Source organism: Rousettus aegyptiacus, unplaced genomic scaffold (assembly GCF_014176215.1).
Source record: "Rousettus aegyptiacus isolate mRouAeg1 unplaced genomic scaffold, mRouAeg1.p scaffold_m13_p_5, whole genome shotgun sequence".
NCBI classification, from domain to species: domain Eukaryota; kingdom Metazoa; phylum Chordata; class Mammalia; order Chiroptera; family Pteropodidae; genus Rousettus; species Rousettus aegyptiacus.
The window spans coordinates 75,124,379-75,246,951 of NW_023416308.1; the positions used below are offsets into that span (position 1 = coordinate 75,124,379).

General features: G+C 41.7%; 3 protein-coding genes and 1 pseudogene across 10 annotated transcripts; 2 read left to right on the top strand and 2 right to left on the bottom strand.

Moving 5' to 3' along the window:
- The first annotated feature begins 9,254 nt into the window (after nucleotides 1-9,254).
- Nucleotides 9,255-10,218, top strand: LOC107519118 (annotated as a pseudogene).
- A 26,457-nt stretch (nucleotides 10,219-36,675) lies between these two features.
- On the bottom strand, nucleotides 36,676-54,672 carry NEU3 (neuraminidase 3). 5 transcript variants are annotated; one of them, XM_016161486.2, is made up of 3 exons: nucleotides 54,449-54,672; nucleotides 53,978-54,076; nucleotides 36,676-41,820 (listed from the first exon to the last, which is right to left on the bottom strand). In XM_016161486.2, exons 1-3 carry the CDS (start codon nucleotides 54,491-54,493, stop codon nucleotides 40,744-40,746), a joined length of 1,221 nt encoding a protein of 406 aa, XP_016016972.2. In that variant the 5' UTR covers nucleotides 54,494-54,672; the 3' UTR covers nucleotides 36,676-40,743. The 5 variants fall into 5 exon arrangements, with proteins under 5 accessions (XP_016016972.2, XP_016016974.2, XP_036077118.1 ...); XM_016161488.2 differs by lacking the exon at nucleotides 54,449-54,672 and adding an exon at nucleotides 49,792-50,003 and having other exon boundaries at nucleotides 53,978-54,303; XM_036221225.1 differs by lacking the exon at nucleotides 54,449-54,672 and adding an exon at nucleotides 48,024-48,098.
- Nucleotides 54,673-62,538: 7,866 nt separating this feature from the next.
- On the bottom strand, nucleotides 62,539-75,945 carry SPCS2 (signal peptidase complex subunit 2). Its single transcript, XM_016161493.2, has 5 exons — nucleotides 75,796-75,945; nucleotides 71,499-71,582; nucleotides 70,760-70,920; nucleotides 68,428-68,562; nucleotides 62,539-63,416 (listed from the first exon to the last, which is right to left on the bottom strand). Exons 1-5 carry the CDS (start codon nucleotides 75,904-75,906, stop codon nucleotides 63,230-63,232), a joined length of 678 nt encoding a protein of 225 aa, XP_016016979.1. The 5' UTR covers nucleotides 75,907-75,945; the 3' UTR covers nucleotides 62,539-63,229.
- XRRA1 (X-ray radiation resistance associated 1) lies at nucleotides 75,942-121,541 on the top strand. 4 transcript variants are annotated; one of them, XM_036221223.1, is made up of 19 exons: nucleotides 75,942-76,258; nucleotides 78,710-78,777; nucleotides 81,441-81,538; nucleotides 85,510-85,694; nucleotides 89,421-89,492; nucleotides 90,482-90,554; nucleotides 93,348-93,445; nucleotides 95,042-95,175; nucleotides 100,605-100,733; nucleotides 101,396-101,613; nucleotides 104,737-104,777; nucleotides 106,000-106,008; nucleotides 112,656-112,749; nucleotides 113,494-113,609; nucleotides 116,345-116,686; nucleotides 119,207-119,405; nucleotides 120,182-120,297; nucleotides 120,482-120,587; nucleotides 121,051-121,541. In XM_036221223.1, the coding sequence occupies exons 2-19, from the start codon at nucleotides 78,722-78,724 to the stop codon at nucleotides 121,305-121,307; spliced, it is 2,343 nt and encodes a 780-aa protein (XP_036077116.1). In that variant the 5' UTR covers nucleotides 75,942-76,258; nucleotides 78,710-78,721; the 3' UTR covers nucleotides 121,308-121,541. The 4 variants fall into 4 exon arrangements, with proteins under 4 accessions (XP_036077116.1, XP_036077115.1, XP_036077114.1 ...); XM_036221222.1 differs by having other exon boundaries at nucleotides 75,943-76,407; nucleotides 106,000-106,125; XM_036221221.1 differs by having other exon boundaries at nucleotides 75,943-76,258; nucleotides 106,000-106,125.
- Nucleotides 121,542-122,573: the final 1,032 nt, after the last annotated feature.

Consider the following 122,573-nt stretch of genomic DNA (forward strand, 5'->3'; position numbering starts at 1 on the left):
GAGCTGCAGCTCAGCCTCAGTTTTGCAACCATGGCTGATAAAAATCAGCTGTTATTTCTCTACTATCCCCCTTCTCTGCTGTTTCTGCTTCTCTGCTTTCTGTCCTGATGACTGGGCACTGCTGCTGACTGCGTGAAGAACACAGCTTTCTCAGGCAGGGCTGTTCAGGAAACTCACTGCCCCTTCTCCCAACCCTCTCCCCCTACAGGGAACTCCAGCTGAGAGTAACAGCTTCTTTGGTAGCTCTTATGCACAGATCCCATGTTCAGATGTGCTGGTGTGAAGTTTGGGCATTTTTTGTTGAGTTTTAGATGTTCAGCTTATCGTTGTTTCAAGGAGAGAGATCTGGGGACGTCTCTCACTCTGCCATGTTTCTAGGGATGGCTTTTTAAGAAATAGTCCTGAAACAACTGGATAGTCACTGTCATTTCCTTAATTGTCAATGTCTCGGACCTTGAGAAAAAATAAACTCTTGGAATGGGGCAACAAGCACCTTTTTTCCCCTGAAATTTCTTTGCATACTGTCACCCCCTCACCTTTTCATTACATGCATAGCACCTGAAATGGCCTCCTAGGGAGAAAAATTGCACATTTATCCAGTGAGTAAGTTGGGAAATCAGAGTAGGATATGTTTCAGACAGGCTGAAAGTGTCGAGTGTTCTCAACTCCTCTAACTCTTCTTGGATATTCACATTCCAATTGTCAAATTGCCAATAAGAAATTAACACAGACCATAAAACACACAGCATTTGTGGAATGAACTCAGGCTGCAATTTGACAATGCTTCTGATCTTGTTCTGAACTGGTTATCTGTTCTCTTGTTATAGCACTCCACAACAAGTCTATAGTTTTTTTTTTTTTATTTACTTCCAGATGGCCAATCTAGTATTGGAGCTTTTAAGTTTTGTTCTGTAAGAAACAGTCAACTCTCACCTCTGTGAACACATTCTTTATTCCCTTGAAATTTTCCTAGCTAGCAACTACCAGGTTCATCAAAGCTTTGCCTTTGCATGGTATGAATGTAATCCCAAAGACTATAGACAATAGCCAAATAGATTACCTCATTATCACACACTCTCAGCTTATTGGCATGCCACGCCTGGACTCTTATTAACTCTATTCATTGTCACTCAATAACCTAGACCAAAAACACACCTAACTTCTTTATTTTACCTTTAACTTTTTCTCCCCTCTACATGTAGATTTTTTAAAATCAGCTTTATTGAGGTAAAGTATTCAAATAATAGAATCTACTTATTGTAAGCATACAATTAGATATGTTCTAATATATATATATATATACCCATGGAACCAATACCACAGTCAAGGAATAGACTATCTTCATCAACCCAAAATTTTCACTTATACCATTTCAGTCAATCTTCCTTCACAACTCTGGCTCCAGAAAATTTCTCATATGATTTCTGTCACTATAGATTTGATTTATCTTTTCAAGAGTTTTGCATAAGTGGAATCACACAGTATGTATTTTGTGTGTGTGTCTGGATTCTGCTCAGTCTGTTTTTAAAGGTCATCCACATTGTTTCATGTATCAGTACTTCATGCTTTTTATTACTATAATTATTTTATTGTATCTTGTATGGATACACATATTCATTCACTGGTTGATGGGCATTTGGGTTGCTTCCAATTTGGGCCTATTATAAAGTTTTTAAGAACAATTTTATGCATATGTGTGGAGATATGCTTTTCATTCTTTTGGGAAATACACAGTAGAACTGTTGGGTCATATGACGTCTGCTTACTTTAAAAGTCACTCTGTAATTGTTTTCAATGCATTATATTTCCACAAGCAATATATTCCCATTCCAGTTGCTCCTCATCAAATGCTTACCATCATTTGGTATTATCAGTCTTTTTAATCTTAGCCATCCTAATGAGTGTGTCTTAGTAGTTCATTATGATTTTCTTTGTATTTTTTCATTGGCCATTCATATATCTTGCTTTCATAGCATCTGTTCAAATTTTTGCCCATTTTTAAAAAATAGGTTATTTTTTTATTAGTGAGTTATAGGAGCTCTTCCTTTAGTTTGAATACAAGTCTCATGTCATACATATACTATTTTCTCCCAGTTTTTGCCTTCCCTTTACATTTTCTTCAGGATGTCATTTGAAGAGCAGAAGTTTTTAATTTCAATAAAGCTTATTTTTTTTTCTTTTATATTTTGTGCTTTGGAGATCCTATTTAATAAATCTTTGCCTATATTAAGCCTTCAAAGATTCATTTTCCATGTTTTCTTCTGGATGTTTTATAGTTTTAGTTTTTAATATTTAGGTTTCTGATACATTTTGAATTAATTTTTGTATATGGTATGATCTAAGTAAGGATCAAGTTTCACTTTTTTGCATATGGATATCTTTAAAATCACATAGCATATGTCCTCCTAATTTTTCTTCTTTTTCAAAATTATTTTGGCTCTTCCAGGTTCTTTGCATTTCCACATAAATTTTGCATCAGCTTCTCAATTTCTACAAATATTCCCACTTCTATTAATGATGATTGCATTAATTCTATTGAACAGTTTGGGCATATTTGACCTCTAAACAATGTTGAATCTTTCAATCCATAATTACAGCTGTCTTCACCATTTATTTAGTTCTTTAATTTTTTTCAGCACTATTTTATAGTTTTGAGTACAGGTTTTACATATATTTTATTAAATTATTCATCAATTGTTCTGTTTCTTGGTGCCATTACAAATAATTTTTTTAAATTTTATTTCCAATTGTTTACTGTTTGTACACAGAAGATATTTTATATAGTGATTTTGTATACTGTTATCTTGCTAAACTCACTTACTAATTCTAGTAACTATTTTACATTCCTTAGGATTCTCAACATATATGATCATGTCATTTATAAGTAAAGAATTGTCTTTCTCCTTTCCAATATTTATACCTTTTATTTCTTTTCTTACCTTTTTGCACTGGCTAGGACTTCCAGCAGAATACTGAATAAAACTGGTGAGAGATGATAGGCTGTCTACTTCCTGATCTTAACATAAAAGGCATTCAGTCTCACACCATTAAATATGATGTTAGCTGTAGATTTTCATAGATGCTCTTTATTGGGCTGAGGATATTCTTTTCCATCCCACACTTTGCTGAGAGACTTTAATATGAATTCTGTTTTTATAGGATATTTTGGTGAGTATAAAATTCTAGGCTAGGAGATTTGTTCTTTTAGTACTGTTAAAATGTCATCCCATAGTCTGATGGTTTCCATAGTTTCTATTGAGAAGACAGTTCTCAGGCCTATTGATGCTACACTGAAAGAAAAGTATCTTACTTTCTCTGGCTACTTTTTAGTTTTTCCCTCTAATTTTGATTTTCAGCAGTATGATTCAGTGTGGTTCCTTTGTAGGCTTTTGTTTTTTGGCTTAGGTTTGCTGAGCCTTTTAAATCTGTGGGTTTATTTTTCACCAATTTTGGAAATTTCTCAGATGTTATCTCTGTGCAAATTGTTTCTGCATCATTCTTTTCCCCTTCTACTTTTGGGACTTGAATTGCATGCATTTTAGATATTTCGAACAGGTCCCACAATCTTTTGTGCTCTCTTTTATTTCTAATTATTTTTTTCCTCTGTGATTCACTTTGGTTTTCTATTAATCTGCCTTCCTTCCACTCATCCTTTCTTATTTATACTCATCCGAAAACTTCTTAAGGTCACATACTATATTTTTTTTTAGTTCTGAAATGTTAATTTATTATTTTTTTATACATAGATTCCAATTCTCTCTTAAAATTTTTCATTTCTTATATTTTGTCTATCTTTTTCTCTATTTGAGGAGATACATTTATCGTAATTAATTTAAGGTCCCTCTCTGATAATTATGATATCTGTGTCTCTGTTTCTACTCTTTTTTTTCCCTCCTCATTTGGTCTTATTTAATTTTTTAACCTTGTCTCATACATTCTGTTTGGGTATTGGGCATCGAAGATGAACAATTTTTAAAGCTGTGGATGATTTATCTTCCTTTAGGAAGAGTTGTACTCTTCTAGCAGAGTACCAATGGGTCATTCGTGTTGTAGTTTGGTTATAGGTTCTTATGCCTCATCTATTCCAATTTTGCTTTTACATTTAGGGTTTATTCATAACCCCTAGAGCTTGGCATTTCCAGGGTCTCAACTAAAGTTTTGGAGGACTTATCAATGCTCATTCACTTAGATAGGGCTTGAATGCCAACCTCTGACTCTCCAACATTATATGGCTGCTAAAACCTTTCTGCAGCTCTGTAGCATCTCATCCACTGTATTCTTCCAGGTTCTCCCATCTAAGTATTAACCAGGCCCAACCCTGCTTAGCTTTTGAGATCAGATGAGATCGGGCATATTCAGGGTGGTATGGCCGTAGACTCTTCTGGGTTCTCTAAGTCCTTCCCTACCCGTGCACAGCTTAGGAGTTGGTCAAGGACATGAAGGGAATTTATATGCAGATTTTGATGTTCTGTCTCTGCAGTACTGATTTTGCCCCTCAGGTTCCAGTTACTTTGCTTACCCAGATTCCAGCTGTGAATCTCCTCAGCCTAGTAAGACTTCTGTTTTCTAACTGAGTTTTATTCCCTAGTCCTGAAAATTGAGAAATGCCCTCAGGTAAAAAGCTGGGGTCCTGTGGAACTCACTTCATGAGCCTTCTTTCTTCTCTCGAGGGCTGAAGTTCTTCAAGATCTACTTTTGGTTGCTCTCTGAAGCCTTCAAACCATTGTATTACATATATTGCCCAGGTTTTACCATTGTTTTTGGAAGGATGTCTAGTTCCAAATGAGCCATTCTGTCATAGCTGAAACTTTAAAGTCCTGTTTGAATGTTTGAGGTAACATACACTATTAACAGCAGAATCACAGTGCAGGTCCTAGGATTTTAGAGTGGACCCATACTTTTTCCTATAGATAACTATCCTCCTTTTGAGAAATAGTTTCTGGTCCTATTGTAGACTTAATGACCAGGGAACACTTACTAACTATGTGTCCTAAGCTGTGTTTATGTATTGGGTATTAATTTGAATAAATAAAATATAAAATTGGATATGTACAGAAACAGTCTATCATCAATTGTAAGTAATAAAGTCATATTAGCTTAAGCAGCACATGAAGGCACAAGTAAATTGCATGAGCAGGTGGCTCAGACTCCCGCTACACAGAGTCTTGCTACATTGACACTTTCCCATCAACTCTAACATACAGCCTCATGGGAAATTTCCTATAACCAATTTTCTCAAGAAGAAAAAAATTCAGTTCTGATTTACAGATTTTCTTCAAAATATGCTGAGACCAGGCCAAAGTGGACTGCTGCTGCATTATAGCCCCATTCAGGAGGTCACAGAAGGATCAATAAGAAAGTAAATCCTGTCAGTGGGCAGAATCTTGGGCAGTGCCTCTGGCTTTATGCCTGGTAGCCTTGCCTCATTTAGAAGGTAAAATGGGAAGAGATATGGATCTATGCAGGTTTATGGGCAATGGTTAATGGTTTTGCTGGGATATGAAAGAACTTGGAAATAATAAGATAAGAAGGTTGATAAAGAGGAGGTCTAGAGAAGAGTTAAGGTATTAGATCTCTCAGAATGGGCACAAACTGTGAAGATATTTGGTAACTATTTACCAAAGGGTGCCATGGTAGAAAAAGCTCTCTAAAATCAGCAAGAGTGGAAAAAGTCAGGTAGACAAGATGATCCATTCCAGGGATATCAGTCAGACTCACAATGAGAATGAAGGATACGCCATTGGAGTAAAGCGCTGAACCTTTGAGGGCTATTAACAATGCTCTCCTCATTATCAGAAAAGTCTAGGGAGATCCTTCCACCCCCTAGGAGATGCCAGAGAGTTGATCCCTGAGGGACGGTGGATGTGGTGTGTAATGGAAGCACCATCTAGAGGGAAGCACCCCAGGGGTCCTCCCTACAGGAAGCACTAAGGATCTCACAGGCCATGACTCATCTTTCAACAAGGCTTTGCACAGAGACATCACAGGAAACACCATTGTGGGCCAGGGTTAACAGGCAAGAAGGGGTAGGGATGGAGTGCCCAGAGATAGAAAGAGAAAGCTGGAGTAGGGAGACAGGTGCAGGGAGGCCAGAGCCTATAAATCTGGGCCAGGGATCAGTAAGACTGGTTGGGTGTGCACAAAAGGCAGACAACCAAAATCCATGATGGCTGTGCATACATAGGCTGTAGGACCTTGGATCAAATATCCAGATAGGTCTGGGCAAGGGAGTACATTCACAGGTAAGATTCAAATAATCCCACTGAAAATACTAGCAAACTTTGCACTCTTACATGTCTCAGGCTCTCGTGTAAGCTTTGTCCAAGCATTCTCTCCATAAAGACTAAGAGTAACCCCAGGAGGTCACAATGAGGGAAAAGGGCTCAGAGAGGGGAAATGACTTGCCCAAAGTCACACAGTTGGAAGAAGGAGCTGGGATTGCAATCCAGTCCTTTCTGACACACAAGTTCACACACTTAATCTCTAAGGTCCATGTGACAGAGTGAAGGTAAAGAGCCTGACTGGCAGCAGGGACTCACCAGGTGGGTGAGCCAGTGCCCTCTCCCTTAGAGACATGGACCATGTGGCATTCACTCTGCTGAACACAGAGGGGACACTTCAAAAGGGGCTCATTGAATTGGAAATACCTCATAAATCTTTTTCTCTATGTGTCTCACTGCATAGATGAGAAAACCAAGGTTCAGGGGCCCAAAGTCACCGCAGCAAGTGGCAGAGCTGGTCCAAGAGGGGGTAAGTCCCTTATAGCAGTCTGGCTCTAGAACAACCTCTGCTCTCACTCTTTACCAGCTGTGGCCTTGGATAATAGCCTGTCATTCTCTAATCCCCAGTTTCTCATTTGTTGAAGGAACATAACCACTCTGTGGCAGGGCTAGATGAGAAGTGATGATAAACATAAAGTACACATGATGTCAGGTTGGACATTCAGGTGATTTTTTGTTGTTGTTGTTTTTTGTTTATTTGTTTGTTTGTTTTTCCTCTGTCCCCACCAGCGCTGTAACAGGCTCACAGACAATCCTGATGGGGAGAACTTACTGGGGCAGGTTCTGTGCCCTGAGAAAGAGCACCCCTTAGGCCCTAAGCACGGCTGCATCACTCAAACGTAGTATATAATTCAAAATAAAACAAGAATGGCGCTTTGAAACATCAAAGAAGAAATTGTTTCAGGAAGTAGTTTTGATGCCCCTGCCTTATAGTGACCCACCACGTGCCTGGTCTGCCTGTTGGATAGTTCAGCACCACCTGGCAATGAAAAGCATGTGCCTCCTCTCCACCCAGGTCCCAGCATCCCTACCTCTATCTGCAAAGCAGTGGGACAGAGGAGGCAGGAGAGGGGCAGCTGGACTCGATGGCCCCTTAGGACCCCTCTGGCTTCGACCCCCTGCATTTCTGCCCTTCAAATTCCCTACTCTGCCTCACCTGGGGCTGACAGCCATGACTGCCTGAACAGAGATGTCCAGGGCAGTGCAGTTCACATTCCTTTGGGTGTAAGAAAAAAACCTAGTGATTGAACTTGTTGGATAGGGTTCGGATAATGCCTTCAATTTGGCATAAAGTAGGTTTACTCTTTTACTAGGTCCTGAAGGCTGACGTCTGGAACATTATTTCAAACAAGGATTTGCACTGCCAGATACCAATTCTTAATTTAGTACTTACCCTATAGAGACTCAAATAAAAGTCTGAAATATAGATTCATCTGATGTTATAAATGAAGAACCAGAAAGAGGAATAAAAAACTTTGGTCTGAATATTTTCTCCCCTGTAAACTTAAACTTCTGGATTCTCCAGGAAATGTAGCATAGAAGAAAGAGTCTCCTCCAAGGAAACAAAACCTGCATTTGGGTGTTTACGACCACCCTTGTGGCACCTGCGAAAGTCTCTGCTCAGTCTCTGGCCTTTGGGGGTGGGGTGGGGGGAGCTGGTTGGACTTGAAAATAAAAAATACTTTTCTGGTTTTTACATTGTTGGTTTTATGCATAAGAGCTATTATGAGAAGAGAAAGTAGAAATGACTAGTAAAATAATGGGGACATTGCTCGTGGAATCATCTGGATTGATAAAGTAGTCATACCATTATCAATATGGATTTGCCTGGGGCAGTCGCTTAGTCAGAGGGACAATTCTAAAGTGCAGGCATAGGATAATGACAGTATTTCTGTTAGCTAAAACGTCCCAGGTCTGTGGATTAAAAACACTCCCATCTGATTCCTCTGGGAGGCATTCTTTGGCTTTTGAGCAGCTACTGCAAGCAGATCTCCAATTCCTCTCTATCAGCCATGCCTCTCAAACCTTCTCAGGTCACATAACAACTGCTGACCAGGAACTAAGGAAGCCTGCTGGGTGGTGGGCATGCAGTGATTAAACAGGAGCACTTGCTGAGCTGCAGCAGCCAGTAAAGAGGCAAGTTAGTTCAATGTAGTAACACAGATACTGTCTTGGATTCTCTGTTGCAACCCAGCAGTGGGAGACCATTATCAGCTCACAATCCAATCAGGAATAACTTCCCACCAGAAACATTTTCAGTGTCACTTCCTACACTTTAACATGACAAAGAGCCCCACACCCAGAGACAGTATGCAGAGTACTCAACTGAGATGGAGACAACAGAACCACTACACCAAGCAAACGAGAGAGAAAGGAGACATTCCCTGCTTAATATTTATGATGGAAAAACAGCATGTTACTGTAACCCTCAGAGAAATCAGCCCTCCTTAGCAATGTGGTGACAAAGATGTCACTTTAAAAAAAAAAACTTAAAGCGAATGCCTGAAGAGAAAGGAGTTTAGAGGCCTAGTTTAAGATATCCGATACCACCAAAAGGATCATATGGGACATGGAAAAGAGAACCAGCAGAAGTTCTTCCATAACACTTAACACAATTGCGATTAAATAATTATGTGATTCATTGCTTAATGTATTTCTCTACCACTAGAATTTCACGTACATGAGGTTAAAGACCTTCTCTGTCTTGCTCAGCTTATCTACTACATACCCAGTATATAACATGTGGTTTTATATTTCATAGGAACTTTTTCCATACTTGATTAAAAAAGGAAAGAGGGATAGGATGAAGACAGGGCCCGTCATCTGCCAGTTGTAACTAAATGTGGTTACACTAATTGTACAGTGGTCATTATGTAATTCTCATTCCAGAATCACTAATTGTTCTGTTTTCCAAATGTGAATGTCCCCAGATGTTTTCAATACCCACCTCCTGAGCATCCAGCTTAACCCACCATGCAGATTGCAGCCTGTAATGGGTCAGAGGACTCAATCATCTTCTACTTTATGGGCATCCCCTCTATGCCAAAATCCCTCTTCCTTCCTATCTTCTTTGTTTTCTCCTCCTCTATCTGCTCATTCTGGTGGGTAACACCCTGATCCTGGTGGCTGTGGTGGTAGAGCCCAGCTTCCACAAGCCCATGTACTTCTTCCTGATCAATCTCTCAACCCTGGACATCCTTTCCACTACAACCACCATCCCCAAGATGTTGTCCCTACTCTTACTTGGGGACCGCTTCCTCAGCTTCCCTGCCTGCTTCCTGCAGACGTACCTCTTCCACAGGCTTCAGCTAGTGCTGAAGCCTTCATCCTGGTGGTCATGGCCTATGACCGCTATGTGGCAATCTGCCGTCCACTGCACTACCCTGTCCACATGACCCCACAGAACGATGCTACACTGGCAGCCAGTGCCTGGCTCACCGCCCTCCTCCTGCCCATCCCAGCAGTGCTGCAGACATCCCAAATGGCTTTTGGTCCTGTGGCCCAGGTTTATCACTGCTTCTGTGACCACTTGGCTGTGGTCCAGGCCTCCTGCTCTGACACCACACGCCAGACCCTCATGGGCTTCTGCATCGCCATGGTGGTCTCCTTCCTGCCCCTTCTCCTGGTGCTTCTCTCCTACGCCCACATCCTGGCCTCAGTGCTTCGCATCAGATCCAGAGAAGGACGCTCAAAAGCCTTCTCCACCTGCAGCTCCCACCTCCTGGTGGTTGGTGGCTACTGATCATCCGTTGTGATTGTCTATGTGCCCTATAGGGCTGACTTGCCCCTGGACTTCCACATCATGGGCAATGTGGCATATTCTATTCTCACACCTATTCTCAATCCTCTCATTTACACACTGAGGAGCTAGGACGTCAAAGCAGCCATCACCAAAATGGCATGTCCTCAGGGCCCAGAGAATGAGGAGAAACCTTGATTCATATGTGTAACTTGATCTATTTACAAACACCAATAACAATAGAGGGAAAAGTGGACAATTCAGGCAAGCCAGGTAGTTAGAATAATAATTCTAAAAATATAATCTTAGGTATTCTTCCACTGTAATAAAATAATTACTTCCTTTTCTTAATTCACAGACAAATGGGTGGGATTTTTCTATTTAATTCTTAAGCTATGAATCCCAAATTTCACAAGACTATGAATATAATGTGGTCACATTTCCATTAATTCAAATGATTTTTATTCTTAGAGACACCAAGTATTTAACCAGCAAAAACTTCGGTCTTTTCCCTTGTATGTCTTCTTCCAATATTTCTAAATGTCCTCAGGCCTGCTGACACATAAATGTGAATCAGTCTTGCCCTTTTTGCTAGAACGGCTACTTAGAAACCCCCGATACTGATATCATTTCAATCCTTATTGCCTTAAAAGTCATGGCCACAACCAATATTTCTACACAGTCACACAAGAAATTTATCTCTGATATCTAGGCCTTCATGGTGTCATTAAAGAGCATGCCCTTCCTCTAGTTTATGCTTAGCCAAGTGGCTTCCCTTATGAAACCCAGGTGGGTACCAATGCATTACAGTTCTTTTAATTCTCAGCCACAACATAGTTGTCACATCGATGACAACGGGGAGCAAAGTGGAGAAATTTCCTCTTATCAAGAGGATACTGTGTCCAAAATCTCTACTCATTCTCAAAGTATGGCCCTAAGAATTCTTCTTTCTGGCCTTAGTGGCCAGCCCAGGCTCTTTATTCCCTTACCCTATGCTACTTTTTCTCTTGAAGACTTGTAAGGCTTTTCCACCCAGGGACATACAGAGCATATAGTGAAAAGTGTTTGCAAGTAACTCAGGTGACAGATATCCTCATCTCTGGCTTATTACAAATACTTCCATTTCAATTTCTAGGGTCCAAGTTTTTGTCAAAGTACTAACTTTAACCATATCCCCAATGTATAAATCCAATGTCGATGAAGATTCGAATGTTAATGTAGTTCAACAAAGGTTAGGGCTTATTCCTAGACTCAGGTATCAGTCGTCTTGGAGATCCTGCTATAGTCGGAAAGGGCTTCCTGAAGCAGAATGGTAGAAAAGCTCTAAGTTTCCTTGTGTACTGACCTTGAGCAACTGGAATTGGGACTCACATTATTCTCTCTAAACCTTATTCAGTCTGCAGTGCTTCTGTTCCTCAATCCTTGAAATTGATATCTAGACTACAGTAGGACCACAATCCTCAAGGTCTAAAGAAGACTTTAATAAGTCGCCTTGCCTCTGAGTTTCATGAACTATTAGAATTTAACTTAAAAACATGGAGAGAAATTTTTTTGCTCTCTATTCTATTACCACCCAATAAACAATTCTGAAAGTATCTCCGTGTTACCACCGAAGTTCTGTTTTGCGCAACTTCTCTTCCGGTACCAACTTCAGTATCAGTTCAGGGCTTTGGTTTCCTGTGTCCCTGGATGAGACTGATGACATCCTTTCATCTTCAGTTCTCCTTCCAGATGGAACAATGAATTAATCATGTGGAGAGCAGATCATAGCGATGTGGAATCCCAGGCTAGTTCCACCCCCACTTACTCTTTCCTTGTGGCTCTGTCTAAACACTTTTCATGAGTGGACATGAAAGAACATCACAAACAATAATAATATGTTCACCTGTGGCCTTATCTGCTAATTGGCACAGTCTCTCTGTATTTCCCCATTAAAAAAAAAAAGTTTCAACTTTTGTGTATCAAAGCACATGATCAAGAAAGTAAAAAGGCAACCTACAGAATGAAAGAAAATAATTGCAAATTATAAATCTGATAAGGGATTAATATCCAGAAGATATAAAGAAATCTTACCACTCAACAACAAAAAGAACAAAACAACCCAATTCAAAAAGTGGGTAAAAGACTTGAATAAGCCTTTCTCTGAAGAAGAGATACAAATGGCAAATAAGCACATGAAAAGATGCTCAACATCCCCGGCCACCAAGCAAATCAAAACCACAATGAGATACCACTTCACACCCATTAGGATGGGTATTATCAAAATATGGAAAATAACAAGCATTGGTGAGGATGTGGAAAAATTGTAACCCTTGGGAGAAAATAATTGTATAGGCACTATAGAAAACAATATGGTGGTTCTCCAAAATTAAATATAAATTTACCAAATGATCCATCAATTCACTTCTAGGGATATATTCGAAAGAATTGAAAGCAAGATCTCAAGAGACATTTGTACACCTGTTTATAGAGGTATTATTCACAAAAGCCAAAAAGTGGAACCAACCCAATGTCTGTCAACAGATAAACAAATAAACAAAATGTGGTATATACATACAATAGAATATAATTCAGCCTTACAAAGGAATAAAATTCTGATACATACTACAACATGGATAAACCTCAAAGACATTATGTTTAGTGAAATAAGCCTGTCACAAAAAGACAAATATTGTACAATTCCACTTATATTAGATACTTGGAATAGTCGAATTACAAAGACAGAAAGTAAAACAATGGTTACCAGGAGTTGGCGGGGGAATGGGGGAGAGTTGTTGCTTTATGTGTATAGAGTATCTATTTAGAATGATGAAAAAGTTCTGGAAATGGACAGTGGTGATAGTTGCACAAAATTGTGAATAAATGAATGTAATGCCATTGTTCAGTACATTTAAAAATGGTTAAAAAGGACCTAAATCATTATACAGATTTAATGCAATCCAAATCCTATCAGCATTTTTTTAAAGAAATAGAACAAATAATCATCAGATTTGTATGGAAGCACAAAAGACCCCGAATTGTCAAAGCCATCCTGAGAAAAAACTGCTACGAGGCTGGAGGCATCACTCTACCCGACTTCAAATTATCCTACAAAGCAACAGTAATCAAAATGGCATGGTATTGGCAGCAAAACAGACACATTGACCAGTGGAACATAATCGAGAGTCCAGAAGTAAACCCATATTTATATGGGCAAATAATTTTTGACAAAAAAGCCAAAAACATACGGTGGAGAAAGGAAAGTCTCTTCAATAAATGGTGCTGGGAAAACTGGAAAGCCACCTGCAAAAGAATGAAACTAGACTGTTGTCTATCACCACACACCAAAATTAACTCAAAATGGATTAAGGACCTGAATATAAGACCTGAAACAATAATATGCATAGAATAAAACATAGGAATGAAACTCAAGCACCTTGAACTAAAAGAGGATTTTATGAATTTGACCTCAAAAGCATGGGAAGTAAAAGCAAAAATAAATGAATGAGACTACATCAAACTAAAAAGCTTCAGCTCTGCAAAAGAAACTGTCAACAAGGTAAAGAGACAACCTTCTAAATGGGAAATATATCTGCAAACAACACCTCTGATAAGGGCCTAATATCCAAAATATACGAAGAACTCATATGACTCAATAACAACAACAAAAAAATGATCCAATCAAAATATGGGCAGAGAACCTGAACAGACACTTCTCCCTAGAGGATATACAAATGGCCAACAAACATATGAAAAGATGCTCAACATCACTAGCTATTAGAGAAATGCAAATCAAAACCACAATGAAATACCTTTGCACGCCTGTTAGAATGGCTATAATCAATAGGACAAGCAATAACAACTGTTGGAGAGGATGTGGAGAAAGTGGAACTCTCATATACTGCTGGTGGGACTGCAAATTGGTACAGCCACTATGAAAAACAGCATGGAGGTTCCTCAAAAAACTAAGAATTGATCTACCATATGATCCAGCAATCCCTCTACTGACTATTTACCCTAGAGAATTGAGAACTTATATCTATAAAGATATTTGCACACCAATGTTCATAGCAGCATTATTCACAGTGGCCAGGACATGGAAGCAACCAAAGTGGCCTATGATAGATGACTGGTTAAAGAAGCTGTGGAACATATATACAATGGAATATTACTCAGCCATAAGAAGAGATGAAATACTGCCATTTACAACAACATGGATGGAACTCAAGATAATCATGCTAAGCGAAATAAGTCAGATAGAAGAGGTTGAAAATCACATGAGATCACTTATATGTGAGATATAAACCTAAAAGCAACAAATGAACAGGACAAACAAACAGGGACTCATGGACATGGACTATAGACTAGTGGTTACCAGAGGACTATAGAGTAATGATTACTAGTGGGGTGGGGGAGGAAGGGGGAGGTAGATGGGGTAAAGGAAGTCAAACATAGGGGAGAAGAGGGAGGATGAAGTAGGTAAAGGGGATCAAATATATGGTAGCTGAAGGAAACTGGACTTTGGGTGGTGAATACACAATGCAATATACAGATGTCAAATGATAATGTACTCCTGAAAATTATATGATTATATTAACCAATGTTACCTCAATAAACTTAATTTAAAAAATTAAAAAATAAAAAAGTGGTTAAATAGGTAAATTTTGTGTTATGTATATTTTACCACAATAAAAAATTTTTTTAGGTTTTGAATGAAGCCAAAGAAGCTGGCTGCCCATTTGTTCGATACCCACCTCTGAACAATTAGCTGTGGCCAGAGGGAAATGCATAGAGTTTAATCATATGATTTAACATAACACAAGAATTGGTGGAGCGATTTGCCTTAAAAAGTGGGGTGAGAGGGCAGGCATTTGGAGCCTGGTACTCTTAGGGGAATCATTCCCCTGTCTGTATCAAGTGGTTGCTGTGAAGATTTGAGTGAGAACAGGTAATTTCATCTCTCAAATATCTCTAGACTGCATCTGCTGCTCTCCATCTCCACTTCACAGACCCTAGTGCAGATGTCACCACCTTCTCTGTCCTGAATGAGCACAGCAGTCTCTTGACTGGTCCCTCTGCCTGTGTGCCCACTCTCCATTCCGTAAGTGACTGGAATGAGATTTCTGTCATACAAATCTGGTCACTTTATCACCCTCAATGTAACTGAAAGGCTCTCTCTGATCTGGCCTTACATGACCTCTTTCACCTCAAATTTCACCACTGCCTCTCTCATGGCAATTCTGAACTTCTTTCAGTTTCACAAACACACCGAGTTCTCCTTTTCATCAATAACTCACTTTTCTCTCTTCCTTTTTGTCTATTTCAGCTGAAATCTTATTCAGGCTTCTCCTGAAACATAATCTCTTTGAGGGAGCTTGACCTGGCACTTCACCCTGACATGTGATGTAGATGTCATTCATATGTGCCCCTCAGCACTTTATAATTTCTTAGCAAGGCATCGTTTTATTTTTTTATTTTTGTACCTTAGGAGAAGAGAGCTCTGAGCATATTACACTCATTAGTCTGTGCAAGATCCTTATTTGTTTTATTCATCTCCCTCTTTACCTTTAACCCTACACCCCCAACAGTTCCCATCCCATTCCCCTTTCCCACTTAACCATCCATTCCGATGAGTTCAATGTATGTCCATAAATATAAGAATACCTTTGTAAAATATGTAGTGTTGTTTTATGTATTTATGTACACTTTAAATTTACATAAAAAGAATTATGTTACATGACTCAGTTTATTTCTTACATTTTTCCTCAATTCTATGTTTTAGATCTGTCTATGCTGCTATTTATATATCTAGTTCCATTGGTTCCAATTGATGTATAATATTATATAGAACAATTTCATCAAATCCTCCTTTTCTCCTAGTGGAGGACACCTACATTGCCTCCAATTCTTTGCTCTCACAATGACTTCATGAATGTCCTTTTTTATGTCATTTTATGGACCCATGAAGAATTTTCCCTAGACTATATATAATAAGGAGTCAGGTTAGTCATAGGGTATACATAAATTTAGCTAAATGTAGCCTTTCCTCATTATTTGCAGATTCTGTATTTGCAAATTTGCACACTCACTAACCCCAAACTAATACTTATAGCACTTTCAGGGTTATTCATCGACATATCCAGAGCAGAAAAATATCTGAAGCATCCATGCTCACTCTCCCAGCTGAGATCTAACGAGGCAACACTCTGCCTTCTTGCTTCAGCTCATACTGTAAACAAGTGTCCTTTCCATAGTCTATATAGTGCCATGTTTTTTGCATTTTTATGCTTTTTTTTTTTTTTTTGGTGATTTTATTGCTGAAAATGGTACCCAGGCATAATGTTGAAGAGCTGTCTAGGGCTCCTAAGTATGAAAAGTCTGTGATGGGCCTTGTGGAGAAAATATATGTGTTAGATAAGCTTCATTCAAGCATGAGTGCTGTTGGTCAAGTTCAATATTAATTTATCAATAGTATATATTAAATAAGGTGCTTTTAAACAGAAAAACCCACAAAGCAAGGTTATGTATGTGATTAGTTGATGAAAATGTTGTGACCAGAAGCGCATAAGAACCTAACCCTATATTTCCCCAGAAGAATGGCTCAGTATTCCCTAATTCAATGTTTGCAGCAACTTTATAGAATATTATTACATGAATAACCAGAAGTGACTATACTTTGATATTGTTTCCTAGAATGATTGTATCATTTACACTTCCAGCAGCAATGGACTATGTAGTTCCCATCTCCTCACATTCTTAATAACATTTGGTATTATCAAAGTTTCTAATTTTTTGCCATCCTTATCATGCTGAAATAGTACTTCATTCTGTTTAATTTACATATCTCTGATTATTAATGGATCATCTCTGTAAATATTTGCTAGCAGCCAGCATTTCCCCTTATGTGAATTACTTATTGAGAACATTTGCTCATTTTCTTTGGATTTCCTGTATTATTTTATTGCTTTCAGGACATCTCTATATTTGTTCTTTGGTAACTTTAATAAATATCACAAATATGTTTTCAAATTTGTGGTCTGTCCTTCACTGAGCAGAAATTCTTAACTCTGCTAAACTCAAATGCATCACATTTTTTACATTTTGGTACATGAGTTTTTAGCCTTTAGTTACTACTATCTCACCAAGGTATTCCTCCAACATTTACTTTCATTAGCTTGCTCGTTTTATCTTTCACATTTATATCCTGAATTCATGTAGAATTCCTCTCTGTTTAACATGTGAGGTAGGACTTCTGTTTTATTTTTCTTCATATTGGAAGCCATTTTTTCTCAAATCTATATAAAAAGTTATCTTTCCTCATTATTTTATAGTGCCGCATTTATCATTTTCAAATTTCTATCCATTTTGTCTACTTCTGTGCTATTTTGTTCTATTATATATTTGCCAGCACATATTATCTTATTACTAAAGCTTTGCAGTATGTCTTTTTACCTATCTGATTCAGAAAACCTCTCCTCACTTTTTATATATATTTTTTAATTCACTTATGTATTTGTTTGTTTTTATTCTTTCATTTAAATTTTGGAATTTGTAAGCTCCCTCAAAAATCTAGCAAAAAAAAATTTTTGAGAATACATTATGCTACCCTTCCCATTTCTTTGCTATAACTCCCTATTTGCTCCAATCTTCTTTTATTCAAATTTTTTATTTTTTCAACAAACATGATAGTCACTTTTGATAGTACAAACCTCATTTGTGTTACTACTGTAAAAGGCATTAAAAATTTTTTTTCTAGTTGTTAGGCTAAAAAAAAAAACAGTTTCTAGCTAGTTCTAGCTAGTATAAGAGGTTCCCAATCACAGCCTTTATCACAATGAATTACAACTACCTTGTTATTATTTATATGTATTCTTCATTAAACACTGAGCAACATGTGGTCTTTTTCATCTCTGTATGCCCAACATCTCTCACAGGGCCTGCCACACAGTAGTCGCTTAATAAGTAGTTCAACTCTTGGCATGTGGTGTCATTCCTCATTAATTCCCTCCCAATCTCTGAACAATCATCTCATCAGATGCCATGTCATAAAGATGGATCTCCTCATGCCCAAAGAGAGAGAGGATGTGCTTCCCAAGGACTGAAAGTAAATTAAAGAAAACTGGAGCCAGAGCCCAGGTCTCCTGGCTGAGATCCATTTCATTTCCATTAAGCTATCTCTGCTCATTAAGTGCCCCTCCTCTTAACTTCATGGGAAGAACAGATTCTTTGAGAGATGGAGCAAAGAGAGCAAAGTTATCATTTGAATCCCTGGATCAGCCATGTTTCAAGCCAAACTATCCCCTTGGAAATTCCAGGTAAGTGAACAAACAGATCCCGTGCCTTACGCAAGCTGTTGTGTTAGACATTTGTCATTATGTTGAGCAGCAAGAGACCAGCATTCAAATTAAGCCTTGCCATGTGTCCTTCTCCAAGTTTTTACCCGTCTCTTCTCTCTGTGTAAGATGAGGGACTTGGACCAGGATGTCCTTAAGGGCTCTTCTAAATTAGACCCTCTAGGATGCTAAAAAGTTGCTTATAGACCTAGAGGTCTCAATGTTCTTAAAAGGGCTGGCTTTAGTGGATATTTTGAATTAACTACTTTCTTCACAGCCTTTTCCTTTGAATCAAATTGGTAATATTTACTCATTCAACAAACATCTATAAAGAAAAAACTATAGCGAGGCATAGGAAATAGAGAAACAAGACAAAATTCTTGTCCCCATGGAGTCTATATTGAAGTGAGAGCTCAGCCAACAAATGCAGAAATAAACAAAGTAATTACGGTTTATGTAGTGCTATTAAAGAAATAAAGCATCAGATACATAAGTGGTCTAACTAGAGTTACTTCAAGAAGTCACTTTCCCATTATGGGCCCTATTTCTTTCTGTGGAAGGGGTGGGGGAGGGGATGAGCACAAGGCTACAAGGTGATTTTCCTGCTACAAGGCTATGATAGTGAGAAAACCAGAGTTGTTACAGGGAACACACTCATGCTCTGGTTGAGGAGAGCAGACTCACTCAGGACACAGAAGGAAGGGGGAATGGATGAGGAAGGGAGGAGAGAAGGAGTGAGAACCAATAACCAATATCACTGAGTACTAACTCCGGGCCATGCACTGTGTCCAGGGCCTTAGGTCATTGTTTCTAAGTTTCACAACAAACCAGTAATGTAAGCATTGCTGTCTCCATTTCACAGAGGGAGACACTGGGGTTCTGAGAGAGATGATGTGACTTTAAAAAGTGACAGAAAGAGGATTCGCAATCAGGTTACCATGACCACAAATCTGATGTTGGTTCAGCATCAGATTTAAATAATATACAAAGAAGTAAATAATATACTGAGCCTTTGCATTCTGTTGGAAGGAATGGGAATGGAAGAGATGGAGAGGGCCGAAAGTTCAGAAAAGTCTTCTTGGAGCAGGTGGTTTGTAAGCTGGGCCTTTGAGTGGATGAGGGTTTGAAACAAAGAAGAAGAGAGAAGCAGAGAGCGTGGGGCATGGACTGAGACCTGGCCACTGGATCAAGTGAGGAGCACATAAAGGTGGTTCAGGAAAGATAAGGCTGGAAATGTGGATTGGCCCAATCAAGAGCCTGGGGTGCCTTATTGAGGAGTATGGTCTTGGTTCCTGGACATTTGAGAGCTGTAAAAGGTGGGAAAACAGGAGACAGACATAACACCAGAGAGTAGATTTGGAATCAAAAGACAGAATGGAGTTGTGATTCTCTCACTTATCAGCTATGTGAGAGAGTCCTAATTAAACAGTTCACTTCATTTCTCTGAACCTCAAATACCTCATTTAAAACATGCCCGACTTAAAGAGTTGTGTCCATTACTGTATCCTCAAGCACCTGATTCGGGATCCATCATTTAGTAAATGTTCCATAGATGTTAATTAAATGAACCAAGATTAAAAACTGCCTGTCCCAAAGGTCTAAATATAAGAACTAAAAGTATAAAACTCTTAGAAGAAAATATAGAGGAAAAGTTTCATGATACTGGATTTGGCAATGATTTTTTGGATATGACAATGAAAGCATAGGCAACAAAAGAAAAAATAAATTGGGTTTTATTAAAATGAAAGTCTTTTCTCATCAAAGTATGCTTATCAAGGGAGTAAAAAGGCAACCCACAGAATGAAAGAAAATATTTGTAAAGCATATATCTTATAAGAGATTAACATCCAAATTAAATAAAGAACTCCTATAACTCAGCAACAACAATAAAAATACACCCCAATTAAAAATTGGCAAAAGACTTCAATAGACATTTCTCCAAAGAAGATATACAAATGGCCAGTAAGCACATGAAATGATGTTCAACATCATTAAGTATTATGGAAACGCAAACCAAAACCACAATGAAATGGCACATCACACTCATTAAGATGCTTATTATCAAAAAAGAAAAAACAGAAAACAAGAGTTGGTGAGGATGTGGAAAATTGCTGATGGATCATGAATGTAAAGGCCTAGCCTAGGGCTTAGCCTCTAGTGAATACCCAGTATAGGACAATACTGTGGGGGTGAGGGTGATTTCTGTGATGAGAAAAATGCACTTCACATAGTGTAACACTAAAGTTGTTTTTAGATGATGAAACAGTTCTGTGATTATCTTTGCACTTGTACTTTTCCTGTAAGGTTACTAGAGCACCAGAAGTGGGTACCCCCAGAGGGACTCAACCCAGTGGAGGATGGATGGGCCTGCCTCAAGCACATACATACATACATACTGCCCCTCTACCCACCGCCCAAGCTTCCAGATACCCTAATTGGCCTCCAGAGGGGAAACATCTCATTGAAGGGTCCTAATTAATCCCTGGAAATTTGGGTCCCCACAGTATCCTCTCACTCCACTCCAACTCCCCAGTTACCTGTTCTGAACATGAAAGGAACTTTGCAGACACACCCCAAGGAAAAAGAGGCCTTGGGAGGATTCCATGTGTGGTCTGCGCCGACTGTCGTAATGAGGCCCCGGGAGAACTTGTCTCGTCAAGGCAGACCCAGAACTTGGAAGCAAATGCTAAGTACTCTTCCCAGCACCTGTTCTGGCTGCACGCCCACACTCACCTTTGCCCCTTGTGATAGGCATGTGTGTTCTCGTCTGGCTTCCCCAGTGGCATCTAATTTGAGCATCTCTGTTCATTCAGCTCTTTCTATCTCATGGTTGTAGTGACATGGTCTGTGTCACTTCCCTGGCAGGGTGTCGCCACTGGAGGTCCTGCCCTCACAAAAGCTAATTCCATCACACACTTCTGCTTGTCCTTCATGTCCCAGAGAAAATACTCTTCTGTGAAGTTACAGCCAAGTGCAAGAGCTCTTGGAATAGCTCTTAGCACTATAGGCCCTGGTAATGTGCATATCACTCATCCCAGCCAGACCCCAGATCTACAAGTGAGTAGAAAATGAATCTGAGGCAGAGGAGGCCTCGTCTCAGTTCTACTCTTCTATCATCTTTACTCCAAAGTAGATATTCTGTATTGCATTCATAGCTGTTATTTTAAAACAGGTTCTGTAGTCAAATAAAAATAAGAAACAAGACATAAAAATTTTCTTACGGCAGGACTCCTCAGAGCCTTTACTATGTCCATGTCCATTGTGAACCTCTAAAAGGTTATGGGGATGCAATGGTTCCTAAATTTTTTGACTACAGATCTTTTTGACTCTTGAGTATCGTATGGGACCAATATCCGGTAGAATCACTTTGGAAAATCCTGACTGAGATTACAATGCCCACGTACCCGGTCCAACTGGGGGAAAATCATTTAAGAGCTTCACCTTATACCATATGCCCAAATAAATCCTAAGTGAGTTAAAAAATGAAATGTTAAAATGTAACAATAAAAACTAAAGAAAATGTAGTCATGGACTGTGGATTCCCCAAGCCTGGCACTGAGCCCACAGTGCTTTGTCATTATTTGCAGAATGAACACAGGGTTATGATGTCACTGACAGACATGCTATGTAAGTAACATTCGATTTTGCGTCTTGAACAGGCTGATTCAGTTGTTAGACTGATGAGGTTTTATGTTGGCCGTATTCCTTATATGAAATTATATCTAGGAAAAAAGTAACCTCATACTTGGAAAAGCTCCCTAATGGTGCCACTTAATATGACCATCACATTGGGGCTGCATAAAATAGCCTTTCATCCAAAGCAGTGACTTCGGCCCTGAAACAATGGTTCCATGGAAGGAGGACAGTGGCCTGGGGAGAATCTCCTGGCCCATCCCCTGTGAGGGGCCAGTCTTCCTCATTAGAACTCTTTCCCTTGAAGGGCCCCGTGAAACGACTCAAATCCCACCTCGCCACCCTCATCCCGGGGCACCCAAAACCCTGGGTACCACAAATCCTCTCACCAATTCTACCTCTCTGGCATCCTTTCCTTCCTTACCACTCACACACTGCATTGATTTAGCCTCATCTTCTCTCCCCAAAGGTCCCTGTCTCCCATGTCTAGGCTTGTAACCTGCGAGGATAGGGACCAAGTATCCTTGACACCCAGCAGAAGAACTCATGTTTCTGAATGGGTGGCTGCAACTGATAGGAATGAGTCCTAACCAGAGATGGAAATGAGGTTGGGACACCTAGAGAAGGAAGTTGAGTCCCAGGTCCAGGTGCCCAACAATATCATTAAGTTGTCGATGGCTAAGTCTTGTAACTTTAATACTGATCTCCAGAGAGAATGGAGACTATCTCTCCAGCCCCAAGTCTGTGTGACCAATAACTTTCTGAGAAGAAATGCTAGGCAGTCACATCTGTTAATTTCATTATAAGTGGAGACTAGCAACAAAGGGTGCTGTTAGGGTTGGGGAGTAAGGAAGAGCAGGTCTCTCTCTCTGGTTCCACAGGAGTGGGGATCACTCTGGTCATTTTCTGAGTCCCCAGTATTTGAAGGCTTGACAAAGAAGAAGGCCTCAGTGTGTGTCACATGGGTGGATGGATGGGTGGATGGATGGATGGATGGATGGATGGATGGATGGATGGATAAATGAGTGGGTGGAAGAATAAGTAAATAGATAAATAAGGCGGCTTCAAGGTTAGGCAGAGAATCCCCTATCAGGGAAGCCTGCTTCCTAGGACTTTCCTGCCACCATCTCGGTCCCCCAGGTCAAACCTAAGCTCTGCCCTTGACCCTTCATCTGCCAACCCAGCACCTGCTATGCACCTTGGGTCGGACACCACTGTCACATCTCTCGCATCACAGTCTTCTCTCCATCCGCATGACCTCCGCCCACCTTGAGCATCATTGTCCTTCTCTGGCATCATGACCCCAACCTCCTCCCTGACCTTCCTGTCTTCTGTGGCTCCCCCTGTCCAACTTTTTTTGGATTTTATAATTAACATGATATTTGCTTTCTCACATAACTATCCAACTGTTCCTGTTCACTTTTGTTGCTATGCATCAGTGATCATTCTAGAATACAAGTGTGATCCTGCTATTCTCTACTTGAAAGTCTTTATTCCATGCCTACCTCCTATGGGATAAAGTCTGAACTCTTTGGTCTGGCACTCAGGGCCTTGTCTAGCCTAGCTCCAAACTACTAATCTATGGTGTTCACTTAGCCCAGGCCCACCAGCCTATACCACAGCCTTTATGCAAATCCCCTCATGGCAGATGGATCATGAAGAAGCCTTCTTTCCTGGTGAATGAATTTGAAATGGTGTCATTGAGGGCAGATGTTGTCAGATCTAAGCATAGACACAGAGAGAGGCAGAAGCAGAAGGAAGACTTTAGTGGAATGAGGTCTAGATGGCGCCTTTGTGCAGTACACAACTTTTGCTGCAGCCCAGATATGATGTACTTTCTTGTATAGGTAGGAAGTAGGAATTGTCCTCTTGTCCATAGCCTTTCTCCTACAGGGCAGGCTGTGCCCAAACCTTTTTACTGAGCACAGTTGCTCCTCTCTTGCTCTGCAAAATCTCTGTCCAAGTCTTCTGCTTGAGGAGAAATGTAGTATACTGAGAGGGCTCCTGGCTGGGGACCTAGGGCTTTGGATTCTTATCTCAGGCCTAGCTATACATTCTGGAGCAACTGGGCAAATCCTACCCTATCTTTTGCCTCAGTCAGGTAATGAACAGAGACCTGCAGCCACTAATGGGGCAGAAACAACAAGTGGCCCTAATGAGAATGGGAACCCAATCAGCAGAACTTCTACCCCTCCCTGAGTCCTTCCTGTTGAGTTCTCTCACCCCAACCACTGATGGCAGAGGCTGGAGAGCTGGAATTTCTCTTCCTGCCCAAGCCCCTGGAGTTTCTGTCTCCTCTACAGCCCTATTTGAGCCCTGTGCCCCCATCCCAGAAAGCAAACACCAGAGGATCCCCAGCTCCGGCTCTATATTGACTCGCTGTGTGGCCACTGCCCCTCTCTAGTCCTCAGTTCCTCCATCTGTACAATGGGAGAATATAGGAGGTCACTTCTAGGCCCCCTATGGTTCATACATTCTCTTGTCATCAGCAGCAGGAGGCAGAACAGGCAGCATCATTTGTACTGAGGCCCCAGAGACTCCATGGAACAGACCCCCAGTAGGACTCAGAACTCCAGAAGCTCTGGAGGGGCCCAGGCACAGTGACTCCACCCAGTGCTATACTCAGGGCCCTAAGGCCTCCTAGTGGCCAATTTTGGGAAAGCCCAGGCTTGGTGTCAAAGCTGAAGAGAGGGCAGAAAGCAAAGACATGGAAGAGGGAAGTGAGGAGGCCAGCCTGAAAAGTACAGACAGTTGAGGGACAGAAGGGCAAGACAGGGCCAAGTCATGCAGGATCTTAAATATCAACCTAAGGAGCTCGACTGAGGACAGTGAGTCACTGAGGAAGGGTTTGGCACAGGGGAGAGGGTTGGCATGGTCAGATATATGCTTTAGAAGGATCACTTTGACTAGAGTATGGAGAGGGGTGGATAGAGGCTGGGAGACCAGCAAGGAGGCTACTGCACTGGTTCAGAAAAATAGAGAAGTACCAAAGTAAGGCATGTCCATAATTGGAAGGGGAGGTGTGGATTAGGGGGACACTTAGAGGAAGAGACGACAGAACTTAGTCACTAACTGGCTCTGGGCTTAGGGACCCTAATTGCTTTATAGATCCTGTGCAGAAATCTTACAGATGGGGAAACTGAGACCTGGAGATGGTCAATGCCCTGCCCAAAGTCACACGACGAGGTAGCAGTGAGACTGGTCTGACTCCCAGCCCCAGACACTTTCCCCATAATGGCACGAGTAGCAGTAATATTATGCAGGTTTCACTATGCAGGCCTCGAATGCCAAGCTTGGGAATTTGAACTGTTCCCATGAGACGTTGGGAGCCATGTCAGGTTCTTAATATTTGACAGTATTTCGCATTTCCTTGCATTCCCCTAAAGGGAACCTTCCACCATTGCTAAAATGCACAGCTTGGCTGCTTAGAGGCCAACCTAAAACCCTCAGTCTTTATATAGAAGAGTGAAGCATCCTCTTGTCTTTACAAGTAGAAAGTACAAAGCCCGGAGAGGTAAAGGGGTTCACTTAAAGCCACACAGCAAGTTAACAGCCCAGATTTTCCCAAATTCCAATACAACTCTCCCATACCTTGGTAATAAAACTCAGAAGCCTGAAATTAAGGCCTTGGAGAAGGAAGGGTCATCACAAGCAGGCGGCAGAAGCAAGACCTTGGGCCTGAGTTAGACCCCAAGGACCAGTGCAGCAACCAGCTAGCTGGTCTCCCCTCCACGGCTGCAGTCTTGTGAGGAATTCTGTGTCCTGACTCCCTCCCTCAGCAGTCACTGTGCCCCCATCAGTCTTGCCAGGGTCCAGTGCCAGGACATCTCCAGGCGGCTTTTAATTATGAGCCAATAAATATGAGATGTGCTGCGTGACAAGCAGTCCACCCCCACTGCACCCTTGGTGCCAGCCTCTGCACCAAGGAAGATTGGATTTTGTGTCATTCATTTTTTATCTCTAGTCCATGTCGGATAAGGAGATACAGGACGTAGGTAGAGGATAATTTTATCGTTCCCTCACTCATCAGGCGCAGCACTGAAATGAGGTATGTGTTGTCTTCAGGTTGTCTGCTGCCCTCACGTGGAGAGATCCCTCACTCCAAGCCACAATCCCTGGGCACTTGCTCTCTGCTGGGGCAAAACGTGTAGAGGAAAGGGTTCTAAGCAGCAGAAAAAATGAACTGGGTTCAAACTTTGGCCTTGCTGCTTACCCACTGTGTGACCATAGGCAGCTGTCTGGAGACATTCTGTGAGGCCTTGTCTGAGCCAAGCCTTGGGTAGAAGCCTACTTGCTCCCTGTCCTCAAGCAGCCGGCAGCCAATTCCAAGTAAACAGATGTCCCATGGAGGGCAGGGTGGTATATGTTGGCACTGGGTATGAAGGGTGAGGATTTGCCAGGTGGAAAGTGGGGGAAGGGAGGGAAAAGAGATGTCCAGGTGGAAGCAGAGGGAGCTGCTTGAATAAAACATGGAAGAAGGCAGAGAGTGACCATGTGCTTAGAGAACCGTGGGTATGCCTGGGGCATAAGGTAGATGGAATAGGAGGGAGAAAAGTTTTAGACAGTTAAGTATCATCATCAGATCTGCATTTTTGAAAAATCTCAACTACTACCTAAAAAGCAGATTTTGGGGTAGTGATAGAGAAAGAAAGGCAGGGAATTCAGTGAAAAGGCTGATGCAATGGTCCAGGAAAGGGAAGATAATCTCCTGGTTTAGAGCAATAACAGTTAATCCAGAAGTCGTCGTCGTCGTCATCATCATCATCATCATCATCATCATCATAATGAATGCTATCGTTAGGTGTTACTATGTGACAGGCATAGTGCTGGGTGTTTACATTATTACTTCTAATCTTCACAACAGCTCTTCAGAGTGGTTATTATTCCCATTTTGTAGATAAGGAAATTAAGCCCTGGGCGAATTAAGAGAATTGCCCGAAGTCATATAGCCAATCAGTGGCAAGGGCAGGGTTTCAACCCAAGGTCTGTCTAACCCTATAACCCATACTCTTTATACTGTGGTCTTCCTGGAATGGGAGGCAATCTCCAGAGAGTCTGAGGAAGCATGGAATTCATCTTATTTTTGCAACTGGTTGGATGTCAAAAGCAAAAGACAGAGGGGGTTCAAGGAAGTTGTTCGGGCTTCTGGTCAGGGAGACTGGGTAGAGAGGAGGACTATAGGAAGAGAAGCAGATTAGGGAGCAGTGCATAGGTTTGGTCTTGGACACTTGAATTAAAGGGCATTTTAATATTTGGGTGCAGAGCCAAGACGTAGCCTGAAGGCTGAGATTTGGAAATCATTGACAAACAGGTAGTCAGAGTTCTTTTGGTGGATTACATCATTAGAGGGAGTGTGTACACTGAACGGAAGATCAAGGTTGGAAATTTGAAGAATTTCATCCCTTGGAGGATGAGCAGTAGGAGGATAGATCAGAAATCAGAGTGGTGTAATGTGATCTTAGCCCAGGAGGAATGGAATTACTTCAGGAAGGTAAAGGAGTAAGTAGTCCCTGATGTTACCAAGTAGTCAGTAACATGAAAGCTGAAGACTGGATTTAGGAACCAGCAGGCAGCAATGCATTAGATACTCTATGCAGCAGTCACTAGGAATCTTGGCAAAGTAGTCTTCAAGGGCACAGTGTAACCAAATGGCTGGAGGGGCTTATACATACCTACCCATGGCCCCAAATTATCTCTCTGCACTAGGCTTTAGGTGGGGATGAGGTGTCTTTTGTTCCTGGCACACTAGTGACTCCTATCCAATTTCTCCCAGAAATCCTGAGCCAGGTGAGGAAAGTAGCAGTGTTAGAAAGAGAGACAGAGATGTGAAGGCAAGAAAAAAGAAAATCGTAGGAGGAAGAGAGAAAGAATGAGAAATGCATAAAGACTGTTAGGGGGACATGGTTACTGAGAAACCACCAAGAAGGAAAGACTTTATTTTGATGCTGTTTCTAATAATTGTAGTTACCAAGAAAGAGGCCACAACACCATGACCGAATAGTAAATGAATGAAGAAGAGTAAGAACTGTGCATACCTAGTGAAATAAAACGGTGCAAGTGTCAGCCTGTTGCCTTTAAAAACACTTGGGCTGTTGCCTTTACACTTGAATGGCACATTGGCTGGGTAAAATATTAGAATGCCTGTGAACAGAAAAGCAAAACTCGAGCTGGATGGAGGAGACTTGACTCCAGCATCATCAATTGGGTTATGCTAAAGTACTCGGTGTTTGTTTTTGCAACTTTTTAATCTTGATGAAAAATTTGTCACAGAACTACTAGAGCTGTAACATATTTTACAATTTACATAGCTAATTTCAGGTTTGATTGACAGATTTTTTTTTTTAGGATGTTGATGGGCATATTTTTTCCTCTGGAAAAGTGAGGAGACAGTCTCTATATGTTAAGAGCAGTTTAGCCAGAGTGGGAGGAGTGGAGGCCAGTGTGAAGGGCTGAGAAAGTGAGGACGGCAAGTGGAGAAACCCGGGAGGATGGGCTGTGCTGTGACAGTGAGGAAATAAAGAGGAGTAGCTAGAGTAATATGAGATGAAGGACATTTTTGAGATGGAAAAGTCATAAACATGTTGAATGTTAAGGAGCTAGTTGAGACAGAGAATTTAAAGATAGGAGGGAACGATTGATGGACCAATTCCAGGAGGAAGTGAGAAGAAAATGGACTCCAGGGCCCTAAAAGGGCGGGGGAACAGCTTCATGGCCACTGTACAATATGGCACTGTAAGGACTTGGGGTCCATAGTGAGATGGTCTGGCTTTGAAACCTGGCTTCATCAGGATGGCGTGACTTTGGTCAAGTTACTGAACCTAAGGCAGAGGTATCAATTCCTTATTTCTAAAATGGGGATATTGACAGTGTATGTCCCATCGATTTATTATGAAGATCAAATGAGTTGATAAATGTAAAGTACTTAAAACAGTGCCTGGCACATATTAAGTGCTCATTGTTAGTGGTCAATATAAATTAGCAGTTAGCTAACTCACCTTGTTAAGCTAGAGAGAAGTGGAGAAATGTTGGTGTGGCCAATGGAAACTCCACTCGGAAGGAATCATGATAGACCTTACACCAACAGCTTTATTCTTGTGCCAAGTTTTGGAGTTTGAGCTGGGTTGACCTCATTTTACCATGCCAAACCTCGGTTCTTTCACGTGGACAAGGCTCCGTCTCAAGGGGGACTGTGAAGGGCCAGGCACTTAGAGCTATTCAATGAATGGCAGCTGCTTATGATTATCACCTACTTCCTTCCAAGTGGCATAGACTTTAACAGGAGGTCTGCTGAGAGGCAGAGCAGAGCTGGGGTTTGGATATTTAAATGAAAGAAAGTTTTCTGGGGTTCAGAGTGGGGAGTGCTGGGTGCTACAGAGGGTCCGCATAGGCCAATCACCTCACCCCAAGTTCAGTCTAGCCAGGAGAGAAAGAGGCCAAGAAATTTGCAGGGGTGAGGGGGTCCAAGGCTAGGGGCCTTCACAAAGGTAGAGGCAAGAAGAAGCCAGAGAAAGGTCTATGGTATGAAAGCAAGATTGCTGAGTTTCCTTCAGTCAAACTTTTCTGAGTACTTACAGTATGCCAGGGGCCATGTGTGCCATTTATGTACATGAGCTCATCCAACGCTAATGGCCCTCATCCAGTACAAGACATGTCAGCCAGTTCAAGGGTCTGTTTCTCCCACAGATCTATGAAGGCTTTGTTACCCCCTGATCAGCTACAGACTGTAATTGGTTCTACAATCTCTGGCAAGGTTGGCAGGACAGATGAGCAGAGCCAATCAGACTCTCTCTGTCATACATATGAATTGGGAAGTTTAGAGCATCTGGTAGTAAGAGATAAGAACTACAAGGTGGCCTAGCAAGAGGAACCATGGAGTTGAGTTACAGCCAGAAGAGATCACGTGTAAATGAAAGTTGAGGGAGAGCAGAGCCTCTGAGGAAGGAGAAACTGTAAGGAAGAGAGGAGAGGGAAGGAATTAGCCTAAGTAGTGGGAGATGAGCAGATAGCAACAGAGGCCCACTGATGAAGGGGTGAGGAGAGGCACCGAAGTGGCCTGCATCCCTCCCAATGTCTCGGTCCAGTTCCAGGCCCCAGAGCTGGCTCTTTCCCTCTTTCCCCAATTCCCTTTTGTCTACATGGGCTCAAGTGATTTTCTGTTTTGTTTTTTTTTTTTTGCAATTAAAGTACACTCCATTTTGCAGATGAGAAAACTAAAGCTGAGATGGGAAATGAATGGTTGCACGCAGCTACACGCAGCTAGCTGGCTAAGTGGCAGAGCTAGACTTAGAATCCTTCTTTCTCCAAAGCCCACTCCTGCTCCTTCCTTAGCCCCAAGTGAACCAAGCTCCCATCTCTTTATCCCCAGCTTTTACCCTCAGACTTCATGGCCCCTGAAAGAGGAGGGATGGCAAACCCCTTAAAACCCAGTCAGAGTCCTGCCAAGTGGGGAGATGCCAGCAAGAGGCTCTCGTAGCTGGGAGGGGTGGCTGAACTCAGGACTGATTTGTTCTCGAAATCTGCCTTCCCCAAAGGGCCTCTTCTTGGAATCCCCCAAACCCTAGTCCCTTTCGGGTTTTCCCATCCCACTGGGGACCCTTGCTATTCATGTAGAAAGTGCTCACAGTGGCTGGGCATCAAGTTTTAGGGCTCTGAGGAGGGAGTGAAGGAACTTGCAGGATCCAGGCAGTGGGAACAAGGGCCAGAATATGTGTGAGAATAAGTTTCTCCAGAGTGGGTCCCAGGTCCATACAGGGTTCGATAATCTCCTTGGAGCCTCACCACTTCTTGGTAAAGTCAGCAGCATCACCTCCATTTTATACCTGGGGAAACTGAGGCTCAGAGATATTAAGTCACCTTCTCAAGGCTGCATAGCCAGCAAGAAACAAAGCTAGGATTTCCCCTCAGGCCTCATGACTCCACGTCCAGGCACCTCCTGCTGCTATAGCTACCTGTTTTTCCCTGGAACCAGCCAAGCTCAGAGAAGAGATCTCACCCTGCTCTGCTGTGGAACAGCTTGGCTCTGGGCCAGCTGCCTCCCTCTCTAGGTCTCAGTGGAGCAGGGAGGGGTCGCTGGATTTCTAAGGTCTGCCTGTCTGCTCCACCGGTAGGTTACAGTCTCCACTGAACAGCATCTCCAGGCCTCTCCCCTTCTTCCCTAATAATTAATCTCCGGCCAACAGCCCCAGCTGCAGTGCTTTCATCATCCAATTACCGGAGTTGCTGGCACAATAAATCTTGGTCATATAAATGCAGGCAAATCTGCAGCTATTTTCATGGCCATCACTGTGCGTAAGTCTTTGAGAGTCAGGTTATTTGCCTTTTTGATGTGGAGTCTTGCCCCCCACCCCCATCTTCCCTTCCTTGTTTCATTTCTCACTGTAGCTGTCCCAGCTCCCCACCCTCATCGCCCCCCTAAGCACACACTCCTCTCTTCCCCTCTCCTATCCGTAGGCAGTGAGGCCAAGATCAGAGGATTCTGTGTGACCTTGGCCAAGTCAATTCACCTCTCTGAGCTTCTATTTCTTCACCCGTAAAACGGAAATAACAGTACTGACTTCATAAGATTTTGCGAAAATTAAATAAACCAAGTGCAGTGTACACCTCACTGGTAGCACATAGAATGTTTGTTGATGGTCTCTGATATTTTTTTAAAGAGCTATGTATTTATTTTAATGTGTTTTAGGAAAAAAAACATAACTAAAATATCAAAGCTGTGATCTCATGAGAATTATTAGGAGAGAGTGAAATTAGGTATATACATAAAATATGCTAAAGAAAAATATGAAGACTAATACATGGATTTAGCAAAAGTTATGGAGGAGACCTGAGACTGAGAAAGGCTTGAAAGCCTTGAAATAATGGTTGTTCAATGCTTACAGTAATAAATATTTGTTCTGTTCACCATACCCCCTGCCTTTCTATGGCAGAGAATGTGAGGAGCTACAGAGGGAGGGGATCCCTTCCTGCTCTGAGAGACAACAGATCTAACCCAGGGTAGGGGAGGGGGGGGGTCACCTCAAGGCCTTTCATTCACATGAGAAAGCTTCCCCAGTGCCTGCTCCACGCAGGCCCTGTGGTGGGTGCTGGGAACACAGAGCTCATATGGCAGGTCCCTGCCCCATTGAGGGGGCCCCAGTCTCCCTCATTCTGAACGAAAACCTTTTAGGGTAAACCAAAATAGCTGACCTTTGATTGCCAGGATGTAGAGTAGGACTTTCTCTGAGGCCTCTGATTTGTGGAATTGTAGTGAAGGCCCCAAGCTGAGGACAAGAGGCTCTAAGACCACAGTCTGTAAAGAGAGATCCAAAGGATGACTCTCCCTCTCCTCTCCTCTCCTCTCCTCTCCTCTCCTCTCCTCTCCTCTCCTCTCCTCTCCTCTCCTCTCTTGCTCACACACACACACACACACACACACACACACACACACGGGACTTATGTGGGAAAAGGGGAGAAGCTGACTGTAACCTTGTGAGGATTGCTCTGTCCGTTTGTGCTGAGAAATTACTGCCATGATAGTGAAGAGTGTTCCAGAGCCCCTCGTAGACATTGGGCATGCCTGCCAGAAAAGATACCTTGCCTTCTCCTCCAAGCAGAAAGCTTGCTGGGCCAGGAGCCCACAGGCCTACTCTAGAGCTGCCACTGAGGGGACAGAGCCTGGGATGAAGTTTCTGGGAGAGCAAGCCTGTGGCAGGACTCCCAGTAAAGGGGTCCATTCCAGCCAGTAGCAATGTCTGGAGCATGGCAAGGTGTTCCAGGAAGGATTCAGAGGAACCCCCCCACCAAGTTCTTTCTAGGTGCGGGCAGGCATGAGAGAAGATCACAGCAGTTCCCATGCTCCACACAAAGAAAAACTCAGCTCCCATCCCTGAACAGGGCGTTAGCGACAGAGGGAGCAGAGGGGGAAGAACACTGTGCCAAAATATCATGTGCATGATCTCTCATCTAACCAGTGGCCAGCAGGTCCACAGGTCTAAAATGCAACTGGACTGAAGCAGATTGTGTTCTCATGCGCATACACAGAACCTTCTCCTCTGGAAAGCCATGGCCCCTGTCTGGCATCAGTCTTCCCTTGGGGACAACAGAATTAATAAATGGTGCCTCAGGGCAGTTTTGAAAAACTGGCAGAGATTGCTCTCTCGCCAACCACAGGCATTGACTTTTAAGCTTCCAGGTTATCTGTAGTCAGCAGGCAGTTAGGGAAGATTGCCACCTGGTGGTTAAAATTGGCAGTGCCACAGAGCTACAGGCGAAACTGGTCTGGGAGGCCCCCAGGCTCAGAGCCAGGACTGACTCTAACCAAATGAACTTGAGCAAGTCAGTGCCACTCTCCAAGCCCCACTTTTCTCATCTCAAATGTGGGACAATGATGCCAGCCTTGCAGGGCCATAGTGAGTATTAAACTAAACAATTGCACTGATGTGCCTGTCTTAGGCTGGCCCTCAGCAGGACTGCGAGCCAGGGTCAGGCCCAGGAGACGGAGGGGAGAGAAGGTGCTCAGAGATCCCAGCTCCTCAGTTTCCTCTCACTGGCCCCATCTAGGATTGTCGTTCTATGTGTGGGGAACTGTTCTTAACCCACCCACACTTGGACAGCTCCTGGGGTTACAGAAGTTCAGAAAAGTGAAATCCTGACCCCAGAGGGTCTCTGGATCACCTGGTTCCGGCTTCAGTTTCATCACTAAGCTGCTGTGTGACCTTTGACAAGGCACCTGGTCAATGTCTAAGCCTCTACTTCCTCTTTGCTCTTCTATACAAGACGGTAATCACCCTCCTTGAGGAGAAGTGAGGAGCGATTGGGCAGCCCTGACAACACATAGTGGGGCCCGTGGCCACTACCGGTGCCAGGCCCCTCCTCAGAAACGGAGAAGACAACTCCCCGTCTCTGTCCCATTGCATCACATGAACACACTCTGAATCCTTGTGTTACTGTGTCCATCTTACAGAGAACAAACGCAGGCTCAAAGAGTTTAATAAATCGCCCAAGGTCTCACTCAGCTGGTTTTGGAGTTTTGTTTTGTTTTGTTTTGGTTTGGTTTTTAAGGAAGAAAGGAAGGAAGGAGGGAGGTAAGGGAAGGAGAGCTAAGAAAGAAAAAGCTAGCATCTAATTAGGACTAAGACCCTTTACCTCTGCTCCAAGTTGCCTCTTGATTCCCAGTATTTGGCTCTATTCAAATTAATTACATTCTCCTAAATATCATTTAAATGTTACTCTCTCTACTTCCCAGTCATCACAGATAAAATATTTTATTAATCTCTACCTATAGGCCAGAGGTCCCATTGTCAAGTATAGGGGCCTCTTTTGAAAGTGGTCTGGAGCATCCTGTATTTAGATGTAGGGTATCCATATCCCAGATCCAGTCCAACCTCTCTCAGACATGGCAAGCAGGAGAGCCAGCACTTGACTACAGCATCCCCCAAAGAAGCCAGGCATGGGCTCCCCAGCCTGAGCTTAGCCCTATCTCAGACACTCAAACCCAAGCTTTCCCATGGTCTACCCAGGACTAATTAGAAGAAGGTACACCCTTTGGGTAGTAGCACCCTTTTTGAAATAGAAGGGGAAGATCTTTGGTTTGAGAGATCACACCCCAATGCAACTGTGAGACACATTACTACAGGGATCGTCACCACCAGCCTCTTACCAGCTGCTGAATGCCCACCATTTTCCAAGGTATCACCCCCAGTTTTGCCTCTTAGTTGCCATATGACAAAAATATATGTTTGGAATCAGATCTGACTTCATCACTTATAGGTGCGTGACACTGGGAACATATCATGTAACCTTGTTGAATCTCAACTTACTTATCTCTAAAATGGGTTGTTGAATTAAATGAATAATATGTAACTTAAAACACAACATGGATACTTTATGAACGTTATTCCCTTGTTTCTTTTTTTCCTATACTGTGCTATGCCTGGCTCTATCGTGGGCACATAGACCGGAGATGAATCAGACCATCTCCCTTTCAACTTGGGGCTGAGATTTCCCTCTTCTATACCCAGGTTGAGTCATTCCTCATAGTAAAGTTGCAAAAGGTCTGGGGCAAAGTCAAAGATCGGGCAAATAATAAGGCCAAATTGCTGAGGACATGGTGGAGGTGAGGCAAGGAGGCTGTCCAGCCTTGGAGTGCCCTCCTCAGTGGGCCCTGCCTTCCTCCCCTCCTCTCTATCCATCACTCACATTTGCAGCATTCAACTGTTAAATGTTGCCAGTGCTGACGGAGAATGGAGACCAATGGGTGAACGGTAATTTATCCACTATTTATATGACACGGCACTGTTTCCCAAACCCTTCCGAGGACTCAGTAGCTCGTCACATCCGCACCACTCCCTGCTGAGTGGCAGAGCAAGGATCACATGCCTGCTATAGCTGAATAAACGGGTCTCCGGAGAGGGCTAGTGACTGGCAAAAAGTCATCCATCACATCAGTGGCAAGATCTAGGACAAGGACCCTGGACTCTTGACTCCTCCTAGTCCAGTCCTTTCTTCATTCTATCCCAACGTCTCTCCTGGTAATGTACCCTTTAGATAATACTGTCAATCAAACTTTAGTAGACTGTATTAAAAGTTAATTTCTCATGGCTGTAGTGCGGCTCCAGGTAGTCACTAACAGATTGTAGCACCAATTAAATTTTCTGTGAAAAATGTATTTATACTCCTTTGGTTGCAAGATATATACATCCTACTCAAACTAGCTTAAGAAATATAGGTTCCCATAACAGGTATATAAGGATCAAAGTTAAATCCATGGCATCAACTATTTTGTGCTCCATTTTGGTATATGTTTTCTAATCATTGGATTTATTTTATCTATTATTTATGGTATTTAAAATGTTCAAAAGGATCAGCTATACTACATTTGTAAGTGGCATTTATGTTTAAGGCAGTTTAATAAAATCATTTAAATGTTCAAGAGGTTTTCCACATTTTATTGAAAATGAGTTTAATAAATTGAGCTCTAAAGTTTATGTAGTAGTGTGTATTCCTCTCAAACCTAGAGGTCTTTCAGACATTATGCAATTTAACAAAACAGAAAAATAAAATATATCACTATTTTTAAAAATTACACAATTGTAAAGCTATTTTGAGGTAAATTAGCAGTTCTCTAAACTTCGTCCTCTTTCATCATGACTCAGTGTTATGGCCAAAGATATGCCCATTTGAAACTTTTTCAATAATCGATGTGTTTTAGAAATCAGACTGAACTACTAACAACTGGAGGAGCCGTGTTGAAACAGCTGTGGAATCGGTAGTGCTTTAAGCATCCCAACAGAACAAAAGCTCAAGCAAAAATCTAAGTTAACGCTACCGCCCCACTTCATTGTAGTAAATGACTGTGGCCTCTCCAGCTACAATCTGAGAATCTCGAGGTGTTTTGAAAAAAGAAATGACTTGCAGTGACAAGCAAGGGGCTGGTGTCAGATGGGGGATTCTGTACAGCCTGGTGCCTCCACTTAATAGCTAAGTGTAAATATGCAACCAAACCAGTCATGGTCATCTCTGCCCTCCTTCCCACAATTGGTATAACTGTGTTCAAGTAATAATGTGTAAAAGTGCAAAAGATTATTATTAATAAAGTTTTCTGACAGTAAAAGTTCTTATGAAAAGCAAGGAAGCGCCTCAAATCCATTCTTTGAAAAGTTGGGTATAAACTATATATATAAGTATTAGGCTGATAATGATCTCACAGTTTCTTTAATAACAACAAAACCAGTAGTCACCAGAACTACACTCTTTATTCAACTTCCTTGTTTCAAAGAGTCATGGTGTTTTTTACAGTAGAGAGAGTGCTTCTGGCACATGCTATCAGAGCCAAGGCAAGCTGAGCCTCAGCATCTCCCTCTGAGTCCTGGAGGAGTGGCAGTTATAGAAAATCCAATCAGAAACAGAAGGGGAATACCAGTAAAATGAGAACCCCAAATCAAGGCTTGGCTTTGGGCTTGAGCTGTGATCCTTGAGACATCCAGGTGGGACCAAGTTTAAGCCAGAGAAAAAGCTCATTCCCAGGAAATACTGTGACTCATTCGCAAGCAAGCAAGCACAGAGCAGACTCATTTAGGGTGAATGTTCAGCAGGTTTACAGTACTATGAATCCACAGAGGGATGCAACATACTCCTCCTTCACGCTGGGGAACTCACTCTAGCCTTTCCAATTAACTCCAGAAGGCCAAGGCTCTTTAACTCTTTTATTAATTAATTCAGCATAATTTTACATCTGTCTATTCTGTGTCAGGCCTTGCACTGCGTGCAGAGGACAAAGAGAGGACTTAACAGTCCTTATCTTCGGGAAATTCAGAATATGACAGAAAAATCATATATTTATAGATAAGCCATTGTTATTCAATATAAAAAGCACACAGTGAGGAGTCAGGCAGACTTGGCCCTCAAGGTGTTCACAGCCTAGCAGAGGTCCTGAGGGCACAACACAGACGACGACACAAGACAGCCCGTGTAAGGCCCAAAGGGAGGCTCAGACTGCATTCTGGCAGCACAGGTAAGGATGACACATCTACTGAATAAGGCAGTGGGGAAAATTCACAACCTACTGGAGAAGACTTAGCAGCCTAAACTGGCTGAAGTGGAAGTACTGAACCCCACTGCTCTAGGGAGGAGGCTGTGCAGCCTCAGGCTGGCCTCTGCATGTCCCTTGGGCTATCCGAGAGGAAGGGTGCAAGGTCTCTTACCAATGGCTGCAGTTGCATATCCTGTGGATACCTGAGGGAGGCTGGTGACCAGGAAAAAAGGTCCAAATAACAAGGGCCAAATAACAAAGGCCTAAGGTAAATATATGGAGCCTAAGAGGAAAGAACCATGAGTTAGGGAGCATGAACAGGATCAGAAGGTTGACCAGGTGGGAGCTTGGGCTGGGTACATGCCAGCAGTAAGAGGCCCCTGTTGGTGCTTTCCTGCACTTCCAGTGGTGGGCCACCTGTGTTAGATCCATCCTAAGGGTCCAAGGACAGAGTGGGGGCATCTGAGAGCCAAGGACCACAGCCTTTGTAGTCCTTTCTTCGTGCTTCCATATTGTAGGCCTTCAGTCTGCTTTCCTCTTTTCTTCACAGCTGCCATCACCTGCCCTATCTTTTCCATTCTACCAACCTGAGAGTGACTGAAATGGGCTCAGTAAGGACACCAGTATCACAGTATAGGTCCTGGGGCCTTGAAGCTCTTGGGTAATTGGCACAAACAGATTTGGAGTGCCTACGGCTATTTTTGCTCACCTAGAGCATGAATAATTGAACCAGCTTTATTAAAGTTACAGGGCTGGCGAGGAACTTACCTGCAGCCTAACCTGCTTCCCTATGCAGGCCTCTTTCTGTTCTTTCAGGGCAACGGCTCCAGCCTATTGCCACTTCTTTTTCACAGCAACCACCATCTACACCATCTCTCTAGCCTAGGCCTCTTGCATGTGCTATTCTCTCTTCCTAAAGGTGCCAGGACTCCTATCTGCTGTTCTTTTTCTGCCCAGCTCTCATCACCTACTCTGTTCCTCTAATCCTCATTCTGGATTATGCTATTTCCAAATCCTCTTTCCCTGCTGTTCCTGAAATGTGCACATAGTCCCTTCACCTATTAAGAGTTAAATAGCTAGTCACTAAGGAGAAGCAAACATGAGGCAAAGGGGAAGGAGAAAATGAAGGGCAATTTAGAGATGGATGAGACATCATATGAGTACTGGTACCGGACATCTGTGGTCCACATTGGCATGTGAGGTCCTTTACTTGACTCCCTTCTTGGGTGGTCCCAAAAAAGTCTTGGTATTCTCATTCTCTCCATTCTTTAGCCCTGATTGTAAAATTTAGCCATCTTCCCTATTTCTACTTGGAGTATGGTGCTCAGGAAAGCTTTGCTGAACAGGAAGTTTTTACTACTCAGGAGGGGGCTACCTATTTAATCATCTCTCCTTCTCCAGTTCCTCCCTGCACCACTAAGTCTGTCCACCCCCAAACCCCACCTCCTTCTACTTGCCAACTTGAAAGAAGTCTTCTTTGACAGTGAGCTTCATACTAAGTAGTAGAAGTAAGTAATCATCATTTCACCTAACAACTGAAGGCCCTACATCAATGAAGAACCCCAAATGATTTTCAACCAGGGAATGGCAACAGAAGGCACCTTACATTATCCACAGGCACTCAAGAAATATTTAGATAAATGTATACATGAATGATTGAATGATCATAGCTGACTACTGGGAAGATAACTGGCAAATGTATGAGGGGCTAAGGGAATTTTTAAAAGTCTAAGACATGGGCTTAAGCCATATGCTGAAGTAGGTGAAGTCGATCTCTACTTTCCTCCTATAGGACTCTTCTCTCATCTGACTGGTGCAACTACCAGCCTTCTGGGCTATGTTCCACCACTAAGACTTGCTGTCCAAGGTCATTACCTAGCACCACACATATTTAGCTGATACCAGTTTAAGGCATTATATTCCTAAAATAGGAACAAAAAAGAAGTCTCTCATGATAGAATTTCTCTCACAATAAAGTTATAGGAGAAACAATATAAAGAGCAACCAATCTGGTATCTGAGGGACCCAGCAGTGGCAAAGTTAAACCCCAAATCTATTGGACAAAGAGGCATCCCCACTTCACAAATAGCGATTTCAGTAGGTCCAAACAAACAGGTCTGATTCAGAGGTTTGGAGGTCCAGAGACCTTCCTACTGGTGAAGACCTCCACCAGTAAAGGAAATGGCTGGGCCAGAATAACAATCTGAGAAAAACAAACTTGAGGGAAACCCAGCAGCCTGCTCAAGCCCTGAGTCAAATGACCCCAGGCACAATAAAGATGTAACTAAGACAATGACAGGAGCTGCCATCGCACCAACTTAGAGCCTAATATGTACAACTATCCCACCAGCTGCATCTAGTTTCTTGCATTTTCTCCCTCTTCTAGCCTCATAAACTGTGAGCTCCTTGAGGGCAGAGACTGTGGGAAGTTTTGTCCAATACTTTATAGTCCTAACCCATGTCTTTTTCTCATCAGAAACCATCCTAATAAATGAACTTCAGGTTCATCTTTCACTGAAGAAAAAAACAATAACGAATACTAGTATTGTGCTTCTCATTTTTTCCCTAGAAAATAATGCTTTCTGGATGAGAAAGGGAAGGTTGAGCAAAGCTACAAAGCTGGCGAAGGTAGGTTCTACTGTTTTGCCCAATTCCTTTATGATAAGAGAGCCTGTAGAGCTTTGAGCAAGATTAGAAGGATGTGGGTGTTTCTGTTATTAAAAATTGAACAATTGATCCAGATCATTCTTTGTGCCATGACACCTGCTTGTAACCTTACACCTGGATGAGGAGTAAGTCATTTGAAAAGATGACTCCTCTGATTTCCATTTTGAGATAAGAGTCCTATATGCATCCAGGACTTGCTGATCATAGAGCATACACTCTGCCTTTCCTTGGGATGGGAAGAAGAGAAATCATAGAACCAATCCTCTCATTTTACAGATGGAGACCTGAGATCCAGAGAGTTCAGGCCACATGTCCACAATCCCAAAATAGGCAGTGTCTGGCCCAGGATCACATCATGGTCTCCCAACTCACACGGTTCAGTGCTATTTCCACTGCAGTAGCTATGGCATAGTTTTCATTTTTGCTCTCTGGAGAGAGAGAGAGAGAGAGAGAGAGAGAGAAAAAAAAAAAGGGAGAGAGTAGAATATTGAGTTTTGAGATTCTCTCTAGACTTTAGTAACCTCTGTTATCCTGGCCTTCATTATCCTGGCTGTGGTTGCCTTCTACGGTTTCCTTTCCATGGGTAGTTGGATCCTAAGCCAATTAGTTTTGAGTTGGCTGAGAGTTTCCACCAGGGCTAGTGCAGTCCCCTTGCACGTGGCTCAGGATCTCTTGATCTGTAAATAGGCGGAAAGCAATCTGCTCACACTCCCGCTTGGTCCCACACTCAAACAAACACCCAAACAAGCCCTCCTCCAGAGCAGCCAAATCAGAGTAGCCACAGGGCCCACAGTGCAAGATCCAGGGGTGAGACCAGCAGGCAGCCTCCAAGGGGGTCTGATTGAGGTAGATGCCAAGGTTGACCCTTCGTTTCCTACTGGTTGGGTGTGAGTACAAGAGCCATGATTCTGACAGTGTTCTAGTTTCCTGCTGTAGCCTCAGTGAGCTGTCCAGCAACGGGCTCTGCTGACTGGTAGAAGTATCTTTGCCAGTAGGGTTCTGGCACCCATGTGGGATCTCCAGGGGCTGAAAACTCACCACACTGCCTTGGCAGCCATGTGGGGGCTCACAGAGCTGTGGGCTAAGCGCCAGTCTCTCAAAGTATTCACCATGGTCAGTGCTGAGAGCCTCTGCCCGGCACCTCTTTGGTGTCCGGGCACTGCAATACAGCACAGGGTAGCCGGCCCTCCCGGTCACCTCTGCCACTTCGCACTCCACTGTCACCATGGGCTTAATGAACTTGCCATGGTGCCATGTGGCCCCTAAGTCATCACTGTAGATCATTAGGGAGTGAGGCCTAGCTTTACATGGTAGCTGAAAGCAAAAGAACCAGTGAGGGATGTAGTAGGCATATGCAGGGATGACCAGCCTCCCCGACTGCAGCTGAATGCCATGACCTGGGCCCACAGCAAATGTGGCCCAACGCTTCACCTCTGGGCCAATGACCTCCTGAGTCAGGTCCCGCACATTACTCCACGAATAGCCAGAATCCTGACTGCAGATGAAACAGAGGCGGGCTGCATTCCTGCCTGACATAATCTGTTGACGCTCGGTGACATGGCCCCGCACGCAGATGAAGAATAGATACACACAGCCACTCTTCTGCTCCCACACAGGACAGGGGTTCATAGTCCGATGGCCAGGTAATATGGCTTCCATCAGTGGCTTCATGGGTTCCCACTAGACAAGAGTAAGGGAGAGAGAGCAGGAATGAGAGACTAATAAGAAGACATGAGGCTCATTAAAATCATTACTTTCCAGAGAAAAGAAATGGTATTGAAATCTATAATAGTGTGATGGCCCAAGTAGTCAATAAATTCTTATGTTGCCCCATCTGTCTGAAACACTCTTCCTCAGTTTGTCTAGATGCCCAATTTATCACCCAAAACCCAACTAAGAAGTTACCTCCTTTATGAAGCCTTCCATGAAACTCCCTCCCCCCTTTTACTAATGGCATCCAATCAGTGGCTTCCTCTTTGTACATAGAGTTATAGCACTTAGTATAATATAGCACTTACTACATATAATTTTTTGTGACTGACTCCTTCCCTAAACTATGACTCTTTTGAGGATAGAAACCAAATTATTCTAATTTTGTATCTCCAGTGCCCAGGACATGATAGAAGCTAAATAAATATATTTTAAAAGACAGGAAGACACCAAAAAAAGAAGGGGAGGGGAGGGGAGGGAAAAAGAGGGAAGGGAAAGGTAGGGAAGGGAAGGAAAGGGAAGGGAAAAGGAAAGGAAGAAACGCAAAGCAAGGCAGACAGGGAAGTTTTAGGCAAATAAAGGGAAATTTAAGACAAAGATTTTTTTACTTCCTTTACTACCCTGGGGAGGTATTTGTAACAGCATCATCAAAAACTCAAGCATGAAGACAGACACTTAGTAAACTCTGCCTTCATCACTTATTGTGTGCCCTGGGAAAGTTACTTGATCTTCCTTTATCTTAGTTTCTTCATCAGTTAAACAGAGGATATAATAACATGCTCAGGGAGGAGTTGTTGCAAGGAAAAAATGAGATAATGCCTAATTAAACACAAAGACAGGTCTAATTTCCTTAATATATTTAAAAAATGATATTGGAAATTGATCAAGAAAATTTCCAGAAACCCAACAGAAATGGGCAAAAAGAAAGATCAGACAACTCACAGAAAGAGAAAAAAATATATTTATATATATATTCAACCTCACATATAAAAGAGAAAAGCAAATTAAAATTAAATTGCCACAGTATTTTTCATCTAAGAAACTGACATCATAAACTTTGATAATACTCTATTGGCAAAAAAAAAAAAGTGAAGAAACAGACACTCTCATGTATGAAATGAAAAATGGTTCAACATTATGTAGGACATATCAAAATTACACATGTATTTATCCTTTCCCTGCAAGCCTAATTCTGGGAATTTATCCTAAGATATACCTGCCATCAAATTCAGTATGTGTAAGATTATTCACTGTGGCATCGCTTGAAATAGCAAAATATTGCAAACAACCCAAATATTCATCAATAGGGGACTGGTTAAATGAACACACTATGAAAGAGGTGAAAAAAGAAAAAGGAAAGCCTCTCTATATTGATATGGAAAGATCACCATAATATATTGTTAAATGAACAAAGCAAAATACAGAATATTATATGCAGTATGCTACTTTTTACATAAAAAATGTGGACAAAAGGGACTTCCAATTACAGCAAACTAGGTAATCTGAACCAATGCTTCCAGTGAGACTAGAACAGATTGATAAAATATTACAACAAAAACATCTGTCTGAAAGCACCAGAGAGCAAACAAGGCAATGAAGAATCACAGGCCAAGAACTGAGAGAAGTTCATTCAGAGAAGTTGGCCTGGTATTTCAAGTCCCTTTTCCCCTCGGAATATCTCTTTAATTCTCAGAGAGATCACTGAAAGGCTGAGAAGCTGAGCAATTCATCTGATAGATTCATGGAGCTAAAAGATGAAAAATAGAGGTTCTGGTAAACCCTCATGCTTTAAGTTGGAATGCTAAAGGCTAAATCCCAGGAGTAAGGGAGAAATGGATACCTCTCTCACGACCACTCTAGAAAACTGGCTGGCATTATCTACTGAGGTGGAACATCGACATACCCTATGACCCAGTAATTCCATTTCTAGATATAAAACTAACAAAAATACATGCACATAGTACTGAAAAACACATACAAGAATATTCGGAGCAGCATTATCTATATACATAATATCTAACCCAAATAAGCAACAACAGTAAAATGGATTATCTGTACAGTCATACAATGGACTACTACATAACAATGAAAATGAACAAATCACAGCTGTCACAACAATCTGGGCAAACCTCAAAAATATAATATTGGACAAAGAAGACAAACATGAGCATAGTAATTACCTTTGGGAAGGACAGAGGTGGCATAACAGAAGCTTCTGAGGTGCTGGCAATAATACTCTATTTCTTGGGCAGAGTGGCGAGTCCACAAGTGTTAGCTCTGACAATTCAGAGCTGACATTTATGTTTTGTACATTTGACCCATATGTTATGCCTTATGTTTTCTATATGTTATCATCGTACATTAAAAGTTTTAAAAGGGAATAATATATACTTGTATTTGTTTCTGTAAGAAGAAGCAGTAGAATACATAAGAAACAATAGTGACTACCTATAGAAGGCAGAGGACTGGGAACGACACCTTTTTATATTGTTTGTATTTATTAGCTTTATGAATGTATTAACTATCCGAAACAAAAAAATAAGATTCAAAATTTTTTTTTAATTCCTATATGGATGGGCAAAACATATTAAGCAAAGTTCAGATCACAGAATCTCAGAATCATAAGGACCTAGTGCTAATGCCCATCCTACAGAAGATTTTCCTCTAAGTCTTCTGGTTAAAGGCCATTCAGTCTCTCCTTGAACTAGTCTAAGGACAGGAAACTCACTATCTCTGGGGCAGCCCATTCTCTACCAGAGGTACTGTAAATGCTTCAAATACACTTGCCAAAGTCAATGTAATCTCTGCGTAGAAGCCCACTTTCCTCCATGAAGCTCTCTCAAATTGCTAACTAATTGAAGACTGCATCCTAAATCTTCCCAAATGGCACTGTTCCTCTCTGTAAATTATGTATGAGAAGTTCACATCAATGTCTGACTCCATTTTAAACTCCTGGAGGTAGGACCTCGGTTCCCTGTAACTCTCTGGGAATCAAGGCCCAGAAGGTCACCAGTGAGAGAGGGCAGTCAGGCCTTCCTTGAGGAGTTGGAAGGCACCCACAAAGCCGACTCCAGAGCCTGACAGATATCGTCAACAAGAGGAGATAAAGTACTGTGGATGTCAGAGAAAAGAAAAGTTCATTTCTAGATGTGAAGAATCCAAGGAGAAATCACCTTTGATTATGCTCACCTTCAACTCACCAACTTCAAGAAACACCTTAAATGCCGTGGTCCACACAATAGCTTCTCTGATTTGCAAAGGCATTTGAACTCCTTCTAAGGAAACACCCCAATCTTAGTGGACCTGCCGTGCGACACTTGTGGATTTTTTTGTGGGAGTTTTGGACAGTTACATTTGTACACAGCTCTGCTTTCTCTCTGCAATTCAGTTGTGCAAGTTCAGTTGTGCAGAGTCTATCAACTTTTGAATTGCCTCACTTCACAACATCTCCCCTGACTTAATGCCTGGTTCATAGTAGGTGCTCAATAAATGTTTGCTGAAGAAGAAAGATAAAGCAATATAGAAAAGAGAAAGGAGAGAGGAATGGACGAGAGATGGAGGAAGAAAGAAAGGACTGAAGGAAGGAAGAGGAAGAAGGGAGAGAGGAGTAAAGAGAAGAATGATTATGGAAATGCTCTAGACAGAAACAACACTCTATAACACCTCTTGTGTCTCCTCTCTTTTCCGAGTAACAACAAGGGGACTGGGGAAAAGATTTAATTTTCTATTGTCACCTGGGAATAGAGCCTGTCTCCTCAGCACCCTGTGTGGAAACAAACACTTTATGGATAGCACTGAATAGAGAAGTAATAGCTGCAAACTCATTTGGATGATTAAGATTGCTCAGATCAACAATCTTAACCAGGATCCAGTAAGGTGTAAGAAATCCACCAGACTGCTACTCCTTTTAGGAACAAGAAAAAAATTATTGGGCAGGCTAGTCATTGAAAAGTCAGAAGGTCAGCCATCTGTACTTGGTTGAGGAAAAAATGATTTGGGGCAGATATGTCAAATATAAAGTTAACATGAAGCTGAAAGAATCAGTAAGCTAAAGATGAAAGCCTCAGAATCTAAATGATTTCAACTATCTGGGGCAATGGGATTTAGACAAGCTGAGGCTTGACAGATATAAAACAAGTCTTGGGCTTAAAAATCTACATGAAGAAACATGACTGAAACATGGCTGAAGAACAATAATTGGAACGACCAAAAAGTATATGAAAAGATACTCAACATTGTAAATAATTAGGGAAGTGCATATCAAAACCACAATGAAATATTATCTCAGACCCATTAGAATGCCTACTATTAAAAAAAAATAATAATAAGGTTGGGGAGAAATTGCAACTCTTGTGCAATGTTAGTGGGAATACAAAACAGTTTAGTCACTGTGGAAAACAGTATTGAGGCTCCTCAAAAAATTAAAACTAGAACTACCTCATAATCCAGCAATTCTACTTCTAGGCATATATCCGAAGAATTGAAAGCAATATCTCAAAGATATTTTCACACCATGTTCATAGCAGCATAATTCACAATAGCCAAAAGGTGGGAGCAATCCAAGTGTCCATCGACAGATGAACAAACAATATGGATAAACTGATGAACCAATAAACATACAATGGAATATTATTCAACCTTAAAAAAGGAACTCCTGCCATATACTACAATATAGATGAACCTTGAGGACAGTCTACTAAGTGAAATAAGCCAATCACAAAAAGACAATTACTCCATGATTCTATTTATATGAGGTACCTAAAGTAATCAAACTCATAGAAACAATGAGAATAGTAGCTACTAGAGGCTGAGAGAGGGGGAAATGAGTTGTTCAATGTATATAGAAGTTGTAATCATGCAAGATGAAAAAGTTCAAAAGATCTGTTGCACAACAATGTGCCTATGATTAACAACACTGCAATGTACACTTACAATAATTGGGACGGAAAATTTTATTAGATGTATTTTATCACAATTTAAAAAGAATGGAAAAGACTTGATGGTTTTAGCTGACCATCTACTTAATATTACTCAACTGTGTTATGCTACTACCAAAAAAGTAAAGGCTACTTTGCTTTAGGCTGCATGAAAAGAATACAAGATGTAAGGTCCACCTCATCGCTGGGGTGGCTCTATCCCTGGGGTCCTCAGTTCAATTCTGAATACCATTCTTTGAAAAAAGACACTGACATCCCAGACTACATCCCAAGGACAGTAATCACAGTTTTCAAGGGCCCAGAAACCAAATCAAGATTGTGACCTAAGAAGCCACTAAAAGAACTAAAGTTGTTGAGCCTCAAAAATAGAAGACTCAGAGGGCATGAATACCACCTTCAGGTATATCAAAGAGCAGTCTCCATAGAAGGGACTTTACTATGTATAGATTGACTGTCCCAGAAGGCAGAACAAAACCAACGGGTAATTATAGGAGTATAGATCATATCATTCTCACAAAAAGTTAACAGTTGTCAGAGGATTAAGTTCCTTATTTGAGGAGTTGTGTAAGCAGACCTTTTATAGAAAATAACTAATGTTGAGTTCCTACTATATAATTACTATTAATGACATTTTGCAGGTAATTAAAGAGAGAAGAGTCAAGTATCCAAGGTCATACAGCCAATAAATGGTAGGTCTTGCCTGACTCCAAAACCATGCTCTTAACCACTAAGCTATTAGCAGCTACCAATGGAATACAGATTTCTATACTGGGAAAGAAGATGGTCTGATGATTCTTCTAACTTCAAGATTCTACAATGAAGTAAATCAGAGAATAAAAGTAAATAGGATAAAAAGAAGAGAAAATGACTTTAAGGGGACACACTTATGAATGTGTGTGACTACTGGGTAGTAAGGTTATATAACAGGTATGGTCTAAAAAAAAAAAAAAGTGCTTAATGGCCTAGCTGTCTATGATAGAAAGCAGGATAACATGACCACAGACAATGCCTGTCCTGGAAGAAATAAAAGAGATCCAAGTTGGGCTCCCAGCTGGGCTGGATGGCTGGGCCTCTTTGCAGGTTAGTGATACAAGCAGAGGTTTGGTCCTGGGAAGCCATGAGAAGACTCATGACAAGAGAAAGAGCAGGGACTGGAAATTCCCTGAAATTAAAAACTTTTCCACAGGGAAATATGAGCAAGTCATCAAAGGTAAAGACAGTGGCCGCAAGACCCACCTTCAAAGACAGGAGTTGCACTGTAACAGCAAAACAAGGGATCCCTATAGTCATGAAGTTTTAATGGTGAGATTTCTGTAGGTAGAAAAGTAGGGCAGGTTAGGGAAATTACAGTACCTATTATAAAGATATATATCTTTATTTACAAAAGACTCAAATCCATTGTCTCATTTGATCCTCACTTCAGCCAGTTCTAGGAGATAAAGGAAGGCAAGGATAAGAAAAGGGAGATCTGTATGATTTTACTGATATGTAGAATTTAAGGAACAAACTAAATGAAAATAGAGTCACAAATACAGAGAATAGTCTGGTGACTATCAGAGGGGAGGAGGACTGAGGGACTGAATGAAAAAGGTGAAGAGATAAAGTACAAATTAGTAGTTATAAATTAGTCATGGGGATGTAGAGTACAGCACAGGGAATACAGTCCATATTAGTGTAAAGGCTATGTGTAGAGACAGGTGAGTGCTAGAGTAATCAAGATCACTTCGTAAGTTATACACATGTATAACCATTGTACTACATACCTGAAACTAATATAAAATAATTTTAAAAAATAAGACATACACATAAAATATTTTTTTTCAATGTAATCAGGTCGTAATTGTTGCCAGTACCTTGTGGTTTTCCATGCAAATTAAGCCCATCAGAAAACATCGAACATAACCTTGAGAAGCATTTTTTTGCCTTGATATTTATGAATATCATTTAAAATATTAGCAATTACTATTTTTGAGTGCTTACTGTACTTTATGCCTAGCAAGCACTGCCAAGTCTAACTTTTACAGCACCATCTCCAGAAGGTGGGCTTTTTAGCTTCGTTTATGCTTAAGGGAACGGACTACAGCAAACTGACAACCTGGGCAAAGTAATAACTCTGAGAAGAGGCCGAAACCAAGTCTGCAGTGATATGTGCTCCATCCCTCCCCAGTGTTATTCCAATTCACTTTCCCCCCAGGTGGATGGAGTTTTAATATTTCTATATTGGTAGCCATTAAAATTTTTTTGAGGAAAAAAAAAAAAAAAACAGATCTGAAACAACCCTGGCAGCTCACAGGTCCAAGGACAGCAACTACTTTACTCTCTAAAAATGCAGTAAAAATATGCTACTTAGGCACAAGGACTCCAACTCCAGTTCTGCTACTTATTAGGTGTTTGCCCAAGGCAAATCACTTCATTCTCAGCCCATTCCCTCCTGTAAGATGGGGATACTATGTATCTCACAAAAAAGCATGAGTTAGGAAGAGAATGGTTGTTGTCATCCTACACCCCCAACCCACCATTTGCTAGTTGTGGTCCTGGACAAGTTACCTACTCTTGAAGTACCAGGATCCCACGTTAGCAACCCTGGGCTAACAATGCTTACTTCCCTGGCTGACTTACAAAGATAAAAGAGAATGTGAATGAAATGTATATCACATGAATCACGGAGGCTTCTGGAATCAGACCAAGTTTGAAGCCTGATTCAGTTGCTTTTATAGCTGTATGACCTTGAGCAAGTGGATAGCTCTTCTAAGCCTGTTTCCTCATCTGTAAAATGTGACTGACAACAGCTCCTATGTCACAGAGCAGCTGTGAGGGTCAATGAGACCCTAGCAGACATGTGGTACTCAGTACATGAGAGCCGTTGTTTTCTTTATTTTTTTTCCTTCTCAGCTCCCACACAGGGCTTTGTCTGCACTGATGGGAAAAGGCACAGACTCTGAGTGCTCTGAGCAAATGTGGAAAGAAACCGAGGCCAAGGTCTAGATCTGGGACTAGGAGTCACCTGTACCAAGTGCCCAGTCCTCAACCCTCGCCTCAGCACCAGGTGGAGAGCATCCTCATCCCTGCTCGTGGAGCGCTTCTCTGCAAAGGCCAGGAGGGTGTTGGTGGGAGGCACATAGAGCAGGGCTGGGATCCGGTAGGTGATCCCTCTCTTGTCTTCCTGCTGGAACAGAGGGCAGTTGAAGGAGCACGATGTCACTTCTTCCATGACCTCTGCAAGGACAGGAGGCAGCTAAATGTGCGTCCATACCCAAATGCTGGCTTGTATACAAGTTCTGGTCTATTATTCCATTTCTGGAGATCACCAGGAGGCAGAGATATAAATACACACACACACACACACACACACACGTAACATCATGGCCTCAACAGCACAAAGTAAACAATATGCATTCTCATTTGATGAATCTATCCTCCAGACTCTGTGGGAATCCTATGCAGCCTTTGTTCAAGTATGTCTCTCCAGAGATTCTGCATATGCTTCTGCCAAGCATCCAAGGGTACTACCAGGCTTCCAATGTCAATTTCTTGGCTTGGAGTTTTCAGGCCATTTGGGTCATATAAATATAAATCCAAATCCATATGGTGGAATGCCTGTGGTTAAGAATTCTCTGGAGGTACATTTTCCCTCTACTGGAACCTAGAATAAAAGGCAATCTTCTTTGTCATCTCTGTGTTAATAGTAAGATATTTTTCCCTAGTTCACCCCATCAGAGGGTGTAGATTTTCAAGAGATGTGGCTTCATGTGGGGATCTCAGTTCCGAATAGAATCTAACCCATGCAGGCCTGTAGTTTCATTCACTGTAACAGCAGGTCTATCTATTAAAGCCCAAGCTTCTAGATAACACCAGCAAACATCTAGGGTAGCTGAAGTCAGGTTAAGGAGCTAACTACTCTGGTTTCTCAGTTTACTCCTGGTTTTTAGGCCTTGGGGATTTCTTTTACTTTCTTGCAAATTTAGTTATAAAAGACTTTGGAAGTCTCTAGGTACATTTCTCAAAGAAAATCAGGTGTTCTGTTTCTCAGAGGCTCAAAAAGGGAATCAAGCTAGACAGACAGAACCAGGCTTAGAATTCTTTTTTCCTTCTCACTACCTATCATCCAAACCCTATCCTACATTTCATTTGTAAAAATTATCAAGCTGTAAGAATGAGGCCCATAAGGCCATACTCATTTTTTAATCAATATTTCTGGATACCTAACTCCAAGTCAAGCCATAAGGTAGATGCTGAGGAGACAGGAATCAGAGGTCCCTGCTCTCAAGAAACCCACATCCAATTGAGAGAAACACACACACACATGAACAATACAACATCGTATAATAAATGCTATTTTAGAGGTAAACACAAGAGCATATAGAAAAACAGAAAAGGGCAGCTGTCCACATCAAGGCAGGAGAGTATTTCTGGAGGGGTAATAACTGAGCCAAGTGTTTCATATTATAACTGTGCCTATAACATTCTTCTTTCAGATTCCACAAACCTCAACTCCTTCACCTTCGTCACCTCTGCTCAAACATCATCCAATTAGCAAGGCCTTCCCTGACAACTCCCCTGTGCTCCTTATCCCCTTTCCCTTCTCTATTCAACATGCCACTTATCATCTATACATTATATTTAATACATACTACAGAATAGACACTCCATAAAGAGCAGGCTTATGTCTGTTTTATTCATTGCTATATCTCTACACTTAATACCATGCCTGATAATTGATAGGCACTCAACTAATGACTGAATGAATGGGGTAAGCCAACTGCAGGGTGAAAAGGAGAAAGGCAGAGAGAGTGAATGCCAAAAGCCTATAGGTGACAGAAAACATAGTGATCTGTCGGAACTCTCAGTAATCCAGTATGACTATCATGGAGTCAAAAGCTGTGAGCAGAGAAGGATCAGCAGAGCCCAGATCCTGGGAGGCTTTAATATCTATTAAGGTGTTTATCTCAAACACAGGGAGCCATTCAAGAGTTTTTGGTAGAGGAATGGCATGATCAGGTATGCATTTTAAACCATATCTCGTGTAGCCTTGTGGGCAATGAACTGAAGGGGAAAGTTACACTGCTTTTGGCTACAGCCTCCTAGAGTCATTCAGGACAAAATTTCATCAATAGCATATGAATGATTCATTTAGTCACTATTTCTAACTTAGAGAAGAACCATGGCTCACTATCATGAGTGGTATGGGGAGAAGGTTTCCTGAGTTTAGAAGAAAAAGCTTCCCTCACTCCAACTCTGGGCTCTCAACAGCAGAAAGGCAAGAGTAAACTGTTTCTTTAAATTAAATTTATTGGGATGACATTGGTCAATATAAGTTTCAAGTGTACGACTCTATAATACATCATCTGTACACTGCATTGTGTGCTTACCTCCCAAAGCCTAGACTCCTTCCAGGTGAATTGTCTTCATCACACAATACTACAGCATCTCTCTGGCCCGTTCAGACTCTCCTGCCAGGGAGGGTCAGGCTTTCTTTTAAGTAAAGATCTGTCCCTGAGCCAACTGGTATAATGGTTAAGAACATAGGATTTGGCCCAGGCCAGAAGTAAATGACCTTGGGCATGTTATTTAACTTCCCTATGCTTCAGGATCCTCATAAAATTCAGTAGCGAGAGAATTAAGTTAAAAAGTTTAAATGGCTGTTAACAGGGCCCATAACATATATGAGCTCAATATATGACAGTAAATGTTTAAACTGTTAATCACTTAATATTCCAGTTTTATTCCTTGAAATCTGTGGAGGATGATGAAAAGGACAACCACAATTACAATTCCCCTTCCTAAGAGCATTTAAATCTCTCTACACCTCTGAGAGAGAGATTTTAAATGCTTATAAGCTAACACTTTAACTATAAGTTAATACCAACACTATTATCAGCCAATGTATGATTAGGTTAACATGAAAATACAACTCTCTGGATAATAAAAAAGAATGGAACATAGAATGGGCAGGGAGTGGGGAGGACAGACTAGAAAAAGGAATGGGAGAGTTAGTGGGGAGAGTACCAAAGGAGAACAACTTATCATATGGGATTGGAGTGATGTCCCAACTCTATTTCTTTATTGTGATTTTGTGCTAGTCAATTTCTCTAGGTCTCAAATTCCTTACTTGTAAAATGTGAATAATAATACCTACTTAAGATGATCAATATGAAGAACCACTCAAAAGTGCTTTATAAACTTTAAAATACCATAAGTAAGTCTTTATTATAAATTTTCATGTCTTCACAATTTCATTTATGGCTTTGCTATCGCTACAACAATTAGTCATTATTATTAGTTTTTATAATGATTATGCTGATCTTGTTGATGACCATGGTAACACAGATGGTGGTTCTGGCACTGACACCCAAACTATTTCACAGAAACTATGCTGGGAGATAGGGAAAGAGATACAGTTCTGCTTTAGAGTTGTTCATGTTAACAGAGAACTCATATTATTATTTGCTGCTCCATACAATCACCTTTAAATCAAGCCCTCCCTGCTCCCTTACTGGAGAGGGTATAGTGTAGCATGAATTTAAGTTTGACTCAGCTTTAACACTTACTAGCAAATCACTTTACCTCTGAACCTGTTTCTTCACTTGTAATGGGGATAATACTACTTCTCTGGCTCTAAACACAACGTAATTCCACGGGCTCCATTTAATCCTGTGCAGCAGGCAGCCACCAATGAACCCGAGGAGACCTCCCTACCTCATTTATTCACTCCTAACAATTAATATTTAAGAAGCATCCATCATATGTCAGGCTTTTGGAGATCCTGTAGTCCAAAACCCTCTCGTGGTACATGTGAGGAAACTCAGGCCCACAGAGAGGAAAAAACTTATGTACGGCCACTCTGCGAGTCAGTAGCAAAACCTGAACCAAGACCAAGGTCTCCTAAGTTCCAGCTCAGGGTTCTCTGGAGACCACATGCCCCTTTCTAGTTATAGGGTTTTCTTAGACTCAGTTTTCTTTCAGCTCTAAAATGCGAAATCAAAGGTTTAAGTTTGGCTTCAGTGAAAGTAAAATAAAAATAGCATTTGCCAAGAATATTCTCTTCCTGTGTCTGAGATGCTAACCGCCTGGGATGGCTCTGACTCAATACTCCCCCAAGACTGGACTTGACAGAGTGTGCTGCCGAACCTGTCTCCAAAGTCACACCGCCCCACTTTTCGGGGGCTCCCCAGTCTCCCAATCCCGCTCACCTGCGCAAAACTCCGGCTCCTTGTCTCTCTCCCGGCAGAGCTGAGCGCAGGGGCAGGCCCTCGCGTATCGGACACCAAAGCCCAGGAGAATGAGCAAGGCTGGGGAAACGGAGGCAGGAAAAAAAGAGGAAGAGACTGCGGACACTGGCACCAACCAGGAAAAGTGAACAAAGGGAGAAACACCGAGAAGCCGGAAGCTGGACGACCTGACACCCGCGACCAGCGTGAGCAGAAGCGAACGCCGGTTTGCGCGGAGGCCACATCCCGCGGGCGGTTGGGACCGGCGGTTGGCGCAGGCGCGGAGCCAGCCCCTCCCGTTCGGACTGGTGTAACCGAGGCCCCGCCCCCTCGCTGCCCAGCCTCGGACGTCCCCGTTTGCTCCAGTCCCCGCCCAGTCCCAGCCACGGCGAAGGACCTGCCCCTTCCTCTTTGACCACCCCAGCCTAAGTTCATTTCATTCTCTGCTCCTACCACGGTGCTTAACCGCCGCGAAGCTCCGTAGATCCGCCCTTCCATTTCCTTCCACTTCACCTCCGCTTCAACCTTCTGTCCTTACGCGCTTGTCTATTGGTTGCCAGTCTGTTGGTAGGTATCACCGCCTAAAACTTCCCTGGGTAGCCTGAGAATCAAGCCAAGGTTCCAGCTCTCAGAGAGGACTCCACAAAAAGGATAGGAGAGCCTGATTATTGGGCCACCCCAGCTGAAAAATAAAAATTATAATATATGTGTGTGCATGTGTATCTATATTAAGAAAATAATAGCATTAGATTATAGACCATTTTATCAAAAGCGTATAAGTCCATACTTATATGAATACGTGAATAAATGGAGAAGAAAGAACAGCTCTTCCTATAGTAGAATTCCAATTCATAAATGTAAACTGTGCACAGACTGGGGAAAATTATAGCTTATGCTGAACCAGCTTAGAAAAGCCCATTTTCCTCCTGGGAGTCTGGAATGTTGGTACATGCTAGGCAAAGGGGGCCCATATGACCAGCCCCCAATAAAACCCGTGGATTCCCTAGGCAGAAACATGGCACACATTTGCACTTTCATTGCTGGGGGGAACGTGTGCATAGTGTGACCCCTCATCAGAAGAAGAGAACATAAGGAAGCCTATACATAGATGCCTCCATACTTTACCTTTTTTTCTTATAATCTGATGTGCATCCTTACTACATCGCTTTAATAAATCTTAGCTGTAAGTCCTAGTGAATCTCAGAACTAGGGGTGGGTTTGGGGACTGTCAATCAAATACCATGTAAAAAGTTTTAAAACATGTAAAACAATATCATAAGTTGTCGCTAGACACGTATGTATGAAGAAAATGCATGGGAATAATAACTACCAAATTCAGGGTAGCAGGTACTTCTGGGAGTGAAGAAAGGATATGATTAAGGATATCCAAGGGACTTTAATTGTATTGGTATTTGTTTAAAGGTGGCAGTGGGTTCATATGTATTTATTTTATTCTTTCAACCATATTGTTTGAAATATTTCATTTTTAAAGATTAGCCTATAAAAAGTCCTAGGGTTATTCACCAGACTTTAAATTCACAATCAGCAACACTGTGGATCACCAAATCAATTTTAGAAAAATCCCTAAAGATAATGCCAAATTTCTCTCAGTTCTACCTTGACCGATGGTCTTGGTCTTGGGCCTGAGGCAGTAAGATTTAGTAGCAATCTCTATATTTGGAGGTGAAGAGATCTTGGCTCTAATTTTGACTTCCCACTTCTGAGCTCAGTTACCCTGGCAAATTATTTCATTTCGGTGCCTCAGGTTCCTCATCTGTAAAATGGGCCTACTTGACCCAACTCATGATCTGCTTCATGGCTCAAATTAAACAATTTTCACTTTCTCCAAAAGAACCTCCCAGGCCTTCATGCTAAAACAGTTATTTCTCTTTCAGCCTCCACAGCACTTTGTACAGATGGCTTCTGATGAATTTTCTTTATATGCAACTCTATTGACCACTCTTTATTAATCTGACAGAAAGAGGGTTAAATCCATTCTAATGGTTTCATACAGCATTTAATTAAGGATACTATCAATAGAACTCTAAGCAACAGGATGAGACCAATTTGTGGACCTGACGTCAACCATACCCAAGGGCCTTGACTGAACCAGAAAGACAACCAACCACCAAACAAACAAACAAACAAAAAAACAACCATAAGCTATCAAGCTCTACCTTAGAAAGCCAGGTGGCATTCTCTAATTTCTATACTGATTTTGTACCTGGCCCGAGGCATTAATTCATGTATATCAGGGTGTATAAGCAATTATAGACTCTACTTGGCCCATAAGAAAGCTGAGAGCAATTCTATCATCCATAATCACACCAGCGAGTTGAGGCTTCATCTGAATGCATTCCATGGCTAAGGTGGTATCACTGACAGCTTCAGCTAAAGACAGGAACAAATTCCATTAAAACATTTCTAATAGGATGACACTCAAGATAGGGATAATCAGGGGGAGGGGGAAAGTAGATGGGATAAAGGAGGACAGAAAGAAATCTAACTGTGGGAGGTGAACACACTGTAAATGTAAATAAGTATATGCCTTACTGTTAAAGTATACAGCTGAACATTGGATTTCATTAACCAATGTCACCATGACAGATAGATAGATGCATGCATGCATACATACATACATACATACATGGAGATGAAAAGATAGAATAACCTCTCGCAGTGTGCCTAAATGAGTCAGTCACCCTTCCAGGAAGCTCCCCCATGTAACCAAAGGTAGTCTCATTTTGGAGGAATTTCCACAGTCATCTGATGGCTACATGATCTACTGCGGGTGTCTCCTTAAACAACTGAAAGTTGTTTAAGACCTTCCCAATGGTGCAAGGCACCATGTTTTTAGGGAGGAAGGCAAGTTTATGCCTGGCTTCCACACAGGAACATCCTGGGGCATACATGATGTCCCCGTCACAATTGTTGGGGCATCCCAAATGGAACCTACATAATTCAGGGGATACTGGCAGTGTCCTTAATGTGGTCTCCTGGCCACCTGGTAGGCCTCAGAATTCCTAGTTCACTTAGAATAATTGAAACCAGTTCTTATTTTTTTTGAAAGACTGCCTAAGGGTAATTAATTCAACCTGTCCCATATGTCCACATCACTAGTCAGGTGGCATTTGTCTACCCCATAGGATGACTAATAGCTGTAAGAATGGAGGTGGGGGAATTCTGGAAGTTGTAACATATTCTGCATGAAAGCTATAGGAGCTGAACATGCTGATTTTCTGATAAACTTTTTAGTAGATTAAAGGAAATGGCTATCAAATGGTCGTTAGAGTCATCTGGTGGGGCATGGCAAAACCAGCAGTCAGTCCAGTTCAAGGAGCTTGCAACAGTTTAAGAGAGTTGTACTAGGCCATTTTCCTCTGAGACAACGGCTCCAGGGGTAACTTTTTCCAAATTTTCTATCTAGGACCATGTCAAACAAACAAGGGAAACCCAGGTGGCTGAACCAGAATTAAATGTGAATACCTAGGGCCTCCTTTTGGCTAAGGAACCACCTAGAGGGTATAGCAACCAGGCTGGCCTGGGGATGCTCTTAAGGCAAAGAAAACAACATGCCCAGCAATGGTCAGGGCAGCAGAATACTGAATTATCAGAACAGATCTATACAAAACTCCTCAACCCCTCTTATTCTGATCATTACTCAGTAAACAACAACAATAATTTTGTCTCAACTTGACTGCAATATTAGGTCCCCAGATATTTGGTTAAGCATTATTCTGGCTATGTCTGAGGGTATTTCTGGATGAGAAGACTATTTGAATTGGTAAACTCAGTAAAGCAGACTGCCCTCTGCAATGGTGGTGGGCCTTATCCAAACTGTTGGAGGCTAGAATAGAATGAAAGTCAGGGTAAGATAGAATTCACCCTCTCTGCCTCTTTGCAAGCTAGGACATCAGCCTTCTGTTTCTGGACTGGATCTTACACTGTCGGTTCTCTTGGTTCTGAGGGCTTCAGACTCAAACTGAAACTACACTATTGTATCTCCTAGGTGTCTAGCTTGCAGACAGACCATGGGACTTCTTAGCCTCCAAAATCATGTGTTCCCATTCCTTATAATACATCTCTTCATACAAACACATATCTTATTTATTGTTTCTTTGAAGAAAACTAACACAGCAGAGGAGGTGATTGCTTTCTAGGGACAGCCACATTCAGTGACCAAACTGCCTTACTAAGGTGTATTGACCAGGACGAGGTAAGAGAGGTAGAGTCAGAAATCTTCTGAGTACATTTTTTGAATAGGCTGTTTCAACATTCAACAATATTACACGCTTGTGGATGGAAGAGCGGAAGGTCCAAATAAATACCATGGCCATCAACTCACTGCTGAGTGGTTTTTGCCATAAAAGTTGCTCCACTGTCAGGCTGCATGTGGTCAAGAAAAACAAAAATATGAGACAGAATAGTTTCAGGTTCAAAATAGTGTGGAGTTGACTAACAGCAACACTGTAACCTTCAGAAATGTTAACAATGGGGAGGCACTACTGGTAACCTCCAGAGGAAACATATAGCCAATCGGCCAGGAGAGGTTGGAGTACATGCCCTGTGCTATGCTGCCTCACTCATGGCTAGACACACAGGACCTATGACAGGAGTTACAATTCTGACATATAGCAGTAGCCTCTGCATCAGAAACATAAGTGTTTTACTTTGTGCCCAGGCTATGATGGTGGGTGTAATGCCACATTTGCTATGATGATGGATCCAGGCAACAATGGTGGCAATCAGTAGTACAGGCTCCATCTGCAGCTTGACTTCAGTTGGTCTCATCAATGAGTCCCCAATGTAGTTATCTACATGAGTGACCCAGACAGTTCAATTAATAGCTGTAATTACTAGTTTGTGGCCCCAAAGAGTGTCTTTAATCTGACAGTCGGTAGTTTTCCAAGAGACAGACCATAAGTCTAGGCCATTGGCAAGAGCCAGAGAGTCAGTAAAAATATAATATATCCCATCTCTAGGAATTGTCTAGGGCAAAGATGACAGCTATCAATTCAGCCCATTGTGCTGATCAGCCCTTATCTCCTTACATCCCCTTACCTGGCCCAAGTTCTTTCTCTTCTTGAAAGCCACACATGTCAGGATCCCATCCTTTTTACCAAAACTGTCAGAGACGTCTATGGTCTAGAATTTAATCCTACTTGCAAATGTTTAACAAGTTAACCTACTATTTTTTCATGGATACTAGCAGAAGACATGACTCCTGGATAAGAGGCAAAGAACTTTATTATTTGTAGTACAGGAAGTAACGTGAGCATATTTGTGCCATTTTCCCATGCCCCCCAAATGATGCAGAATAGGCCTAGAAGAATGCCTACACATGCAGTGGGTGGTGTCACAGGCAAAGAACCCTGAGCTTGGGAGATTCAACATTTTATAACAGTATATAAACCTGCTCCTTAGGGAGACAATCTCTAGTCTCTCTGGGTTGCTCACTGCCAAAAAAAAACCAGTAAGATAGGGCCCACGAAAAGTGGTCAGGGTCTTGCATTCACATAAAAAAAAAAAATGCAGGAATGCTCAGGGCTCATGACAGATCGCTTCTCCCAAGTTTCTCATTCTCCAGTGAGTCACCTTCAATAGCATTATAAACCAAATCCAGGGCTGTAAAGCCTGAATATTATTTAATGCTCATCGGTGGTTTCCCAGAAGAGTTTGTCAAAGGGAAATCTCCTCCCAAAAGGTCAAAGCTCTTTTACAGCAGCTAAGATTCGCTGCAAAAAATTCCGAGTCTTTTATTCTTGTCTCTGAATGGATTTAAAATTGGCATGGTAGACTGTAGGAATGGATTGACAGTAAGACAACCTAACAATTGCCATTCTTTTTAACAAGCATCATGCACCCAAATTCCTGCTCTCCCAAGCATACCACCCAAAGATCTAACAATTCATCTGGTTTCTGCCCAAAGAAGTTGGGATTTTCCTTCCTTTCATGCTCTTGTAGGTGTGTCTCTGTAATTACTATCAAAAGGAGGAATCTGCTGCACACCCAGGAGGAATATTAGTGTCAGTAGTTATAACAGGGTGGTCCCAAGGCTGACTGCCAGATTAGTGAGGGAGTCCTCCTGCCCAGAGGAGAGTAAGCAACAACCAGGGCACCTTGTGAACATCTTTGAAGCTACTTCCCACTACTCAGAGCCTGCAACCACCTCCCCAAATCCTCATTAACAAGCAACAATGCATTTATGTATTTAAAACACTATTCTGAGAAGGGGGCCACAGACACCACCAAGCAATTAAAAAAATCCAGGGTACAAAAAATGGTTACGAATCCTTGTTGATTATTCTTAAGGCAATTGTGGTCATTAGAAGTCATCTGAGCACATGTGTTTTCACGCTGGATTATTATATTTAATAACATTAAAGGCTATCAGTGGGGACAGGATACGTTCTAAAACATATGTATTAATGTGATATTAGAGGTTTTCCCAGCTGAGTTCCATCACGGAGACAAGGTTTGCAGCAGGGAGAGGGGTATCTAGGTAGAGGTGGAGATAAGGTAAAGAGACTTGGTAAGAGAAAGAGCTCTAAACTGAGGAACTTAGACACAGAGAAATATACAACTTGTGTGTATTCAAAATAACTTTGCATTTTCTTCCACTTCCTAAGGTTGTTCTGAAGAAAGTTTCTAAAATATATATATATAAAAGCACCAAATATCAAATATGCATTAGCAGTTGAAATTTGCAAATAATTAAAAACATTAGCTATCTTTCCCCAATCTCCTCAGCAGTCATATTTTGGAAGATCTAAGTCCTTCCTAGGTAGGTGTGAGGAACTGAGAACTACAAGGGAAATGTGATGGATGTCAGGATTTCCTAATGGGAGGGGTGCTGCAGATCTACTAAAGAGGATAAAGAGCCAAAATGGGATAGAAGGAACTACTCAGTCGACACAGATGTCAAAAGCCAGCCAGAAGCACTCTGCAAGCCTCACAAACTGCACCCATGGTGAGGCGTAAGCCTGTTTGTGATGAGAAACTGTCCTAAAACACTAAGAGTGTGGGGTTTGGCATAGTGGCAGATGACCAAGTGCAACACAGGGCTGCTAACTCACTTTTTCAGCAAATTGATACTGCCCCTACTGGTGTGTGGCATCATGGAAAAACTTTAAGAGATCTATGCTACTGAGGAAATCTCTAAGTGCATTTTATGGGCAGACTTAAAAAGATTATAGCACTCATATTCTTTATAATCACAAGGAATGTTTTGTATGCAGGCATTTCTGGAGGGTAAAGAGCCTTCATAATCTCACAAGAACACATTATCTAAAACCTCTTTGATAGTTTCAGACATTTAGAGGATGAGCTTTACCCAAGATCACAAATTAGAATAAAGCTAGAAAGAACCTAGACCTCTTGTCTCTCACTTGAAAACCTTTTTTCTCCTTTTATCCCACTTCTCCATTGGGATAGTGAAAAGCTAGAAACAAACAACATATATATCCGTCACCAGGGAAAGAATAAAATTAAAGCCATGTCTACTACAGAATGTTATGCAGTTATTAAAAATGAGTTTGACCTATACATACTGACAAGTACCTAAAAAATATTAAGATAAACTACAGACCATATTTCAACATAATCCGTTAAAAAAAAATGAAAATGAAAATGCAAGTATGTTTAAAAAAAAAAAAAGAAGAAGAAGTACACCTGGTGTGAAAAGACTCCAAGGAGTCATTGTGGAGAGGATTATTCCCTATCTACATCCACAAGCCTTGGGACCTCTGTATCTAAGTCATTCCTTCATTGTAAAAATACGATTATCCAATTTCACACTTTCAAAAGCTTCGAATAGCTAATAGAATAGAATTATCACCTAAAAGTGGAGGTGAGAAGACTAGCTCTGAGAATTACATGACTTACCCAAGGTTGACAGGAATAAAGAATATAAAATCCAAGGCTTCGACTCCCATCCAATAATGTTGCGCAATCCACCACTATGTGGCGGTAGAGAGGGCACCATTCCCAAGTCAGAGAAAATGTGATAAGTGTGATTTTTTAGAAGCTGAATATGGTTTAAAAAGGTACTAGGTTGAACTAGAATCATACTTTTGTAAGGATAGAGGGACAATATTCCTATTGGTCACAGGATCTCTGACCACAGTGGGAAAATACTAGAAGAGATGCTGCTCACACTTTTGGAGCTAGATTATCCAGGTTTAAATCACAGTTCTATCACTAGCTGTGTGACAAATTATTCAATTTTTGTGCCTCAGTTCCCACAAGCTATAAAATGGGGATAGTAATAGTACCTACTTTTTAGGATAATAATAGTACCTACTTCTCAGGATTCTTGCGAACATTAGTTAGTTAATACATGTAAAGTACTTAGAACACTACCTGACACAAAGTACTAAACGTCATTATTATTATTATCACTGGAAACCTAGCAATTCCTCACCTTCAGGTCCTCAGGAGCCTTTGACCAGTAAAACAGCCTAGAAACAAAAAGAACCTATAGTAGAGTAAGACTGTTAACACTTGCTGCTCTGTTCCTTCAATCAAAACTATCCATCAAAAACTCCGCTTTTTCACATCTTTCCTTTTATTGAAAAAAATTTTAGAAAATGGCAGTTCATAAAGGACACAAACAAATCAACAGGGATATACTAGTGAAAACATAGACAATATAAAACTAAAAACGTCATTGGCTTCTTTAATTGGTTAAGAGCACAAAATGTAACAGACAGGTCTGTTTTAAACAAATTAAAAAGCTGTTTTTCGCCCCAGTTCTCTCCAAATCATATATATACACACGCATAAAAAATGGTGTGTGAAGATGTTGTACACAAGAAGTTGTATCCTGAATTAAGGGAGACAGCTGTTAAAACAGGAATTAACATAATAAAGGCGGCAACAGATTAGCAATTTTAAAAACTGAGTCTTCGGATGTTGCATGGCACAAAGCTTTACTACATTAAGTACTGCTAGACATGAAGGAGAAAGTCTGTACGGCTTTTAGCAAAACTGCTTTTCCAGAAAAGCAAATCAACGCAATTAGCAGACTTAGGAGGCTACAGCTAGATATCAGAGCTACAATTTCTTGTATCTGAGCTAAAAAATCCTAGTTACCCAGAATGGGCTAAAATTTCAGGACAAAACAGGGACATTTTTAACATTTCTTATTTTATCCAGTTTAAGTTCTCTGATACTTTCTCCCTCACCCCGTGATTCCACATGATCCTGCAGAAAGATGGCCGCTTTTAGAACTGGTTATTTTATTTTTCTTTCTGTGGCGAGACTGTCATGGAGCCTGGATATTTCAGGCTCATATGCATCCATGACCAGTGTCCCGCTGTGGTCAAAAAACTTAGCAATGGACTTGGTGAACTCAGCTTCCCGCTGCTGCTTTGTTCTCCCGCTGATGAAGGTCAGCTTCAGAGTGTATTTGTCATCGAACCTAAGCAAAGATAATAAATCAAAAACCAAACAGAGATTCAACCAGTAACAATAAGCACCAAATGTTTTTGAAGAACAGGGCTGAGATGCCTACACAGATTTGTCCTTTTGAAACAAACAGCAGGGGTTCCTGCCTTCAAGATATAAGTTCTGATTCATAGGTATTGCCATATCTTCCCTGATTTAATTAGTGTAGATGTCTCTTATCTTGTCATAGACTGTAAAGCCATATGGACCATCTTCTCTCACCTCTGGACCTCATATTTGTTATGTTAGAAGAATCTTTCTAGTAGACACTTTTCTCAGTCTCAACTGACTAGTTCCCACTTGTTAATACTAATTTGGAAATAAACTTCTCTGGGAAAGACTTCCCAAACACTCCCAAACTGGGTCGGATCTCTCTCCTTTTGTCTTCCACAGCATCATCCATCAATAGTTGAATGAGTGCCAATCATGTGCCAGGTCTAAAGACAGGCTCGTTGCTGTTAGTGAAATTACCTATTGAAATGTTTATTTGTATTCTTCACTGGACTCAGGGATGCTTTAGGGCAAGGATTTTTGTCTTGTTTTCTATTCTTAGCTTGACAATTGGTAAGCAATCAAATTTTTATGAATAAATGAAGAACCCTAGTTTTCACAGATGTTCCCCAATTCCAGGTTGCTCAGTTCTTACACCCTGTAACCAATCTAGCTCTAAGTTCTACCTTGTTCCCAGGCCAGGAATGTCTTTTACTGCACGAACTACAGATTCTTTAGCTACACCTTAGGGTATCATGAGGCCTTTACTATCTCCATCCATTCAAGAGGGTTTATGACATCAGCCTCTGGCATGCTAACATTCCTCCCCCAACCCCTACCTGTTTCTGCCTCCATTTAATTAGGGCATATTAAGTGGATTTCAGGCTGGTATTACCTTTAGAGGAAGAAATTGCTTGCATCTGTTTATGCATATTTAAAATAGGAAAACTACTATCTACCATTCAGGATCACTGTCATGGTTAAATAGTGCCTATCATTAACAAGTGCTGAAAAAAATCATAGCTCAATAAACTGTTATCTAGCCGGTTACTCCCAACCTGGATGGCTAGCTAAGATGAAGGTCCTTGAACTATTTTCAACACCTCAAAAATTCTTCTCAATTACTGCTAACTGATATCTCAGTAATATTTAAACATCTGGACCCAACGGCTTTGATGGCAGGACATGATCTGATGAATTGTGACCTGATGCATTTTAGAAATAGTTATTCATTAATTCAATATTTTATTCAACCCCAATTATGCATGTCAGGCAGTTTTAGATGCTAAGAATATATAGCAGTGAACATAAAAGACAAATATCTGCCTTTTGGGACTTCTTGGATAAGGAAACCAACAATAAAATAAAAAATACAATGTTTCTTTTAAATATGGTAGGCAGGAAAGCCTTCACTAAGCTGATGTTTGAGCCCCAAAGAAGATGAGAGAACAAGCTATTTGGAAAAAGAATATTCTAGGCAGAGGAAACAACAAATGCAAAGGTCCTAAAGCAAGAACATGCCTGGAACGTATGAAGAACAGGAAAAATGCCAATGAGAACAAATGGAGTAGAAGGGGCTAAGAGCCATAGGCAATGCAGGGTGTGTATGCATAAGTGTGTGGGGTGGAGAGGATTGGTATGGATTTCTAAGCTATGCTTATGATTTCAGTTTTTTTCTCTGAGGGTTTTAAACAGAAGATTGGGTTGATTTGCCCTAATGTTTTAACAGGATCACTCTGCCTACTGTACTGGGAATAGACTATGGGCAGGGAGAGCAGGGGCAGGTGTCTATTAGGACATTATTACAGTAACCTAATTGTGAAATGATGGTAGCAGTGGAGATGGTAAGTGGTCAGACTGAATATACTTAGAAGGTAGAGCTGACAGATTTGCTGACAGATTGCTGAGAAGACTGAGAGAAAGGTGTCAAAATAATTATAGAGTTCTGACTAGCGTAATTAGAAGAGGGAGTTGCCATTTATTGAGATGCAGAAAACTGGGGGGAAAGCAGGTTTAAATGAGGGATAGCAGAGTTAAGTTCTGGATGTATTAATTTTGAGATGCTCATTAGGAGCCAATGTCAGAAAGGTGGGATATATCTGAAGTTCAGAGTAGAGGTCTAGGATGAAAATACAGATTTAGAGATCTTCACCATATAGATGGTATTTGAAGTCTTGAGGTCGAGATAAGATTACACCTAGTGAGTGAATATAAAGAAGAGATGCTAGGAACAAGCACAAGTGGCATTTCAAATTCAGAGAAAGGGTATAATGAAGAATCACAAAGGAGACTAAGGAACAGACATTAAGGTAAGGAGAAAATTGGAAATAAATTATGGTATCCTAGAAGCCTAGTTAACAAGAAGAAAAGTGTAACAATGACAGAGTGATCCACTGTGTCAAATGCTGCTGGTAGGTTAAGCACGATGAGGAGAGAGAAGTGGAGAGCAGATGCGAGAGACCTGGGAGAAGAAAAGGGGAACAGAGAAATGAGAAGATCATGCGAGGAGAATATGGAGAAAGAAAATAACTTTTTTTAGTTGGATGGGAGAAATTACAGCATGTTTGTATGCCAGAAAGAACAACCCAGCAGAAGCAGAAACATCAAGTAAATAAAAAGAGATAAGAATCTAATGGACAACTGGAGAAGAGACTTTCAAGAGGAACTTAGAAAGAAGGCAGAATACAATGAGCACTCTATAGAGGTAATAATACAAGAGTTCTGACTGCTTCTATCTTCTCATCTATAAAAGAAGCAGAGAGTAAAGGTGGGAGAGGAGGGGAAGAGGTTTGAGGATAGAAGAGATGAAAGACTCTCTAGAACACTGAGAGTAACTGGACTATAGAAATGCCATGGAATCTAAGCTAGGTAAGGAGGAAGTGAGGGGTAGGACAGTGAAAAGGTGGTAGGCTCGATGGATTACAGATGCCAAGGGGGCTGAAGAATTGCTAGGACAAGAAAAGTAAGAGATAAACTAGAAAAAATAGGAAGCAATGGTCAAAGAGCGGGATACTTAACACTGAAACTATTGAAGGTAATTAGTTATCAGTAATAGCAAGGTCTAGGGTATATCCAGGGAAATAGTGTTTAAGACATGGTAGAAAACAAGAGAATCAGAAAAGAGAAGTAAAACTGAAAGGCCAGAGTATTGGGATAATAATATACTTGGATATTGAAGCACCAAGGCTTCTGAAAAGACCTACGTTAAAGAGTACCCATAAACCAGGAGCTTTCTTCAAGGAAAGAGAAGTGGGTCTGTATTTAATTGCAATCAGAAGCAACAGAGGGTGGCATATTTCCTCTCCACAGGCATCAACAATATGGCAGTTGGTAAAAATCAGCAGGGAATGTGGAAAAATCAGACACTCATACACTGCTAGTGGGATTGTAAAATGGTGCAGCTGTTTTGGAAAATAATCTGGCAATTCATCATTCAAAAAGAGTTACTATAAGACCCAGCAATTCCTCTCCTTCATACATTACCTGAGAAATGAAAATATATGTCCACACAAAAACCTGTACACAAATGTTTATAGCAGCATTATTCATAATAGCCAAAAGGTGGAAACAACTCGAATGTCCAGAAACTAATAAAAGAACAAGCAAAATGTGGTATGAAAACATGCTAAGTGAAAGAACCCTGTCACAAAAAATCATATATATGATTCACATGAAATATCCAGAACAGGGAAATCTACAGAGACAGAAAGTAGATTAGTAGTTACTTATGGTTATGGAGAATAGAGGACAGGGAGATGATAGCTAAAGGGTACAGGCTTGCTTTCTGAGGTGATGAAAACGTTCTAAAGCTGACTGTGGTGAAGGTTGCAAATATATGTAAATACACTAGAAACCACTGAAATGTATACTTTAAATGGGTAAACTCTATAGTATGCAAATTATATTTCAATAAGGTGTTTAAAAACCACATGTCAGAATAAAATTAATGAAATCAAGATGGAGTAAACATCTAGAATTCTGCAACTCTGTTTCAGTGGCCTAGAACAGCAGGTAGATTTAGGATGGCTGACCCAAAAGGGCAACTAGGAGCCTTGCCAGGACAAGGTAAGAACTCAGCTGTAACATCAGAATGAAGGTCTGCTCCTCCTGACAGTCATCTCCATAAGCTGGTAATGAGAGGCTTTTTGGCATTGATGCTATACTTACCTTCACATATATGAATAATGGTATTTATAATTTGAAAGCCCACTATATGATAGGAACTGTACCAAGTGTCTAAGAGCATGACTAAGAGCATGAATCTTAGGCTCAGGAGTGACTAGAATACCTACTAGAATTCAGTCTGGAGTTGTATAACCCTGGAAGAACCAATGGGTCTGTATTCCTATTTATAAAATAAGTTGTTCTAAGGTTCATTGTGAGATAATGCACTTGGGCACAATACCCACTGTATACACAAAAGAAATCTGCTATTATTGTAACTAGTATCTCATCTTCCCAACAACTCTATAAGTCATTTTTGGCCCTGCTAAAGCTCAAATAGTTTACATGGTCTAACAAAAGTTACACAGCTGGAAAGAGATGAGCTGGAATTTGAACCCTGTTCCAGATATGTAGGAAGACATCAGGTGTCAGCTGTACAAAAATATACCCACTGCTGGTCAGAAACCGATTAAACTGTGCTTCTCTGAGTTACCTGGGAAATTGCTTCAGATATTCTTGACATCACACCTTTGACCTTTATAGTTCTGCACTGACTTAGTTAATCAGCCACAAGGAAAAAGAAAATCACTCTTCATTCTTCCGCCAAAGTACTTTCTCCCAGAGTTTATCCCGAGCACATCTGTGATAATGCAATCTCGGAACTCCAATGCTGGGAAAAACTTTCTAGAATATTCATACCCCTTTCTTCATTTTACATGACTAGCACTATGATCTGCATAGAGCAGGTATACAATAGTCTGTTGTTGATGACTCAAACACCCAGGGAAAATCCAACACCAGGATTTTAGAATCTGTGAGGGTAGACATACCTTTTGAGACTGGAGGACAGTTGCCAAATATCATCAGGATCCATCCCTGTAGGATCTTTCCTGTGGGCCACGAGAAAGATGCTTTTCTCTTTATATGAGGTATAAATGGTCAGGATCCCCATCATCACAAAATAAGTTCAAATAAAGTTAAGGAGAAAGCACACAAACATACACAAAAGAGAGATAACACGAATGACTAGTAAGGGCTACAAAAATTACTAAAGAAGAGTTTTGCTTTGTTGCACAAACACTGAAAATTGAGCTATTTCATTTTTAACCTTATGTTTATGTACCAAGAGAAGCAAAACTCTCTGGTTAGTAGTCAAAAAAACATCTCAAAAGGAAAAAATAGAAAAGGTACTCACACTTGTATTATAATAACCTCTATAACCAGCTCTCACCTTTTCTGTTCAAGGATAATGTGTATAAGAAGAACCTGTTAACTAGTTTGTCAAGACTTATGCTTATTTCTCTATAAAATACAAAATAACCATAGTGTACTTGACCATGTTCAACCAATTTTGAGGGTCATTTAAACTGACCAAATTAGTTTTCTATAAGAACAATTACTCCCTATATATATATATATAGGCTTATTATATTGTTTTTGACAGTATTAACTACCATATTTGAGAATCTACCATCTGTTAGAAACTGCCATAAGAGCTTTGTGTATATTGTATAATTTAAATTTTATGAAAGTGAGAGGCAGGAAAGTATAGTGCAAAGTGTATGGGCTTTGGAGTAAGGCAGTCTTAGATTTGAATTCTGGCTTTTAACAAATGTAACCTTGACAAATTACTTCCTTCTCCAAGGCTTAATCGTCATCTCTAAAATGGGGATAATACTGACTTTATAGAATTGTCCTGAAATTTTATTTATGTATATATATTTATGTATGTATATATATTTAAAGTGTCTAGCACACAGAAGACATAATAATCATTAACAGTATACATAAACTGACATGATTATAAAAATGGCAAAATCTTTTGTTTAAAACAAATATGATCAAACGAATGAAATTCCATCAAGGAAGTTCTCTTGGGAGACTATATTTTGTAATGACGTTGCTCTCTGTCTTCAAACTTCTTTAGAACTCCTTTGGAAACTGTCTCTAGAACCCATGTCATGTTCTTTTGAATTGCCTTATAGTTAAAAAAATTCATACTGGGATGATTTATAGATGCCAAGCATGGGGACTATGATTTGAGATCAATTTGGGTAATATCATTTTTGATCAGGACCAGCTTTATTAAATGGCTTGCTAACTGCCTTTGAAGAAAAATCCCCAAAGTGGAGTTTTTAGGAATATTTCAGGTAGTGACAATATTAAGAAAAGTAAACTGCTTACCAAAATGATTTGTTTTAAAGAGCTACTACAGTAATAGCACATAGTACACCCTCGATAATACTATGTGGCTACAAGAATGAGGTAGACCTGTACATACTAATATGAAAAGAGACCCGATATATTTAAGTTAAAAAGAAAAATATAGTATGTACAGATTGACTTGGGGGAGGTATGAGTGGGAATCACAAGAAAACTGTCACTATAAACATGTATTACTTTTGTAATAATAGTAATGCTATAATAAAAGTCCTATGTATTCGGCTTTTTGAGACATAATCAAACTGGGCAGGTAATGAACATGATTCTACATTTATCATAAAGAAAACATTTTGGAGCTGATTACATACCAAACACATTACAGAGTATCTCATTTAATCTTTATGATAATTATGAGTGTGTATTGCCCATGTTTATAAAAGAGTAGCATTCAAATAGTCTCAAAAAAGTTCTTATTAGCATGAGATCACAAAACAGTTTGATTGCAAACCCAGGTTCTCTAGCTCCAGAATAGGTTATTTCCACTGTTACACAAGCCACACCTACACTTCATGCTCAGTAACTCCTAGTTCAGCCCCTCAGCTTCAAGGAAACCTGACGGATCTGAACCTTCAAAATCTGATCCTTTCCTAATATTCTAGAGAGTGACTTGAAACAACCTGGTCTAATGAGAGAAGCTCTAGACTAGAAATAAGAGCTGGTTGTCACTATTACTGCGTTTTGCTACCAGGTGCTCACACTTGTATTATAATAACCTCTATAATAACTAAATAGAATTAAAGATCAAATAACTATATTAAATCTAAACTATCAAAGATAATTACTACATAAATTTACAGATACCCACAGCTGATAATGTTAAATTCTAACATGAGTAGGCTCCAAGATCAAAGTTTGTTTTTTGTAAGGAGCAGGGAGGAATATCAGTAGAAGTTTGAAAACAGTCACTAGAAAACAAACCTGAGCAAAAATAAAGGATATGATATGACACACAAAGCCAAAACAGGCTTGGACTCTGGAAAGGGGTGCATATAATCCCAAATCAAAGCCACAATGGCAAAGAAACAGGAGATAGTACAGATGGTGAGGCGACCGTCAATTAGACCAAAATTCTCCACGTACTTGTATTTTTCCAGAAGTACCTAGTGAGAAGAAGAAATCAAGCTAATAGGAATGATTCCTACCTAGAATCTGCTTGTATTCTTAATTTCCATGATAAAAGTCATATTAAGAATCATATAAATTACCAAGTAGTTTTTTGCCATTCCAAGCAAAAAAAAAAAAAAAGACTCAAATTATTTACAATGGATTCCAGAGAAAAAGTTCATCAACTCCTCATACATTTATTTTTAATCCTCAACTTTTTCCTAAGGATGAAGCTAAAATGTTCTTTTCTTCTTTTAAATGGAGAGATGACCAATTATGGATAAATATCTTATATACTCTCAACCTTCTTGGCTCCAGGCTAATTAACCTCGAAAAAACAGATTACTAGCTTTTAGGCATTCAAACGTTAAAAGAATTTGAGGAGTTTGAGGTAGCTAACATTTATATTTTAACATGTGTTAACCTATATACACTGTAAGGATTTTAGAAACTGCTTTCTGGCTTAATTCCTAACATAGAAAGCTAGGGTCATTCCAAATCACAGAAGAAAAAGATCCTGCATATGGGCTGTCAGTTGTACACATGCTAACAGACGCCCACTTCAAGAAAGTACCTTTTTGGCAGAATCATCCAAAGAATTTTTCACAGCTGATCCATCCCATTTGTCAATTTTTACAGGCTTATCATCAATCTTCCACTGTAAAACAAAAAGTTGTGCATCAAGAGACACAGCATCTTACTGAAAGTAAAATGAACTACTTCCTTAAGAGCATCCTTAAGTATCAGTAATATTCATCTTATGATGTTGAAAAACTTAAAGATAAAATAAAAATGAACGTGAATGAAACTAGGGTCATAGAATCAGATAGTACTCATAAGATGTTGCCAGTCTCCATGGTGAAGAGTCAAAATCTACAAGTCCAAAACCAGAACAGTTACATGGGCTACAGAGACTACAGTGTGAACGCACATATCCCATCACTGTTCTGCCTAAATGTGAGTATAGAAAAGAACTCCGCTTGGTCATCCTTTTCATTCTGTGACCACGAAACTCAGAAAATATACATCCATGGACTTTCAAACAGTAACAAAATGAAGATGGTCTCCTTTAATACATCTGTCAGTTAACAACTTTTATGTTTTACCAACATGTGTTAACTAAGGAAAACAGCAAATCCAATGTAGTCTACTGGAAAGAACATTTTGAATTAAAAATCAAGTTATACTGCCAATGAGTTATATGACTTTGGACAAACCCTATTTCAATTTCCCTGGTTTGAGGCAAGTGATTCTCTCACACATTATTGGCACAAGTTCAAAATGATATAATACCTACAGAAGACGATTTAGCACCTTGGATTCCCCCCCCCCGCTCCCCCCCCCACACACACTTTTCTCTCTCTCCCCTTCTCCCTCTCTCCCCTCTGGCCTCTCCTCTCTCTCCACTCCCCCCCCCACCCCCACCTCCCCGCCATACTAATGCCATAAAACTACAGGCATACCACTCAGAAGTCAGGCAAGCTAAGATACCATCACTGAGAGTAAAAGAGGATACATGACCTTCTATGGACACATGGTTGCTCTGAATACAGCTTCTAGAAAGCATGATTTAATACATTTTAATAGCCCAAACAATTTTAACTGCCAACGAATGCTCAACCAAAAGACAGAGATCCAGGTACAAGGTTAAAAGGATTTGGGTATAGTTTCTGTAAAGCATGGTTTATTATCACATATAAATTTTAATAGCCAAAACAAATTAAGAAAGCAATTTTTCTTTATAGCCTGCTATGTAGAGCAAAATAACTTACTGTAATGATCTAAGTTATTCTGCGATGAAGGCTAGAAGATTATATTTACATACCCATTTTTAAGATCAGGAAACTAGAAATGCTTTATTCTTAAAGTCAGTTTCATAGGAGCAAAAATTCACATCTGCTTAGAGAAAGACATAAGCATATTTGCATCTGTATTCATTTCTTTATGGAAAGTGAAACTACAGCTGTAGGAAATAAAATTAAAAACCTTCTACAAAATCAAGGCAAATCAAGTTAAAGAGATTGTAAGGTAGCAGCCTCTTCCCACAGAGCAAAAGCTCTATTCATTCCGATTCTGCTCCACTGAAAAACACATTTCCCCCTCATATTCTCTTCCACAGCACTGTTTCCATACAAGTAGAGACACTCTTTCTAAGGCTGTTTCTGAAGACAGAGGTGGCAGATCTGAAGTTTTTTCTCTGCTAAATTCAATACTGCAAATACTTATTCTGTTAATTACTATAGAGAACTATAAGAATCTCTTGTGGGAAACTGGACAAATTGGTATAACAATACAAGACAGTATGTCACATTAAGTGGCAGCTTAATTTCATGTGCCATAAATGCTAGAGAATTCAGAAGGGGAACAACTCAATGTAAGGCAGAATGAAGTTTTTGAGGAAAAAGTACCTAACAACTCTTGTTTTCTACCTCACTTTTTGATTAATCCTGCCAAGTGTTCCTTTGTGAGGCCTTTTTTTTTTTTTTTTTATCTATTTTGCTATTCCAGTTGGGAGTTCTCATCACCTTGTCATTTCATTTTTATAGCTCTTCACAAAGAACATTTACCAATATTATACAATATAATATGTATATATGGGCTTCCACATTGTTTATATAAAAAATTTAAGTTCAGTAATATCCAGTAACTTATCCAAGGCCATGTAGCTTTTAACATCCTGCAACTGAACTCAAACTTGTCTTTATATTAAAACCTATACATTCATATGGTATAAGGATTTATTAGAAGGCTTTTAATTTCTACCTCTCTAAACTATCTGAATACTTTTCTTAAGGCATTTAAGTTTCAAAAACTTTTAAGAGCTTCTTAATACTACTTCAAGAAATTCATGCCCTCCTCAATTTTGTCATTACAGATCTCTTAGAGAACCAGCCAGTCAACTTACTACCTGAGAAACATCAGACACCTGTGTACCTTAGCTCAAGGACATTCTTAACTGGTGTATACGTTCTCTCTCTCTCTCCCCTAAAAGGTCCTAGCTCCACTCTCATACATAAGGTCATCCCCTGGGGCCCCCAACCCCTTATCAAGTGGATCTCAGGGATCATTTTCTCTCTCATTTAAACTTCTGTAAAAAGTACACAAACACACCAAATACTTGTATGTTTAATATTTTGGGTACCCCATGCCCTATACTCTGCAATACTGAGTACTTTCTGACAGCAGGATTCTTGATTTCTCTGTCACCACACATTCATATTTGACACTATATGTTACAGAGATCATTCATGTATATCATCTCATTTGATTCTCCCAAAGACTATAACTTTTCAGATGAAGGGAAGCTTAGTGAGGTTAATTAAGTCTTCATACAGCTTGAAAGTAGCACAGTTATGTCAAAATCCAAATCTTATGATCCCCAAATCCAGGTTTTTTCAATAACACAATGATGCCATCTAGTTTTCAGTAATAACTACCTTAGCAGAATGATGCTTAATGTTTGCTGCTGATGATCCAAACAGAGGGAGGGAAAAAGCAAAAGCAGTCAATGGGATAAGATGAGCAAAGGCTGTGAGGTACTCACCCAACAAGAAGACAGGATTTGTGTTTGAAAATGACCATCAATTCCCAATACTCTTACATTTACCATCCCAAACCCTAGAATATGTTCCTGTCTCTTAAAAGGGATTAAGAATGTGAGAACCATGTAACTCAAAACCAATGACACCCAAAAAGAGAAGATCTGGATCTGAAACTCTCAATATGATCATGTATTCATTTTTAAACACCTACCATGTGTTAGGCACAGGGAAGTCTGCAAACTGTAGTCAAATAAAATAAAAAATCCTATTTACTACATTAAAGACCCCCAAATTTAATATTTCTCATCAAACTAGCCCAGGGCCCTACAATGAGAGAATTGGAAGGGACCTTAGGGTACATTAAGACTAAATACCTCATTTCAGAAATGAGGAAACATAGCGAGAACAAGAACGTTTCAAGGTCACATTGCTAAGTAGAGGCAGAACCAGTACTAGGACCCAGATCTCCATGCAATGGTTTCTTCCAAGATGCTATGCATAGGACAAGAGGAGCCAAGGAAGGGGCAGAGTTTTCCATTTTTTCTCTCTCTAGCCCTTGTTGCTAGGACAAGGGGGAGGGGGAGAGGGGAGAGAAATAGAGGCGGAGGGGAGCAGGGGGGGGAGGGAGAGGGAGAGGGAGAGGGGGTGGGGAGAGAGAGAGAGAGAGAGAGAGAGAGAGAGAGAGAGAGAGAGAGAGAGAGAGATGGGCAGAGGGGGTAAGAAGCATGAGCAAGGAGCAAATGAGGGCAGGGGACGGTGGAGAGGGGCGGGGGGGGGGAGATAAATTGTAAAGCCTTTCTGTCAGCCTAGTAGGAGAAGCCAATACTTAAACTTAAGTTCAGTGTCCGGGTATAGTGATAAAACGCCTAGAAACCTCAGTAAGCAAAAGGCCAAGGAGCAGTGTGGAATCTGTACCGACACGCAAGGTAAGTGGTCGCGCTGGGAAGTAGCGGCTGTTAACTTCGAGCAGCTGCTTTCATTCCTTCGGGTTTGTTTTCCCCGTAGGTGAAATGGGCCCCATCAACAGTAGTCCCCAGCACCAAAGAAAATCGACAGCCGCGTTGAAATGTAGGAATCATCAAGTTATCCTAAGAAGCTGTGGCGGCCAGCACGAAGGAACAGGTACACTTCCGAGAAGGAACTAAAGAGGGAAGTACCTGGATTTGAGGTGTGGAGAGAGCGGTCTACAAGTGCCCGTAAAGTTCCCATAGTGAGCCACACCAGGACTCCCCCGAGAAGCCGCAGAAGAAAAGAGGGACGGGGATGGGAAGGTGTTCGCACCCGCCGGGCTCTCCAGGCCTCGACTGTCCCCAAGGACCTGCCTCTCACCTTATCCAACAAACCGCTGCGACCACTGCCTGTCCCGCAGCTGGAGCCACCGCCAGCCCCGCTACTGCCTCCGCCACCACTTCTCCCGCCCTGTGCAGCCGACGCCGCCATCTTTTCTGCATCTGCGTCTCCTTACTTGTCTGAAGCCGATTGGCTGAAGCTGATGCGTGACGCGCCGCGCGGAGTCAATCGGGATTCGTAGTTCGCGGCTTGCTGAAGCGAGGTTGCCCGCAGAAGTGGCCGCGGGGCTTGCCGGGATTTGTAGTAGTTAGAGGCTCCGGCCGCCGGTTGCTGCCTACACGGCTAGCCGCCGCGTCGCGGTTACTAAGGGGTGGAGAAGGTAGTGGCAAGCGCCACCGTGGAGCGGCTCCAAGATCCCCGGGAGGCTCGCAGGCGCGTATCCCGCTTGACTGGGACGTTGCCCTTGCGGGCACCCCGGAGGCGGAAACGACGCCGGAGGCAGGTGGGGCTGGAAACTTAGTTTGCGTGAGGGGTTAGAGTCTCCCCTGCCTCAGCTGTAGGTTCCAAAGGGATGGCCGGAGCTGTTCTCCATCCATCTCTAGCCCTGTTACAGCACCTACGGATTAGTCTCTGGTGACTGTCAGCTTAACCGTTAGTAATGTTTTCCTGTTATAGCGAATTCATTCACTAAGCGCCTACTGTCTGCCAGGCAGTATCCTATGTGCATATATGTATGTATGTATGTATGTATTTATTGATTTATTATATGTAAGTATAGCTGGTATACAATATCATACTAGTTTCAGGTGTATAGTATAATGATTCAATATTTATATACTCTACAGTGTGATCACACTATCATCTGTCACGTTGTAAACTTATCACAGTATTGACTATATTCTCATTTTTCACCCATCTCCTCATCCCCCTCCTCTCTGACGCCTATCAGTTTGATCTGTTTCAATGAGTTTTTGTTTTATTTTGTTTCTCGTTTTGTTTTTTAGATTCCACGTGTAAGTGAAATCAAACTGCATTTGTCGTTCTCTGACATTTCACTTAGCATAATACCCTCTAGGTCCATCCATGTTGTCACAAATGGCAAGATTTCATTTTTTTTTATTGCTGAATAATACTCCACTGTGAATGAGTATATATATCTGTGTGGATAACACATCTTCTTTATGTCCATCCACTCATTCAGTCCTTTAAAAGCCCTGTTCAGTTGGAAAAATAAGAAATTTATCAAAGGCCAGATAGCATGTATCAGAACCTGGTTTAGAATCCAGGTTTTTTTTAACATCAAAACTTGTGGTATGTTCCCTCTGTTGCTATGCTTTTACAGTTTCAGGATGTAATTGTATTCTAGATTTTTATTAATTCACTCTTTTCCCCGCAAAAAAATTTGAGCACCAACATTGCCTGGAACTGTCTGAGGGATACAGAGAGACCAAGACAGACCTATTTCCTACTGTCATGGAACTCCTACTCTAGTGACCTAGAGTTATCACATAACACGATTGTACTATACTATGCTCTATTATATTGCATCACATGTTTTTTTATCCTCATAAATCCCTCATAAGTGACCAAATGATTGAACAAATATTTGAGTGCTTACTATGTAGCAGTCAGTGTTCTAGTCACTGGGGATATTTCCCTGAACAAAACTGACAAAATACCTGTCTCAGCAAAGCTAACATTCGATACATAATGTTAGATGAGATTTCTTCACCTCTTTGAAGCAACCCACTCAGAAGCCCACTCAGTAGCTTTTTGTTATTGCTCATCTTTTATAACTTCATGTTTTTTAGGATACAGCTCTACTGTCCTCTGCTCTATGACACCTTTCCTGATCTTTCTTTGCAGACATAATGAAGTGCTCCATAGCATTGTGTTTGTGGTTCAGTTCAGTAAACGTTACTGAGTCTCTTCAATGGGCTTTTTGAGGTGCTGGCCTTAGAGAGGCTGGCCTTAGAGAGGCCTGGCCTTAGAGAGGCTCACAACCTGAGGTTGGGTGGTGGAGTGTTTGGAGTGGGGAACAGACAGGTAAGCAGACCATTATAATATAGTAGGGTAGAGTGCCTCCATTAAGAGGTGGGCCTGAGGCAGTAGAACAGAGAAGGGTCAACCTGAGGAGGGGATGTACAGGAAAACTGTTTGCATGCACCACACAAAGAAGAGGGGCAGAAGTGGATAGGTCAAAGGAATGGGACAAATATGTATGCATTACTCTGTGTGTGTGTGTGTGTGTGTGTGTGTGTGTGTGTGTGTGTTTGGAGCTCAGAGGCACTACAGGTGGATTGAGATTAACTGCTTCAAGTTTGAGATAGAGACCAGAGGAAGCTGAAGCTAATTAGGCATCCTCTAAGTCTGGATCTTGGACTTTGTTTTTTCCACCATATAGATAAAGTTCATTCTTCTCCTAGGATTACTTTCTAGACAATGTAACCATTAGTTGTGAATCCACACCTTCTTACCTAGTATTCCTCATAGGGAACTGCAATTTCTATAGTTAGTTGTGTGCAGGTCTGTTTGTCCCCCACGAACCGGAATCTGATTTATTTATTCTGTTATATGCATAACCAATATCTTTTCCCAGATTGCGTCTTATCTTTCAACTTTGTCTTTGCTCCTGTTACTGTGCATAAATTTATTTTGTGTAAATGATTATATAAACAATTCTTTCCTTACTGATTTGTGATTTTCACATCTTATTTAAGCACCCTAGCCCCACCGCATCGTCATGAAATTATTCTTCTGTTCCACTTTCTGTTTCTCTCTCTATCTTTACATCTATACCAATTTATTTCTGGGCTCTTTAGCTTCATGGCATTTTTCAAGACCCAGATGAGACACATTTTGGAGCAGAAGGGTCACAGTAGTATATAATTAATGAGAAAGGTTAAGAGCTCTGAATGGCAGGCTAAGTAGGAGTATAATATCTATTTTACAGGTGAAGAAACAGATGAAGAAACAAAAAAAAAAGGAAGTCAAAGGACTTTTCCCAAGATTAAAGATCAAGTAAGTACTGTACATTCCAGAAGCAAGATCTTTATATTCTGTAAGTTACTTGAGCCATCTCCAACAGTGATCATCTCTAACATTTCCCAGCCATCTATTCATTCATTCATTCATTCACCTATCTGGCATATAGGTGTGGTTGGTCACAAGAGAGTTTTCCTAAAAGATGGATTGATTCAATGACAATTGATCTTTCCCCATCCATCAGTCTAGTCATTCATCTTCCCAACACATTTTTAGTGAGTTCTAGGCTCTATGCTAGGCTCTGGGATTACATAGGTAAATAAGTTACCATAGGCCTTATAGCAAGTGAGAAGTTGGTAAGGGGAGCAAACAATTATAATAAAGCAATAAGCACTATACTAGGAGAAGTGTGGGTTATCATAGGGACACATAAGAGGGACCTCCAATCCTTTTCAGGGTGGTCAAGGATCAGGAAATTCATAATGCCCCGTGTGGGACCAATGGAGATATCAGTATTACTCATTTATTTCACAGACAATTATGGAATCTTTTATGCTCCAAATGCTGTGTAGATCCTGGGAATGAAAAGATAAACAGCATCATAGATGCTTAGAGTTTAATTAGGGAGCTTAGAAATATGTATAAAAATCCTTGGGCCCTAGGAATACCATCATATCCTTCATTTGGCTCGCACATGTTTATTGCATGTTTCCTATGAGCATTCCAAGGGTGAAAGAAAGATGGTGAATTGAACATGTTTCTAGAATCAGAGGTTCTAGAATCGTACACTTTTGAAGGAATCCCCTCACAGTTGATAATGATCTTATGACATGGAAGGTCTCTACCATGAAAGAGATTCAGAAGAAATACTCCAGAGTTTAGCCACAGCGGCAATTACTTCCCACTGAAAGATTCAGTGAAGGCTTTGTGGAAGGGGTCTCTAAAGAAGCTTTTTTTTTCTTTTTATTATCTCAATTAATTCTTACAACAATTCTCCAAGGCACAGGTTTTTATCTTAGGAGAAACCTGAGGCACAAAGAAATAAACTGATTTGTTCAAGGTCACTTAGCTTAATGGTATAAACTAGACTCAAATTTAAGCCTCCTGTCTCCAAAAGTTTTGCCCATCCTACTGCTCCACCTTATTTTTCACAATCGTCTCTTCCAGGAAACATTTTCTCAAGACACCTGATCCCAACTCCCTATTCTACTCCTTCCTTTTACTGAATTTGTCCCCAGGCATTCTTTCCATGGCCACCCTTCCACTGGCCAGAAGCTCATAGGTTCACAAGCAGTTCCTAAGCAGTTCCCAACTGCTATTCCAAGTTGTCTGAAGCTGTCCCAAAGAAATTTGGAAGTGGCTGGATCCCTTGAAAGAAAAATCTCAAATCTCTTAATAGCTCAAGGTTTAAGAAATTTAGATATTTTATTAGAGATTTATTCACAAAGGAAGCGGCATTTGAGCTAAATCTTAAAGGATGAAATCAACCAGATGAACAAGATGGAAAAAGCTATTTTAGGTCAAAGGAACACCAAGAACAAAGGCAAGCAAGACTGAATGTCAATTATATGTTTTGGGAATAGAAAAAATGATTCTTTGAGCCTGACGGGTAGGACTGACTGGAATTTCAAAGTTAGAACATAGGACTCCAGGGGCCTTCAGGCTCAAGCATTTGGCCTTCATGCTCAGTGGGAATCCAGTCAGAAGATTTGCAGTATTCTAGGTGGGGAAGGATGAAAATTTAATAAAAGCGGTGAGAGACAGAGAAAAGTGCATTGGAACAGTATTTCTGAGCTGGAATTGTAATGACTCGGTGACCAGTTAATGGAATCCCATTTCACCTAGCATTATTTTTATCAGACCTCTCTTTTTAAAGCACAGCTGGCTCTCCCCAGCTCAGATATCATCCATGGTTCTCGGTCACTTACAAAGTAAAACCTGAGCTCCTAGCCTAGCACTATCCTTCCTATCCAGCCTTATTGTCCAAGACTCCCAAACACACATCTCATTCCTGGGTTCAGTTCTTTTTTTACTATGCCAGACATGCCTGCCACCATGCCCTCAGTCCTGTGGCCTTTTTTACTATGCCAGACATGCCTGCCACCATGCCCTCAGTCCTGTTTAGAATGCTTATCCTTCTATCAGCAAACTCAGTTCATCCTTCAAATCCTGTTTATCCAAGTAAAATCTCATTATTTGCTTGTCATCTTGCCTAAAATGTGAGCCCCCTCTCCTCTGAATTCTGTTAAAACAGAAAACATTCCTAGTAAGCCCTTAATATGTACCAGGTACTACCTTTCTGACTTGATCCTCTCATCTGTCTATTAAGATAGGTGTTATTACTCCCATTTTACAGGAGAGGAAACTGAGGCTCAGAGGGGTAGAGTAACTTTCTCACTCATAGAGCAAGGAAAGACAGAGCCAGTATTCAAACCAGTTCTGCCTGAGCCTAAAGGTGATACTTTTGCTAAAGTTTCACTGGATTAGGATTGATTTGAACAAAAAACCCAGGGCCTTGTCCCCCTCTCCAAAGGACAAGCCCATTTCTGAAGCAAGGCAGTGGGCCTCTAGGGTCTCAGAGATATAGTGTATGTATTGTATGGTGGTCTTGGGGAGCCTCTCAAGCCACATTAGAATGACAGAGCAATACTGTACCTTCTCACTCTTATACTTCCTCATTTTCCTTGCTTGGCTCTCAGGGAAATGGCCTCCTCAGGAATCTACAAGCTGGATAATGGGAAGCCTTACCTGAACAACTGCTTTCCAGCCAAAAATCTGCTTCGGATGCCAGAGCAAGGTCAGGTAACTTCTCAAATTGGTACCTTTGCCTTACCCCAGCTCCAGTTTTACAATGTCTCACATCCATTTCTCTTTCTCCAGCCCCCTGACTACTATTCCCTGCCCCACCCAATTCCATCCGTTCCAGTCCATCTTCCTCCAGCAGCCTTAGGGAGCCTTCTAAAACACACATCTAACCATTGTGTTCCCTTCTGTTCAGTGACTTCTCATTGCTGGCTCTTTTCGCTGCTATTCTACCTTCAGAGTCTAACCTCCTCTTATCTTTTGTACAACCCCATTCCTTTATTTATGCCCTATTCCATAGTGCTCTCATTTCACATTGCTTTTATTTGCCCAGAATCTTCCAGCCCTCATTCCAGTTATCCAGACTCTTCCTATCCCACAAAGCCCAGCTCTCCTCCCACTTCTTCCACGTGTCTAGCTACTCTAGCCTCAGTGCCCATCCCCTCTTGTGAGATGTCTTCCTCTCTGTGTTTATTATTTGATGATTAATTACATTCTGTCAACCTCCTAGATAAAATGGCTTAAACTTGATGCTACTAAGTAGTTTTCCAAACATTTATCTAGTTAAAAACTCACCTGGGGCAGGGACTCCTCATATACTGAGCAGAGCCCTATAGATGGAATACTATCAAAGAAGTATGGGTTCACTGGATTAGACTCGTTGCTTTGAAAAGGTAGAGCAAAGGAGAAGTACCTCTAATTTACTTCAGATGAAGTGACTTGCTGGTCATTCTGTTTATGGCATATTGGAAGAATCTTCTCCTCAAGTCTGTCCTCCCCACTTCTCTAGAGTGATTTCATTTTTCATATAAAGACCTTCTCTGGCCACTTACCTGTTTAAAACCGTCCTATCGAGCTCTCATGATTTCACATCCATACCCCCTCACACACACACAGAGGGACAGATAAAGAAATAAATATAGCTGTGTGTATCTGTGTGTGTTTGTATATATGTATTTCCTAGTCCACTGAGAGCAATGATACCTCAGTCATGAAGAGCATACTGGCATCTAGGAATCTGGGTGTCTAAATCCTATTCTCCAATAAAAGAAGTCAGGGTTCCTCAGAGTAAAAGTTGCTTCTAAGGCTGGGGCAGGAAAGGTACAAATTGAGCGTGAAGCATCGTGTGGTGCCAGAAAGTAAAGAAGTGCTCAGAAAAAAGATGAGGGCATGTCGAAAAAATGTAAGTGCCAACCCAAAGGAGCTCTCAGTGGCCAAAACTGGGACGATCTGAATAACAAAATAAAGGTAGAATTGGGTTGTGAACCGTAAAATAAATAAATATCCACGAGCCCATAATGATATAAATAAATATTTATATACATCAATCAGTGGAGGAGAAGGAATAGCTCTTTCTTATGATAGAATTCCAGTTAATGTAGAAGGAATGAAGGAAATAGAAAATAACTATTAAAACATCACAATAATAATTTTTACAGGCAAGAAATGTCTTTAGATGCTGTATCAGTCAGGGGTTTCTAGAGAAATAAAACTAATAGGATGGATATATATACACACACACACACACACACACACACACACACACACACACACACACATATATATATATATATATAACCTACTGGTTCTGTTGCCATATACATACATGTATATGTGTAGATATAGAAACATACGTATACATATACATAGATAACATATTTCAAGGAATTTACTTATAAAATGATGAGGACTAGTAAGTCTATAATCTGTAGGATATGGTCTGAAAACTTAGGGAAGAGCTGCAGCATCAGGCAGCTCTTTTTCCTCTGGGAAACGGCAGTTTTTGCTTTTAAGGTCTTTCAGCTGATTGGGTGAAACCCATGCACATTACTGAGAATGGTCTCCTTGATTTAAAGTCAGCTGATTGCCGATGTTAGCCATATCTGCAAAATGCTTTCACAGCAATGCCTAGATTTAGATTTACTTACCATACTATTTACCATAGCCGAGCCAAGTCTACACATAAAATTAACCATCACAGATGTTAGAATTAGATGCTAGAATCCAAGTATGATGAGAACCAGAATATTTGCGAAGTCTCAAAGTATATTTATTAATGACAAAGGGAAAAATAGTAACTTCTGAGTAGAGAAACGAGGCTGACATCACCTTACCTGAGTGATCAAAATTAACATCAGCGGTAGTAACACATAAATAACATCATGTGCCTTCTGATGTGCTGACAACGGCACAGCATCACTTCAGTAGTAGTTTCATCAGATGTCAAAGCCTTAATCTAATTATGGGAAAGCATCAAGCAAATTTAAATTAAAGGACATTTTACAAAATTATTGATTGGTGCTCTTCAAAAGTATCAAGATCACACAAGAAAAAACACTGAAGAACTGTCACAGATTGGGGGAGACTAAGGAGACATGACAACTAAATGAAATATGAGTTGCTGGCTTGGGCCCTGGCACAGAAAGAGGACATTAGTGAGAAAACTGGCAAAATTCAAAAAAGGGTTGTAGATCAATTACTAATACACCGGTGTTAATTTCTTGGTTTCAGTCATTGTATTATGATTATATAAGATGTTAATGTCTTAGGGAAACTGGGTGAAAGCTGTACAGGAATTCTGTGCTATTTTTACAGCTTTTCTGGAAGTCTAAAATTATCTCAAAACGAAAAATTATGAGGGCAGAAAAACCCTTCCCATGAACACTCTTCCTGCTAAAAGCCTGCCCCATTAAAACCAAGACTTTTTATTCTGATCCTCAAGACCTTTTCTGATCCGACTTTTCCGGCCTCCCAAGTTCATCTGAAGCACTCTGGGCCTTCCTTCCTGGCTGTGTTGGGGTTTTGGCACCAACTAAAGATGAGAATCTCCAGGAGTCTGGGCTGTTGAGATAGAGCAAAGGACCATGCCCCAGATGGGGGTAGCCTTGGGAAATGGAGTGCCTGGACTATTAGGCCCTGAGTGGGAATGGGGACTAACTCACTTAGACATAGGGCAAGAGCTGCATCCAAGAGACAGGATTGGCAGCAGTGATCAAGTGAGCCAGGGCAAACCCTCTTGGCAGGGGTGGTAGGCTGCGAAGACAAGGAGCCAGTGGTCAGAGGCACCAAGCTGGTTTCCACAGCCATGTGCTGTTCTGTCTGCCAGAGCTACCTGGTTTTTCCATCTCCACCTAGTCAACTTTCAACTCAGTAGATCTAGCTCATGCCCTAAGCTGGTAGCTCCCCTCTCTGGGCTTCCACAGTTTCCATTGTATTATTCATTTTCTTTAAGTCAGGGCTTCCATCTTATTTATCTCCATAGCCCCAGCTTGCAGCACAAAGTAGACGCTCAGGAAAAAATCTAAATGGATGATTGTGGGCAGGGGCTGTGGCTCAGGATTAATTCAGACATTCATTCAGCAATACTTAATGTGGTAAGCTCTGTGCAGGCCTTAGGATACTTACATGAATGAATCAGACAAAGTCTGTGCTCTGCGGAGCTTCTTTTCTAGAGGGCAAGAAAGACTTGCCATGTAATTTTCTTATCCTGAGCTCCTGATACAAGCTTTACCCTGTAATGATGGGATCCTGGGTAAGGTCTAGGAAGATGGTGCTCTTTGAGCTGACATTATGCATTGAACTTTACCCAAGAGATGATGCAGGAAAGAATGATCAGCTATGCTGAGGGAGGCCCATATAGGCTTTGCAGAACAGGAAATACTTGTTCTAGGGTCTTGAAGAACAGAGTTTAGAGGCAAGAATATGGAGGAAGGAATTAGGCAAATCATTCTATGAGTCTTGGCCTTTTCATCTATGAAATGGGGACAGTAACATGACTTAACTGGGTTTGGGGACCAATTAATTGAGATAGGTATTTATATACCTCCTCCCTCCCCACCCCTGTTGCCAGCAGCAGCACAGTATCTGGGGCATTTTAGGTTTTAGTATTATAGATAAATATTCTGTAAGTACTCTAGTTGTGGCTTTGAAGGAGTTTGCTCCTCACGGTTCTGATCTTCTCAACAGGCCGAGGACACTGGTTAGTGGCTCGGAAAGGTAACCTCAAGAAGAAGCCCAAGGGTGTGGTTGAGGTACCAACTGAAAGTCAGGAAAGCCAGAAGAAGATCTCTTTTGAGGTCAGAGGGAAGAAAGGGTCTCGATGGGAAAACCAAGTGGACATTCCTGGACATGTGCTGGACCGGGCTTTTCTGGTAAGAGTAAATTCATACTGGAATGACTGGCAGCATCAGCTGATGGCTGTCCCAGCTACTCCACTCTGGTACAATTACCCTCAACCCACCCGAAACTATTTGAGTGATCTTGGCAAATTGAGTACAGCTAGCATGATGAAGGGACCCAAAGCTTTCTTTACTTGTAAAGCTTTCTTTGCATCTGCATCGTTAGGAAAGTATTATCATCCCTATTATTCTGCCATTGCGCATATGGGAAAACTGAGGCCCCGAGGGTTAATTTGCCATGGCCCAGGTCCCATGGCTAGTAATTAGAACTCTGCTCTACCTAAGATTAGAACTACTTGGGATTAGAACTCTGGTCTACTGACTCCAAAGCCTGTGTTTTTACATTGTATCAGTTAAAAATTCTTAATCAAGTTGGGGAGGCAAAGGAGTAAATCAGCGGGAATAGTAAATTGAAAATCACATTCCAGCACCTAGTAAAGTGTAGAGATTCCTGCTCTACTCTGGGGAGATCTCTCTAGGAGCAAGGAGGCTTAGGGGGATCCCATGCTCCACAACCTTTGTCTTTTGGGTATAGTGTCTGACTGAAGGCCAGAAGAGCTGACCAAATATTACCCAGTGCCTGGGGCAGGCTTTCCAAAGAGGACTGGTGTGGCTGTGTTGGAGACCAGCCAGGAAATTTCACATCTGCTCTGTGCAATACCTGCCTCAGTGGCTTTACAAAGAAAGACATATTTTGTAAGTCAGTATTAATGTGCAGTCCAGTTCTCACAGCTCCCTATGAAGAACTCTCTGACAGCCTACTTTGTTCCCCGGCTCACTTATGGTTTTCAAGAGATGGATTTCTGCACAGATCAGATGTTGAAAGAGAGCTTTGAGGAGGCAGCTGGTTGCATCTCACCTCAAGTGGTGAGGTGTAAGCTTTTTGCAGAATCCTGTGGAATTTCTTTCACGATTATGTTTACTTCTCACTACGGGAGAGGAGGACTGAAACAGCAGTACAGATGAAGGGGAAAAACACTTCCCATAGTGTTTTTCCTCTTTGTTTCCAGCAACAATTACATTCCCACATTGAGATGGCTTGTTATTCATGCTGCCACTTTGGATAGCAGAAGCAACAAGGATGTTTTTCAGAGTAATGGGATACCTACCCACCTATTAGATAGTTCCACTTGAGTATTTCACAGGTACCTCATATTGACCTACTGCACCAAACCCCTTACTCCAAGTCCCAAGTACCTCTTTTCTAGTATTTACTATATTGTTTCTATGACAGCACTGTTATCTACCCAGTCACCAAGCCAGTAACCTGGGGTTATCCTTGACATTTGCCTCTCCCTTACTGCTCCCACCCCCACCATTACCAAGCCTTGCACTTTTATTAAATAGTTGTCAAATCTGTATCCTTTTCCTCATCTATACTGCCACCGTCCTAATCTGAGTCACCATCATCTTTATTTGAACTAATTCAGTACCTTTCTAACTAGTTTGAACCAACTAGGATGTTTTTATTTTACATAAAAAGAAGCTAGAGGCATTGTTATTTCAAGGCAGGTTAATTTACTGGTTTAATGACCTCTTCCAGGTTCCTCCATCTTTCTGCTCTTACAACCTCGGCATATTAACTTGTCCTCTTGGGCTTATTGCCTTCGTAATTCCAAAATAGCTGTAGCAACTCTGGTCATCACATATAAAGGATAACATCCAAAGGTAGAAAATTGATTGTCCCTGTCTTATGTCTATTTTTAAAAGTGAAAAAAAAGCTTCCCAGAATGGCCTCTTACCTCCAGCAGCCAGTGTTGCATTGGCCAGCCCTAGATCACATGCCCCAACAGCCATTTTGATGTGAATGTGACCTCCATGATTAGATTAGACAAGTCAAGACTTATCACTTGGAGCTGGGACTTAAGGACATAGCCACTCAGAGAAATGTGAATAACATCGGGGTTCTTTAACAGGGAAGAAGTAGAAAAGTACCTCCAGGGAAGGTAATTAACAATGTCTCGCATATTGGTCTCTTCCCTTCCACGCCTATCTTCTCATTCTTTCTATGTGTATCAGACATAGCAATTTTTATAAAATTGCTATCAGCCCTTGGCCAAAAAAACACTGGCAACTTTCCATTGAGTGTAGGATAACATCCATACTCCTTTACAGAGCTAGCATGGGCCCAAATGATGTAATGACTACCTTTCTAGTCTTATCTTGTTTTTCATCCTCTCAGAAGCACCTTGCTTTTTTCTGCCTTGATAGCTTTCACAACCCCTGCCACCCACTTTCATGGGACCAACTCCTACTTAGCTCTTAGGTCTCAGCTAAAATATTACTTCTTCAGATAAATATTTTCTCATTTCCAGAAAGATTAAGACCACCTGTTACTGTCTTCCTTAGTATCTTGAATTTCTCCTTTAAAATATTTATCATATTATAAGTACTTGCTTGCTACTTGGCTTCCATACAAGTTCTATGAAGGCATGGAATATTTCTGCCTTTTCTCCATTATTTTCCCAATGCCTAGTTCTATGTCTAAACATAATAGATACCATAAATGATTAACAGAAAAAAAAATAATGATGTTTGGTTAAACAGAAATATAACCTCCAAAGCTGAGATTTTCTTCCACATTTTAATTATGAAGGCAACATATGGTAGTAAAAAAGACATAGATTTTTCATACTGATGTTCATAGCAGCATTATTCACGGTAGCCAGGACATGGAAGCAACCAAAGTGTCCTACAATAAATGACTGGATAAAGAAGCTGTGGTACATATATACAATGGAATATTACTTAGCCATAAGAAGAGATGAAATACTGCCATTTGCAACAACATGGATGGACCTTGGGATAATCATGCTAAGTGAAATAAGCCAGACAGAAAAATTTGAAAACCGCATGATATTGCTTATATGGGGGATATAAACCTAAAAACAACAAACTAACAGGACAAACAGAGACTCATGGACATGGACTGTAGACTAGTAGTACCAGAGAGGAGGGGAGGAGGGGGGAGGGGGGAGGTAGGTGGGGTAAAAGGAGTCAAATATGTGGTGTCAGAAAGAAATCTATGGGTGGTGAACACACAATACTACACACACACACACACACACATATACACACACATATATACATATATAATGCCATACACCTGAAACTTACTAGATTTTGTTAACCAATGTAAAAATGAAAAAAACGAACAAAAACCAGGTCTGTCACTAGCTGTAGGACCTAGGCAAGGCATTTTATCTCTCTTAATCTTGTTTTTCTCATTTAAGAAGAAAAATAATCATACTAATGTGAAAGGGTTTAGTTAGGAGTAGAACAGAGTTGATTTACTTAGCATAATACATGGCCCAAAGTAGTGCTTAGTAAGTATTTGGTGAATGAATAAGTGAATGAATGATTGAATGAACAAATGAACAAATAATGACAAATATATGAGATTGGTAAAGCACCAGAAATACAGACATCTTAAGCTCCAGGAAGGGAAAGTGGGGCCCAGAAAAGACAGAAGAAACATACGTGTCCTGAATCCCGTAAAGTCAATGTGACTTTCCCTATCTTACAGATGGGAAACTGAGAGGTGGAAGAGCTGAGGTGGCAGCTCTGTTCTAAACAACTCCAAAGACATGCTCTTTCCACTATAGCAGACAGGCCACCTTCCTCAATAGGGAGTCATTTATTGTCTTCACCAATTACATAAACTTTGCTTGAGAGCTGACACTCTGCACTGTGTTCCAGCTGAAGCACCACCATGCGAGGAAGCCATCAGACCTGTGCAACATTAACGTGAGTGGGCTGAAGTTGTCCAAGGTAAGGCCAACCAGCAGAGACGTGACTAGGGTGAGCCAGATCTGAGGTGGCTCCTGGCTGTTTGTCCATTGGACTTCCAGAGTCCCTGGGGAATGGGAATCTGGTTACAAGGGAGGGGGAAGGTCACACAAAGACTCCTTGGGTGGAAACAACATTTAGACACAATCTTTTGCTCTAAGTTTGGTATGTCCATTGTTCCATGTGAGGTGAATTAAAGTAAACAGCTTTATGGAAATGGGTTTGAATTTGGCATAAAATTTTGTTGGGGTATGATTCATTGTGTGACAGAGCCCTATTCAAATAGCCTACAGAAGAAATTTCCATCAAGTTTAGTGCCATGAGTGGTAGTGATTCTCCTGACATGCAGGGTTTTCTTAACATACAGACACTGTGACTCCTGTAATGAGTCATGTTTCTTTCATTGCATTGACTAACAGGTAAATTGGAGCCAAATTTGTGGTCCATCATTAACCAATGTATATACAGGATATTGTGGCATATATTTTTGGTTTGTAGGCCTTCCATGACATATGAAGAGAGATTGTGTGTATAGTACTACACAGCAAAGAAAATGAATGAACTAGAGCTACAAATGTCAACATAAGTAAATCTCAAAAACAGTGTTAAGTGAGAAAGATGTTGCAGAATAATATCTACAGTATGAGTACATTTAATGTAAAGTTTTAAAATATGTAAATAATACTATATATGGTTTATGGGTACATAGATGTAATACAAATATAAAACAGTTATAGGAATGATAATCGCCCATTTAGGATAGCTCTTACCTATGGGAGAGAGGGAGAAGAATGTGATTGGAGAGGGATATGGGGGCAGTCAACTCTCTGAAATGTTTTATTTTTTAAAGAAATTTTAAGCAAAGACAGCAAAACACTCAGACTTTTTAAAGCTGAATGGTAGCTACATGGGTCTTCAGAGTATCATTCACTATACTTTTTTGAACATTCTTTTGAAATGCCTTCCCACAGGCTAAGGAAAAGGACTTCAAGCATTTTCATTCCGTGATTTACATCAATGCCTCAGAAAACCTGCTGCCTCTAGGTGAGTTATTTTCTTCCTGGAAACCATCTTCTGCCTCTTGAGTGGCATAGCCAGTCACTCATGTGAGAACTTGCCTGTCAGTCCATCCATGACTGGCCACCCATCTCTTTGTTGGAGTGCATGCAATAAGCTAGGTGCTGGAGAACACACAGACCTGGATTCCAGCCCAGAGTGGGCATCACCTATTGAAAACATTTCTCTTTGAGCTGCTGCTTTTCTATCTGTAAATGGAAATAATTCCTGTCCTCTATTCCTCCCCAAGGCAGGATGCCTGGTAGGCTCAGATGAGATAGGTATATAAAGACGTGTTTAAGCCTGTAAGAGTTCCTATTGGAGCATGAAGCCTTCTTGTTTATTCAGCAAATCTACAGCGACCCCTGCTGGGTGTCAGGACTATGTGAATTCTTGGCTTTTAGAAATGAATGCATCCAATTCCTGTTCTGGTGAGTCATAGTTTGGTGGGAGAGATGTCTCTGACACAATTATAGCAGAATACATTAAGTGTGATGATTGAGGAAATCAGAAAATGCTATGCAAGCGTATAAGTGGAACATCAACTTGGGCCAGAGGGTCAGGAGAAACTTCTGAGAAGAGGAGCACCTAACCTGAGACCTAAAAAATGAGTAAGGGAGACTTAGGAATTAGAAGGCAAGGAGGCATTTCAGGTTTACAGAACAGATGTGAAACAGCAGTGCCTGATCAGGATCGCTGAAGCAGCTTTGTGTGCTTGCAAGGGATGCAGGTAGTAGAGAATGGAGACTAGAAAGTTTGGCAGGGACTAGATTATCAAGGGCCCTGAGTGACTGGGATTTAATCCTGCAGGCAAAGAGAGCCTTGGAAAGCTTTTAAATACAGAGGCGCAGTGTTGGCTGTGAAGAGGGTAGATTATAAGAGAAAAAAGAAGATGGAGACCAGGAAATCTGGGAGTTTGTTTTATTTTTCCAGGGGAGGGAGGATGAGGCCTGAATCAGAGTTATGGCAGTAGGGGTGAAGGGGAATAAGAGAAATTTAGGAGGAGGTAGAAATAACAGGACTTGGTACCTAATAGGCATGTAGAAAAAGGGAGGAACCACCGAGGGGATCCGCTGAGAGGAGAGGCAGGTTTGGGAAGAAATAGAATGAGTTTAGTTCGAATGCATTGAGTTTGAGGGTTTTTATGAAAGAAGCATGGGACAAAGTTCCTACCCTTGAGTAAACAGTATAGTCTGTCAGAAACATGGGCTTGAAATACAAAGGTCATCAGGCATTTGAAAAGATGCTCAACCTCACTAATAATTGAAACAACATTAATATAGTATTTCCTGCCTATCAAATATTGGCCCAAATGAGGACTGATGATAGTTGGTATTGGTAGGGAAATGGATACTCTCACATTCAACTGACGGAAGTGTAATACATTTAAGAAACACCTTCGGAAGGCATTTCGACAGTGTCTTTTAAAATAGTCATTGCTTTTAATCTAGTTACTCCATTTCTAGGAATTTATTGTACAGAAACACACTTGTACAAGGATGTTCATTGGAAACATCCTGAAATATCTACCAAGCAGTCTTTTTATTAGACTCTACTGAACATTTTGACTAACACGATCTCCATAGGCCACACTTGACACTAGGTTCACTTAGAAGGCACCAAGCAATTCCACACAGAATGCTGGCACACAGCATCAGGAGTTCATCTTCAGGCATGTCCTCATACCAGTTCATGTAGCAGTCCATGCAGCTGTCCATGAGCCATTCTCTGTGGCTCCCAGCTCAGGTCCAAGACAACGAGATTCTCGGGTGGACACAGGAAACGCTCTGGCTTAGAAACCTCATTCCCCACAGGAGCAAATAGCCATTGTAACACTCCATAGACATAGCTCCTCGAGTTCCAGCAAAGGACATGTCCAATTGTAAGTCAGCACACACAGGGAAGCCCAAAGTTACAGTACCTCCTTCAGATGTTTATTGTTCAGTTATAGTTTCTTCTAGTCCAGGTGTGGTTTACTAAACTCAGGGCATTTTTACCACAGCAATATTGTTTGGTAACATAGTTACCATACCATTTATTCCAGATTACAGGGGAACAGGGCTAGAAAGTTAACCCAAGCTCCAGTTCTCATGCAGAAGGGGAAAAGTGTTCTTACCTTTATCCAGAGAGCCTAAAAGCTATCAAAAAGGGAATGTCTCAATAAACCAGAGTATGTAATATAGAATGTAATTCAGACATTATGCAGATCTATATTTTTGACATAGAACAATATTTAAGTCATACCATTAGTGAAAAAAAGCAAGTCACAGTATAATGCGGATGGCATGATTAGATTTTTTTGTAAAAAGCATGTATGTTTCCGTATATGCATGAGAAAAAGTGTGGAGTATGTATGTGAAAACTACCATAGTTATCTCTGGGTCTTGAGATCACAAGGAGCTATCATTTTTGTGATTTTAAAAAAACTTTTGGGGGCATGTTTCACTTTTATATTCAAAAGTTATTGTTTTGTTATACTTTATTATAAATTTTTAGATAGGCTTTGTTGTATTAGACTTAGATTCAATTTTTGGCCCTTTCATTTGCAGGCAATTCTATTTCTAGCAAACCATTTAGCCTAGCCGAACCTCAGATTCCTCAGTACCAGAATGGAAGTAGTAATCCCTATTTTTCAGGGTTGTTGGAAATTTAGAAGCCATGTATGTAAAACACCTTACACAGAGCCTGGCCTAACCCATTGGGAACGCATTAAATGACCACTTAATATCTTTCTCAAGTCTTTCACAAGCTGCAGATTCTCTCTTTCTCCTCCCCCTACAGAGGCATTTCACACGTTTCCAGCCTTAAAGGAACTGGAACTTGCATTTAATGGCATCAAAACAGTCTACGTGGAATATGGAGACTTTAAGTTCTTGGAAGTAAGTTGGAGGTAGGGAGTTTTTGGTGCCCACCTGTTTCCTTGGAACGAATAGATGTCGAGGTCTCTCTCTGCTGCTCATAACTGTTGGGAAGGGGCTGTCTGGGCCTTTACAGCCAGATCGTTGCTTCAGGGCGGTCCTCTGGGAAGGGTGCTGGAGTTGGTGGTGGTTGTGGTAGCAGTGGCAAATAGATGAGAATATATTATACCTATGGCTGTTGTGTGTGGTCCTGGAAAATAAATGCCAAAGAAGTCTGTACAGAAAAGTGAGTTTAAACAGAGTATTATAGGAAGGAAGAATTTGAGGGGAGATCTGGATCCAGCTGGGGTTTGGGAGCCATGCAGGCTAAGTGCTGGGCACAACAGATTGGACCAGCTGAGCTAGCAGCACTGTGGACTGATTTCAGAGACTCATCCTAGTCTAAGTGAGCCAGATTGGTTCCAGCGGGCTTGGATGAGGAAGACTATAGACTGAGTTCATAGGCCCAGAGGTGAGTGTGAAATAAAACAGGGCTCCTGTGAGTTCTGTAGCACCCACAGCTGTTCTCCAAACCGCAGGTTAGAAAATACAGAAAAATCTGTTTGCAATCTTGGCTTTCTTCTAAATTAAATTTCCCATAGTCATGGATTTTCTATGCATGTTCTCATACTTCAAGTTATTCACCTCTTCAACTTCCATGAAAACTTTAGTACTACTTTTCAAAAAGAAACAGAGCTTTTATAACTACCTGAGAATCTGAGTACTTGGAAAGTAGAGAACCACCGAGCTGGAGCAAGGTGTACAGCTGGGCATTGGCCAGGCGCACTCACCAAATAATGGCTCTCCCCCATGTGTTGGCCTTATAGTGGCAATGTTTTTGATTCAAACTTCAGCAGAATGTCTGCATGTCATGAACCTTGGGGTTGACCCCAGAGACTTATTAATCTGCAAACATCAGTGGTCAGCTATTTCTCACACAGTCGTCACTTAACCTGGTGTTGCCAGTGGAGGGGGGGGGGAAGGGAGGAGGAAGGAGGGAGGGAGAGAGACTCTGTGAGGCACATCCATGTACCAATATTCCTATTCCTCAGACATGTATTCGGCTATTACAGATACCTGTCCAACTAACTGTGAGAAAGACCCCCAGAGCAGTCTAGATAAAGCACTCAAAGTCAGAGGAGGAAGAGATTCCATTTGGCTGCAGAGTTAGGATAAGTTTTATAAGGAAGCAGCTTTTGAGCTGGTCTTTTGGGGGGTTAGATTGAGAGATACATGGAGAAAGGTCATTCCTGGTTGAGTGAAAAGCTCAAGCAAAGATCTCTAGGTGGGGCAAGGCCAGGAATGGGTGGAGTCATCACGGCCAGCATCAAAGGATAAACAATGGTTTGCAGTGAGAGGTTAGGTTGGCAAATAGATTGGGAACTGACCCTAATAGACCTTAAATGTTAATCCAGAGAGTCAGTAGGGATTTAGCCTCTGTGTGATGCCCTCTCACCCCACCCCCTATGCAGAAGGTAAAAAAAAAAAAAAAAAAAGTAGCTAGCTCCTACTTCATGCATGAACATCATTGCCACTCACAGTGATTCTATTCCCCCACCATTTATCTCCACACCATAGTTTCTGGACCTTTCCTTCAACCGCCTGACTGGAGAGGCCATCCGTGATCTGGGGATTCTGCCACACCTCCGAGTCCTGCTCCTCACAGGCAATGGGCTCACCTCCCTGCCACCGAATTTGGCTGTCGCAGAGCAGTAAGTTCTAAATCCCAAAGTCAATCCCATGAGTTCCCTCATGAACCTTTGTCTGGATACAAGTATCCAAGGAAATAGTCCAAAGCAGCTCAGAAGTTCTGTAAAGGCAGGCTGTGAGTGCTCAAAGCAGGGAGAATGCCACCTATGGAAGCTCCCAGAAAAGGCACCCATGAAAGCAGGGCCCTGAAGGATGGGGAGGCCTCAGATGGGTATCCCACATTCCTCTGTGCTTTTAGGAGAGACATGGGTTTCTGGCTAGTCACATTCCCTGCCTGTGACTAGTCATATCTACTTTTAATAATTAGTATCAATCATCCAGCCAATATTCTATACCCCTTTTTTCCTGCCCTATTGGTTCAGTAGGATGAGGAACCCAAATGGCTAGTAGCAAACTCAACTTCCAGTCAAGTGAAACTATTCTTATGTCCCCTGTAAAAGAATTGCTTCCTAGGAAACAAAGACCTCTAACTCAGGAGAGCTCAAAGTTGCAGGAATGAGAAGCAAAAATGCTGCAAGTAGATTGTTAGGTATAATAGTAAGAGGAGCTGCTCTCATTTTTGTTCATTAATTCCTAGACCCTTTGTTTTGGTTATGAGGCTTTCTCTGCTACTTCTAGAGTCAGCACACAGCCCTAGGAAAAAAGTGGCCCCAAATATTGCATTTCTTTTTCCTTTGCATTTCTTTTTCCAAATCTCAGCCCCCCACCCTCTAATTTTCACAGCTGGTTAGTTCCCAGATGCCTCAGAGAAAATTGTTTTAGATATATGTATTTTGTCTGGATTTTCTAATTTATACTCAAGGGAGAGTTGGCCCACAGTGTTTAGTCTGCAATACCATAAACCTTTGCATTTATTTTGGCCAGGTGCCCAGAGGGGCATTCAGTATGGAACCATTTTAAACTAAACTAAACTAGCTGGATATTTTCTGAATCACTCTGATGATGCAAATTTGTACTACAGTTTTGTGAGACGGCCAGTCTGCCCTCTCCACTCCCCTTCTCTGTTCAGTCTAAGGCACTCTTCACCTGGCTGTGGGACAAGGGGAATGGGTGTCATTCTGGTTCACTCTCTCCTGGGGGTGTATCTTTTTAGGATCCCAGATTCAGGAAAGGGGTCTCCAATTACATGCCCCTCCTATTTCAATCAGATTAAAACACGTCCTTGTGGCAAAAATGGCTTCTTGTGCTTAGTTTCTATCTCTGGGTTTTTAGATATTGGCATACTACTTCCTTACTCTCTTCACACCTCCTAAATATTTTTAAATGATAGACTTTTTTTTTTATTTTATGTTTTATTCATTATTCTAGTTGTTTTCGGTGGAAAGTCTTGTTGCATAAAGTAAAGCAAGTTTCCACCACTCTATACTTCTATTTTCTTACATAGAAGATGGGGAAAATAAATGTACTCCTACTTATATCAGAATATCAATTGAAATAATTGTGCTTTGAAAGCTGTGAGGCTCCAGACGAATATTACTGTCATTTTCTTCCCACTCATCTGTACACACTCAATATGGATCCTTCTTTTTCTGCTAGCCTCTTAAATGCTAGCAGTACCCTACTGTCCTCTCAACCCACTGTTTTTCTTAATCTTTATATTCCTTCATAGTAGCCTCATCTCTTCCCAAGTCTTAGTCACTTCTCGACCCGAATTTTATTTTCTGAGCTATAAGCCCATATATCCTGCTTATACCAAACTTATCACTCACATGCCCATACCAACATCTCCTCCTGTGTCCCTGGCCCCAGTGGTGGGTACTGCTCTCCTTCCGCTGTGCACTTGTCCAGGCTAGAAACCTGGGCATCAACCTGAATTCTTCCCTTCCCACCATACATGTCCATTGAATCACCGGATACTGTGAATTGTACTTCCTAAATTTTTCTCATACTTGCCCGTTTATTATCCCCCTGTTTGGTCTCAATCTCCAGTTTCTTAACCTCTTATACCATCCTCCTTATCATCAGAGTGATGTTTCTAAAATGCACATCTCATTCTACCACCACCTTGCCTAGAGTCCTTCAGCAGCTCCCCAGTGTTCTAAAGATAAACTCCATTAACATTGATCACAAGCCTTTTTGTGACCTGACTCCGCCCACTTCTCCATCCTCCTTTCTCTTGACCTTTTTCCATTTCACAATGTACCTCATCTATTCTGAACTATTCACATCTCCATTTCTGGACAGATCGCACTATTCTGTCTGGGTGAGTGAGGGGAATCATATTTGACCTACTTCATCTTTAGTCTGCTCTCTTACTTGTTTGGATTGACAGCTGATACTTTAGCTCCTCCATTAAGCCTATTTCTTTTCCACTTGGACCATACAAGTCGGCTTTCTCAGGCTTGACCAGCACTGAGCAGAGGGGGACTGTTACCTCCTTTTTTTCTAATCACTGTGTTCCTGACACCACCTAAAAGAGCACTAGCTTTTTAGCAGCCACATCCTAAGTCCTCTTTTATGCAAGTAATCTGTTAATCCATATCTCCTTCATCCTATGTCTGGCGTGGTGGATTTTCTGTCTTATCACAGAGGCTATTCTGACATTTGCACGGACACTAGAACTTACTAAATTTCATCTTGTTTGCTGCATGCAGTCCCTGGTTCAGTCTGTTGAGCAATACTTTTAGCCAAAGTCTTACAACGTAAAGTAAAAGAAATCCCCTTTCATCATATAGATAGAAGAACTATTTATAGTTCCTGGGCCTGTTGACTGAGCCCAGAGACGCTCAACACCAGCTAGAACTGACACAGCAAGCAAAGCAACAGCAGTCCCCAAACCAGAGCCCAGGGCTCCCCATCCCCATTCCTACACTTCTTCTAATAAAACACATGGATTTCCCATTTCTGAATACAACCATGGGGTCATACTCTTAGCTTCTAAAAAAAAATATCAAGATAAAGCTATCAGATTTTAAATGGTATTCATTCCTTTTGCCGAGAGAAGGTATAAAAAAATAGCAACACTGAACAGCTGGAAGCTTCAGCCTCTCTACTAGTAGCAGACTCCCGCCACTTCAAAGAGCTTTCCTCTCAAAATTGTCACAGGAAGGGCTCAGTAGGAGAGCCTGAGGCTTTCTTCTTATGCCTCACATCTTGTCCTCCTGCTCACCTATTGACTGCCCCCTATTTTAAGACTTTTGTTCTGGAGACAAAATGAAACTTTTCTATGTTATAATTAGGATGAAACTTTTAAAAGGCAAAGCAGTGGAACTTGTCACAAGAGACAGGACAGAACCAGTATAGGAGGAATTTTTTTGAAGGCTTATTTCTTAGCTGTTTCGTATTTCACTGAAATAAAGATTGGCCAATTAATTATAAATCAACGTAGCTGCTGTGCACCCTCATGTAATTGCTCTCAGGTAGAAATTAAAAATTCAGTGTACGAAAGTTGGTCCAAAGGGAAGGGGAGTCATCTGTGACTTTGAAATACCATGAACAAAGGCGTCTTTCTTTCTCTGTTGAGTTTCTCTAGTCTTTGGGTGTCAAGCCTGTGCCCCACTACACTGAGAGGGCTCTTTCTGAAACTATATCTGACCTTTGCCTTTTTAGTCAGAACCGCCATGGTTATAATTACAGAAGTTCATCAGTATTAGAGTAACAGAAAAGGAGAACATTTACTAGAAGAATATTAGGGAATCTCATAGCCATGCCTTAGGGATATACTGAATGTAGGTCCTGAGCATTATGGAAGAACCCAGAAGTTCTGTCTCTCAGCTTTCACATCCGATCCTCTCTGTGACTTGCCTCATTTTTCTTTACAGGTAAGCTGCCCACGTCTCGCTGGGCCCCATGATGGGAAACATGATTGCCTAGAGCTTCTATATATAGCATGGGGGTTATAGCATGCGGCTTCTGCCCCAATGAGATAATTTTTCTCCTTGTTCCTTTCCTTCTCTCACTGTGGTTAAGAGCACAGTAAATTCCCTCTCCATTCTTCATGGTTTAGCTTAAACTTTGCCTTCCCTGGGTCTTCCCCACCAGGGTGTGACTCCCACCAAGCTTTGCACCTGCCTCTGTTACAGCATTTGTCCCACTACATGCAGTGTGTCCACCTCCTCTACAAGACTGTAAGCACCTTGTGGGGAGGAGTGTGTTCTTTTTCTCCTTGTATTCCCAGTACCTAGCTTCATGAATATCTGTTAAATTCTTAAGTATGATTGGATGAATGAATGACTATATGCCCTGTCTAAATTCACCTTTCAAATATTCCTGACTTTAGATGTACTGTTATAGTCCTTTTTGACTTTTGAACTCACTGCCTATCTCCATTAAGCTCTCTCTGCCCCAGGTAACAGTTACCCTTCCATCTCTTTACCCTACCCTTTAATACCCATGGGGCTTGAAGATGTGATGTGAGAGGTGGGAGCTGCAGAAAAGGGCTTGGGGTTTTGAGTTAAGTTTGAGCGCTACGCCTGTCTAGCTATGAGACTTCAGGCAAGTCACTCTGAGTTTGAGTTCCCTCATCTGAAAAGGAGATAACACCTGTCCTCCTCAGTGCTGTTCTGAGATGACATATACAAAACACCTAACACAATGCCAGTAATTTGGTAGGCTTTGAAGAAATGTTTCTTTCCCTTCCTCTTGTTTGTAGTTAATATGTGTCTATATGTATTTGTGACTGGATATCTATGTGTGTGTTTATTTGAAGGTATGGAAGGGATGGAATTGGAAGGAGGAATGAAAACATCATTTGAGTTATTTGCCTTTGTGTACTTAAAAAGAATTACCTAGGCCTCATCCATCTAGGGGCAAAAACGAGGTCACAGTAATGGAGGTACCTAAAATGGCACTACTTTCTGCTCTACCTGTGTACACAGGACCTCAGCCCGTTAAATCCTACTCTCGGGTGTTTATGGGAATCCTCAGAGTTTGAGTTTCAAAAGAGACCTCTCAATTCTTTACTGATGTATGCATTTTATGAAGTCACTTCAGAGGAGAGCCTCACTGCAGCCAACCTTTCTTCCTCCACTCAGTGGCAAAGCTGTGGTCCATGCCAAGGGCATTGTCTCCTGGTGTTCCTATGGTTACCAATCCCTGGGATGATACAGCATACCCAGTGTCTACTGTGACTCAAAAATGTACAGTGTTCTTCCTAAAGAATGCTTCCCCCCAACTCAGTCATGCCTCATTCACTGCAGAGTTTTCCATGAGCACTGCTAATGCCTACCCCATTCCTGCCCCAGCCCAGTCTCTCTGAGTCCATCAGTGAACATGTGTAACCTTTCTCCACACAGAAGACTGCATGTATGTGTGTGGTTGGGGAAAGGATCATTCAGGGACCCTTTCTGGGCCCTACCTGCAAGAACTTCTCTTGGGCACTAGAGAGGCTCCCAAGCTGGTTGGACTTCTTCATTGGTTCCTTATCCTCCATTTCTTCCCGGGAATGGTGGAGCTTAGCCCCTGCCCTTGCACATTATCTTTGTATTCACAGGGAGGCATCTGCAACATCGCTGACAAGCAAGAGGTACATCCTGAGGTTCCCAGCACTGGAGACACTGATGCTGGATGACAACAAACTTTCCAACCCCAATTGCTTTGCCAGCCTGGCCGGGCTCAGGAGGTAAAGCCATAAGCCTCTCTCTGCAGGGCCCTTTATAACCCCCAGCCTTGCTCACACCTTGAGGGCTTCTCTGAAAGCCAAAAGGCCCAAATTTAAATTCCAGCTCCACCACTTTTCTCTGCTGTGCGGCCATGGGTAAGTCATTTCTTGCCTCTTGAGCTTTAGCTCAGCCATAAAAGTGGGGCATTAGTAAGAACATTTCTGATTGTGTGACTGGATTAGAAGCAGCAAAGAGAATGGAGGGTAGGAGGAGACAGGATCCTGACCTTGGGGGAGGAGACAGGATAAAAAAAGAACCAGAAAGATAAGTTTAACTGATATTTGGTTGACATAATGATTATGTTGGCACTTAAATGGTTAAGCTTTAGATCCCTGGAAAATTTACTGTGGATTTAGCTACCATTTACTGAACATGGCTTTGCACCAGGCCATTTACATTGTCTCATTTAATCTTCACAAGAACCTTGAAAAGTTAATAAATATGAGTCCCAATTTAGAGATGGGGATGTTGAAGCCCAGAGAGAGTAAGTCACTGGCTTAAGGTCACACAAGAGGAGTAAGTGTCCAGGAGTGATTCCATGTTCCTTCCCTAAAGTTGCTCGGTAAATATCTCTGCAGTATAATTATTGCTGTCATTCTGTATTCACTTCCTTTAACTGAAGACTGAAGAAGTTAAGCCTGGACCAAAACAAGATTTTCCGGATCCCATACCTGCAGCAGGTTCAACTCAGAGACGGGTCAGGGGATTGGGTTGGAGGCAGGGAGAGTCCTCGCAAAAGGTCCCAATCCATGCTGCAGCCCAAGTCATGGATGTTTGAAAACTCAAATGAGCAACCGGATTATACCGTACTGCCCATGAAAAAGGATGTCGACCGGACAGGTGAGTGATGACCCTTGTTCCAGAGACTGTAGCCCCACGGTAGGAGTAAACTTCTGAGAGTTTATTCTGAAAGTCTGTGGCTCCCTGGTTAGCTGCTGCACTTAAGCTACTGGGCCTGGGAAGGTAGAAGTCTCACATGAATTATTTCAGTGGTTTCCTAACTGGTTCTTTTAAGGTGCTTCTAAAATCTAATGAAAAGTCGATTTTTAAAAATCTCAAGTAATAAGAAACTCAGAGGTAAGGCTTTCCTTTTCCAGAGATGGTTAATTCTGGGGTGCATTGATGTTCTCAAGGGACTCAGGTTCTTCCCCTCCTCTTTTCTGCCATCCTTGGCCCACTCGTGTATCCTTGCAGGATGGTTCCCACTGAGGTCTCAAGATGGTCACCACGGTGCCAAGAATCACAGCCAGATGGCAACATTCAGAGGCAGAAAATGAAAGAAGTATCACCTTTATCACAAACCAAAATCCCTTTAATACATGAGTATATTTCTGGATTATATATTCTGCTCCACTGATTTGGTTATCTATTACTATGCCAATACCACACTGTTTTTTTTTTAAAGCATTTATTTTAAATTGAGAAATAAAAAAATATAGAAATGTGATGTAGAGCTTGAACTTTTGTATATATATATCCACTTTTTAATCACCAAGATAGAACATTTCCTGCATCCTGTGCAGTACCCTTCCAGTTAGTACCTCCTCTAAGAGTAACCACCATTGTGATAACTATCACCGTAGATGAGTTTTGTCTGATTTGAAATTCATGTATAGTTGATCCTTGAACAACATGAATTGTGGCTTAAAAAACAGAAATTTATTTTCTCAGAGTTCTGAAGTTTAGAAGCCCAAGATCAAGGTGTCGGCAAATTTGGTTTCTCTGAGGCCTCTCTTTTTGGCTTATAGATGGCCACCTTCTTCCTATGGCCTTACATGGTTGTTCCTCTGTGTTTTCTGTGTCCTAATCTTCTTTCTTTATAGGAAGACTATTCATACTGGATTAGGGCCTATCCTGGTTACCTCATCTAACCTTAATTACCTCTTTAAAAGCTCTGTCTCCAAATATAGTCATATTCTGAGGTCCTAGGGGTTAGAGCTTCAACATATGAATTTGAGGGGGAGGACACAATTGAGCCCATAACAACCAATCTATTAAATTTTACCTTATGGTTTCTGCCTTTTGGTTCTTATTTAAGAAGTATCTCCCTTTCTCACAGTCAGAAAGATGGTTTACTATTATTCTGTGTTCCTTTTCATTTTGCTGTTTGAATGAATATTTCAAAGAGGATTTATATGTAGTAGATTTTCTGAATCCCTAAAATACCCCAAATCACTTTTATTTTGTTATCATTCTTGAATGATAATTTGATTGAATAGAAAATTCTAGCTTTAAAATCACTTTTCTTCATGCTTTGACGATATTACTCCATTGCCCTCTAGATCCATTGTTGCCAGTGAGTAGTCTAATGCCAATCTGATTCTCATCTCTTTGTAGAAAACCTATTTTTGCTCTCTTGACTCTCTTAAGATATCCCTTTCATCCTTTTGACATTTTACTGAGATGCATCTACAGGTACTTTAAGTATTCTTTTGATCAAAGATGTGTGATTTTCTTCATCTTGAAGATATTTTGTTTATTTTCCCCTTTCCATTTTCTTTGTCTTCTCCATCTGAAATTCTATCAGATGCTGAAAGCTCTGGATCTACCTTCTATTCCTCTTTTCTATAATACTTTATATTCCTTTGCCTTTTTGTATTCTGAGACAGTCTCTCAGCTTAGTCTTTCATTTTATGAATTAGCTCTTCAGTTGAGTCTGTTCATTCACCTAGCACATTTATTTGTTTATTTGATTATGATATTTTAAATTCATAAAATTGTTAATAGCTTCTTTTCCACTATAACCTGCTTTTGTTTTAGGAATGAAATAGCCCTTTGAATTCCTCTGAGGATACTGATTATTCTATTTAAAATTTTTTATTCTTTTTGTTAAAACTCTGTCGTGTTTTTTTTCAGATGCTAATTCTTCTGTTTGTCATATTTCATGACTTTGTTCATAGTGTTAATTTTTACTCAAATATTAGGAGATTCTTAATTGTCCATCTTTTTGTCAAACAATCCCCAATCAGAACCTTACAATGCAGGTTCTTATTTCTGGGGCTGCTTCCTGAGATTGTGGGGAAAGGACAGGACATGGTTTCAGGCAGAGTATGCGGTGCTACAGCTCATCTTTCTAAATGTGGGAGCTCTCTGTCTCCTCAGAGGCTTACTCCTCAGTGCAACCATGGCCCATCCTCATACTAGCTCCTACTTTGTTCCTTGCACAAATCTTTCCAGCCCTTGTCACAGGAGAAGTTATTCATGCCACGTGGTGTTCCACCCATATTATTGTTTACTTCATTTTCCCATGACCTTTCTCAGCATAATAATATTATTAGCATGTGGAGGGGTCTCATTAGCCAGAGGAAAGGTGAATGGTGCCTGCACAGGATCTAGTCTTAGCAGATGCTTTATTAGCATTTATTGGCTTGTCTCATTCTGATGGTCCCAAGAAAGAAGTCACTCTGTAGCCTCTTGCTTACTACTATGCTGTTGGTTATTCTTAGTCTTTCTCCTGAATTCACTGTCTTAACACATTCAATTTCAACTAATATAACAAACATTATTTTCAAATCTTCCGACAGAATACCTTTTATATACATTTCTCACTGTTAAGACAGTTGGTTTGCCTTCTAATCAGTACTAACTGCCTAGTAGGTCTGAGGCTAGAAAAGAACTTGCATGTTGCAAAATCAAAATATGGTTTTGATTTTGTGTGGATGAAATACAATGAGCGAGGGACGCAGGGGAGTGCAAGATAAGATTGGAAAAGTAGGCCAGATCAGGCAGGACCTCAGAGGCTTGGCCAAGGAGTTTGGATGTTATTCTAAGTGCAAAGGACAGATGTCACAGCCAGCTCCTCTTCCCAGATGCATTGCAGCTGAGGACCAGTGAGGACCCCCTCTGGGACACACCCTGATGTACATAGTGGGTGGCAGACCCAGACCCTGGCCTCTCTGCGTGGGGGCAGGGGAGTCAATCCATGTTCTCACTAACCTGTATTATGTTTCTCTTTTGTTTCAGAAGTCGTATTCTCATCTTACCCTGGATTTTCAACCTCAGAGGTGGGAGCTGCTTGTTTTATATTTGTGTCCTTGAGTTAGAACATTAATTTTAATAAACAGAAATAAGCTAATGGAGCCATGAGAGACATACATATATATTCATTGGACAATATTTACCAAGTACCTACCACATGCCAGGTGTTGTGCTGGCCTGTAAAAATGCAGTGGTGGACTAGACAGACAGGTCCCTCCCCTCACACAGCCTGCAGGCTGGCTTTCACTGTGCTCAGATGTGACTCAGTAGATTGAGGTCGTTGCCTCATGTGATGAAGCTGGCACTGAAGTGAGGCTGCCACTCGGATGAATTCCATGAACTCCTAATGAGAGCCCTCAAAAAGCAAGTGATCCTTGCCACATGCACCACTATCCAGGATCTAATCCTTGGTGTCACTAGTTTAGTCATTTTATTTTTGTCAACCCAGAAAACTAGTTTTTCTCTCAAGGTAGGTGCTCGCTACCCAAACTCTCAAAGATTGATAAACTAACGAAATTTCGACTTATTTACAATAAGAAGTGCAACTATACATCAGACAGTTAATGGAGCTTGGGACAGTAGCCTGTCACCTACCTTGTAATTTCCTTTGGTTCCGTCTAACTCAAGGAATCAGTGAGTCAACTGAGTTAGGCATGGTTAATCCAGGAATTTACATTTTTGCTTGATCAAACATGGTGACCCTGGGACAAGTTGGGTTGTGCTGAGAGGCCATGACCTTGTCAGTGACCCAGATGCACTGTGACACATTCAGGCCTGCCTGAAGTGATTCAGGCCTTAGCTGTTGTTTCCTCATGAAATGAAGGGCCTCTACTGTAGGACATGAGATAGCCCATCAGACCAGGTGTTCAAGGCTCTGGTCACTCCTGCTGTCCACCTTTCCACTATGCAATGGATCCTTAATGATGCAAGCACCGATCTCTTTGCCCTCTGGAGAAATTTTAGTCCAACTGTATAGAATTGAGGGTCCAGTTTAGGATAAGCTGCTGTAAGACAGAGGTGGGAGGTGGGGGCTGTATTATCCTTTGGCCTCAGGGAACTTGAAACTGGAACTTTGGGTGCCAGAGAATTAGCTCACCATGTGACCTTAGAAAACTTGGAGCCAGAACTCTCTTACAATGGTCATTCTTTCCACCATGTGCCATAGGAAAGGACTGTTGGCCTTTGGCAGGATTCAGCTTCTTTCTCATCAAGGCTCTTTAGCTCTGACATTTTTTTTTTCCTTCTAAGACAACCAAGGTATGTGCACTTCCTCCCACATTCGAGATTCTTCCTGTGAAGTCACTGAAGGCCAGGAACCAGACACTGGCCCCACCCTTCCCAGAGCTGAGGTACCTTAGCCTGGCCTACAACAAGGTGACTCTCTGCTTTTCTACTTATTTCCTCAGGGGCACAGATGGGAGGGTGGGATGCCAGCTGCTCTGGCCTAAAGGCCAGCCCTCCAATTCCCGGCATGACAGGTATAGGGGCTCAGGAATTACCAGGATGGTGGAAGTGGAAGAAGTATAAGCAAAGGCAGGAGTCTATGCATTCAGTCACTGATATTTATTTAGCACTTACCATGTGCCAGGCTCTGTGCTAGGCACTGGGTATATAGCCATGCAAAGAAAGATTGGGCCTCTACCCTTATGGGGCTTGTTACCTACAGGGGAAGACTGATACCAACAATTAGTCACAATATAAGCATGTTTGGTGTTTTGAAGAAATTTGTAGTGCTATGAAGTATCTGATGGCGAGATGGGGTGGGGGTGTCTAATCTAATATTTGAGATCAGGGATGGTTCTCAAGAAAGTGGTATTTAAGCTGAGATCTGAATCAGTGAGTTAAGTGAGGTGAAGACTAAGGGTAGAATGAAGTGAAAAATGTTCTAGCTGAAGGGAACAGCAGATGAGACGGACTTAACATGTTTTTTTTTTTTACTGTTTTATGTTAATATTTTTCCAATATTAATGGGGTTAACTTCTGTAAACCCCACTAAATCAGCCCTACCCAAGTCTGAAACGCAGGCAGCTTTTAAGGTACTCTGTTTACATTCCTTCTGAGGCAAGCAGTTGGTTGGTACGGCTAAACTCCCCCAAGTGTTTCTTCTAAGAGTTTCATAATTTTAGCTCTGACATTTAGATCTTTGGTCCATTTTGAGTTAATCTTTATATATGGTGTGAAATAGGGGTCCAACTTCATTCTTTTGTATCTGGATCTTCAGTTTTCTCAACACCATTTGTTGAAAAGACTGTTCTTTCCGCATCGAATGGTCCTCTCACCATTGTAGAAAGTCAGTAGACTGTAGATATATGATGGATTCATCTTTCATTCTTGAAATTGGTAATTTGTGTCTTTTATTTTATTGATCCAAAGTAGTCAGGAGTTATCCCTTTCATTGAATTTTTGTTATTAAACTAGCTGCTGGTTTTGCTGGATTTCTCTGTTATTTGTCTCTTTTCCATTTCATTGATTTCTGCTCAAAACTTTGTGTCCTTTCACTCACAATGAGTTTAATTTATTCCTCTTTCTTTAGTTTCCCAAGTATTTTAATTTTAGATATTGATTTAGACCTTTTTTCTTTTTAACATATAAAACTAAATTTCTTTCTGAGCACTGTTTCAGCTTCATCCTACAAATTGTGATTTGTGTTTTTATTTTCATTCAATTAAAATATTTTAAATTTTTGTTGTGATTTCTTCTTTGACCCATGAGTCATTTAGAAGTAAGTTAATTTCCATATATATGGGGCTCTTTAAATGTCTTATATTTGTTGATTTCTAATTTAATTCCTTTGTGATTAGATAACATAATCTGTAGGATTTCATTCTTCTGAAATCTGTGTAAACTTGTTTTTGGTTCACCCTATATTCTATCTTCAGGAACATGCCATGGGCATTTAGGGGAAAAAATTGTATTTTGCAATTTTGGGGGGTAATGTTCTAAAATATCAATTGAGTTAAGGTGTGATTGATAGTTGTCACTCAAATCTTTTTGGTATTGTTGTTTTGTCTATTTGTTCTATCAGTTATTGAAAGCTGTGTGTTAAAATCTCCAGTCATGATTGTGGATTTGTTTTTTTCTCCCTTTAGTTTTGTCAGTTTTTGCTGCATGTATTTTGAAGTTCTACTGTCAGGTAGACATACATTTAGAATTTTTATATCTACCTGATGTGTCGATCCTTTTATTGTTATGATTATCACCCTTTGCCTCTAATACTCCTTGTCTATTTTGTCTGATTTTATGTAGATATACTGCATACTCCCCTTACTATTGGCATGGTATATCTCTTTCTGTTCTTTTAATTTCAACCTATTTATAGGTTTATATTTAAAGTACATCTCTTTGAAACAGCATATAGTTGGTTCTTGCTGGGGTGCCAGAGCATTTTTCTCAGTGTTCCTGCTCTGTCTTCAGCTTGCAACCTTCCCTGGATTCCTACACCTGAGGGGATTTTATTTCCACATTCCTGCTTCTTCCCCAGCAGTAGATGGTTTTGCCTATTACTTAGTGCTGCCTAGTCTGGTGGCGAGGGTCCAACCCTAGTCTTAAGTAGGCCCTGGGTTCCTGTGTCTCAAGAATGGGCCTTTCTCAGTGATCCTACTCATCTCCAAACAGTAGAAGACCTCTAATATAGTGGGGCCCAGGTGGTTTCCTGCCCCACCCCAGGAATAGCAGGTTTTAATTGTTTCCCTCCCTGTCCTCCCACCCCCACCCTACAACGCCGGGCCCTACGCCCAACGAAGCTGGCTGACGTTCCTCAGCAACGTAAGCTTTTTGTTCACTAGAGAGAAAGGGTGGCAAGAATTCTTACCTTTTCTGCAGTGGCACCTTCTCTCCGCCAGGCCTACACCTGGAGGAAGGCTTCTCAGGTCTCCCTCTCCGGTCTTTCACACACAAGTAAGTGTGAATTCCCCTTGTATTTGCAGCTCTCAGGATTTTTATACTCTTACTCTAGTGAGTTAGAGTAAGAGTATAAAAGCCCCAGGGCCATGGACTAGTACTGGTCCGTGGTCTGTTAGTAACAGGACCGCACAGCAGGAGGTGAGCGGCAGGCGAGTGAGAGCCATTGAAACGTCACTGTATTTGCAGCCATTCTCCAGCACTAGCATCACTGCCTCAGCTCCACCTCAGATCATCGGGCATTAGATTCTCACAGGAGCACCAGTCCCTGGTGCCAAAAAGGTTGGGGACCACTGCTCTAGCCCACACTTGGCGTTTAGCAATTTATTAAAAATTTTAGCTGATTTCTTCTTAAATGCTTGTGTGGCACTCGCCGTCTCTTCCTTCCACATTCTGCCACAGGCGAGCCAGTGTCTCTGTTCCATCTCTTTTTCAGGGTGCCCATCTAATCTTAGATTTCAGGCCATTTGATTGCCCTGAGACCTCTGTTGGACTGAAGAAAACTTAGGATGTACATTACTCAGCTTTTCCTTATTGTGAGGGGAACAGCACTCTTTCCATTTTTTCTGCATTCTCTCTTGAGATTTTAAATAACATTTTTCTTTATGACAGTTACCACTTAACATATATCTTTTTGTCTACTATCAGTTGTCTTCTGCCAGAATATAGATTTTTTTGAGAGCTAAGACTGGGTTTTGCTTACAACTATATCATCTAGAATAGCACCTGATACATGATAGGTGCTCAATAAGTTCGTTAGATGAGTGAATGATGTTTTGATCATGTCAAGGAATACTCAGAGCTACCTGTGTTGAAATTGAAATTAGCATTCAATATATTAAAATTACAAATTTTAAAAGCAATTCTACCTTCAAACAGAACTTATACCTCTAGAATATTCACTCAGAAATCTAATAATTTTTGTGTCAAGAGTAATCATTTCCACTCAACCTTTAACAAATATTTACTTAATATTTACATAAATTTGACAGACTAAGTTATTTTCCACTTGACCCAGTGAAATTGGGCAGAAATTTCAAGTTGTCATTGGTACCTGAATTTATTTACAGGAGCACTGAACTCACGTTCAAGGGAACAAGCTAGCCTGATACCCAAGTTATGCTTGCTACGTTAGCCAGAATCCCAAGCCTGTATCTTTCAGCTGGGACTTAATTTTTACAGGAAATATGATACACATGCCCTAGGCATCTTTCAACTTTCTACCAGTTTTGATGGCAACTTTCTTCAACTTTTTAGCCATCTGATTTGGATGTACGGAGTTTTACATCCTGACAAAATTAAATTTCCATCCCCCATTCTGTTGTGACTGCTTCTTGACTATCTGATTTGCATACAAGAGACTCTGTACCCTCTTTAAACACCATTATCTAGTTATTTATCAATACATATTCGGCTTCTTTGTAGGTTCACCCTCCATCCCTCCTTTTCTAGAATCTAGATCAGAATTCAGCAAACTTTTTCTTCAAAGGGCCAGATGGTAAATATAATACTTTCATAACTACTCAGCTCTGCCCTTATAGCACGAAAGGCAATACATAAATGAATATATAAATGACAGTGTTCTAATGAAACTTTATTAAGTAGATGGGGGCCCAGATTTGGCCCACGGGCTGTATCTTTCTGACCCGGGTTTTTGTACAGCCTTCAAGCTTAGAGTGATTCTTACATTTTTAAATGGTTGGGGGAAAATAGAAAGAAGAATAACATATTAAAATTCAAATTTCAGAGTCCATAAGTAAAATTTTGTTGGAAAGGAGCCACCACATTTATTTGTTTATGAATCGTCTATGCTGTTTTTGTGCTACAACAAAGTTAAGTAGCAACAACAGAGACTGTATGGCCTACAAAGCCTAAAACATTTGTTATCTTGCCCTTGACAGAAAAGGTTTGCCAGCCCCTAGTCTAGGTGATCAAAGGTTAAAATCCTTCAAGGCCCACACCTAGTTCCTTTTTCTCCTCTCACTCTGTACTCTCTCCATAGGGATGGCTTCACATACCCATTGGCCCATGAAGAGAGACTCACAAATTTGTAACTCTAATATGGACCACTCCTCTGAACTGCAGACCAGTATATCCACTGTCTACTTGAATCTCTACTTGGAGGTCTCAAAGGTACCTCCAAAGTACACGTATGCAAAGTAAAGCAATGATCTATCCCTTCACATTCGATGTTCTTCCATTGTTCCATATCTTAGGAAATACATCTATCATCTGTCCAATTATTCAAGCCCAAACCCAGTGGTCACCCTTTTTTCCTTGCTCTTAGGCCTTTCACACGTTGTTCTCTTTTCATGGAACACTTCCTTTCTGCATTAGTTAAAGTAACACTAACTGCTGCAACAAACTTAAAAATCTCAATGACTTAACTCCATAAAAATTTATTTCTTGCTTTTACAGAATCCTATGTGGATGTTTCTGGTTGGCTGGTGGCCTTCCATATGATCATTCAGAGACCCAGAATCCTCTGGCTATGGCTTTGCCATCCCATAGGGCCTTAGAAGTAGTTTATTGGATCCTGTGTATCTGGTGGATAGGTGGTTGAGCAGGGGATAGGTGGTGAGAGATGTAGAAGATCATGCAGGAGGTTTTGAATAAGCTATGCCTGGAAATGGCATCTGTTACTTCCACCCAGGTTGCACTGGCTAGAACTGAGTATATGACCAAATCTGGCTCCTGGAAGGCAAGAAGATACACAGTCCAGCTGTGTGCCCAGAAAGTAGAGGAAACAGTTTTGGTTAATACAGAGGTTTCTCTGCCACATAGTTCATCCTCCACCATATTTGCTAATTACCTCCTACCCATCCTTCAGATCTCTCAGGAATGCCTTTCCCTGACTAGGTCAGATCACCCTAGTACTTCATGTGCCTCTCTTTTAGGGCACTAATCATAGTTGTAAATCTACTGCTCTTTATGTTACTGTTTCTTCAATGCATGTTTCCTAATTAGGTAGTACTCTATGAGGTCAGTGGTTATATCTGTTTTGCTCAGTCTCAACCCCATGCTGGTTACATGTAGGTATTCAGTAAATATTTGTTAACCAAATGAACAAAAATGAAAGACATTGACTAGGTTAATAGCCTATTGGGCATGTAGTGCTACCCAGTGAAGTCCCAGAGGAAGCCAAACTGAAATGCCCTCCTTCCAGCCTTCAGACGTTAGCGCTTTCTATGGGTCCCGAATCTGACCCAACAGCTTTCAGTGAGTGTATCCAGGCATCTGAAAGGTCACTGCTCCACTCCTGGCCCCTGTGATACTGATGGCTCTGATACTGTTCTATTGCTAATAGACACCTTCCCCAGAGTAATTCCCAGATGTTCCAGCCACTCTGCTTAACAAGGATTATGTATTTTTTGTCCTTCAGAGGCTGGTCTTGGGTGGAGCAGCCCATGGGCCCTAGATAGCCATGAGGTCTCCCTTACTATGGGGTCTACTTATCCCTTAGATGGGTGGGTTCCCCTGACATCCTGTTCCCTGTCCTTCCCCAGATGAGTGCCCAGGACAGGCCTCAGTGAAAAAGACTATTAGGAGTACTGTTGACAGACTGATGGGGTGTGTAGAGGTTGCCCTGAGGAAGGGGACATGTCAGACAAACTGTATCCTAAAGTCAAAGTCAATTCCCTGCCTACCTTCCAGATTCCTTGCAAGACAAGTAGCCTGTTGTTTTTGTTATTATTGTCACCAACATCCTCAACACTCAGTATAAGCTACATAACCAGTGTGCAGAAGGGAGAAAAATTCTTAACTTTGAAACAAAACAGTGATGGTAGGATTTCAGACAGTAGGGGCAAGGCATTCTGGGTGTGAGCAGGTGAAACTGCAGGGATAAGACATTGCCTGTCAATGAGTCCTGTCCACAACAGCATCACTTCCCCAGCCCCACCCCAATCCTAGCAAGCATGTAGCCCTGCTTTGTGGGCCTGGAGGCACTTGGGCAGAGGCGAGAGGTGGTATCAACCTGATGCTCTCCCTTGCATGCCTTCCAGATTGCGAAGGAAGACGCCCTCCTGCCGGTAGCTCTCTTCCCATCTCTCTGTGAGCTCGTCTTTCATAACAACCCCCTGGTGGCCCACACACGAGGTATGGTGCCTGCAAAGCTGCTCCCCACAACCCCGTGCCCAGGAAGCAATGTGCGCACCCTCATCCCAGTCTTATCAGTGCCAATCCCTGAGCTTTGCTCTGCATCGTGGGTGGGTGGACAAGGGGGATGGAGAAAACAGCAGACACTGCTGAGCATCTGCTCCGCACCTGCTCATCCTGACAGCAGCCTTGTGAGGCAGGCATTAGCATCCCTGTGCACAGAGGCAGAAACTGAGAATCAGGGAGGTTCATGATCTACCCAAGTTTACATAGCAAGAAAGAGGCATAGCCAAGAATGGAATACAGAATTATCTAGATCCTGTGTGAGCTCTTTAAGCAACACCCTGCTTTGTGAAACACGTCTGTTGTGACCTCATTTCTCAGTTGGAGAAGGGTGTAGAGCTCTCCCCTCCCAGAGCACAGTGAATGCAGTGGGTGCTTTGTCAGCCGTAGAACCCACTGTCCAAGATGAGGCAGCTTGAAGGAGTTTTAGAATTCTGGGTCCTGGAGTGACACCAGCAGAGTTCTCATCCTTGCTCCACACTGTCTTTGTTGCCCTGTGCAAATTCCTTAACCTCTCTGTGCCTCAGTTTCCTCACCTAACAGGAATACTATAGGTATATACCTCCTAGGGTTGGTGTAAGAATTAAGTTAATTAAGTACAGTTATTTGAACAGTGCCTGACACATAGTGCCCCAGTAAATGTTAGCTAATTGTAATCTTATTTTCCAATCATGGTTCCAGGGGTCCCTCCATTGCTTAAAAGCTTCCTCCAGGAGCGACTGGGGATCCACTTAATTCGAAAGAAGACAGTAAAGGCTAAACATCATATTTTGATGCCTCGGAAGGATTCACGGAAAGTAAGGCTTCCAAGGCAGCACTCCCCAACCCCATGTTAATGCATGTAGACTCACCTGACAATCAAGCTGCACTCTCCCAGAATCCCTTCATTAGGTTTGTAGTAACAGTAGTGTCTTCTCCTTTCCTTGCTCTATTATTAATACAGATATAACCAGGAGGGATGAGACAATCAGAGAGACCCAAAAGGCAGAGTCAGGATGAGCCTAGGAAGTCATTGAGTCTGATCTCCTAATTTTACAGAGAAACTGAGGCCCAGAGAAGGAACTATAGAGATGTGGGGAGAAATCAGTCAGAAGACTCAGGGATGTGCCTGACTTTATCATTTGCCTGAATTTGGCCAACAGTTTCACTCTCTGAGCTTCAGCTTCTCAACTCTAAAACCTCTCAGAGCTGCTGAGAGGATTAGATGAAGCAGCAGATAGGAAAATACATTATAAACTCCCAAAAGCCATACCAGTGCAAGTCATAGTCACCTATAGTAATCATGAATGGCTGCGCCAGGCCTAGAATACACATCTCCTGCTTGAATTTTAGGAATCATTTCCTTATGTTGAGAGCAGTCTGCTCCCTCTATACCGTCCCTCTGTGCCTTCTGGGATGTCATAAAGTAAGTTAAATTCCTCTTTCATCTGATGGATCTCAGAAATTTCTGTGAAGTGGTCCTCCATCCTGAACTTTAATCTGGGCAATGCTAGTATCAAAAGTTAAGTACAGTTCTTCCCTTGGCACTCCCTGTATGGCCTGCCTCTGTCCAGTCAAGGTTTTTCTTGCCTGGAGCCCTCAGAGGACCTGAGCAGCACTCAAAGCCAGAAAAAGACAGAAGTTGAAATGGTTTCCATCATGTTCCCTTTGTCTTTTGCCTCCCCTAAGGATCCCACTGCCTCCCTTCCCATCAGCCAGCCGGGGAGAAGCAGAATCAGAGTAAACCAGATGCTAAGTACACAATCCTCTCTCCCATGTCCAAAGCACCCATGCCCGGTACTCTGCTGAGCGCTTGCACAGGTACTATCCCATAATCCTCAGAACAGACAAGGAAGCAGGCCCAGAGAGGTGAAATAACTTATTTGTTAGTGTTGAGGTCCAGCGGAACCTCCAAGGTTCTGACTGATAAGAGTATAAACACAAATGCCAGTGGCCGAACGAGAAGCAAATCAGTGCTTTGTAAATCTAGGCAAACACCATCTAACCTCTAGTGCAGGCTAGACTGGAGCACGTGGCTAGGCCTTTAGCTAGACTGGAGAGGCCAACATGTCCCCAGTGTGCTCACAGAAGTGGGCTGGATGTATGCAGCAGACTCGGGGCCTTTTACTCAGTTGCATGGATAATGGCTGTTGGCCCTCCCTCAGGCCTAGGCATGGACAGAACTAGGGGAAGATGGAGAACCTGCCAGAGCAGGCCCAAGTATACCCAGAGTGTAACCAAGAAGCTATGTGAGCCCCTTGCATGTGAGAACACAGATGGAAGATAAAACAGCTTGCCCTTGATGCTTGGCAAGCCAGCTCACCAGGGATGCAGGACCCAGGAACTGTTGACTTTTGACCAACTAGGTTAATCTAGTCTTCCCTTGGGAAGGGGCTGGGACAGTTATTTGAACAGTGTTGGTGGGATAGACAAAGAGCGTCCCCCCACTCCCACCCCACCCCTGCTTCCTCTGAACTCTAGCACGGACCTGTGAGAGGGAGGAATAACTGTTGCCCCTTTCCCACCAGCTGGAAAATGATGACACTTTGTGTTTGGGACACTTTGGCTGGGATTTTGAAAAAACTCCAGGTTTCTACGCTTCAGGTCTAAACACTAAAGTTTTATATATTTTCAAAAAGGAAATACTGTTTATAAAACAGCCATCCCTCACACTTTTTAGTCTGTTAGGTACACTTGCATACATCATCTCCTTTGGGAGAACCGCAGTATAGGGAGGCTGGGGACTGTTATCTCATTTCACAAGGAGGATAGAATTGTATTCCAGCCCATATTTTTCTTACAACTGTGCTTGGGATCTTTCCACTACACTATATGGTCAAAGTATAGCTATAAGTGGACCAAATACCTTTGACAAAGAATAAAATCAGGAAGAACTAAGCACAGCTGAAGGAAACTGACCACATGGTTCCCTCCTGGCACCTGAGGCAAAGGAGGAGGGAGAAAGGAAGGCAGGCTTTTGCTAATTAAGGAAGCTGAGCAATTGAACAGGAAAGAAATTATTTCCTTGATCCTGAACTCTGAGAGATCTTTATATAAGGTGCAAGGACCAGCATCCTGAACGGAGCCTGGTGCTGCTGCCTTCCAGGAACTGTAGGACCATCTCCCCCATGCCGTCCTAGGAGTCCCTGAGGAAAGTTAAGGGCACTGTGTTAAGCCTTGATCGGAGGAATAAGACTATTGAGGCTAGAGTGATATGGTCAGGATTGCAGAATGAAGCCTGGAGCCCAGGACAGGAATCAGATAGTCCAGACACTGCCACTGAATAACTCTGTGAGCTTGGACAAGTCACTTTACCATTTGCTCATCTATAAAATGAGGATAATTATTCACTGGATAGTTTTGAGGCATAAATAAAACAACGCATGCATGGGGCACATCCTAGATACCCGTAAGTATGATTTTGCTCCTTCCCTCTCCTTTTGAGCCCTCACCCAGTGCTCTCTTACTATACAAATTGGCCTTAGGCTGATGAGGTCCAAGAGGAAAGATTCTGATTAGGAAGCAAACCAATCCAGTCCTTCTCCCTTGACAGGTGAAAACCCAAATCTTAAAGTTGCCAAAGCAGCCTCTGATTCTCCAACCCCTACCTGGAACCACAACCCAGTCTCCCTCAAAGGAGACACTAGGGTCAGAGCTGACCGAAGTGCGGCCCACTGCCAAAAGCGCTTCTCGGGAGTCAGTGATACCCGTGGAGGGCGTGCACGGCCCTTCCCTGCCCCATCGGACCTTTGTGCCACTTCCGCCCATCTGCTCCGACTCCACTGTGCTTAGTGAAGAGACAACGTCCCGCCGAAGTGACACCGCTGGCCACCTCAGCCCAGAGCACCTGTCAGATGAGGACGTCAAGAGCACAGAATCTGTCTTCTTGACCCAGGTACCTGGATCTACCTACCCCTGCCCACTTGTTCCCAACTCCCATAGGTTCCTGAGCAGCGCTTAGATAGCTGGATTGCTGTAGGCAGCTGGAAGCAAGTACAAGGTGGATCTGGAAACCAGAAGGTAGCACGCTAACTAGGCCTATAGGTCCCTTCTGGGAGACTCACTGACCCATGGCTACTAGTAGGGACACCCATAGGGACAAGTCATGGTCCTGCGGTACAAATCACACCTGGGGTCTGGCAGGGGTGCAATTCTGACAAGGTTTTCAGAAGGATTGCTGCTGCCTCTGCCAATCTGCCTAAGGTCACCTCACTTCTGATGCTGTCTCCGAATCCTGGGAACACAGATGGATGAGACATGGTCCTGTCCTCGAGATGTCCTCAGTCTAATGGAGGAGATGGACAGGAACAGTGCATACAGTCAGTGCCGAGAGTGAGAAACTCAGGGACTGGGAGCATAGAGGAAGGGGGGATGCCTCTGCCCCAGACTAGGATTCTCCTGGAAGAGAATCAAATGAGATGAGTTTTGCAGGCTGAGTAGGAGTTAAAAAGGTAAAGATATGGGCAGCAAGGGCATTCTGGGCAGAGCAAACACCATGAAGCAGGATGCAGAGGAAGGAAATTAAAATGGTACATGCAGGAACCTGAATGGTTCATTGTCAGTGCAACAGAAGGGTGACATGTAGGAAAACAGAAATACAAGGCTGGAGGAGTCGGCAGAGGCCCCTTAAACTTTATTATTGTATCATTGCCCTTCCTGATCTCCCCTCCAGATCTTTCCAAGATGTACATTCACCCACACATTTATGTCTGATTCTCTATCCATCCATCCCTTACATACTCCACGTACAACTTATAGTGATATACAAATTCCTGCAGTAAAAAAGTATTTTTATGACTTATAACAGAACCTTTCTGGAAAAAAGTAGAGTATAAATAAATAAGCATTAAAAATAAACAATAGAATTGTATGAAAGGAAAATATGGACTGGAAAAGAATAAGTTCAAGGTAATTCTGTCACTCAAACATGCACATCATGCACTACTACTCTCATAATAGAGGTGTATTGCCAAAATGCAGTTCTGAGCAGCCAAAAGCAATACAATCAAGTCAGTATGATTGAAAAAACACTTTTTTTTTTTGCCTTGACTAATTGCCCAGGTTATAACCTCCAAGCACAGTGTTGGGGAGAAGTGGCAAGAGCAGATATCTTTGTCTTATTCCTGATCTTAGCAGGAAAGCTTTTTAGTTTTTCACAATTAATTATAATGTTAGTTGTGGGGTTTTCATAAATGTCCTTTATCAGGTTGAGGAAATTTCTGTTCCTTGTTGTTTTGTTTTGTTTTGCTTTGCTTTTTTATGAATAGATGTTAGATTTTGCCAAATGCTTTTTCTGTGTCTGTTGAGATGATCATCTGGTTTGTGTCCTTTATTTATTAATAGGTGTATTACCATATTTGATATTCAGGTATTAAACTAACCTTGCCTACCTGTTGCTTTTTCTATGTTGCTGATATGGCTTGCTCGTATTTTTTTGAGGATTTTTGTGTTTATATTTATAGGGATATGGAGCTGTAGTTTTCCTTTCTTGAGATGTGTTTCTTTCATTTTGGTTTCAGGGTAATGCTGACCTCAGGATGAGTTGGGAGCATTCTCTTTTCTAATTTTTGGAAGAGTTTGCAAAGGATTGGTATTCATTTTTCTTTAAATGTTTAGTAGAATTCACTACTGAAGCCATCTGGTCCTTGACTTTTCTTGATGGGAAAATTTTAAATCGCTAATTCATTCTTTTTACTTGTTACAGGTCTTTTTAGACAGTCATAAGTTTTAATAACAGGTAATTACATCCCTATATGAAATAAAGGTTTCATAAAGATGTTTATTATAAAACCAATTGGGGTAGGGTAAAACCTAATTCAGACAATGTTCACTTATCCCCCTATAACTCCTTCATGGCTTGTTATCCATCACAGTGAGGATAAAGAAAATAAAACAAAAACAAAATGCCTCACCTTGGCATTTAAAGATCTTTACTGATCTGGGCCCTGATTATTGCTCCAGCTGCCTCTCTTTACAGTGCACTCCAATTATACCAGTATTAGGTTCCCCTAAATGCATTTTGCTGTGTCTTACCTGTGCTCCTTGCTATAATAGCATCTTGCTATTACTTGTCTGCAACAGTCTTCCTTTCTCACCACTTGTAGACTTCTTCTTTTACCACCCCTGCCTGGGGATGGCTCTTCTGATTCTTCAAGACAGGTCAGGCTAAGGCATCATTTCCTCTCGAAAAATTCCTGGCACCCCAGGCTGGTTTAGGGCTTCCTGCAGGAAGTCTTGTGCTCCCTTCTGTTATAGCCATTTACCAAGGTGTATGGTCATTGTCTATTTTTGTGTTTGGCTTCTCTCACCCTAGTCTTGGTTCTTGCCCTTAACAGGGCCCAGCAGGGGCCCCACACAGAACTGAGGCTCAGAAGTGTTTATGGAATGAATGAATGTATTTTTCTTCCTGGGCCAGGTGAGTGGGCTGCCTTGCTCCATTATCCAGAGGGATGCTTCAGAGGTGGAGAAAAAACAAAGATCATCGCTACCTCCAACACCCAGAGAGGTGAAGAGGACTCGGAGGAAGTTTCTATCTGCCTCACTACCCCGGAAGTACCATGGCTACGAGGAGCTGCTGACAGCCAAGCCTGATCCAACCTTCACTGAGCCGAAGGGTATGTGAGAAGACTAGCTCTAAGGCAAGGGGCCCTCTCCTAAGCCCAGAACAAGTCAAGGCAAAGTCAGGGCAAAGCCAAGGCTAGTTACAAGCCTGTTTTCCAGACCAAGGAGCTGTCTTCAGACTGTCAAAGGGCCCCTGCGGGTATCCTGGTTTGGAGCCCAACATGTTGGGACCCCTGGTCTGGGGCTTAGTTGGCTTTGGGGAGCTATAGCTGTTCAGATTCTAACCAGTCTGGGCCTAGGTCTGGTTGGCAAAGTATCTCCAGGAAGGGTCTGATGAACAAACACCCAGATTCCCAAGCTCCTCCCCAGCCCAGTTAAGCCCCAGACTGAACATCCAAAGTCCCCCCTATTTGGTTTGAGGCAAGGGAGGCAGTGCCATCTCTGAGCTCCTTATTTCAGAATGACGTGTTAATAGTACTGGTACTTTCAAAGGAACTGGAGCTTAGCTGTGCTCTCTTGGGTGTCAGTCCCTGCAGTGTAACCCCCCTGAGGTTAACGGGGTTACTACATTGAAGTCAGCCCTTTTCCCCACGCCAACGCCATTTTCCCATTAGGATCTGTGCTCATGAGGGAACAGTATTCACTGAATAAATGATGGAACTTCTGACACTGAAGCAGATCAGGAAGAGATGTGGGAACAGTATACCCTCTTGAGGCTTTACATCCTTTTATCCAGGACCACTATGAGATGGGGAATTAACAAATTGGGGGAGACATCTAGGAGGAAGGGGGGCAGGTACCTGGACTCCACATTGCCTTCCTGCCCTAGGAATCCAGAAGAATGCACAGGCCCTGCAGCACATGCTGAAGCACCCGCGCCTTTACCACTCCTCCAAGCCCAAGATGAACACTCTTCAGAAACACTATGTTCCCAAAGAGAAACGGGTAAACCTGCACCTCCCTGAGTGTACAAATGGTCCTTCATGGCCCCCCCAGGAACAGAGGTGGCTCATGCTTTGCCAGGGCCCCCAGTTGCTTCCCAGCCTATAGCTGTGACTATATGAGGAGGTGAGGCCAGGAAAGTCTGAGCATAAGATTGAGATAACACTCTCCTCTCACCTTCTGTCAGGCCCAGAGGATCCCTGTTCCGCCTCCACGGAAGACTCGAGCCCAGCTTCTGGATGACATCCTCATTCGCATGCGGGACCCCCAGAACATTACAGAGGCTCCGCTAGGTATAGCTCTGGCCCCCAGTCCTCAGCTGCTAGGACCAGAGATCTAGTTTATTCCTCTGCTGGTATAAAGCAAAGGGCTCATCTCAGAATTAGGAGGGCTTTTAGGGTCATCTGCCCCAGTGCTTCCCATGGGCAGGTGAAGAAACTGAAGGCTGAGTGAGGCAGGGAGTTGCCTGAAGTCCCACAGCATGTTACAGACTAGAACTAAGGCATGACTTCCTAATGTCTCAAGCTGGAGAGGTTATTTTTTTTTTCTTTTCTCTCTCTCTCTTTTTTTTTTTTTTTATAGTGACATTGCTTAATGAAATCCAGTAAGTGGGAGAGGCTATATTTCAGTCCCCTTAACATTCTTCTCCCACCCCATCCCACTTTCTAGGCGAGGCCTTTAGACCCAGCCCCCACTGCTTTAGGCTAGGTGACACCCAGAGTGAGCCTGCTGCCCCTCCTGGCTTCTTTCCCTCAGGAGCTGTCCTGAGTCAGCGGACTGAGCGGCGGCTGGTGAACCAGAAGCAGTACCTGGAGGCCAAGAGGCTGCTCAAGGAGTTTCGGGCGCGTTACCGGCAGCTGGTGCGCAGCTCGCTGCGGACGGTGTTTGGGCCCACAGCGCCGCCTCCGGCCCGCCCAGCCCTGAGCGAGGGCCCACCTAAGTTCGGCCGTTTCCTCCAGTTCATGGATGAGTTCTGCCAGGAGCCCACAGCCGGTGGTGACTCGAAAGGCTAGAGCTGTGTACAGGGCCACATGCACCGCCCAGCCTGCGCCCCACGCCCTCCCCGAGGGCTCCGCACCCTCAACCGTGCCTCTGCCTCCGGCTGGCTGGGCTGGGTGTGGGCTCAGAGCTCAGCTCAGCCTTTCTGGCTGGCCCCAAAGTGGGGAGCTTGTCAGGACCTTCCCTTCCCGGGCCGGCAGGATCCAGCGCCTGGCCCAGCTGCAATAAAGAGTGGGTGCAGAGAGCAAGGTAGCCTACGTTTTTTCTTGGAGCCTGGGCCAGGCTGTCACACTCGGAAAGATCCCCAAGTTGATGCGTATCCTAGAGTCTTGTGGGAAACCTGCTTGAGTCACACAGTTGAGTGCTAGGATAGAAAACAGTTGATGGAGCAGAGAGGCACCCACCACAGGACCTTAGTAAGGCTCAAAGACATTAACTCACCCACAGCCAATAAAGCCTGTGTGTGTTTTGGAAGGGTGTGGCAAAACAGTCCATCAAGCCCTAGAAACCGTGCTTTTTCTGTTGGGCAGCTTTTTCCACTGTGAGGGCAGATGTGGGGAGGAGGAAGAGAGGATTGGGAATTTCCTATCAGACATCTATGGCCACAAAGTTGGGACAAGCTGAGGAGAGGGTTTACATGGAGTTTCCCAGGGTCCTCTAACCTAGGACACGGACTGAAGTCCCATATGCAAACACAGTGGGCTGTGCCTCTAAAATGGACCCTGGGGCTGTGCAGGTCAACCTGGGCTCACAGTACATAAACTAGCTATGGCCCAAGCAGCCTGCAGGGTTGCCCCCTTCTTGTGAGTGCCTACGAGTCAGCACCTGCTACAGAGGAGGATCTGGAGGCCACTGGGGCTGAATTCAGAGATGTGCAGAGGGGATGGATGCTGGGTATGACCTAGTCACCTGGGCAACCCTTGTTCCTAAGGCTACTTTTCTGGGGGTGCCCACAGTTCAGACCTGGAGAGCAGTTCTCAGAGTCTCCAGGAAGCAGTGGCACAAGGATTAAGGATCCTCAGCAAGACATAAACTCCCACAACCTAAGTTGTAATAAAGACGATTATAGAAATTTAGTCTTGTAGCCACAGACCTAACAGGAGGAGCATGGAGTATATATGCTGTATTTCAAGTGTGGGACTCTATTAGACACAGAATATTTGCATATGATCATACTCAACCACATAGCCTCACACATGTGGCCAGTTAAATATTTACCATACTAGGCATATTTGCATTCATAGTCACATACACATCAAATTACAAAGTCAGTCATATCT

What these genes read in the sequence shown, in the direction of transcription:
- NEU3 (XM_016161485.2), bottom strand. Translation starts at nt 54,430, where the DNA reads ATGAACTTAGGCTGGGGTGGTCAAAGAGGAAGGGGCAGGTCCTTCGCC. An exon ending in GGAGCCGGAGTTTTGCGCAG is followed by an intron (nt 41,821 to 53,977) that starts GTGAGCGGGATT and finishes ACTCTTGTCTAG; the next exon opens with TGGGAACCCATGAAGCCACT.
- SPCS2 (XM_016161493.2), bottom strand. Translation starts at nt 75,906, where the DNA reads ATGGCGGCGTCGGCTGCACAGGGCGGGAGAAGTGGTGGCGGAGGCAGT. An exon ending in TTGGCTTTGTGTGTCATATC is followed by an intron (nt 68,563 to 70,759) that starts ATATCCTTTATT and finishes CTTTATTTGAAC; the next exon opens with TTATTTTGTGATGATGGGGA. An exon ending in CTGTCCTCCAGTCTCAAAAG is followed by an intron (nt 63,417 to 68,427) that starts GTATGTCTACCC and finishes ATCTTTGCTTAG; the next exon opens with GTTCGATGACAAATACACTC.
- XRRA1 (XM_036221222.1), top strand. Translation starts at nt 78,722, where the DNA reads ATGAAGAAACAAAAAAAAAAGGAAGTCAAAGGACTTTTCCCAAGATTA. An exon ending in TGCTGGACCGGGCTTTTCTG is followed by an intron (nt 85,695 to 89,420) that starts GTAAGAGTAAAT and finishes ACTGTGTTCCAG; the next exon opens with CTGAAGCACCACCATGCGAG. An exon ending in AACCTTCACTGAGCCGAAGG is followed by an intron (nt 119,406 to 120,181) that starts GTATGTGAGAAG and finishes TTCCTGCCCTAG; the next exon opens with GAATCCAGAAGAATGCACAG.